At 48.8% G+C, this 144,179-nt stretch overlaps 1 protein-coding gene across 1 annotated transcript; it reads left to right on the forward strand.

The window, feature by feature from the left end:
* Window positions 1-40,684: 40,684 nt before the first annotated feature.
* On the forward strand, window positions 40,685-115,057 carry LOC103642312 (protein LAX PANICLE 2). The gene is made up of 4 exons (XM_008665620.4): window positions 40,685-41,603; window positions 41,731-41,784; window positions 41,986-42,061; window positions 114,597-115,057. The coding sequence occupies exons 1-4, from the start codon at window positions 41,095-41,097 to the stop codon at window positions 114,762-114,764; spliced, it is 807 nt and encodes a 268-aa protein (XP_008663842.1). The 5' UTR covers window positions 40,685-41,094; the 3' UTR covers window positions 114,765-115,057.
* Window positions 115,058-144,179: the final 29,122 nt, after the last annotated feature.

Genomic DNA, 144,179 nt, shown 5'->3' on the forward strand with positions numbered 1-144,179 from the left:
TAAAAATTCTTACTATACTCGAAGGCTGGATCGTAGTGGAATGAAAGACCCTTCGAGTAGGTTGCAGCGGAATTGAAGTTCCTGTCTTAAAATACCCTACACTTCGAAGACAGCTTGTACCACATATAAATATTGAAGTGCAAGTATAAACAACAAATAAGACGGAGAAATAGCACACAGCACAGAGCAGAGCACACAGACACAGGGATTTATCCCGAGGTTCGGCCAAGCCTGAAATGCTTGCCTAGTCCTCGTTGGAGTTAGCCACACCTGGGCTCGGAGTCTATTTCAACTCCTTCCTCCGTTTGCTCAGATCTGTCAGTACGACAGATAGAGCTTTCCACTATGTTGATATTGGTTACAACAATGTCTTGGCTGCTTATAGTCTTCTTGACAACACACAGGCAGAGTAACAACATGCTCAAGATCTTGCTCTAGCTCTCAGCAGCACTTCTCCACTCTCTAAAGGCTTATAGCTTTGCCTCCACACAAACTAGAGAGATATACAAGAGAGGGAGAGAATTTTGATCCAAATGATGTATGCACTTGTTGGCTACACTTGTGTATTTGTTGGAGGCGCCTAGGGGTCCCTTTTATAGTCCCAAGGGGCCTAGGAGCCGTTGGGATTCCATTTGGAAGGCTATCCTTGCCTTCTGTCTGGTGGTGCACCGGACAGTCTAGTGCTTCAGCGGACATGAACAGTGCTTGTCCGGTGCCCGATCTCCATCCTTTTCTGGCGAAGCCGACCGTTGGCTCAGGCCACGCGTCGCCCGCTGATTACGCTGCCGACCGTTAGCGCGAGTGTTGTAGGTTCACCGGACAGTCCGGTGAATTTTAGCCACAGCGCCCTCATCGATTCTAGAGAGCGGCTAGTTTGCCAGCCGAGCAGCTGGGGCAGCGGACACTGTCCGGTGCACATCGGACAGTCCGGTGCACCCGCAGCAGGTACTCCACTGGCCTTTCAGCTTGACTTCCTTTGCTCTTTTGGATTTGACTCAAATTGGTCCCTGGCACTTAGGGAAATATGTTAGCTCCAAAAAACAATTCACTAGGGCCAGATACATACCTTGATTCTTAGACTTGCATGTCTTAACCACTTAGCACATATTACAATGACATGTGTTGGACATATAAGCTATCAAGTCAACTTGACTTGATCTAGATTGACATATCTGAGCTCCAACTCCCTGCAAAGGTCACATAGAATATATCCAAACATAGGAACAACCCAATCTAAAGATCAAGGTGAACTTAGCTCTTTTGGCTGCTTCCAGTTCTGGCTTTGTTGGCGTTTCGACCCCGGGGGTCTCTGGACCGACGAGTAAATTGTCGATGCGTGTCCCAGCCCAGATGGGTCGGCGCGAGACGGAGCATGAAGGGGGGAAGAAACAGGCAAAAGGGGAAACCCGCGGCCTTCGTGTTGCCCTGCGCCCAGGTCGGGTGCGCTTGCAGTAGGGGGTTACAAGCGTCCGCGTGGGAGAGAGAGCGAGTGCGAGAGCCTTATGCACCGGCCCGTTCTCCCGCGCGGCCAACCTCCTCATACGAGAGCCTTGGACCTTCCTTTTATAGGCGTAAGGAGAGGGTCCAGGTGTACAATGGGGGTGTAGCAGTGTGCTAACGTGTCTAGCAGAGAGGAGCTAGAGCCCTAAGTACATGCCGTCGTGGCAGTCGGAGAGGTTTTGGCACCCTGTTCATGTGATGTCGTGGCCGTCGGAGGAGAGCTGGAGCCCTGCAGAAGGACAGCTGTCGGGGCTGTCGAATCTTTGCTGACGTCTCCTTGCTTCCGTAAGGGGCTGAGAGCCGCCGTCGTCATGGAGCACGCGGGGCGCCATCATTATTTGTTTACCGAGGCGAGCCAGATGGGACGCCGGTCTTGTTCCCCGTAGCCTGAGCTAGCTAGGGGTAGGGTAATGATGGCCCCCCCTGTGACATGGTCGGTCTGAGCCCGAGGTCGGGCGAGGAGGAGGCTCCTCCGAGGTCGAGGTCGAGTCCGTCTTCCGAGGTCGAGGCTGAGTCCGAGCCCTAGGGTCGGGCGAGGCGGAGTCCGTCTTCCGAGGTTGAGGTTGAGTCCGAGCCCTGGGGTCGGGCGAGGCGGAGTCCATCTTCCGAGGTCGAGGTTGAGTCCGAGCCCGGGGTCGGGCGAGGCAGAGACCGTCTTCCGAGACCGAGGCTGTGTCCGAGCCCTAGGGTCGGGCGAGGCGGAGACCGTCTTCCGAGGCCGTGGCTATGTCCGAGCCCTGGGGTCGGGCGAGGCGGAGTCTGTCGTCCAGCGTCGAGGTTGAGCCTGAGCCCTGGGGTCAAGCGAGGCGGAGCTTTCTATGGCGCTCGAGGCTGGACTTAGCTGCTATCAGCCTCACTCTATGGAGTGGCACATCAGTCGGAGCGACGCAGGCAGCGCTGTTTACTTGTCAGGTCGGTCAGTGGAGCGGCGAAGTGACTGCGGTCACTTCGGCTCTGTCGACTGAAGAGCGCGCGTCAGGATAAGGTGTCAGGCGATCCTTGCATTAAATGCTCCTGCGATACGGTCGGTTGGCATGGCGATCTGGCCAAGGTTGCTTCTCTGCGAAGACTGGGCCTCGGGCGAGCCGAAGGTGTGTCCGTTGCTTGAAAGGGCCCTCGGGCGAGACGTGAATACTCCGGGGTTGGCTGCCTTTGCCGAGGCTGGGCTCGGGCGAGGCGAGATCGCGTCCCTTGAGTGGATTGAGCCTTGACCTTAATCGCGCCCATCAGGCCTTTGCAGCTTTGTGCTGATCGGGGTTACCAGCTGAAATTAGGAGTCTTGGCGGTACCCCTAATTATGGTCCCCGACAGTAGCCCCCGAGCCTTGAAGGGAGTGTTGATACTCGCTTGGAGGCTTTTGTCGCACTTTTTTGCAAGGGGATCGGCCTTTCTCGGTTGCGTTTCGTTCCGGGGGGTGCGCGCGAGCGCACCCGCCGGGTGTAGCCCCCGAGGCCTCGGAGGAGTGGTTTGACTCCTTCGAGGTCTTAGCGTGTTTCGTGATGCTTCGGCCGGTCTGGTTGTTCCCTCATGCGAACTGGCCGTAGCCCGGGTGCATAGTCGAGTCCCAAGTTCTCGGGCTGGTATGTTGACGCTGTCAACGGTTTGGCTGGAGCCGGGTTTGCGAGAGCAGCCCCCGAGCCTCCGCATAGAGCGAGAGGACGGTCAAGGACACACTCGTCTTTTTTCATATGCCCTTGCATCGCCTTTCCTCAAGGAGGAGGGAGGAAAGCGCCATGTTGCCCTCGGAGGGCGCCGAACATGGTGTCTCCAGTGAGTTGCTAACGGGTGATCCGAGTGGACGCCCGTGCCCCATTCGTTAGGGGTCGGCTAGTGGCCCGGAGGCGCGCTCCAAAAGTACCTGCGGGTGATTTGCCGGACCCGGTCCCCTTTTGACGGGGTTCGAGGGCTCGATGCCTCCCTCTGGTGGGATTCCGTTACAAAATCGTTCCTGTTGGTCTCGGAAATGTCCTAGGGTACCTCGGGAGCGTAGCCCGAGCCTTGTTTATGTATCGAACGTACCCAGGGTCATCCCTCGCTCTGCGTGCTCTGAGGCGGCTGCCGAACCCTTCGGGGGCCAGCCTACGAACCCCTGATCAGTAGTGGGCGCGGAGCCCGAGTGGCTTGAGGCGGCCGTTGAACCCTTCCGAGGGGCCAGCCTTCGAACCTCTGACCAGTAGTGGGCGCGGAGCCTGAGTGCTCTGAGGCGGTTGTTGAACCCTTCCGAGGGGCCAGCCTTCGAACCTCTGATCAGTAGGGGGGCTCGGGGCCCGCTTCCTTCGCGGAGAAGGATCCCTTTCGAAGTATCCCCTTTCTCGGTCCCTGTAGCGAGAGAGAGAAAGAGGAAGTGGAAAAGGATACGGAATCGAATGACGTGGCACACCTTTTTTGACGCGGTCATCATGGCAGAGGTGAAGCGTCGCCTGCTTTGCCTGCCAAAGGTGCCACCTGTCCTGCCGCAGAGTTAATGTGACGGGACGAGTGGTTCACGGGGCAGCCGTTGTGCGTGCGCGAGCCGTTCGAGGAATGGGTGTCTCGCTTTGAGTTTTGAATCTCGCGGTGGGTTCGGGCGAAGTGTTGAACCGGTCTCGCCTGGGCCTTTATATATTCGGGAGAGGGACCGGTGACGGTTCTTTACTCTGCTTCTCGCCTCCCACTTAGGTTTTCGCAACCTGAGAGAATAGCCAGAGAAAGGAAACCGCGCACCTCGTCCTCTTCGCCGCCACCTCTTCTGCTTGGTGATGGCCGACTCGGTGACCGTTGTTTCACCGCGCGACCCGTGGCCTTTCTCCACCGTCACGGCGGATGATCTAGAGGCCCTTGTTGCTGATGGTTTGCTTCGCCCTCTCTCCGGTGACTCGCAGCCGGAGTGGATGGCCCCTCCGAGCGGAGCCGCCCCGTCCCCGCCGCCGGGGTATGTGCTGAGCTTCGTCTCCTTTCACGAGCGGGGGTTCGGAGTGCCGGCAAGCCGTTTTATGCGGGAGATTCTGCACGTCTACGGGGTGGAGCTGCACAATCTCAGTCCCAACTCCATCTCGCAAGCAGCCATCTTCGCGGCGGCTTGCGAAGGATATTTGGGGATTGCCCCCACTGGGACCTGTGGACCCATCTCTTCTCCGCGGAGCTTTTTGCCTCGTCGACGGGGGAAAGAAGAGTTCGCATGGCGGTGCGGGCCGGTGGCTGCATCCTTCAGTTGAGGCAGGCGCGGGCGCTGCAGTACATCCCTGCCATCCTCGCGTCTTCGAACAAAGGGTGGCAGCGCCAGTGGTTTTATCTCCGAAATGACGACGGGAGGCTCCCGTCGTTTTCTCAATGAGTGGTGACCGCCGCCGCCGATAACTGGCGCTACAGGGCCCCGCGCGAGAGACAGAAGAATCTCCAGCCCCTTTTGAAGGCCTTGGAGGAGCTGCGAGAAAGAGGGCTCACCGCCGTGGGGGTGGTTGCGCCAATCATCGTCGGAGGGTGCTCCCCCTGACGGAGCGGCGACTGCCGCTTTGGGAGATGACGTCGGGGGTCGACTTGGAGGGTTTGCAGATGTCCTCGGACCCCCTTCCCGCCGACGACCTCCACAGGCGGGTAGCCGGCACGGTAGGGAAGTTAGACGCCGGCGCCTTTTCCCAGCTCTCGATGCGTCCTGATCGCGGGTGTGTGTCCCTGGTGAGTGTCCGCTCCTTCTTCCTTCTTGTGTCGGATTGCCCTTGGTTCTCACAGCTGAGACTTTTCGTCCGTCTCCAGAAGGTGGGGTTTCACAAGCCTTCCCTGCCACCGGTCCCGGAGAACGCGGTGGACCGAGCTGCGTGGAGGGTCGCCGCAGAGAAGAGGAAGGGGAAGAAGGACGCGAAGAAGGCTCGAGCCTGCGAGCGGATGCGGGCTCGGGACGCCTTGGAAAGGCTTCGTCGTCGGCAGGAGAGGGATGGGCTCCCGAGGGAGACGTCGCCGGAGACGCCTGATGATGATGACGACGATGAAGACGATGATGAAGACGACGACATGGCTGCCCGCCTCGCCTCAGCCCGGATCTGAGGCTGGGCCAAGGGTCGTCGAGCCAGCCCCCGGCGGGCTGGCGCCGTCGGTATCCGGGCCAGGACGTCGGGGTCCTGGTCCGAAGAACGGGGACAGGCCGAGGGGGTACTTGACCCCTTGGTCGAGGTAGTTGAGGTGACCCCGGGGAGTCGGGCCGAGCCGTCTGCTCCCCATGAACCGTTGCCCGTGCCGACTGCGCAGGAGGGTGATCCTCGGGTCGTCGTGGCTGCGCCTAGGTAGTCCGTCCATCTGGTGCCTCGGGCGCCCAAGGCAAGGATGGTGCCGAAGCCGGCAGCGGGCTGACCTCGGTGGTACCTTCGGGGATCGAGGCTCGAGAGACCTCCCCACAGGCACGATTGATCATGGCCCGGAGTGGGTAAGTTTCTTAGGATATCTTTGTCCTGGCTCCTCCTTCGTGTGTCCTGATCCTGCTCTTCCTTTTCTTCCTAGCAAACGGAGGCATGGTTCGACCGGTCTGGCTCCCCGTGAGGTCCTCAAGACGGCGCCGGCTTCTGCAGCCATTGCCGCACCGGGCCTCACCGGCCAGCTGGCCTTCTCACAAGATGCCCCAAAGCGGGGGGGGGCCAGGCGGCACAAGTTGTCGTGGGGCGAACTCCCGAGGCTGACTCGTCCGTCGAGGCGGCCGTCGTGCCGAGGGAGGCTGCTGGCGCGGCTGCGGCCTCGAGCCCACCAGACGCGTTGCCGGCGCTGGCACCGGCTTCTGCCAAGGTGGTAGCCGTTCTGGCCGTGGAGCCACCCGTCGCCGCCGACGCTGAGATGGCCGAGGCGTCGCTACTTGGTGCCTCGGAGTAGGGGGCGCGGAAACGCGACCCGTCCTGGGGAGCGGCAACCTCGTCCCCGCGCGGCGCAGCCTCGACGGGCGGCGTTAGTCGCTCCGGTTCTGGACCAGTGGGGCTTTGGATCCCCTCTTCGTTCTTGACGATGAGCAAGAGGAGCAGTCTTGGGACGGGCTTCGTGAGTGTGCCGAGGCAACGGTGGGGTCTCTTCGGTCGACCTTGGAGGTCCTTTGCAGGGACGTTCCCAAGATCCTCCAGGTAATGATTTCAAGCATACCTTTCACGTGATCAAGGCATTCTTTGTGACGCCCCGCTTCCTTTCCTCAGGATCTGACGGATCTGAGCGCCGCCAAGTCGTCGTTCATCCGCCGCGAGGCTGATGTCTGGGGTTCGCTGCGGTCCCTGAGGACCACGCTTGCCGGGGCTACCAAGCGCCTCTCCCAACGGAGCATCGAGGTGGCGGACCTTCGGTTGCTCTGTGTCAATCTGGGAGCAGAGGCAGCGGCGGCACGCGCAGAGGCGCAGCGGCAGCAGTTGGAGCTTGGCCAGGTCATCGGCGAGCAGGACCAATCTCGGGGCCGGGCTGCCGAGGCTGAAAGCCGGGCTGAGGCTCTTGGAGTCCAGTTAGCCGAGGCATCTGCTCGGGCCGGAGCCGTTGCGGCAGACCTTGCCGTGGCCCAAGCCGCATCCTCGGAGCAGTGTGCCCGAGCCAAAGGTATGTCTTGGCTGTTTTAAGATTTTGATTCGGCTTCGTTCCTCAACTCATGTTTGAAGTCTTCTGCTTTGGCTGTTTGCAGAGCTCGAGTCTGCCCTCGATGAGTCCACCAAGGCACTTGCCCAGGCGGCCGAGCAGAGGGAGGCCGACCACGCGGCCATGTCCGAGGCCATCTCGGCCTTCTGCCGGGTCTTTGGTTTCGACGATGTCCCCACGGGAAGCTCCCCTCAGAGTTGCCTGCAGGCCTTGGGTGACCACGCGCGCGGCAGACTCCGCGAGGCGCTGCACCACGGTGTCAGGCGGGCCATCGCCGTGCTCGCTTCCCACTACGACGTGGATCTGGAGCGGGTCAGCGAGGGGTATTGCCTTCCCGACGAAGATGAAGCTGCCCTGGCCGAAGTCCAGAGGCTTGAAGCGGCCGCCGCGAGCCCAAGCGCGGTGCTGGCGACCACCTTCGAAGCAGAGATCCTCCCGCTTGCGCCGTCGTCCGAGGCCGGGACGGATATCGCCAAGGGTGGGGACGAAGCCGAGGGCGCAGCTCCTTCTCCGGGCGACGCCTGATTCTGCCGGAGCAGTTTATTTTGAATGCATATGTGTCTTTTGCGACCACCGAGGCCCGAACACTTTATCATCGTAATATAAGGTTGTGTCTCTTTTCCTTCTGTTTTGCGTATCCGGACTCGTTCATCAGTAGCAGGATTGCTTACCCATGTAAGAGTTGTTTTTCGCGGTAGGCGACGATTGAGGTATCTGTATCCCAGAGGCGTAGGAGTCCCTCGGCTCGGTTGGCCCTGCCACTTACATGCACTCTTATTCGTTTCTTGGGGTCCTGTTACTGATATAGCCGGGAGACGCGAAAGTCGTTTTGATGGAAGACTTTTTTTGAGGAAATTTTTGACGCGGAGGGGGTTCCCCCCTTCTAGCCCCCGAGGGAGGGTCGGGCTTTGCCGAGGCAAGGCTGACCCTTCCTTGATGGTTAGACTTCATATGTAAACGAGTTATATGAACGGCTTGAAAACATCTTAAGGGTAGAAGCGACGTAGCTGTCGGATGTTCCAAGCGTTGCTGTAGACCTCGCCTTGACTGTTGGCCAGCTTGTACGTCCCGGGCTTCAAAACCTTGGCGATGACGAACGGCCCTTCCCAGGGAGGCATGAGCTTGTGCCGCCCTCGGGCGTCTTGTCGTAGTCGAAGCACCAAGTCGCCCACCTGGAGGTCTTGGGACCGAACCCCTCGGGTGTGGTAGCGTCGCAGGGACTGCTGATACCGCGCCGAGTGTAGTAAGGCCATGTCCCGAGCCTCTTCCAGCTGGTCCAGTGAGTCTTCTCGGTTGGTTCGATTGCTTTGGTCGTCGTATGCCCTCGTCCTCAGGGAACCGTATTCTAAGTCTGTGGGCAAGATGGCCTCGGCCCCATAGACTAGAAAGAACGGTGTGAAGCCCGTGGCTCGGCTCGGCATTGTCCTCAGACTCCAGACCACCGAGGGGACTTCCTTCATCCATCGTCTGCCGAACTTGTGGAGGTCGTTGTAGATCCTCGGCTTGAGTCCTTGCAGAATCATGCCGTTGGCACGTTCTACTTGCCCATTCGTCATGGGGTGAGCCACGGCGGTCCAGTCCACCCGGATGTGGTGATCCTTCCAGAAGTCCAGGAACTTTTTGCCAGTGAACTGGGTGCCGTTGTCGGTGATGATGGAGTTCGGGACCCCGAAGCGATGGATGATGTTGGTGAAGAACGCCACCGCCTATTCGGACTTGATGCTGTTTAGGGATCGGACCTCGATCCACTTGGAGAATTTGTCGATGGCGACCAACAGGTGCGTGTAGCCCCCGGGTGCCTTCTGCAAGGGACCGACGAGGTCCAGACCCCACACAGCAAACGGCCAGGTGATGGGTATTGTTTGCAGAGCCTGAGCGGGTAGGTGCGTCTGCCTTGCGTAGAATTGACACCCTTGGTAGGTGCGGACAATTCTAGTGGCGTCGGCCACCGCGGTCGGCCAGTAGAAACCTTGTCGGAAAGTGCTTCCAACAAGGGCTCGAGGCGCTGCGTGATGACCGCAAGCCCCCGAGTGTATTTCTTGTAAGAGCTCCTAGCCTTCGGCGATGGATATGCATCGCTGGAGGATGCCGGAGGGGCTGCGGTGGTAGAGCTCCTTCCCGTCACCCAGCAAGACGAATGACTTGGCGCGCCGCGCCAGTCGCCGAGCTTCGGCTCTGTCGAGGGGTAGCTCTCCTCGATGGAGATATTGCAGGTACGGGGTCTGCCAGTTTCGATTAGGCGTGACCCCATTCCGCTCTTCCTCGATGCGCAGAGCATCACCCTCGGTAGCCGAGGGTGCCTCGGGCTGAGCCGAGGGTGCCTCGGGCTGAGCCGAGGGTGCCTCAGGCAGGGCCGAGACCTTCTCGGGCTCGGACGTGTTGTTTGTCTTGACTGAGGGTTGATGTAGTTCCTAGGAGAAGACGTTCGGGGGAACCGTTGTTCGCGCCAAAGCTATCTTCACCAGCTCGTCCGCAGTCTTGTTGTACCGCTGGGCGATGTGGTTGACCTTAAGCCCGTAGAACTTGTCCTCCAGGCGCCGAACCTCATCACAGTAGGCTTCCATCTTCGGGTCGCGGCAGTGGGAGTTCTTCATGACTTGGTCGATGACAAGCTGCGAGTCACCACGAGCGTCGAGGCGTCGGACCCCTAGCTCGATGGCGATGCGCAACCCGTTGACCAGAGCCTCGTACTCAGCCACGTTGTTGGACACCGGGAAATGGAGGCGCAGCACGTAGCGGAGGTGCTTCCCGAGGGGCGAGATGAAGAACAGGCCCGCGCCTGCCCCTGTTTTCATCAGCGACCCGTCGAAAAACATGGTCCAGAGTTCTGGTTGGATCGGAGCTGCCGGGAGCTGGGTGTCGACCCATTCAGCCACAAAGTCCGCCAAGACTTGGGACTTGATGGCCTTCCGAGGGGCGAACGAGATTGTCTCGCCCATGATTTCCACCGCCCACTTTGCAATCCTACCCGAGGCCTCTCGGCACTAGATGATCTCCCCAGGGGGAAGGATGACACCACAGTCACCGGATGAGACTCGAAGTAGTGTCGCAACTTCCGCCATGTCAGAATCACTGCGTACAGCAGCTTCTGAATTTGTGGGTAGCGGATCTTGGTCTCGGATAGTACCTCACTGATGAAGTAGACCGGCCTCTGGACGGGCAATGCATGCCCTTCTTCTCGTCTCTCAACCACGATCGCGGCACTGACTACCTGAGTGGTAGCAGCGACGTAGATCAAGAGGGCTTCTCCGGCAGCGAGGGGCACCAGGATGGGTGCGTTCGTAAGGAGCGCCTTCAGGTTCCCGAGGGCTTCCTCGGCCTCGGGGGTCCAAGTGAAGCACTCGGTCTTTCTTAAGAGGCGGTACAGAGGTAGGCCTCTTTCGCCGAGGCGCGAGATGAAGCGGCTCAGAGCCGCAAGGCATCCCATGACCCTCTGTACTCCTTTCAAGTCCTTGATGGGGCCCATGCTGGTGATGGCCGCGATTTTCTCCGGATTGGCCTCGATGCCCCGCTTGGAGACGATGAACCCCAGGAGCATGCCTCGGTGGACTCCGAAGACACACTTCTCGGGATTGAGTTTCACACCTTTCGCCTTGAGACACCGGAATGTCGTTTCAAGGTCGGAGAGGAGGTCGGAGGCTTTCCTCGTCTTGACTACGATGTCATCGACGTAAGCCTCGACCGTTCGACCAATGTGCTCTCCGAACACGTGGTTCATGCACCTCTGGTACGTCGCACCCGCATTCCTCAAACCAAATGGCATAGTAACGTAGCAGTACATGCCAAAGGGCGTGATGAAAGAAGTCGCGAGCTGGTCGGACACTTTCATCCTGATTTGGTGATACCCTGAGTAGGCATCGAGGAACGACAGGGTTTTGCACCCAGCAGTGGAATCCACGATTTGATCGATGCGAGGCAGAGGGTAGGGAACCTTCGGACATGCTTTGTTTAGACCAGTGTAGTCTATACACATCCGCCATTTCCCTCCTTTCTTTCTCACAAGCACAGGGTTGGCAAGCCATTCGGGATGGAATACCTCTTTGATGAACCCTGCGGCCATCAGCTTGTGGATCTCCTCGCCTATGGCTCTGCGCTTTTCTTCGTCGAATCGGCGCAGAGGCTGCTTCATGGGTCGGGCTCCAGCTCGGATATCCAGCGAGTGCTCGGCGACATCCCTCGGTATGCCAGGCATGTCCGAGGGACTCCACGCAAAGATTTCGGCATCCGCACGGAGAAAGTCGACGAGCACTGCTTTCTATTTGGGGTCGAGCTCGGAGCCGATCCGTATCTGCTTGGAGGCATCGTTGCTGGGGTCGAGAGGGACGGACTTAACCGTCTCTGCTGGCTCGAAGTTGCCGGCGTGGCGCTTCGCATCTGGCGCCCCCTTGGAGAGGCTCTCCAGGTCGGCGATGAGGGCCTCGGATTCGGTGAGGGCCTCGGCGTACTCCACGCACTCCATATCGCATTCGTACGCGTGTCGGTACGTGGGGCCGACGGTGATGACCCCGTTGGGGCCCGGCATTTTGAGCTTGAGGTAGGTGTAGTTGGGGACGGCCATGAACTTGGCGTAGCATGGCCTCCCCAGTACTGCGTGGTAGGTTCCTCGGAACCCGACCACCTCGAACGTGAGGGTTTCCCTTCGGAAGTTGGAGGGAGTCCCGAAGCAGACGGGCAGATCGAGTTGTCCGAGGGGTTGGACGCGTTTCCCGGGGATGATCCCGTGAAAAGGCGTCGCGCCTGTCTGGATCGAGGACAGATCGATCTGCAGGAGCCCGAGGGTCTCGGCGTAGATGATGTTGAGGCTGCTGCCTCCATCCATGAGACCCTTGGTGAGCCTGACGTTGCCGATGAAGGGGTCGACAACGAGCGGATATTTCCCCGGGCTCGACACGCGGTCGGGGTGGTCGCCCTGGTCGAAGGTGATGGGCTTGTCGGACCAGTCTAAGTAGACTGGCGCCGCCACCTTTACCGAGCAGACCTCCCGACGCTCTTGCTTGCGGTGCCGAGCCGAGGCGTTCGCCACTGGCCCACCGTAGATCATGAAGCAGTCGTGGACCTCGGGGGACTCCTCTGCCTTGTGATCTTCCTTCTTGTCGTTGTTGTGGGCCCTGCCACCTTCCGCCGGTGGCCCGGCCTTGTGAAAGTGGCTCCGAAGCATGACGCACTCCTCAAGGGTGTGCTTGACGGGCCCCTGATGATAGGGGCACGGCTCCTTGAGCACCTTATCGAAGAGATTGGCACCTCCAGGAGGTTTCCGAGGGTTCTTGTACTCAGCGGCAGCGACAAGGTCCGCGTCGATGGCGTCGCGTTTCGCTTGCAACTTCTTCTTGCCCTTCTTCCTCGCGCCGTGCTGAGCGGACGCCTTGGGGACGTCTTCCGGCTGGTGGCCCTGGGGCTGCTTGTCCTTCCGGAAGATGGCCTCAACCGCCTCCTGGCCAGAGGCGAACTTGGTGGCGATGTCCATCAGCTCGCTCGCCCTGGTGGGGGTCTTGCGACCCAGCTTGCTCACCAGGTCGCGGCAGGTGGTGCCGGCGAGGAACACGCCGATGACGTCCGAGTTGGTGACGTTGGGCAGCTCGGTGCGCTGCTTCGAGAATCGCTGGATGTAGTCCCAGAGAGACTCTCCCGGCTGCTTGCGGCAGCTTTGGAGATCCCAGGAGTTCCCAGGGCGCACGTACGTGCCCTGGAAATTGCCGGCGAGGGCTTGGATCAGGTCGTCTCAGTTGGAGATCTGCCCTGGAGGTAGATGCTCCAGCCAGGCTCGAGCGGTGTCGGAGAGGAAAAGGGGGAGGTTGCGGATGATGAGGTTGTCATCGTCCGTTCCACCCAGCTGGCAGGCCAGTCGGTAGTCCGCGAGCCACAGTTCCGGCCTCGTCTCCCCCGAGTACTTTGTGATGGCAGTCGAGGTTCGGAACAGGGTCGGGAACGGCGCCCGTCGTATGGCTCGGCTGAAAGCCTACGGACCGGGTGGTTCGGGCGAGGGGCTCCGATCCTCCTCGCTGTCGTAGCGTCCCCCACGCCTGGGGTGGTAGCCTCGGCGCACCCTCTCGTCAAGGTGGGCTTGACAGTTGCGGTGGCGGTGCTCATTGCCGAGGCGACCCGGGGCCGCAGGTGCCGTGTTGCGCGTGCGCCCGGTGTGGACCGAGGCTTCCCGCATAAACCAGGAAGTCGCGGCGCGATGCTCCGAGGGGTACCCCTGCCTTCGGGAGGCAGAGCTTTCGGCCCGTCGGACTGCGGCATCCTTCAGGAGATTCTTGAGCTCTCCCTAGATACGCCGCCCTTCGATGGTCGATGGTTCCGGCATCGCGCGGAGTAGTATTGCTGTTGCAGCCAGGTTCTGGCCGACCCCACTGGAAGCCGGTGGCGGCCTTGCCCTGACGTCGTCGGCAATGCGGTGCTGGATGCCCTGGGGTAGATGACGCGCTTCTCCGGCCGGAGCTTGGTCTGCCCATTCCTGCCCGATGTTCCGCCGGAACTGCTCAAGTGTTCCTGCTCCCTCGTCGAGCCTGGCCTGCATCTCGCGGATTTGCTCGAGTTGTGCGTCCTGACCCCCTGCAGGGACTGGGACCACAGCTAGCTCCCGAAGGATGTCAACGCGAGGCGCAGGCCTAGGGGGATCACCGTTTTTCGGCATACCAAGATGGTTGCCTTCGCCGGGACCCCCTAGATCGACGTGGAAACATTCACAACTTGGGTCGCAGTCCTCGTCGCTGAAGCTGCGGCTACCATCGGAACAATCAGAGAGGCAGTAGTCGCACGCGGTCATGAAGTCCCGCATGGCACTGGGTTACCGAGCCCGGAGAAATCCCAACAAAAGTCGGGCTCGTCATCTTCCTCGGAACCCGAGGGTCTGTAGGTCGAGACGGCGGTCAGTCTGTCCCAGGGCGACCGCATATGGTACCCCGGAGGGTTGGTACATGCCTCTATGAAGGCTTCCACCGAAGCGAGGTCGCTTGGTGGGTCGAAGCTGAATCCAAAAGGCACGAGATGGGAATCGGTCGGTACCTCTTGGTCGACGGGCGGTGACGAAGTCGCGTCAGGGGTGGACTGCACCGTTGTCTCAGGTACGAGGGCGACGCCCAGCAAGTTCTTCGCGAGCGTGCTGGCGTCGTTCGTCTGCTTGGGGTTGGCATGTTGCGGGGAAACGGCGCTCGTCTTCGTCTCAGACGCAAGGTCAAAGCCCGACGTGTCCCCCGCTGGGGCGCCGGCGTCGTCGACTTGCTCAACAGCCGACGAGGTGCCGCCTCCTGCTTGGCCATGGTTGCCCCGCCTCCTCCTCCGTCGGTGGGGGAGGTGATGGGACAAACCCGAATGTTGTTCTTCCACCACGTGGGGAAGACATCGTTCATTCCGCCGCCGGCGGGCGGGCTGACGGTCGCCACTGTCGCTGTCGCGCGGCGGAGGAAGGAGTATCATGTCGTAGCTGCCGTCGAGGGACATGAACTCAAGACTCCCGAAACGGAGCATCATCCCGGGTTGGAAAGGTTGCTAGAGACTACCCATTTGGAGCTTGACGGGAAGCTGTTCGTCAACACGCAACAGGCCCCTACCTGGCGCGCCAACTGTCGGCGTTTCGACCCCGGGGGGTCCCTGGACCGACGAGTAAATTGTCGCTGCGTGTCCCAGCCCAGATGGGTCAGCGCGAGACGGAGCACGAAGGGGGGAAGAAACAGGCTAAAGGGGAAACCCGCGGCCTTCCTGTTGCCCTGCGCCTAGGTCGGGTGCGCTTGCAGTAGGGGGTTACAAGCGTCCGCGTGGGAGAGAGAGCGAGTGCGAGAGCCTTATGCGCCGGCCCGTTCTCCCGCGCGGCCAACCTCCTCGTACGAGAGCCCTGGACCTTCCTTTTATAGGCGTAAGGAGAGGGTCCAGGTGTACAATGGGGGGTGTAGCAGTGTGCTAACGTGTCTAGCAGAGAGGAGCTAGAGCCCTAAGTACATGCCGTCGTGGCAGTCGGAGAGGTTTTGGCACCCTGTTCATGTGATGTCGTGGCCGTCGGAGGAGAGCTGAGCCCTGCGGAAGGACAGCTGTCGGGGCTGTCGAATCCTTGCTGATGTCTCCTTGCTTCCGTAAGGGGCTGAGAGCCGCCGTCGTCATGGAGCACGCGGGGCGCCATCATTATTTGTTTACCGGGGCGAGCCAGATGGGACGCCGGTCTTGTTCCCCATAGCCTGAGCTAGCTAGGGGTAGGGTAATGATGGCCCCCCTGTGACGTGGTCGGTCCGAGCCCTAGGTCAAGCGAGGCGTAGGCTCCTCCGAGGTCGAGGTCGAGTCCGTCTTCCGAGGTCGAGGCTGAGTCCGAGCCCTGGGGTCGGGCGAGGCGGAGTCCGTCTTCCGAGGTCGAGGTTGAGTCCGAGCCCGGGGTCGGGCGAGGCGGAGACCGTCTTCCGAGGCCGAGGCTGTGTCCGAGCCCTGGGGTCGGGCGAGGCGGAGACCGTCTTCCGAGGTCGTGGCTGTGTCCAAGCCCTAGGGTCGGGCGAAGCGGAGTCCGTCGTCCAGCGTTGAGGTTGAGCCCGAGCCCTAGGGTCGGGTGAGGCAGAGCTTTCTATGGCGCCCGAGGCTGGACTTAGCTGCTGTCAGCCTCACTCTGTGGAGTGGCACATCAGTCGGAGCGACATAGGCGGCGCTGTTTTCTTGTCAGGTCGGTCAGTGGAGCGGCGAAGTGACTGCGGTCACTTCGGCTCTGTCGACTGAAGAGCGCGCGTCAGGATAAGGTGTCAGGCGATCCTTGCATTAAATGCTCCTGCGATACGGTCGGTTGGCGTGGCGATCTGGCCAAGGTTGCTTCTCTGCGAAGACTGGGCCTCGGGCGAGCCGAAGGTGTGTCCGTTGCTTGAGGGGGCCCTCGGGCGAGACGTGAATCCTCTGGGGTCGGCTGCCTTTGCCCGAGGCTGGGCTCGAGCGAGGCGAGATCGCGTCCCTTGAGTGGGCTGAGCCTTGACCTTAATCGCTCCCATCAGGCCTTTGCAGCTTTGTGCTGATGGGGGTTACCAGCTGAGATTAGGAGTCTTGGGGGTACCCCTAATTATGGTCCCTGACAGGCTTTGACACTGCTCCTCCTTCTAAGCTAGTGACCTTGTTCACTTCTTGAGCTTGATCTTGAGCCTTATGACTTACACCTCACCAATGTAGATGTTACCTCATTGGTTGTAAGTCATGTCCTTATTTAGTGATCCTTGATGCACCATAACTCTTCTTAACTCGATCAACCTTGACTTTGCAAGTCTTCTTCTTCACCCCTAGCTTTGGGTTCCTGGTCTCCTTGACCTTCTCCTGTGCACTCGATACCTCGAAGCTTTTCTTGCCTCCATCTTTGGCTTGATCGGTTGTCTCTGAGTTACGCACACCGAGTCTCACTTAAGCAATGTCCATCTTACTTGTGATGTCCATTATCTATAGATAATCCAGTCTTTGGACCATCACACTTGTTCACTTGTGTTGAACCCTGTTAGCTTTGCATTAACCACCTGTTCAACACTTAGCACACTTGTTAGTCCTTTAATTGGGTTGTCATCCAAACCACCAAAACCCACAAGAGAGCTTTCAGTCTCCCCCTTTTTGGTGATTGATGGCAACATAATTAAAGCTTACACAATAATAAGATTTAAAGCACAAATTTTGAATTCTAAGTTTATAGAATGCTCCCCCTAAATATGTGCTTACATTAAAATCTTAACTTTGGCCTTATATGTCAAATTGCACATACTTAGGCTAATTCGAAGCATGACTATACCTTAGCACTCGTGGGATACATTATGTCAATAATTAAACCGAGATGTGTATAACACACAAATTCACAGAATCAGAGTTAAACACCAATTAAATGGATATACCACAGGAATATCAACCTACCACTATTCACCATTAAGATACCAATTTAAAGCACCAGAACCACATGAATGTCTATTACAGGACAAACACAATAGATACCAATTGATTCATATCAATGGAAGCACTAATTATGCATTATCACCATATAATACAACAAGAAGCATATGATAAGTGTTATCAACAAAACTAACACATTCTTCCTTAAGATCATAGGAACTCATGGAAACCCCTTTGAGTCCTTTAGCACACAAAAAATTAATCTTCACCCTAAAGATTACCTTTCCTCTTAGATCGAGGTAAGCTTTAATGCACAAATTCTCCCCCTTTGACATCAAACACCAAAACCATATTCAAGCAAGAACATAGGATGATGTCAAGGGACAGCAGGGTATTAAGCAGGGAAAATGCAACACACTAACATTACTCCCCCTTACACATTAAGCATATGCACCACAAGCATTGGAGGAAAATTAAGGTACAAATACACAAAAAGGTCAATACATCCTTTTGTACCTTTACCATGTTATGGTGTACTTTCCATCTAAGTAGGCGGAGTTCCTTTTGCCATCAATTTAAGATTTCCATCTTGAAAGTTTTATCTCTAGGGAGCTCCTTCACACTTGTGCCTGATCCTTTATCCTGACCTTTTCTTGTTGCTAAGACACCAAACTTAGAACAAGTTATAGTATTGGGGCACAAGATGAAGCTTCTATTCTAGTGATTACCAAAAAATACAAATTGAAGCACACTACCAATGCTACTAATTGAAAGATCATCACTGTCATAGCTCCATGATATTTAAAGATACGCATCTAGGATCACCAACTATTATAGAGCATGAGCAATCTTTAATATGCAATTACTCACAACTTGAGATACCAATTACTTGACTTGTGGAGGTACTAAAGTCCTGATTGTTCCATTTTTTTTTGCTCATCTTCCCTTTTCCACCTTGAAACTACAGAGGATCACTCAAAAAACAGTTAGTCTCAAAAAACACAAGTTATGTGTGCTCCCCCTAAAGTTGTGCATCAAGTATTTGAATGACTTGCACCTTGCACATTCTAGCATCCTCAAAACTAAAGGGGATCACAACATACCTTGGTCTAGGCATAATATATCAATTGCATCACAAAAAGATACCAATTAAATAGATGAGATAATACAACTTATGACTAGTGGAAACAATGCATGCCTCATGATATATAACATTTAAAAACAACCTAGGCACGCTTCACACATGATGATCATTGCAACACATATACCAATTGAAAAATGACAAGATCATGCATATAAAGCATAATGTCTAAGCACACAATGATTAGGAAGTATTTTCTTAGGTACACCAAAGGAAACAACATTTTAAAGCATAAAGCAACTAAGCCAAGATACTACCAATTGAAAAGCAAGAACATAGCTATGATCACAATCAACGGAACTTCAAGATATTCAATGAAATTGCATAGTTCCATTCTCCATACCTTTGCCTTTTACCTGAATGCCATGAGATTCATTCTTTTAGATAGTGTGTAGTGAGAGCACCTGTTGTCACCAATTTAGGGCTCCTTTTGCTCATGCACCTCATAGCTCGAGAGGGTGCATTAGAGACACAACATGGATTTTGGTATACACAGAGTACCAAGACAAAGTAATCATGTGAACATGGACTAAACAAAACTATCATGCTTGCACATAGGTTAATCATTAAAAACCACATAGCATGACTTACAAAAAGATACATGTTTATCCACATACACCAAGAGAGTTAATCATGGTGGATATATCAAATGAAAAGCTACCCATTTAATGGTTCAAGAGATATAACCTATAAAGCACACAGTCACGATTAAGCAAGCATGATTATGATCTTGGAAATCATGGATCATTAATTGAAAGATATTCAACACAAGCAATCTCAAAAGCATAACTACTCCAAGGATAGGTATAGCACGACAATCCAACTTAAAAGCAATGGTGATTAGAAATAATGCACTTAAGATACACGGGTACCGTCCTTTGGAGAGCAAGTTGCAGATTCTCATCAAAGTCCTTTGCTTGATTCACCAATAACGATCAAGGACCTCTACAACTTATTTAACTCGAGATGAACATGGGATTAGTATTGCACAATAATTCAACCTTGGGTCAATAAATAGACAATAAAATTGACAGCTTAAACATAGAGTTTGAATTAACCATCTTAAGCTCTCCCAAGATCTCTAGTCCATCTCGAGGCACCTACATGGTCTAGTTGGCACAATTTGGTACCCATCTCGGAATGGATCCATAACATTCATCTAAAAGAGCCTTTAGTACCCAAATAGCATCTGTGCTAGTTCTAGGTGATCTCATTACTGATCTAGCACAAGTGTATGATTTGGGTCTCCTAAGCGAATAACATTGAGATAAATTTACTTGCTTAGAAACCTTACCCTTCTTACATACCGTAGGTAGATGACCATGCTCACCATACATGTAGCTGAAGCGTTGCTCAACCTGGCATGACGCTTGTTGTTTGTCCTTTTTCTTAGTGAGGGTCATCCTAGAGGGTGCACGTGTTTGATTCTTCATGAGCGGACATGAAGTGATCATATGGTCCTTGTCATTGCATCCAAAACATCTCCTCATCCCTTCATCCTTGTCTTTGTATGGACAAGACGCAATGAGGTGGCCTAACTCATCGCACTTGAAGCACCTCCTTTTTCCTCTACTCTTTTTACTCTTTGACAACATAGAGAGATGATCAGTGCAAACAGCATGACTAATTGAATCTTTACCTTTTTCTTTGTTCATGTTGATTGCCTTGGGAGCTTCTTTCTCGCGGAGTTTGACCCTTGTTGTGGTTTCTCCTTCCTCAAGCTTATTCACCACATGTTTGTAAATATCTTGAGGAAGTCGAGCATGGCATCTACTCCTCAATTGTCTTTGTTTCTTGTTCCTAAGCAATTTTCTTTTTGACCCTTCAACTTGTTTCTCAATCAAAGATTGGCCTTTCTTGGGGCAGTGGAGGTCAGCACATGATAATACTTTAACTAATTGATTACTTGTGCAAGAACGAGATTCAAATGAGTTTAAATTAGTAATTACTACCTCATGAGCAATATCGAGCATGATATGGTCATCAACTAATTCACTATGAGAATACGACAACATATCATACTTTTCACCTAGAGCAAGTTTTTCTAAATTCATCATTTCTACTTGACTTCTAAGCATAGAATTCTCAGTTTTAAGTTGAGCAACATCAGATAACACATCATGATTATTTCTTTGCTCAAATAAAACAGATTCATACTGTTGGACCAAATTGTCATGAGAGCACTTTAGCTCCTCATGTTCTTTGGTCATCTTCTCCAGGTTGTCGTTGGTTTTGATGAGAGTTTCCTCTAGCCTGAGAAGCGTCTCGCCTTGTTCCTTGTTCCTCCTCAACAGCTTAACTAAGAGCACTTTGTCTTCTTTGTTGAGATGGGTGTAGAACTGGCGTATCTCCTCTTCTTCCACATCGTCGGTCTCATTTTCCCTGTCATTATTATCAGTGGAAGCAATATAGGAAAATGTACCTTGTGGTGATGAAGACTCATCCTCGCTATCATCCTCATATTCCTCCTCATTATCGCTTTTGTCTCCACTATCATTGTTAGCAATAAGGCATGTATAACTAGTGGGAGACACACCTGTCAGTGAGGTGGATTCATCGTTTGGTTGCCATCGTTTTTCTTCTCCCTTCGAAAGGTTAGTACCACAAGCAACATAGGGAGTAGAAGTAGTAAAATTGGACTCAAGATATATTATTTTAATTCTAGTCCATAGATCATGAGCATCAACAAATAAATCACTATCACTACTCATAATGGCAAAATAAGCACCTCTAGAAAGAGAGTCGACTAAGATGTTGCAAGCATGGTGATTGAGAGATAGACATCTTAGTTCAGCATTAGAAGGATTTTTACTAATATCAGAGGGAAAAATACTTCTACTAAAGATCTGTCTCAAATCAGAATCAATATGCATGAAAGCATTATAAATAGAGACAGACCAAGATTTATAATTAGAACCATCGCCTAGAAGAATTTCTAGAGTTACCTCTTGTGACGACATCGTCATCTCCAGACGGCTAAGCCCACACTGGAGAGGCCTAGCTCTGATACCAATTGAAAGTTCCCTACGCCTGGGAACGGGATCTGGATGTCGCCTAGAGGGGGGTGAATAAGCGAATAATAATTATCACTTTATAACATTCTTACTATACTCGAAGGCTAGATTGCAGTGGAATGAAAGACCCTTCGAGTAGGTTGCAGCGGAATTGAAGTTCCTGCCTTAAAATACCATGCACTTCGAAGACAGCTTGTACCACATATAAATATTGAAGTGCAAGTATAAACAACAAATAAGACAGAGAAATAGCACACAACACAGAGCAGAAAACACAGACACAGGGATTTATCCCGAGGTTCGGCCAAGCCTGAAATGCTTGCCTAGTCCTCGTTGGAGTTAGCCACACCTGGGCTCGGAGTCTATTTCAACTCCTTCCTCCATTTGCTCAGATCTGTCAGTACGACAGATAGAGCTTTCCACTATGTTGATATTGGTTACAACAATGCCTTGGCTGCTTACAGTCTTCTTGACAGCACACAGGCAGAGTAACAACACGCTCAAGATCTTGCTCTAGCTCTCAGCAGCACTTCTCCACTCTCTTAAGGCTTATAGCTTTGCCTCCACACAAACTAGAGAGATATACAAGAGAGGGAGAGAGAATTGATCCAAATGATGTATGCACTTGTTGGCTGCACTTGTGTATTTGTTGGAGGCACCTATGGGTCCCTTTTATAGTCCCAAGGGGCCTAGGAGCCGTTGGGATTCCATTTGGAAGGTTATCCTTGCCTTCTGTCGGGTGGTGCACTGGACAGTCCGGTGCACCACCGGACATGAACAGTGCTTGTCTGGTGCCCGATCTCCTTCCTTTTCTAGCGAAGCCGACTGTTGGCCCTTCGGCCCCCTTGGCGCACCGGACACTGTCCGGTGCACACCGGACAGTCCGATGCGCCAACTGACCGTTGGCTCAGGCCATGCGTCGCCCGCTGATTGCGCTGCCGACCATTAGTGCGGGCGCTGTAGGTTCACCGGACAGCCCGGTGCACACCGGACAGTCTGGTGCATTTTAGCCATAGTGCCCTCATCGATTCTCGAGAGCGGCTAGTTTGCCAGCCGAGCAGCTGGGGCACCGGACACTGTCTGGTGCACACCGGACAGTCTGGTGCACCCGCAGCAGGTACTCCACTGGCCTTTCAGCTGGACTTCCTTTGCTCTTTTGGATTTGACTCAAATTAGTCCCTGGCACTTAGAGAAATATGTTAGCTCCAAAAAACAATTCACTAGGGCCAGATACATACCTTGATTCTTAGACTTGCATGTCTTAAACACTTAGCACATATTACAATGACATGTGTTGGACATATAAGCTATCAAGTCAACTTGACTTGATCTAGATTGACATATCTGAGCTCCAACTCCCTGCAAAGGTCACATAGAATATATCCAAACATAAGAACAACCCAATCTAAAGATCAAGGTGAACTTAGCTCTTTTGGGCTGCTTCCAGTTCTGGCTTTGACACTGCTCCTCCTTCTAGTGACCTTGTTCACTTCTTGAGCTTGATCTTGAGCCTTATGACTTACACCTCACAAATGTAGATGTTACCTCATTGGTTGTAAGTCATGTCCTTATGTAGTGATCCTTGATGCATCATAACTCTTCTTAACTCGATCAACTTTGACTTTGCAAGTCTTCTTCTTCACCCCTAGCTTTGGGTTCCTGGTCTCCTTGACCTTCTCCCGTGCATTCGGTACCTCGAAGCTTTTCTTGCCTCCATCTTTGGCTTGATCGGTTGTCTCTGAGTTACGCACACCGAGTCTCACTTAAGAAATGTCCATCTTACTTGTGATGTCCATTATCTATAGATAATCCAGTTTTTGGACCATCACACTTGTTCACTTGTGTTGAACCCTGTTAGCTTTGCATTAACCACGTGTTCAACACTTAGCACACTTGTTAGTCCTTTAATTGGGTTGTCATCCAAACCAGCAAAACCCATAAGAGAGCTTTCAAAAAGGCCCTCCTCTTAGTTGTTGAGAGGGTTTTCACAAACCAATTGATAGAATACTAAAAAATGATATCAATCGATAGAATATTCATTTTTTTAAATACTCAAATGGTGAGTTGGTCCTTTTGCTTTGGCCTATAATTTCTCCCCATTTGGCATTAAGCACCAAAACAGAAAAATTCATGTGGCCACACAACATTGATCAAAACGAAAAGACGATGAAGGCTTAAGAATGAGTAATTCAAACTCGGTGAATTGGAGCCCTTTGATACTGATAGTGGAAGCAACTTTATTACTCAAATTCACCATTTCCCTTTCATAACTTGAGACTAGAGACATGATTTACTTGAAAGCATTGTTAGTCTCGAAAAAGTCAACTTGTAGACTATCCTCCCCCTAAATGCATGCATCAATACACTTGAACATGTGAGGTCCAAGGATGATTTCTACAACTTTAACCTTGGCACAAGCATAAATATGAACAATTAAGAAATAGTACCAAATTAACATTACGATCAAAGGTATATAAAAAAGAATGCAATGTGTTCAATACTTCAATTCATATTTCAAGAATCTAGGACATTAAGCTCACTTCTAAGCTCAAAATCATTTTCATCAAGAGCCTTGGTGAAGATAATTGTTAACTGTATATGGGTTCTCACATGGTCTATTAAGATATCTCCCCTTTGCAAGTAGTCTCTCAAAAAGTGGTACCAGATGTCTATGTTCATGGTGCGACCGCGATCAACATGGTTATCGTCATTCGGATAGCACTCTCATTGTCATATAGGAGGGAAACTGTGCTCAAATTGTAACCAAAGTCATTGAGGGTTTACCTCATCCAGAGTAATTGTGCACAACAATGTCCTGCAGCAATGTACTCGGCCTTAGCGGTGGATATGGCAAAAGAATTTTGTTTCTTTAAGCTCCAAGACACCAAGGGTCTTCCCAAAAACTAGCAAGTCCTAGATATACTCTTCCTATCTACCTTACATCTGGCATAATTGGCATTGAAATATCCAGTGAGATCAAAGTTTGAACCCTTTGGATAGCAAATCCCAAAATATGGAGTGTGGACTAAATTCTTTATGATTGGCTTGAAATCTTGCACACATGCAAACAGAAAGCATAATATCCAGTCTAGATGCACATAAATAAAGAAAAGAACATATCATATACTGGTACACCTTTTGATCTACATATTTACCTCCAATGTAAAGATCGAGATGTCCGTTGGTTCCCATGGGTATCTTGATGGGTTTAGCATCCTTCATCCCAATACTCTTCAAGATATCTTGTGTGTAATTAGTTTGGGATATGAAGGTGCCATCCTTAATTGCTTTACATGAACTTCTAGAAGAACTTCAACTTTCCCACCATGGACATCTCAAACTACTTGACCATTATCCTACTAAACTCTTCCTAAGACGATTGATTAGTGGAACCAAAGATAATATCATCTACATAAATTTGGCATATAAACAAGTCAATGTTGATTGTCTTGGTGAACAAGATAGGATTAGATTTCCTAACCTTGAATGAATCGGCAATAAATAAATCTCTCAGGCATTCATATCATGCTCTTAGTGCTTGCTTAAGCCCATAGAGCGTCTTATTAAGTTTAAATACATGGTTATGATACTTATTATCTTCAAATCCAAGAGGTTTCTCAACATAAGCCCCTTCCTTGATAGGTCCATTGAGGAATGCACTTTTGATGTCCATTTGAAACAACTTAAAACCATGGTGAATAGTATAGATCAATAAAATATAAATGGATTCTAGTCTAACTATGGGTACAAAGGTTTCGTCAAAATCCAAACCTTCGAGTTGTGCATACCATTTGGTCACGTGTCTAGCCTTGTTCCTTATCACCACACCATGTTCGTATAGTTTTGTTGTGAAAGACCCACTTGGTTCCTACAACATTTTGATGAGTATGTGACACTAAATTACATACATCATTCCTTTTTGAAATTGTTGATATCTTCTTGCATGGCCATCACCCAATCTAGATCCTTCAAAGCGTCTTCAATCCTGAAAGGCTCAATAGAAGACACAAAGGAGTAATGTTCACAAAATAACAATTCTAGAACGAGTAGTGAATCCCTTGTTTATGTCTCCAAGGATCATGGCCACTAGGTGGTCTCTTTGAATAGTGTGGTGGACTCATGAGTGTGACACTTAGCTTTTGTGTGGTGGTACTTCATCTTCATCCTCCTTGTCTTGTTCTTCCTCAACTCCCCCTTGACTATTGCCACAATCTTGAGCTTCTTGTTCCTTATTTTGAGTTGGGATTGAGCTTGTGTGGAGGATGGTAAATCTTTCACTTGTTGAGGTTCTTATGGGCACACATCTCCAATGGACATGTTCTTCAATGTTGTGCTTGGAGCCTCCTCATCCTCTATTTCATCAAGATCAACTTGCTCTCTTTGAGAGTAATTAGTCTCATCAAACACAACATCACAAGAAACTTCAACAATCCAGAGGATTTGTTGATGACTCTATATGCCCTTGTGTTTGAATCATAACCATGTAAAAACGCTTCTACAAATTTAGGAGCAAATTTAAAATTTGTACTTTTCTTTACCAAAATATAACATTTGCTCCTAAAGACTCTAAAATAAGATACATTGGATTTGTTAAGATTAGGAGTTCATACAAAGTCTTCTTGGGAAGTCGATGAAGAAATAACCGGTGGATGGCATGGCAAGCCATGTTGACTGCTTCCACCGAAAACCGATCCAACGTCTTGTACTCTTCAAGCATGGTCCTCGCCATATCGATCAAAGTTCTATTCTTTCTTCCCACCATGCATTTTTGTGGTGTATAAGGAGAGGAGAACTCATGCTTGATCCCTTCCTCCTCAAGATATTCTTGCACTTGTGTGTTCTTTAGCTCTGTTCCATTATCACCTTTGATCTTCTTGATTCTTAAGTTGAACACATTTTGGGATCTTCTCAAGAATCTCTTAAAGGTTCCTTGAGTTTCAATCTTGTCCTATAAAAAGAATACACAAGTGAAGTGAGTATAGTCATCAACAATAACAAGACCATACTTACTCATGTTGTTGCTAAGATAAGCAACATGATCGAATAAATCCATGTGTAATAGCTCTAATGGTCTTGATGTAGTCATTATGTTTTTGGTGTGATGAATTGCTCCAACTTGCTTCCATGCTTGACATGCACCACAAGGCCTATCTTTATCAAAGCAAACATTGGTTAGTCCTAAAATGTGATCACACTTTAGAAGCTTATGAAGATTCTTTATTCCAACATGTGCTAGTCGGTGGTGCCATAACCAACTCATATTGGTCTTAGCAAATAAGAATGCATCAAGTTCAACATTATCGTTTGAAAATAAAGCTTTCCCTATAATACAACCTTAAATGCAGCAGAATCATCACTTCTTCTAAAGACCATAACACCAATATTGGTAAAACGAAAATTATAACCAATTGAGCATAATTGAGAAACAAAAAACTTGTTGTAATCTAAAGAATCTAACAAAAACACATTAGAAATGGAATGCTAGGTGGTGATTGCAATTTTACCTAACTGATGTACATTGCCTTGACTCCTATCTCCAAAGGTAATAGCATCTTGGGAATTCTTTCTTTACATGCAATGAGAACATTCATTTCTCACCTGTGATGTGGTTTGTACATATGCTATCGATTTTCTAGCTTGTGCCCTCAGATGCATAAACCTATAAAACAAGTTTAGGATTTTGTTTTAGGTACCCAATCCAAGTTGGGTCCTTTGAGGATAGTGACATAAGATTTTGGTACCAAAACACAAGTTTTACAAATCTTGTGTCTAGGCCCAACATGAGTAGCAACAATTTTACCGAATTTACAAGATAGACCATAAGAAGCATCGAAAGTGTGATAAGAAACAAATGGACCATTTGATGCATTCTTTTTCTTAGCATTTGGCACATGAACAAATTTAGCATGAGAAACATGATGTTCATGCCTAGCATGAGATGCTCTTGCAAATGGAGTATGAGAAGTGCTTGCAATCATGGCATGAGAAACACATGCATTTTTTACATGAGCATTAGTACAAGAAGAATGAACATCATGAATCATAGGTCCCTTCCCTTTTTCCCTAATGAATTTGGGAAACTCATCACCTTTAACATGGATCTTGGTGTTCTATTTTGCTCCCCTTTAGAAACTAACACCTTCCTTGATCTTGGGATGCCTACCACTCAAATAAGCTCCCCTAGCATATTTTAGTTTCTCATTTTTGAGAGCACCTAGAGGGGGGTGAATAGGTGATCCTGTAAAAACTTAAAACTTAAAGCCACAAAACTTGATTAAGTGTTAGCATAATGAAATCAAGTGGCTAAGGACCGAGCTCTTGCGAAGCACAATAGTCACAATGAGAACAAGCACAAGAGACACGATGGTTTATCCCGTGGTTCGGCCAAGTGCAACACTTGCCTACTCCACGTTGTGGCGTCCCAATGGACGAGGGTTGCACTCAACCCCTTTCAAGTGATCCAAAGATCCACTTGAATACCACGGTGTTTCTCTTTCTTTCACTATATCCCGTTTGCGAGGAATCTCCACAACTTGGAGCCTCTCGCCCTTACAAATGATGATCACAAAGAAACACGGATGTAAGAGAGGGAAAACAACACACACAAGTCTCAAAAGCAACAGCACAAATACACACACTAGTCACAACTTGAGCTCTAAGTTCACACACGGAGTTCTCAACTCAAGAGGAGCTCAAATTGCTATCACAAAGAATCAAATGCGCTAGAATGAAGTCTTGGTGCTTAGAGATGATCAAAGAATGCTTGGTGTACTCCTCCATGCACCTAGGGGTCCCTTTTATAGCCCCAAGGCAGCTAGGAGCCGTTGAGAGCAATTCAGGAAGGCAATTCTTGCCTTCTGTCGGGTGGCGCACCGGACAGTCCGGTGCACCACCGGACAGGCACTATTCAGTGTCCGGTGCAGATTGCTTTCCTAATTTGTCGCAGCCGATCGTTGAAGATTTGGAGCCGTTGGCGCACCGGACACTGTTCGGTGCACACCGGACAGTCCGGTGCCCCCATTAGACCGTTGGCTCGGCCACGCGTCACGCGCGAATTGCGCGACCGACCGTTGGCGCGGCCGATCGTTGGCTCACCGGACAGTCCGGTGAACCATCGGACAGTCCGGTGATTTTTAGCCGTACGCCGCCGTCGAGACCCGAGAGCAGCCAGTTGACCAGACGCCAGCCTGGCGCACCGGACACTGTCCGGTGCACCACCGGACAGTCCGGTGCACCCAGACTGCACAGAGACTTGACTGCTCCAGCCAAGTCTTTTTCTTTTTGTCTTTTCTCTGATTATAGCACTTAGACAAATATGTTAGTACACAAAAACCAATGTACTAAGTCTAGAATCATACCTTTGTGTTGATTTGCACTTCATCCACCATTTTGCACTTATTAATACTTAAACCATTTGTGTTGGGCACTTAATCACCAAAATACTTAGAAATGGCCCAAGGGCACATTTCCCTTTCAATCTCCCCCTTTTTGGTGTTTTATGCCAACACAACACAAAGCAACACATAGAAGTGCAACATTAATGCAAATAAGAACAAGAATTGTTTTTTATTCAAATTTGGCATATTTGGATCATTCTTTGCCACCACTTGGTTTGTTTTTGCAAATCAAACTCGATTTCCTATCTCTAAGTCAAACACACTTGTTGAGACATAGAGAGAGGTATTCCAAGAGAAATTGATCAAAGATTCAAAAACTCCCCCTTTTTCCCATAATCAAACATTCTCCCCACAAGAGACCAACTTTTGACAAAAAGAGACACTTAGAGTATTTTGACAAAACAAAAGCTCTAACTCTACTTTTCAAAATTCTCAAGTGGTATCTGATCCATTTCTTGCTTTGGCCCTTAATTTCTCCCCCTTTGGCATCAAGCACCAAAACGGGATCATTGTTGGCCCTTTAACCTCATTACCTCACCAAAATTGTCCAAAAAAAGGCAATAAGAGCAAAGAGATGAACTTGGAGTTAATTACCCTCTCATCGGAGTGCAGTGGAAGTCTTTCATGGTCCAAGTCCACCTTTCCCTTTCAATCCACTTTTGAGACTAAAACAAGTAAACTCAAGCACAAATGTTAGTCTCAAAGGGTCAAGTTGTAGCACTTCTCCCCCTAAATATGTGCATCATTCACATATGGACATGTGAGGTCCGGGGATCCCTTGCACAACTTGAGCACCATACATAAACAACAAATCTCATAAATGCATAAAGGAACTTGATCAAATGCATAAAACACATGTATGCTATAAGTCAATCCAAGTTACGCGAATCTAAGACATTTAGCTCACTACGCAGCCTGCAAAAGGTCTTCTCATCTAAAGGCTTGGTAAAGATATCGGCTAGCTGGTTCTCGGTGCTAACATAAAACACTTCGATATCTCCCTTTTGCTGGTGGTCTCTCAAAAAGTGATACCGGATGTCTATGTGCTTTGTGCGGCTGTGTTCCACGGGATTGTCCACCATGCGGATAGCACTCTCATTATCACATAGGAGTGGGACTTTGCTCAGATTGTAGCCAAAGTCCCCGAGGGTTTGCCTCATCCAAAGTAGTTGCACGCAACACTGTCCTGTTACAACATACTCGGCCTCAGCGGTGGATAGGGCAACAGAAGTTTGTTTCTTTGAACTCCAAGACACCAGGGACCTTCCTAGGAATTGGCACGTCCCTGATGTACTCTTCCTATCGACCTTGCATCCAGCATAATCGGAGTCTGAGTATCCAATTAAGTCAAAGGTTGACCCCTTTGGATACCAGATCCCGAAGCAAGGCGTAGCAACTAAATATCTAAGGATTCGCTTAACGGCCACAAGGTGACACTCCCTTGGGTCAGATTGAAATCTAGCACACATGCATACGCTTACCATAATATCCGGTCTACTAGCACATAAATAAAGTGAAGACCCTATCATCGACCGGTATGCTTTTTGATCAACAGACTTACCTCCTTTGTTGAGGTCGACGTGTCCGTCAGTTCCCATTGGAGTCTTTACGGACTTGGCGTCCTTCATCCCGAACCGCTTGAGCAAGTCTTGCGTGTACTTCGTTTGGGAAATGAAGGTGTCGTCCTTGAGTTGCTTCACTTGGAACCCAAGGAAGTAGTTCAACTCGCCCATCATTGACATCTCAAATTTTTTAGTCATCACCCTGCTAAACTCTTCACAAGACTTTTGGTTAGTAGAACTCAAATTTTTTAGTCATCACCCTGCTAAACTCTTCACAAGACTTTTGGTTAGTAGAACCAAATATTATGTCATCGACATAAATTTGGCATACAAATAAGTCACCATCACAAGTCTTAGTGAATAAAGTTGGATCGGCTTTCCCAACCTTGAAAGCATTAGCAATTAGAAAGTCTCTAAGGCATTCATACCATGCTCTTGGGGCTTGCTTAAGTCCACAGAGCGCCTTAGAGAGCTTACACACGTGGTCGGGGTACTGTTCATCCTCAAAGCCAGGGGGTTGCTCTACGTACACCTCCTCCTTGATTGGCCCGTTGAGGAAAGCGCTCTTCACATCCATTTGGAACAACCTGAAAGAATGATGAGCGGCATATGCTAACAAGATGCGAATAGACTCTAGCCTAGCCACAGGAGCAAAAGTCTCCTCAAAGTCCAAACCTATGACTTGGGCATAACCTTTTGCCACAAGTCTAGCCTTGTTCCTTGTCACCACCCTGTGCTCGTCCTGTTTGTTGCGGAACACCCACTTGGTTCCCATAACGTTTTGCTTGGGACGTGGCACCAGTGTCCAAACTTCATTTCGTTTGAAGTTATTAAGCTCTTCCTGCATGGCCAACACCCAGTCCGGATCTAGCAAGGCCTCTTCTACCCTGAAAGGCTCAATAGAAGAGACAAAAGAGTAATGCTCACAAAAATTTGCTAATCTAGAGCGAGTAGTTACTCCCTTGCTTATATCACCCAAAATTTGATCGACGGGATGATTCCTTTGAATCGTCGCTCGGACTTGAGTTGGAGGGGCCTGTGGTGCTTCTTCCTCCATAACATGATCATCTTGTGCTCCCCCTTGATCACACGCCTCCTCGAGATGAACTTGTTCATCAGTTTGAGTTGGGGAATGCACCATTGTTGAGGAAGAAGGTTGATCTTGCTCCTTTTGTTCCTGTGGTCGCACATCTCCGATCGCCAGGGTGCGTATTGCAGCCATTGGAACATCTTCTTCATCTACATCATCAAGATTAACTTGCTCTCTTGGAGAGCCATTAGTCTCATCAAATACAACGTCGCTAGAGACTTCAACCAAACCCGATGATTTGTTGAAGACCCTATACGCCTTTGTATTTGAGTCATAACCTAACAAAAACCCTTCTACAGCTTTGGGAGCAAATTTGGAATTCCTACCTTTCTTTACTAGAATGTAGCATTTACTCCCAAATACACGAAAGTAAGACACGTTGGGTTTGTTACCAGTTAGGAGTTCGTACGACGTCTTCTTGAGGAGGCGATGAAGGTAGACCCGGTTTATGGCGTGGCAAGCCGTGTTCACGGCTTCCGACCAAAACCGCTCAGGCGTCTTGAACTCTCCAAGCATCGTCCTCGCCATGTCTATGAGCGTCCTGTTCTTCCTCTCTACCACACCGTTTTGTTGTGGTGTGTAGGGAGCGGAGAACTCATGCTTGATTCCTTCCTCCTCAAGGTACTCCTCCACTTGAAGGTTCTTGAACTCGGACCCGTTGTCGCTTCTTATCTTTTTTACCTTGAGCTCAAACTCATTTTGAGCTCTCCTTAGGAAGCGCTTAAGGGTCCCTTGGGTTTCTGTTTTGTCCTGCAAAAAGAATACCCAAGTGAAGCGAGAAAAATCATCAACTATAACAAGACCATACTTACTTCCCCCTATGCTGAGATAGGCGATGGGTCCGAAGAGGTCCATGTGAAGTAGCTCCAAAGGTCTTGATGTGGTCATCACGTTTTTGCTATGATGAGGGCTTCCCACCTGTTTACCTGCTTGACAAGCTGCACAAGGTCTATCTTTTTCGAAAGTTACATTTGTTAGACCTAACACATGTTCTCCCTTTATAAGTTTGTGAAGGTTCTTCATCCCCACATGTGCTAGACGGCGATGCCACAGCCAGCCCATGCTAGTCTTATCAATTAAGCATGCATCTAGACCAGCTTCCTCCTTTGAAAAATCAACTAAATAGAGTTTGCCATCTAGTACACCCTTAAAAGCTAGTGAACCATCACTTCTTCTAAAGACAGACACATCTACATTTGTAAATAAGCAATTATACCCATATTACATAATTGACTAACGGACAACAAGTTATACCCGAGCGATTCAACCAAAAACACATTAGATATGGAATGCTCGGATGAAATAGCTATCTTTCCTAGTCCTTTAACCTTGCCTTCATTCCCATCACCAAATATGATTGAATCTTGGGGATCTTTGTTCTTGACGTAGGAGCAGAACATCTTCTTCTCCCCCGTCATGTGGTTTATGCATCCGCTGTCGATAATCCAGCTTGAGCCCCCGGATGCATAAACCTGCAAGGCAAATTAGGCTTGGGTTTTAGGTACCCAACTCTTGTTGGGTCCTACAAGGTTAGTAACAATAGCTTTAGGGACCCAAATGCAAGTTTTGTCTCCCTTGCATTTTGCCCCTAATTTCCTAGCAACCACTTTCTTATTTTTGCATGTGAGTACAAAATCAGTGTTGCAGGCATGAATAACAGTAGCATTTTCATTATGAATTTTCCTAAGCACATTAACAACATTTCTCCTAGTCATATGATGAACAACATTTTTCCTAGGCATATCTCTACCATGCACAAAGGAAGAACTTGAAGCAATCATGGCATGTGAATCATAAGCATTACAACTCCTATTATGATGATCATTTCTAGAAAATTTTCTATCATAAATAAATGCATGATTCTTTTGACTACTATTAGCCATAGGAGCCTTCCCCTTTTCCTTGTTGAGAATGGGAGCTCTTTGGCTTGTTAAGTTCTTGGCTTCCCTCTTGAAGCCAAGCCCATCCATAATTGAGGGGTGTCTACAAATGGTGTAGGCATCCCTTGCAAATTTCAGTTTATCAAAATCACTCTTGCTAGTCTTAAGTTGAGCATTAAGACTAGCCACTTCATCATTTAATTTAGAAATGGAAATTAAGTGTTCACTACAGGCATCAACATTAAAATCCTTACACCTATTGCAAATAACGACATGTTCAATACATGAGCTAGATTTATTTGCTACTTCTAACTTAGCATTTAAGTCATCATTGACACTCTTTAAGCTAGAAATAGATTCATGGCATGTAGATAATTCACATGAAAGCATTTCATTTCTTTTAACTTCTAAAGCAAGAGAATTTTGCGCACTTACAAATTTATCATGCTCTTCATATAAAAGATCCTCTTGCTTCTCTAACAATCTATTCTTCTCATTCAAAGCATCAATTAATTCATTGATCTTATCAATTTTAGTTCTATCTAAGCCTTTGAACAAACTTGCATAGTCTACTTCATCATCACTAGATTCATCATCACTTGAAGAAGCATATGCAATAGTATTTCGAGTGCTTACTTCTTCTCCTTTGCCATGAGGCAGGTGTGATGCTCGTTGGGGAAGAGAGACGATTTGTTGAAGGCCGTGGCGGCGAGTCCTTCGTCGTCGGAGTCGGACGAAGAACAATCCGAGTCCCACTCTTTTCCAAGGTGTGCCTCGCCCTTAGCCTTCTTGTAAACCTTCTTGTTCTCTCTCTTCCCATTCTTTACTTGTTCCTGGTCACTATCATTATCGGGACAGTTAGCAATAAAGTGACCAATCTTACCACACTTGAAGCAGGAGCGCTTTCCCTTCGTCTTGCTCTTGTTGGGATGCTCCTTGTGACCTTTGAGTGCCGTCTTGAAGCGCTTGATGATGAGGGCCATTTCATCCTCATTTAGCTCGGCCGCCTAAACTTGTGCCACCTTGCTAGGTAGCGCCTCCCTGCTACTTGTTGCTTTGAGAGCAACTGTTTGAGGCTCGTGAATCGGCATTGGGCCATTCAACGCCTCATCGACATATCTTGCCTCCTTGATCATTATTCGCCCGCTTACAAACTTTCCGAGTATTTCCTCGGGCGTCATCTTGGTGTACCTAGGATTTTCACTGATAGAGTTAACAAGATGAGGATCAAGGACAGTGAAGGACCTTAGCATAAGCCGGACGATGTCATGGTCCGTCCATCTCGTGCTTCCATAGATCCTGATTTTGTTGACCAGGGTCTTGAGCCTGTTGTACGTTTGAGTTGGCTCCTCCCCTGATCATTGCAAACCTTCCTAGTTCGCCTTCCACCAACTCCATCTTGGTGATCATGGTGGCGTCGTTCCCCTCATGTGAGATCTTGAGGGTGTCCCAAATTTGCTTGGCATTATCCAAGCCACCCACCTTATGATACTCTTCCCTGCACAAGGATGCTAAAAGAACAGTGGTAGCTTGTGCATTTTTGTGAATTTGTTCATTGATAAACATGGGATTATCCGTACTATCAAATTGCATTCCATTTTCTACTATCTCCCATATACTTGGATGAAGAGAGAACAAGTGGTTACGCATTTTGTGACTCCAAAATCTGTAGTCCTCTCCATCAAAGTGTGGAGGTTTACCAAGAGGAATGGAAAGGAAATGAGCATTGGAATTTTGCGGAATATGAGAATAATCAAAAGAAAAGTTTGAGTTGACCGTTTTCTTTTTCTCGTCGTCGTCGTCTCTTTGGGAAGAAGAGGACTCGTCGCTGTCGTAGTAGACTATCTTCTTGATGCACCTCTTCTTCTTCCCATCCTTCTTCTTGTGACTTGAGCCCGAGTCAGTGGGCTTGTCGTCTTTTGGCATTGATGAAGGACTCCTTCTCCTTGTCGTTGATCACCATCCCCTTTCCCTTAGGATCCATCCCTTCGGGCGATTAGTCCCTTTCGTGAAGAGAACGATTCTGATACCAATTGAGAGCACCTAGAGGGGGGGTGAATAGGTGATCCTGTAAAAACTTAAAACTTAAAGCCACAAAACTTGATTAAGTGTTAGCACAATGAAATCAAGTGGCTAAGGACCGAGCTCTTGCGAACAACAATAGTCACAATGAGAACAAGCACAAGAGACACGATGGTTTATCTCGTGGTTCGGCCAAGTACAACACTTGCCTACTCCACGTTGTGGCGTCCCAATGGACGAGGGTTGCACTCAACCCCTTTCAAGTGATCCAAAGATCCACTTGAATACCACGGTGTTTCTCTTTCTTTCACTATATCCCGTTTGCGAGGAATCTCCACAACTTGGAGCCTCTCGCCCTTACAAATGATGATCACAAAGAAACACGGATGTAAGGGAGGGAAAAGCAACACACACAAGTCTCAAAAGCAACAGCACAAATACGCACACTAGTCACAACTTGAGCTCTAAGTTCACACACAGAGTTCTCAACTCAAGAGGAGCTCAAATTGCTATCACAAAGAATCAAATGCGCTAGAATGAAGTCTTGGTGCTTAGAGATGATCAAAGAATGCTTGGTGTACTCCTCCATGCGCCTAGGGGTCCCTTTTATAGCCCCAAGGCAGCTAGGAGCCGTTGAGAGCAATCCAGGAAGGCAATTCTTGCCTTTTGTCGGGTGGCGCACCGGACAGTCCGGTGCACCACCGGACAGGCACTATTCAGTGTCCAGTGCAAATTGCTTTCCTAATTTGTCGCAGCCGACCGTTGAAGAATTGGAGCCATTGGCGCACCGGACCATTAGACCGTTGGCTTGGCCACGCGTCACGCGCGGATTGCGCGGCCGACTGTTGGCGCGGCCGACCGTTGGCTCACCGGACAGTCCGGTGATTTTTAGCCGTACGCCGTCGTCGAGACCCGAGAGCAGCCAGTTGACCAGACGCCAGCCTGGTGCACCGGACACTGTCCTGTGCACCACCGGACAGTCTGGTGCACCCAGACTGCACAGAGTCTTAGCTGCTCTAGCCAAGTCTTTTTCTTTTTGTCTTTTCTCTTATTCTAGCACTTAGAGAAATATGTTAGTACATAAAAACCAATGTACTAAGTCTAGAATCATACCTTTGTGTTGATTTGCACTTCATCCACCATTTTGCACTTATTAATACTTAAACCATTTGTGTTGGGCACTTAATCACCAAAATACTTAGAAATGGCCCAAGGGCACATTTCCCTTTCAATTTTCCAACTCATCCTTGCAAGTTTTAGTTTGAATAGTTAATTTAGCAATTTCATCATTAAAGCTAGCAATCATAGTGACATTGGAAATGCAAGAGTCAACATCAACATCTTTACATCTATTGCAAATTGAAACATGCTCAATTGAAGATGCAGATGTATGACATTCATTCAACTTCATAGTCTTAGCATTCAAATCATCATTAGCACATCTAAGACTAGAAATGGAAGAATTGCAATCAACTAGCTCTTTAGAAAATATTTTATTTTTCTCCTTTTCATGAATTAGGGTCTTTTATAAATTGACAAGTTTAACGTGCTCATCACTGAGTAGATCATGTCGCTTCTCCAAGAGTTCATCCTTCTCATTGATGGATTTAATTAATTCATTGATTTTTGTCAACTTTAGCTTAATTAAGGCCTTTAAAAGCATACTCATATCTTCTTCTTCATCCCTAGAGGAATTATATTTAGGAGTGTCTCTAGAGTATAACTTTTTCTCCATGGTCATTAAGCAAGTGTGGTTAACCTTGGGGAAGAGTGAAGACTCGTTGAAGTCAATTGTTGCGAGGCCCTCATCATCGGAATCAAAGGAGACAGCGTTCGAATCCCACTCCTTACCAATGTGGGCTTCACCTTTCTTTTTCTTGTATATTTTTTTCTTTTCTACCTTCTTACCTTTCTTGTCCTCTTCCTAGTCATCATTTATTATTAAATGGATAGTAAGCTATAAAATGACTAGTCTTACCACTCCTGAAGCATGCGTGATTCCCCCTTGGCTTGTTATCATTGTTCTTGCGGTCTTTCAAGACTTGCTTGAATCTCTTAATGACAAGCGCCATTTGATGTCAGTCGCCTCGACTTGCACTACCTTGCTTAGGGTCTCCTCCTTCTCATTTGTTGCCTTGAAGGCAACAACTTGTGGTTCATTGGAGACGTTCCCTTATGCTTAGTCTTCAATGTACTTGGAGTCCCTTACCATCATGTCATGGCTAAGGAACTTACCAAGCAATTCCTTGGTAGAAATCTTCTTTTACCTAAGATCTCATCAACCAAAGATACATGTGTAGCATTGCGAGAGGTAAATGACCTTAACATGAGTTTTACCACTTGATGGTCTATCCACTTCTTGCTCCCAAGTTTGTGGAATTGATTCACCAAGATTTTGAGGCGATTGTACAATTCTTGTCTGCCTTCTCCCTTGAGCATGGTAAATCTTCCGAGATCCCCTTCTAGGAGCTCCATCTTGGTAATCTTGGTGATATTGTCAGCTTCATGTGTCATATTTATAGTGTCCCATATCTCCTTAACGTTCTCCAAGTCGTTCACCTTGTTATATTCTTCTTAGGTGGCACCTTCTTTCTGATTGGCGCCTTCTTTCTGAGGTGGCACCGAGCCACCGAAGCCCTTCTGCAGAGCTCTCTACGTAAGCGGCCCAGTGCTCCCTAGACAGTTGCACTTTGTCCTTTTTTGCATATCTTATTCAAGTTAATTCCACTTTTTCCAAGGGTGTTCCCAGGACTTTAGACAAATATTTCTAGTGAGAAAATCCAACCAGTCTAAGTCACTATAACTTCATTTATTTTAATTCTCCAACTTGATTTCTATTTATCTGAACTTAATTCTTGCACATACGCACTTAGAAAACATGCTAGTCCACATAGTGTTGTGTTGGTCATTAATCACTAAAATATTTATAGAAATGGCTCAAGGCACATTTTCCTTTCAATGTGTGTTGTCCTAGTTGTATATAACTTTTTTTCATTTTCTGCACTAAGAGGTAGTTTTCCTATAAGGTATGTCACCGGACAACAAGCATGAGCACACGCAATCGAATGTCGTCATGAACACGCCGAGGTGAAGGAACACTTCAAGAAGAAAATACCCAAGAAGGAAGTTACTAATAGACTTGTTCGCTAAGTCTACAATATTAATGTTGATTTTCACGATAATAATAAAGTCTACATAAATTTAGCATATAAACAAGTCATTATTGATTGTCTTGGTGAACAAGGTAGGATTAGCTTTCCCAACCTTAAATGAATTGGCAATAAACAAATCTCTCAGACATTCATATCATGCTCTTGGTGTTTGCTTAAGCCCATAGAGCATCTTATTGAGTTTAAATACATGGTTAGGATACTTATTATCTTCAAAGCCAAGGTGTTTCTCAACATATACCCCTTCCTTGATAGGTCCATTGAGGAATGCACTTTTTGATGTCCATTTGAAACAACTTAAAACTATGGTGAGTAGTATAGATCAATAAAATATGAATGGATTCTAGCCTAACTATGGGTGCAAAGGTTTCAACGAAATCAAAACCTTCGACCTGTGCATACCCTTTGGTCACATGTCTAGCCTTGTTTCTTGTCACCACACCATGTTTTGTATAGTTTTGTTGTGAAAGACCCACTTGGTTCCTACAACATTTTGAATAGGATGTGACACTAAACTCCATACCTCATTCCTTTTGAAATTGTTGATCCCTTCTTGCATGGCCATCACGCAATCTAGATCCTTCAAAGCATCTTCAATCCTGAAAGGTTCAATAGAAGACACAAAGGAGTAATCTTCACAAAAATAGAAATTCTAGAACGAGTAGTTACTCCCTTGTTTATGTCTCTAAGGATCATATCCACCAGGTGGTCTCTTTGAATAGTGTGGTGGACTCTTGGGTGTGGCACTTAGATTTTGTGTGGTGGTACTTCATCTTCATCCTCCTTGTCTTATTCTTCCTCAACCCCCACTTGACTATCGCCACGATCTTGAGCTTGTTGTTCCTCATTTTGAGTTGGGGTTGAGCTTGTGTGGAGGATGGTTAATCTTGCACTTGTTGAGGTTCTTGTGGGCACACGTCTCCAATGGACTTGTTGAGGTTCACGTGTCATATTTAGAGTGTCCCATATCTCCTCAGCGCTCTAAGTCGTTCACCTTGTTATATTCTTTTAAGGTGGCACCTTCTTTTTGATTGGCACCTTCCTTCTGAGGTGGCACCAAACTAGTATGGTGCGCTAGGCCAACAAATCCCTTCTATAGAGCTATCTACGTAAGCGGCCCAATACTCCCCAGACAGCTGCACTTTGTCCTTTTTTTGCATATCTTCTTTAGACAAATATTTGTAGTGAGAATCCAACCAGTCTAAGTCATTGTAACTTCATCTATTTTCACTTATTTTAATTCTCCAACTTGATTCCTATTTATCTGAACTTAATTCCTGCACATACGCACTTAGCAAACATGCTAGTCCACATAGTGATATGTTGGTCATTGATCACCAAAACATTTATAGAAATGGCTCAAGACACATTGTTCCTTTCAATGAGTGTTGTCCTAGTTGTATATATCTTTTTCATTTCGTAAACTAAGAGGTAGTTTTCCCTATAAGGTATGTCGCCGGACAACAAGCATGAGCACACGCAATCGAATGTCGTCACGAACACGCCGAGGTGAAGGAACACTTGAAGAAGAAAATACCCAAGAAGGAAGTTACTAATAGACTTCTTCGCTAAGTCTACAATATTAATGTTGGTTTTCACTATAATAATAAAGTCTCTCGGTTTTGAATTATAATACACACACATAGATTGTACATTCCACTTGCACAGCATATGTGACTTAGACTGGTTATCATTATCATAATATTACGATATATGTATGAATATCATATATATCAATAAATAAAGATTGGTCGATGAGCAGTCAACCTTGATCGTGTACGTGTCATGGACGGACGGACGGAGGCACGGAGCTAGCAGCTACAAGGGAAAGCAAGCAAGGAATAATATTTGTGCATGCAGGCCCCAGTGGAGGGAGAGCAGTAGAGCTAGCACCGATGGATCGGGAGGGAAGCAGCTAGCTGAGGTGACAAGGCACGACGAGTGCTGGTACGGTGCGCGCGCGTCGCAGCAGTCACGCACGCACGCTGACATCCCAACCTTAATTTCGGTTCGGCCTTGCTTAGCATTTGGAGAGCGTTTGGCGCTGACATCTATAGCTTTTCTTATTAGGGGCTTTGAACGAATTAAAGCCGACCATTTCGCTTGAAAAAACTGTCATTTCCCTGGCTTTTTCTTAAGTTTGCAGAAGCATGTAAGACTATGTTCATTAGATTAGCTAGCTTAATATATATCAGCCTACCTTATATCTAATAAATTACAATTATATCATTCACAGAACAAATCCAGTTGCAGGTGTCCAAACGAGACGAGACGCCTACGCGGGCGGGACGGGAACTAACTAATAAAGCCAGCTCAGCTGACCGTAAACTAGTCAACGTCACACACGCGAGCGAGCGCTGGTGCATGTCATGGGCCATGGGATGACCTCAGCATGCATGTATGTATAATAATAATGCCCACAACAAGCAAGCATCAAAGTTAGGCACTGTGCGCCTCCTCCTCGCGGCCCATGACAGCTTACCTTCTCTCTACTCTACTCTACTCTAGCACACACAGACACAGGCCCGGGGAGACGATGATGACTAGTAGCCAGCAGAGAATCGAAGTGCAGTAGTAGTGTAATGTAGCTAGCGTGTATACAATACAATACGTGCCTGTCGTCTACCTTATATGAAAGGCACCTCGGGCATTTCAACCTTTTCCCTTCTCTCGCTCCCTGTCGCACCTTCGTCTCTCTCTCTCTCTCTCTCCCTCCTCCTCCTCCTCCTCCTCCTCCTCCTTGCTCTCTCTATGGTGTTGGCGGCCGCGGCGCGGCGCAGCACCACGGGAGGAGAGGAGGCATGAGAGGATGGTGACGTCGCTCCGTCCGCACCGCCACACCACCCATGGGCGCCGTCCGCCGCCGCCGTCGCCAGCGTTCGCCTCAGCCAACATCAGCTGCCGCCCGTCGTCGTCCTGACGCCCATGGCACAGGACCCCTCCCGCCCGCACCGGCACAGTAGTAAGGACACCGCCGCGCAGCAGCCCGAGCCCGAGCACCAGCACGAGCACGAGCAGCAGCCGCCAGCAGAGATACTGCACCAGCTCGCGCCGCAGGCGCAACCGCAACCGCCCCACGACGTCCATGAACCAGCAGCAGCGGCCAGCAGCAGCAGCAGCAGCGACGCCGGGTCCTCGTGGCTGCAGCTCGGAATCGGGGGCCCGTCCCCGTCCTCGCCGCCGCGCCGGAAACGGCCGAGGCGCGACGACGACGACGACGACGCGGGCCCTTCGACGGCGACGTCGTCCGTGCAGCCCGCTGCCGCGCCGCCTCCTCAGCTCCCGCCGCAGCTACTGCTGTCTCTGCAGCCAGCAGGGCGCCCGTCGTCGTCCTCGTCCTCGGCGCCGGCGCCGGCGCCGGCGCGGGCAGTGGCGCCGCCGCCCCCCGCGCACGAGGCCGGCACGTGGTTCCTGCTCCGGGCGGCCCCGAACCAGTGAGTAGTAGGACGACGGACGTGTCGGCGTCCCGCCACCGACTTTGTTGTTTGTTTCTGGGCAATGTGGGTGGGTAGCTCACGCCGTTGTTGCCGCGCGCTCTCGATCGTCTTCGCGTCCGTGCAGGAGGAGGGAGGAGCCGCCGTTGCCGCACATCCCCAGGAGCTACTTGAGGGTTAGGTCAGTACCTTCCTGGCTCCCTCCCTCCATCCATCCACGTACTACCATTAATTCCCTCCGTGTGTTATTAGCTATAATTATTACATTCTGATTATACTTCCTCTCTCTGGTTAATCTATACAATGCATGCATGCATGGTGTTTGATCATGCATTCATGCGTGCCACGCACATTGATGCTGCCGGCGGCCGGCGGGCAACAGAGACGGGAGGATGATGACAGTTAGAGTAGTGATGAGGTACCTGGTTAACAAGCTGGGCCTTGACGATGATTCACAGGTACGTATGTCGACTCCCCAATTCCCCATCATATATGCGATATGCCCTTTCTTTTTGGTTCGCAATATTTTTCTTATTTTATATATCGTCCCCTTCTTCAATACCATATATATATGCGTATATTTGTGTGTGCAATATAGACCCACTCTTGCGTCTGATTTAAACAATAGCCTTTATCCACTAACTACTAAATTAACGTACGACTTAAGTTCTAGGTTTTTTGTGTTAAAAAAAACTCGGATCAATCTATTTGTGGGATTAGTATGAGGAATAGATATAAATTCGTACCGAAAATCCGTTATTGCGACATCTATCGATCGGTCGGTATCTAAAACGTAGCAGGATGAAAACGCGCTATATATAGGAATAATATAGCTAGGAACATGTTTTCCTCGTCGCTAGTAAAAATCCCGACGACGACATCGTCTCGTCAGGAGGACGGACACGGACCCTACGACTGCACGACAAAAAGAGTACTGTGTGGCGTTGTGATCAAGCTCGTTATAGGAAGAAACTTCCCAAAGAAAAAAAAAAGACTCAATTGTTGGAGAAAACATAAATACTACCTCGCGTTTTTGGTTTAAAAATAAACTGACAGGCGACGAATATTAGAGCTGAGAAACGGAAGTAGTACTACATTGTATAACAACGAAGGGACAACCACATTTTTTTGCCACTAATTAAATATAGTATATGCAAGTGCGACGTACGTACGGCCGTTCTTGTAGTTGTAGCTCAGAAAACCACTAGCTAGCTAGAGAGCAAAGGTCTGGAGGAGGACCGGATAAAGTGACAGGTTTGGAGGCCACAAACAAGGCGCAAGCTAGCAAAGGGAGGGGGAGTCACACCTGGCATGGCAATTGCATTTGCAGCCAGCATATGTGCATCATCAGAATGAATCTTAGAATCTAACCTAGCTAGCTAGCTGCTGGCCTGCTGCCATCTATCTATCAGCCTCTCTCTCTCTCCTGCATTGCAGTTGCAGAGGGAGAGAGAGAAAGAGAGAGAGGAGAGTTCCTTCACCGACCGTACCAGCTAGCGAGCCATCTGCGCCGCAGCAGCAGCAGCGCCAAAGCAGCTAGCTAGCGGCTAGCACAGATTGGTAGGTGAAAGGAGCTAGCTTTAGAGCTACGGACAGCAGTAGTTTAGATGTCGAGAAGGTTCGTTCCCATGGGTCTTTGTTGGTGCTGTGCTGTGATATGCCGTGACACAAAATGGTGTAGGGTGAGGGGTGCGCGTCTCGCCTGTTCACGTCAAGGAGGGGCGCCCTCGATCGCTAGTCCCGGCCCCATGATTAAGGGCTACCTAGCTCTCCATTCGCTCGCTTTCTCGTCCCTAAATAACTGAGCTTAAGGCTGAGTCCAGTGCACAGCCTCTCTATCGTCTCTGCCACGTCAGCTCTCGCCTCCACTCTCGTCTCTGCTGCTCCAGTGCACAGGCTGCAGCAGGCTACAGCCTCAGGCTATAGCACACGTGGACAAATCAGAAGCCGTCACTCACTGTCGCCCCTCGCTCTCGCCCGCGAAGACGCCATCGCCAACGCGTCGCCCCGCTCTCGCCTGCCTATCGCCGGGCGGTGACAGTAGCGCCTGCCGGGTCGCTCTCGCCCGCCTCCAGCCCCGCTCTCGCCTTCTGCTGGGCGCTATCGCCCTTACTATAGCCTGCATTGGCACCAGCCTAATGCGCCATGCTTTTGTGGCTGTGCTAGCTGCGACTCATTAATTAAGGCTCGCTCGTCGGTTTAATTCCTATCTGATCGATCGTATATATATTTATATATATTCTAGTGTGTACGTACGGTACGTACTATGATGTACTGCTATGTATTTATATGGGGTCCATATATTATATATATATATATATATATATATATATATATATATATATATATATATATATATATATATATATATATATATATATATATATATATATATATATATATATATATATACATGGTTTTTTTGTACACATGTATATGCATGCATGCATGACGGTAAGATTAATTGTTAACTTGGTCAAGAATTTTACCTGAAACGGAAGGGGCCCAAGGAACCCTGTAGTCCTTGAAAGAAACTAGTAACCCTATAATATTTGAGGAAGTGTGAGAGTGGTCTTGAGTTGACTTGAAGATATTACTGACTGCCCCCGATTGAAGAGAGGAACATGTGTGCGTGTCTCACCTAATCGAGTGAAAGTCATGCGCCATCCTATACGCACCACAATGTGTAGTAGTGCCTAGCTTTATTTAGCGTATAGAATGCCCGCCCCAGCGCCAGCGGCCCTAATTAACCAGCAAAAATGCGCGCGCCGTGGTTTTTTTCCCTCAAACACGCAGGAGAGCTGTACATCATTATATTAAAAAATGACACCCAAAATAGGTCTATACAAACCCCTTTTAAAAGGCAAAAGGTTATAAACTGCAATTACAAGGCATCAAACAAAACACGACGGCCCACTGACAGATTAAGACCAAATCCTTCTAAGTCCCGAGGACCCAGCTAAGCACCACAACCCTGCATCCTCCTTGATGCACGTGAGGAAGTTGTTGTCGCAAGGCGAGGCCCCCCTTGAAGACACAGGCATTGCGATGCTTCCACAACAACCACCAGGAAACTAGTGCAATCACCGAATTTAGACCTTCTCTAAACTCCTTTGGAACTTTAGGAACAGTCGGACTCCACCGTTCTTGGAAAACTAGATATTCGGGCTCAGGTGTGAGCTACTGTAGTCCTAACAAAGAAAACACCTTGAACCAGACTTGGCTCGCAAAGACGCATCCAACCAAGAGGTGTTGAGCGATTTTGTTCTCCTACTCACAAAAAGCACAACACACAGGATGATCCATGCCCTCTCGTGCAAGGCGGTCTGCAGTCCAACAACGGTCAAGGGAGGCCAACCATAAGAAGAATTTACACCTAGGCGGTGCCCTTATCTTCTATATTCGCTTGCCTCACTCAAACTTCACAAATCCCACAAAGAAACGCTTGTAGGTTGACTTGGAAGCGTAGATACCTGACATAGAGGGGGACCAAATGAACTGATCTCGAACTCCTGGGGTGAGCTGAATTGTGTGCAACAAATCCTAGCAAACAAAGAACTCATAAAAAGCACCATGAGACATGTCCCCTCTAATGTCATTAACCCATGAATTATTTGGCAGAGCATCCATCACTTTTCTTGTCTTCGAACTACGCTTAGGCACCATTTTAGCCAAACTAGGAGCCAGATCTGCCACCGAATAGCCTTGCAGCCATCGATCAAGCCGATTTGATATCTTAGAAAAAAGTGTTCCTTGGCAACTTATAAAGATACCAGAACAAATGGATCGGAGAATGGACACTTGGAACTCAGTAACACTTCTTAAAAGGTCAAGAACACGGGAATGTCAGCCTAGCTGAGATCATAGATCAACTTGGTTGGCTTTGGGGTCCTAGGTAATTAAGAAAACCCACTCTATATATCCTGGAGGTTGGCCTAGTCATGTAGTTCGGTCAGCTTGGCCTACTTTAGCAGACTCATGAATAGCACGAAAACCAACCCCTGAAAAGTGAAATCCATTCATACAAAGTCCAGTCGAGCTTAATTTTTTAGTAGATTTATCTAAGGATGTTTAGAAGCTTTCCCAAAATATCAACGACCCTAAAATATCAAGTAAATAGTCTACAGTTTAAAAGAACTCTATCCAAGATCGGGGTTTTATCAACTTTTCTTGAAATTCTCTAAGGTTGAGCTCATAAGGAATCTAGTTAAGATGACTTGGATGAATGCTCCACATGTGCAATAGATCATATTTGAACCACCAAATCGGTACCAAGATCCCAAAAACTAAAGAAACAAGGTCTAGAGAGAAAATAAATTAAAAAGATTCAATAGCTCAAATCAAGAACTAAGATCTTGAAGTCATGAAGACAAGAGGATGTAAAGGTATCCATTCCCTCGAGAAGTTATAGGTTCTAAGATTTAATTACGCAGATGAAAGATCATGCAGTTGCTAAATCATCTAAGAATCTCCTACAACAATCTAGATGAAGGGAAAATCTAATAGAGGTAACTAATGACAATAGAGATAAGTTGGTTGGACTAGCCTCCCCCTTATTTATAGAGCTATTTTACATTTCTAATTGTCGGCGTTTCGAGACCGGGGGGTCCCTAAGCCGACGAGTGAGTGTGCTGCGTGCCCCAGCCCAGATGGGTCGAGCGCGTGGGCGAGCGCGAAGGGGGGAAAGCGAGGTGGCCGGAGACGGACGTGAGAGAGGTGGAAATCCCGCGGCCTTCGTGTTCGTCCCGCGCCCAGGTCGGGTGCACTTGCAGTAGGGGGTTACAAGCGTCCACGCGGGTGAGGGAAGCGAGCGGCCCCAAGAGAGCGCCTGTCCCCGTCCTCGTCCCCGCGCGGCCAACCTTCTCTAAGAAGGCCCTGGTCCTTCCTTTTATAGGCGTAAGGAGAGGATCCAGGTGTACAATGGGGGTGTAGCAGAGTGCTACGTGTCTAGCGGGGGGAGAGCTAGTGCCCTAAGTACATGCCAATGTGGCAGCCGGAGAGATCTTGGCACCCTGCTGGCGTGATGTCGTGGCTGTCGGAGGAGCAACGGAGCCTGGCGGAGGGACAGCTGTTGGAACGGTTGTGTCCTTGCTGACGTCGCCTTGCTTTCGTAAGAGAGCTGAGAGCCGCCGTCGTCACGGGGCTAGCGGGGCGCCATCATTGCCTATCTGGCGGAGCTAGCCAGATGGGACACCGGTCTTGTTCTCTGCGGCCCGAGTCGGCTCGGGGTAGGGTGATGATGGCGCTTCCTGTCGACGTGGCTGGCCTGTGCCCTAGGTTGGGCGACGTGGAGGCTCCTCCGAAGCCGGGGTCGAGTCTGTCTTCCATGGCCGAGGCCGAGTCCGAGCCCCTGGGTCGGGCGAGGCGGAAGTCATCGGCAGAGGCCAGGGCGGTGTCCGAGCCCTGGGTCGGGCGAAGCGGAGTTCGTCGTCTTCCGGGGCCTTAGCCCGAGTCCGAGCCCTGGGTCGGGCGGAGCGGAGTTCGCCGTCTTCCAGGGCCTTAGCCCGAGTCCGAGCCCTGGGTCGGGCGGAGCGGAGTTCGCCGTCTTCCGGGGCTTAGCCCGAGTCCGAGCCCTGGGTCAGGCGGAGCGGAGTTCGCCGTCTTCTGGGGCCTTAGCCCGAGTCCGAGCCCTGGGTCGGGCGGAGCGGAGTTCGCCGTCTTCCGGGGCCTTAGCCCGAGTCCGAGCCCTGGGTCGGGCGGAGCGGAGTTCGCGGTCTTCCGGGGCTTAGCCCGAGTCCGAGCCCTGGGTCGGGCGGAGCTTCCTATGGCGCCTTTGGCAGGGCCTGGCTTCCTTTGCGTTAAATGCTCCTGCGGCTTGGCCGGTCGGTGCGGCGATTTAGTCAGGGTTGCTTCTTAGCGTAGGCAAGGCCTCGGGCGAGCCGGAGACGTGTTCGCCGTTAAAGGGGGGCCTCGGGCGAGACGAAAACCCCTCGGGGTCGGCTGCCGTTGCCCGAGGCTAGGCTCGGGCGAGGCGTGATCGAGTCGCTCGTACGGACTGATCCCTGACTTAATCGCACCCATCAGGCCTCTGCAGCTTTACGCTGATGGGGGTTACCAGTTGAGAATTGGGCGTCTTGAGGGTACCCCTAATTATGGTCCCCGACAGTAGCCCCCGAGCCTCGAAGGGAGTGTTAGCACTCGCTTGGAGGCTTTTGTCGCACTTTTTTGCAAGGGGACCAGCCTCTCTCGGTTGCGTTTTGTTCCGGTGGGTGCGCGCGAGCGCACCCGCCGGGTGTAGCCCCCGAGGCCTCGGAGGAGTGGTTTCACTCCTTCGAGGTCTTAATGCCTTGCGTAACGCTTCAGCAGGTCTGGTTGTTCCCTCATGCGAACTGGCCGTAGCCCGGGTGCACGGTCGGGGCCCAAGTTCTCGGGCTGGTATGTTGACGCTGTCAACGATTTGGCCGGAGCCGGGTCTGCGAGAGCAGCCCCCGAGCCTCTGTACAGGGCGAGAGGACGATCAGGGACAGACTCGGCTTTTTTACGTACGCCCCTACGTCGCCTTTCCGCAAGGAGGAGGGGGGAGAGCGCCATGCTACCCTCGATGGGCACCGAACATGGTGTCTCCGGTGAGCTGCAAGCGGGTAATCCGAGTGGACGTCCGTGCCCCGTTCGTTAGGGGTCGGCTAGGGGCCCAGAGGCACGCCCAAAAGTACCTGCGGGTGATCTGCCGGACCCGGTCCCCTGGCGACGGGGTCCGAGGGCTCGATGCCTCCCTCTGATGGGATTCCGTTGCAAGATCGCTCCCGCTGGTCTCGAAAATGTCTTAGGGTACCTCGGGAGCGCAGCCCGAGCCTTGGTTATGTATCGAACGTACCCCTGGTCATCCCTCGCTCGGCGTCTGGGGCGACTGTGAACCCTTCGGAGGCCAGCCTTCGAACCCCTGATCAGTAATGGGCACGGAGCCCGACTAGCCTGAGGCGGCTGTGGAACCCTTCAGGGGGCCGGCCTTCGAACCTCTGACCAGTAGTGGGTGTAGGGCCCACGCGATCTGAGGCGGCTGTTGAACCCTTCGGGGGGCCAGCCTTCGAACCCCTGATCAGTAAGGAGGCTCGGAGCCTGGTTCCTTCACGGGGAAGGATCCCTTTCGGGGTATCCCCCTTTCCTGGTCCCTGTTGCAAGAGATAGAGAAAGAGGAAGGAAGAAAAAAGGATACGAAACCGAACGACGCGGCGTACCTTTTTTGGTGCGGTTGTTTCGGCGAAGGCGAAGCGTCGCCCGCTTTTCCTGCCAGAAGCGCCGCCTGTCCCGCCGCGGAGTTAATGCGATGGGGCGAGTAGCTGGCGGGGCTGCCGTTGCGCGTGCACGAGCCGTTCGAGGAACGGACCACGGGCGCGTTGTCTTCACGCCGTGAGAGGGGGCTCTCTCACTGCCCCCGGATGGGACGTGAGCTTGGCTGACGACGTGACCGCTGCTCCCGCGCGCCTGCCACCATCATTACTGCCGGCCCTCCTTTGGCCGTGTTGGCCGCCGCGTCAGGATGGCACCGCTGGGTCGCGCGCTGGGTCGCCTCGAGCCGCGGTATTGGTTCCGCAATCGAGGAGGCGCGGTGGTGGCGCAGGCGATGCAGTTGCTTGCATGCAGCATCTGGCGTGCCGGTTGCGCGACGCGTGGGCCTGGGCCTCCATGCTGGCGTGTCAGGAGTCGGAGAAGTGCGTCCACTTGGCGCGGCTGCATGCCGCCTGCATGGCTGCCCGCCTCTTTCGCCCGTTGGTCTGGGCAATGGTGGAGGATCACTTGTAAAGCTGCGTTGTAAAGCTGCGTCTCTTTTCCTCTTGTTTCGAGCATCTGGACTTTTTGTCGGCAACAGGGATGTTTGTGCGAGCGAAAGTTGCTTCTCGCAGAAGGTGATGAGTGAGGTATCCGTATCCCGGAGGCGTGGGAGTCCCTCGGCTCGGTCGGCCTTGCTGCTTACGCGTACTTTCACCCGTCCGCGAGGCCCTGTCACCGACTCGGTCGAGAAGGCTCAAAGGATCGCTTCGGCAGAAGGGCTTCCGAACGTAAAGACTTGTCTGATCCGCGGAGCCACTTTATCCGAACGCGAGTTACTTATTGCAGAAGGTGATGAGTGAGGTATCCGTATCCCGGAGGCGTAGGAGTCCCTCGGCTCGGTCAGCCTTGGCTGCTTACGTGTACTCAGTCGTTTCCAGGACCCACTTTTCGAAGTAGTCAAAAAGCACGAAAGATATTCTGGTAAAAGAGATCTTTTTTCGAGGAAAATTCTGACGCAGAGGGGGTTTCCCCCCTTTTAGCCCCCGAGGGAGGGTCGGGCTTTGCCGAGGCGAGGCCGACCCTTCCTTGTTGACTAAACTTTGCGTGGGTGCGAGGTTTATGAACGACTTGAAAACATCTTAAGGGTAAAAGCGACGTAGCTGTTGGATGTTCCAAGCGTTGCCGTAGACCTCGCCTTGGCTGTTGGCCAGCCTGTACGTTCCGGGCTTCAGAACTTTGGCGATGACGAATGGCCCCTCCCAGGGGGGCGTGAGCTTGTGCCTCCCTCGGGCGTCTTGCCGCAGCCGAAGCACCAGGTCGCCCACCTGGAGGTCCCGGGGTCGGACCCCTCGGGCGTGGTAGCGTCGCAGGGATTGCTGATACCGCGCCGAGTGTAGTAAGGCCCTGTCCCGAGCCTCTCCCAGCTGGTCCAGCGAGTCTTCTCGGCTAGCTTGGTTGCTTTGCTCGTCGTAGGCCCTTGTCCTCGGGGAGCCGTATTCCAGGTCAGTGGGCAAGACGGCCTCGGCCCCGTAGACCAGGAAGAACGGCGTGAAACCCGTGGCCCGGCTTGGTGTTGTCCTCAGGCTCCAGACCACCGAGGGGAGTTCCTTCATCCATCGCTTGCCGAACTTGTTGAGGTCGTTGTGAATCCGAGGCTTGAGCCCTTGTAGAATCATGCCGTTGGCACGCTCTACCTGCCCATTCGACATGGGATGAGCCACGACGGCCCAGTCCACCCGGATGTGGTGATCTTCGCAAAAATCTAAGATTTTTTTGCCGGTGAACTGGGTGCCGTTGTCGGTGATGATGGAGTTTGGGACCCCGAAGCGATGGATGATGTTGGTGAAGAACGCCACCGCCTGCTCGGACCTGATGCTGTTCAGGGGTCGGACCTCGATCCACTTGGAGAATTTGTCGACGGCGACCAGCAGGTGCGTGTAGCCCCCGGGCGCCTTCTGCAAGGGACCGACGAGGTCTAGTCCCCACACAGCAAAGGGTCAGGTGATAGGTATCGTCTGCAGAGCCTGAGCGGGCAGGTGGGTCTGCTTCGCATAGAATTGACACCCTCCGCAGGTGCGGACAATTCTAGTGGCGTCGGCCACCGCCGTTGGCCAGTAGAAGCCTTGCCGGAAAGCGTTCCCGACGAGGGCTCGAGGCGCTGCATGATGGCCGCAAGCCCCCGAGTGTATCTCTTGCAGGAGTTCCTGACCCTCGGCGATGGAGATGAATCGCTGGAGGATGCCTGAGGGGCTGCGGTGGTAGAGCTCCTTCTCATCGCCCAGCAAGACGAACGACTTGGCGCGTCGCGCTACCCGCCGAGCCTCGGCTCGGTCGAGGGGTAGCTCTCCTTGTCGGAGATATTGCAGGTACGGGGTTTGCCAGTCTCGGTCAGGCGTGGCCCCGCTCCGCTCCTCCTCGATGCGCAGCGCCTCGCCCTCGGGGGCCGAGGGTGCCTCGGGCTGAACCGAGAACGCCTCGGGCTGGACCGAGGGTACCTCGGGCTGGACCGAGGGTACCTCGGGCTCGGGCGTGTTGTTGATCTTGACGGAGGGTTGGTGCAGATCCCGGGAGAAGACGTCCGGGGGAACCGTCGTCCGCCCCGAGGCTATTTTTGCCAGCTCGTCCGCAGTCTCGTTGTAGTGCCGAGCGATGTGGTTAAGCTCGAGCCCGTAGAACTTGTCTTCCAGGCGCCGAACCTCATCGCAGTAGGCCTCCATCTTCGGGTCACGGCAGTGGGAGTTCTTCATGACTTTGTCGATAACGAGCTGCGAGTCACCGCGAGCGTCGAGGCGTCGGACCCCTAGCTCGATGGCGATTCGCAATCCGTTGATCAGAGCTTCGTACTCGGCCACATTGTTGGACGCCGGGAAATGGAGGCGTAGCACGTAGCGTAGGTGTTTCCCGAGGGGCGAGATGAAGAGCAGGCCTGCGCCGGCTCCCGTCTTCATTAGCGACCCGTCGAAAAACATGGTCCAGAGCTCCGGTTGGATCGGAGCCGTCGGTAGCTGGGTGTCGACCCATTCGGCTACGAAGTCCGCCAAGACCTGGGACTTGATGGCCTTCCGAGGCGCGAACGAGATGGTCTCGCCCATGATTTCCACCGCCCACTTCGCAATCCTGCCCGAGGCCTCTCGGCAATGGATGATCTCCCCCAGGGGGAAGGATGACACCACAGTTATCGGGTGAGACTCGAAGTAGTGTCGCAACTTTCGCCTCGTCAGGACCACTGCATACAGTAGCTTCTGAACTTGTGGGTAGCGGATCTTGGTTTCAGACAGTACCTCGCTGACGAAGTAAACTGGCCTCTGAACGGGCAATGCATGCCCCTCTTCTTGCCTCTCGACCACAATCGCGGCGCTAACCACCTGAGTGGTCGCGGCGACGTAGACCAAGAGGGCTTCTCCATCAGCTGGGGGTACCAAGATAGGCGCCGTTGTAAGAAGCGCCTTCAGGTTCCCGAGAGCTTCCTCGGCCTCAGGTGTCCAAGTGAAGCACTCGGCCTTCCTTAAGAGGCGGTACAGAGGCAGGCCTCTTTCGCCGAGGTGTGAGATGAACCAGCTCAGGGCCGCGAGACATCCCATGACCCTCTGTACGCCCTTTAAGTCCTTGATGGGCCCCATGTTGGTGACGGATGCGATCTTCTCCGGGTTGGCTTCGATGCCCCGCTCGGAGACGACGAACCCCAAGAGCATGCCCCGGGGCACCCCGAAGACACACTTCTCGGGATTGAGCTTGACGCCCTTTGCCTTGAGACACCGGAATGTCACTTCAAGGTCGAAAAGGAGGTTGGAAGCCTTCCTCGTCTTGACTACGATGTCATCGACGTAGGCCTCGACTGTGCGTCCGATGTGTTCGCCGAACACATGGTTCATGCACCGCTGGTACGTCGCGCCCGCATTCCTCAAACCGAACGGCATGGTGACATAGCAGTACATGCCGAAGGGCGTGATGAAAGAAGTCGCGAGCTGGTCGGACTCTTTCATCCGGATTTGGTGATACCCGGAGTAGGCATCGAGGAAGGACAGGGTTTCGCACCCAGCAGTGGAATCCACGATTTGATCGATGCGAGGTAGAGGGTAGGGAACCTTTGGACATGCTTTGTTGAGACCAGTGTAGTCTACACACATCCGCCATTTCCCCCCTTTCTTTCTCACAAGCACAGGGTTGGCAAGCCATTCGGGATGGAATACCTCTTTGATGAACCCTGCTGCCATTAGCTTGTGGATCTCTTCGCCTATCACTCTGCGCTTCTCCTCGTCGAATCGGCGCAGAGGCTGCCTGACCGGTCGGGCCCCGACCCGAATATCCAGCGAGTGCTCGGCGACTTCCCTCGGTATGCCGGGCATGTCCGAGGGACTCCACGCAAAAACGTCGGCGTTTGTGCGGAGAAAGTCGACGAGCACTGCTTCCTATTTGGGGTCGAGCCCGGAACCGATCCGGATCTGCTTGGAGGTGTCGCCACTGTGGTCGAGAGGGACGGCCTTAACCGTCTCCGCTGGCTCGAAGTTGCCGGCATGTCGCTTCATGTCTGGCACCTCCTTGGAGAGGTTCTCCAGGTCGGCGATGAGGGCCTCGGACTCGGCGAGGGCCTCGGCGTACTCCACGCACTCCACGTCGCATTCGAACGCGTGTTTGTACGTGGGGCCGACGGTGATGACCCCGTTGGGGCCCGGCATTTTGAGCTTTAGGTAGGTGTAGTTGGGGACGGCCATGAACTTCGCGTAGCATGGCCTCCCCAATATCGCGTGGTAGGTTCCTCGGAACCCGACCACCTCGAACGTCAGAGACTCTCTTCGGAAATTGGAGGGCGTTCCGAAGCAGACGGGAAGGTCGAGCCGTCCGAGGGGCTGGACGCGCTTCCCAGGAATGATCCCGTGGAAAGGCGCAGCGCCTGCTCGGACGGAGGACAGATCGACGCGCAGGAGCCTGAGGGTCTCGGCGTAGATGATGTTGAGGCAGCTGCCCCCATCCATCAGGACCTTGGTGAGCCTGACGTCGCCGATGATGGGGTCGACGACGAGCGGGTATTTCCCCGGGCTCGGCACGTGGTCGGGGTGGTCAGCTTGGTCGAAGGTGATGGGCTTGTCGGACCAGTCTAGGTAGACTGGCGCCGCCACCTTCACCGAGCAGACCTCCCGGCGCTCTTGCTTGCGATGCCAAGCCGAGGCATTCGCCGCATGCCCACCGTAGATCATGAAGCAGTCGCGGACCTCGGGGAACTCTCCTGCTTGGTGATCTTCCTTTTTGTCGTCGTCGCGGGCTCTACCACCCTCTGTGGGTGGCCCGGCCCTGTGGAAGTGGCGCCGAAGCATGACGCACTCCTCGAGGGTGTGCTTGACGGGCCCCTGATGATAGGGGCACGGCTCCTTGAGCATCTTGTCGAAGAGGTTGGCACCTCCGGGGGCTTCCGAGGGTTCTTGTACTCGGCTGCGGCGACAAGGTCCACGTCGGCGGTGTCGCGTTTCGCTTGCGACTTCTTCTTGCCTTTCTTCTTGGCGCCGTGCGGAGTAGACGCCTCGGGAATCTCTTCCGACGGGCGGCCCTGGGGCTGCTTGTCCTTTCGGAAGATGGCCTCGACCGGTCCTGGCCAGAGGCGAACTTGGTGGCGATGTCCATCAGCTCGCTCGCCCTGGTGGGAGTCTTGCGACCCAACTTGCTCACCAGGTCACGGCAGGTGGTGCCGGCGAGGAACGCACCGATGACATCTGAGTCAGTGATGTTGGGCAGCTCGGTGCGCTGCTTTGAGAATCGCCGGATGTAGTCCCGAAGAGACTCTCCCGACTGTTGCTGGCAGCTTCGGAGGTCCCAGGAATTCCCGGGGCGCACGTACGTGCCCTGGAAATTGCCGGCGAAGGCTTGGACCAAATCATCCCAGTTGGAGATCTGCCCCGGAGGCAGGTGCTCCAACCAGGCGCGAGCGGTGTCGGAGAGGAACAGAGGGAGGTTGCGGATGATGAGGTTGTCGTCGTCCGTTCCACCCAGTTGGCAGGCCAGGCGGTAATCCGCAAGCCACAGTTCCGGCCTCGTTTCTCCCGAGTACTTTGTGATAGTAGCTGGGGGTCGGAAACGGGTCGAGAACGGTGCCCGCCGGATGGCCCGGCTGAAGGCCTGCGGACCGGGTGGCTCGGGCGAGGGACTCCGATCCTCCCCGCTGTCATAGCGTCCCCCGCGCCTGGGGTGGTAGCCTCGGCGCACCCTTTCGTTGAGGTGGGCTCGACGGTCCCGACGATGGTGCTCGTTGCCGAGGTAGCCCGGGGCCGCAGGCGCGGTGTTGCGCGTGCGCCCGGTGTAGATCGAGGCTTCCCGTATGAATCGGGAAGTCGCAGCATGAGGCTCCGAGGGGTATCCCTGCCTTCGGGAGGCAGAGCTCTCGGCCCGTCGGGCCGCAGCACCTTCCAGGAGATTCTTGAGCTCTCCCTGGATTCGCCGACCCTCGGTGGTTGATGGCTCCGGCATCGCGCGGATGAGCATTGCTGCGGCTGCCAGGTTCTGACCGACCCCGCTGGACGCGGGAGGCGACCTGACCCTGACGTTGTTAGCGACGCGGTGCTGGAAACCCTGGGGCAGGTGACGTATTTCTCTGGCCGGGGGCTGGCCCGCCCATACCTGCCCGACGTCCCGGTGGATCGACTCAAGTGCTCCTGCTCCCTCGTCGAGCCTGGCCTGCGCCCCGCGGACTTGCTCGAGCTGTGGGTCGTGACCCCCCGCCGGAACGGGGACCACAGCTAGCTCCCGCGGGATGTCGGCGCGAGGCGCCAGCCTAGGGAGATCACCGTCCTCCGGCATGCCGAGGTGGTTGCCTTCGGAGGGATCCCCTAGCTCGACGTGGAAACATTCGCGGCTTGGGCCGCAGTCCTTGTCGTCAAGGCTGCGGCTACCGTCGGAACAGTCGGAGAGGCAGTAGTCACATGCGGTCATAAAGTCCCGCATGGCACTGGGGTTGCCAAATCCAGAGAAATCCCAACAGATGCTGGGGTCGTCATCTTCCTCGGACCCAGAGGGCCCGTAGGTCGAGACGTCCGTCAATCGGTCCCAAGGCGACCGCATACGAAACCCCAGAGGGGTTGCACTCGCCTCAACGAGAGCGCCCGCCAAAGCGAGGTCGCTAGGCGGGTTGAGGCCGAGTCGAAATAATGTAGGATGGGAATCGGTCAGTACCTTTTGGTCGACGAGGAGCGACATAGTCACGTCGGGGACTGATTGCGCCGTCGTCTTGGGTACGAGGGCGACGTCCTGCAGGCCCTCCGCGAGCTCGCTGGCGTCGTCCACTTGCTCGAGATCGGCATGTCGCGGGGGGACGGCGCTCGCCTTCGTCTCGAACGCGAGGTCGATGCCCGACGCGCCCCCCGTTGGGGCGCTGGGGACGTCGATTCGCTCGATAGCCGACGAAGCGCGGCCTCCCGTTTGGCCTTGGTTGCCCCGCCTCCTCCTCCGTTGCCGGGGGAGAGGACGGGGCGAGCTCGAATGTCGTTCTTCCACCACGCGGGGAAGATGTCGTCGATTCCGCCGCCGGCGGGCGGGTCGTCGGCCGCCATTGTTGTTGTCGCGCGGCGGTGGAAGGAGTATCATGTCGTAGCTGCCGTCGAGGGACATGAACTCAAGACTCCCGAAACGGAGCACCGTCCCGGGTTGGAGAGGTTGTTGGAGACTGCCCATATGGAGCTTGACGGGAAGTTGCTCGTCAACACGCAGCAGGCCCCTACCTGGCGCGCCAACTGTCGGCGTTTCGAGACCGGGGGTCCCTAAGCCGACGAGTGAGTGTGCCGCGTGCCCCAGCCCAGATGGGTCGAGCGCGTGGGCGAGCGCGAAGGGGGGAAAGCGAGGTGGCCGGAGACGGACGTGAGAGAGGTGGAAATCCCGCGACCTTCGTGTTCGTCCCGCTCCCAGGTCGGGTGCGCTTGCAGTAGGGGGTTACAAGCGTCCACGCGGGTGAGGGAAGCGAGCGGACCCAAGAGAGCGCCTGTCCCCGTCCTCGTCCCCGCGCGGCCAACCTTCTCTAAGAAGGCCCTGGTCCTTTCTTTTATAGGCGTAAGGAGAGGATCCAGGTGTACAATGGGGGTGTAGCAGAGTGCTACGTGTCTAGCGGGGGGAGAGCTAGTGCCCTAAGTACATGCCAATGTGGCAGCCGGAGAGATCTTGGCACCCTGCTGGCGTGATGTCGTGGCTGTCGGAGGAGCAACGGAGCCTGGCGGAGGGACAGCTGTTGGAACGGTTGTGTCCTTGCTGACGTCGCCCTGCTTTCGTAAGAGAGCTGAGAGCCGCCGTCGTCACGGGGCTAGCGGGGCGCCATCATTGCCTATCTGGCGGAGCTAGCCAGATGGGACACCGGTCTTGTTCTCTGCGGCCCGAGTCGGCTCGGGGTAGGGTGATGATGGCGCTTCCTGTCGACGTGGCTGGCCTGTGCCCTAGGTTGGGCGACGTGGAGGCTCCTCCGAAGCCGGTGTCACACCCGGTTTTAGAAGGTAAACCGAATGCGAACCATGTACGTGCCAGGATCAGTTATTCACGTACACAGCAGTTACATAATATGGACATCATCACACAGTGCTCAAAATAGTATTAAAAAGGGATAATAGTCGATTACATCATACGTCTGAGACGTCCATATAGGTCTTACAATAAATCAAAGTGCGGAAAAGAAACGTAGATAACACGGCCTTCACAGGCAGCCGACTGGGGGTTGCCGCTAACCCACACCTAGAACTCGTCGTAGTCTTGGAACTCCTGGAAGTCTCCTTCCACGGCTTCATCTTCGCCTGAGCAGTGGTTGCAATGCTGACAACCTGGGGGGGGTTTGGTGTGTAGAGCAAGGGTGAGTACACATCAACATACTCAGCAAGTATCCTGTTTGGCTGTAGTGGACTAGCTTTATGTGGGGATAAGTCAAGCAGTTGCTTTTAGTTGGTCAGGTTATTACTTACTAGTAGAAAGCCAGGTTTTAGCATTAACCCAAGTTATTAACCCGATGTACCCTTTCCAAACGGAAAGAATACCACTTACCAGCACCATAATCATAACCAGAACCATCAATCTCACAACCACCTGTACCACAATATCTCTGATCAAGTACCACTAATCATTGGAGCTCCCTTGGCCGCTCATAACCGCGAGCACGGCTGATATATCAGTTTCATAACACTCTGCAGAGGTTGTGCACTTTACCCACAAGCCGTGATTCCCTCTCTAGCCCGGGCTTGCAAGACCCTTATTCACTCCCGAGGTGAATGGCCAGGGATTCACTACGAAGCCTTTACAAAGATTCCCCGGGGCTGTAGCCACCCGTTAGGTTTCCTAAATGCACCGCACTCCTCCCCAAGGGGCGAACCCAAACTTGGCAGAGCGAGCCGCATACACCGAGCCCCATTGACGGCACGACGGCTAAGTGAACTACACCCCGGATCCTCTAATTATTCAGCTAAGGGCACCCCATTCCACCCTCATGGTTGCACTGTTTTCCCGGGCGGTCATCCATAGAACAGGTCCTTACGGAGAGGCACTCGAGAAACCGCTCGAGTCCCCTTGAAAACCACAAGTATAATCATAAAGAATAACGGGAAAACAGCGTATCATAGATAATCACATCATGTTCATTGATTAGAGTTGAGCAATAGCATCAGACTAAGTAGTAATAATCCGACCCAAATAGGTAAACAAGGACATGGATAACAAAAGCTAGTCAATCCTTAGGTATAAATGTGTAATGCGGGAGGTGAATTAAAGAATGAATAGGACAGAGATAGGTCAAAGGACACTTGCCTCCACCAAACGACTGCTGCTCAGGGGCTTCTCCTGCGAATTCCTCGGGCTCTTCGACCGGATCGTTCTCTATGCGAGCGCAAACATACATACACACATCCACATATTTAATACAAAAGAACAGTACACCATACAAGATAACCAACAAAGCGAATATGCATCAAGTATGACATTCGATAACGCATTTGTTGTGGTTAGAAAGAAACGGGAAAGGTCTCGCAGGGGGGGTTAAATCTTATGCACTAATGACACAATTGGTTTTTAACAAAATAATTCTGTTATACATATTTATATCTACTAATGGAAACCTAATCACTTTTAGTTGATCAACATTGCACAGGGTAAACAATTAACTACGTGAATCAATAGCATAACGGAATTTTAAATTAAACTACCTATTTTCTCATAGCATGAACAGTGATTAGCCTACTTAAAATACAGTAATTATGATCACAGAAAGTAAATAAAATAAAATAAAAAAAAAAATAAAAAAACAGAAGGGGGGGGGGCGGTTGAACCGGCCCTAGGGCGGTTGAACCGGCCCTAGGCGGGGCGCGCAGGGGCGGCCGAGCTGGCGAGGGCGGGGCGGCCGAACCGGCGGAGCGCAGGGGCGGCCGAACCGGCGGGGCAGGGGGCGGCGCAGGGGGCGGCCGAGCCGGCCGTGGCGGCTGGGCTGGGCGGCGGGCGGCCGGACCGGGCGGGCAGGGAGGCGGCCGAACCGGCCATGGGGGAAAGGGGAGAGGGGATGGGGGAGGGAGGAGAGGGGGAGGGGGGGAGCTCACCGGGGAGGGGCGCGACGGCGAGGGGCGGCCGGCGGCAGGGGCGGCCGAGGGCGGCGGCTTAGGGAGAGGGAGAGAAAATGAGAGAAAATGAGAGGGAGGGAGAAAGAATTGGGGGAAAAAGGGGAGGTGGGGGGGGGGGCGGTTGGGCCTATTGGGCCCAAGGGGGGGGCGCGCAGGGGCCTGGGCCGGCCGGGGTCGGCCCACGGCGCGGGAAAGAGAGAAAAAAAGAGGAGAGAAAAAAAGAGAGGGAGGAAGAAAAAAGAAAGAAAAGATCTTCTCCACATTTTCGAAATCCGATCTTTCTACACGAATGCAATTGCGCTTTCAAAGCAATCAAAAGAAATGCAAGGGCGGCATGGTGCATCAAACAACATAAAGTATTTAGGGTTTTTATACGTACGGGAATTCCAAACCGAATCCCGCTAGAACTTTGGAAAAGGTCAAGGTTTAGCGAAGGGAAAAAGAAAAGGAAAAGGTAACGCCCGAATTTTGGCGAGTAAAGAAAAGAAAAAAAATTCAACTGCAAAATTCGGGGCGTTACAAACCTATCCCCCTTAAAAGAATCTCGCCCTCGAGATTCAGGGCTGGCTAGCAAAGAGCTCCGGGTACTTGGCCATCAGATCATCTTCACGCTCCCAGGTTGCTTCTTCCTCAGAGTGGTGACTCCATCTGACTTTGCACATTCTGACGGTCTTCCTTCGGGTGACTCTATCTGCAACCTCAAGGATCTGAGCTGGCTTCTCAACATAGGTCAAGCCCTCCTGGACCTCAAGACCTTCCACTGGCAACTGCTCTTCTGGCACACGCAAACACTTCTTCAATTGAGACACATGAAAGACATCATGCACAGCAGACAAATTCTCTGGCAGGCTGAGCTGATAAGCCACTTCTCCACGTCTCGCAAGAATCTGATACGGACCAATGTAGCGGGGTGCTAGCTTGCCTTTGACTCCGAATCTTCTGACTCCTCTGATCGGTGACACTTTCAGATAAACAAAGTCTCCGACTTCGAAACTCAGCTCTCTTCTTCTTGTGTCTGCATAGCTTCGCTGCCTTGATTGCGCTATCTTCAGATTCTCTCGGACCATCTTGATGTTCTCTTCGGCTTCGAGCAAAATGTCTGGCCCAAACACTTGCTTCTCTCCAGGCTGATCCCATTGCAACGGAGTTCTGCAACTCCTTCCATACAGCGCTTGAAATGGTGACATCTTCAAACTGGCCTGATAACTGTTGTTATAGGAAAACTCCGCATAAGGCAATCTCTTGTCCCATCCGGACTGATCTTGCAACGCACAGGCTCTCAACATGTCTTCAAGAATTTGATTGGTTCTTTCAGTCTGACCATCTGTCTGCGGGTGATAAGCTGAACTGAAATTCAGATGCGTGCCCAAGGCTTCATGCAACTGCTGCCAGAAATGAGAGGTGAACTGCGTTCCTCTGTCTGACACTATCTTCTTTGGCACACCATGAAGACAAACGATCCGAGACATATACAATTCTGCCAATACTGCACTGTTGTAGTTGGTCTTGACAGGTATGAAGTGGGCTGACTTGGTCAAGCGGTCCACTACTACCCAAATGGAATCGTAGCCGGCTCGAGTGCGAGGCAATCCGACTATGAAATCCATACCAATTTCATCCCATTTCCACTGAGGGATCTGCAACGGTTGCAACAATCCAGCTGGTCTCTGGTGTTCTGCCTTAATTCTTCGACAACTATCGCACATAGCCACATGCTCTGCGATTTCTCTTTTCATTCCGTACCACCAGAATTTCTTCTTCAGATCCTGATACATCTTCTCACTGCCAGGGTGAATCGAATAAGCTGTCTCATGAGCTTCCTTGAGAATCAACTCCCGAATAGACTGGACATTGGGAACACACAAGCGGTCTTTGAACCATACCACACCTTCTGCATCTTCTCGAAAATCTTTGCCTCTGCCATCTAGAATCAATCGCCGAATCTCACTGATCTTTTCATCATTCTTCTGCGCTTCTTTGATTTCGCGCTCCAAGGTAGGCTCCAATTCAACTGTGACTCCTCGCGAATTGTTCAGAAATCCGAGACTCAACCTGTCAAACTCCTTAGCCAACTCATAAGGCATCGGACGAGCGACCATCAGATTGACTTGACTCTTTCTGCTCAGAGCATCTGCCACTACGTTTGCTTTGCCTGGATGGTAATGAATCTCCAACTCATAGTCTTTGATCAATTCTAACCATCTTCGTTGCCTCATGTTCAATTCTGACTGAGTGAATATGTACTTCAGACTCTTGTGGTCTGTGTAAACATCGCATTTCTGTCCATACAGATAGTGCCTCCATGTCTTCAGTGCGTGAACCACTGCTGCCAACTCTAGATCATGGATTGGGTAGTTCTTCTCATGAACCTTCAACTGTCGGGACGAGTAAGCCACAACTCTTCCCTCTTGCATCAACACACACCCCAAACCTGTGTAACAAGCATCACAATACACCGAGAAGGGCTTGTGCACATCAGGCAAGACTAGGACAGGCGCTGTAGTCAACTTCTCTTTCAGCGCTTCAAAGGCCTCTTGACATTTCTGGGTCCACTTGAACTCAACTTTGTTGCCTAGCAACGCTGTCATTGGTTTCGCAATCTTCGAAAACCCTTCAATGAATCGCCGATAATATCCGGCCATTCCAATGAAGCTCTTGATTCCTCGAGCATCTGTTGGCGCTTTCCAGTTTAGAATGTCTGCCACTTTCTTCGGATCCACAGCCAATCCTTCTTTGTTGATTATGTGACCCAAGAACAGGACTTCACTGATCCAGAACTCACACTTGCTCAACTTTGCATACAACTGGTGCTCTCGCAATCTCTGCAACACCATCCTCAAATGATCTGCATGCTCTTCTTCACTTTGAGAATAAACCAGAATATCATCAATGAATACCACCACAAACTTATCAAGATAATCCATGAATACACTGTTCATCAAGTTCATAAAGAATGCTGGCGCATTGGTCAAACCAAAAGACATCACTGTGAACTCATATAAACCATACTTGGTAATGAATGCCGTCTTCGGAATGTCCGAAGGTCGGATCCTGAGCTGATGATAACCTGACCTTAGATCGATCTTGGAGAACACACTGGCTCCTCTCAACTGGTCGAACAGATCTTCTATTCTGGGCAAGGGATACTTGTTCTTGATCGTGACTTCATTCAAAGCTCGATAATCGATACACATCCTCTTGGTGCCATCTTTCTTCTCCACAAACAAGACAGGGGCGGCCCAAGGCGAGGTGCTTGGCCGGATGTAACCTTTCTCTGACAGCTCATCAATCTGCTTCTTAAGCTCAACCAACTCTGGTCCAGATATTCTGTAAGCTCTCTTAGAGATAGGGGCGGTTCCAGGAAGAAGCTCTATAGCAAACTCAACTTTCCGCTCTGGTGGCATACCCGGTAAATCCTTTGGAAACACATCTGGGAATTCAGACACAACCTTGATACTCTCAATTGGGTCTGCTTCACTGCTATCGACAGCCATCTGATAACAACTTCCTTTCTTTGGCTCAGGCGGGACTAACTCGGTCACCACTTCCTCTCCTAGTGGGGACACCAACTTGATTGTCCTTTTATCACAACTGATAACTGCCTGATACTTATCTAACCAATTCATCCCTAGGATGACATCTATTCCCTGGGTACCCATTACTATAAGGTTGGCGGGAAACGCTATCCCCCTTATTTCCACACTTACATTTAAACAAATGCTATCAGCTCGAATTCTACCACCGGCTGAGTCAATTTGAATGGGGGTTAACATGGTAGTAGTTGGAAGATTATGTGCTTCTACCCATGATGCAGTAATGAAAGAATGCGTTGCTCCAGTATCAAATAACACTTCTGCAATATGGGAATCGACCGGGAACATACCTACTGTCATGTCGGGGGTCTCCTGAACTGCTTCAACCTCCAAGTGATTCAATCTTCCATGATTATAGCGCGGCTGAGGGCGATTGCCTGCTCCAGGCTGAGACACATTCTGCTTTGCTGGGGCATTGGGGCCTGACTGCTGCTGGGCTGCCTTCTTCGGACATTGCATCACCCAATGGCCTTGCTCTCCACAGTGGAAACATGCCTTGTTTCCAACTTGAGCTGGTGCTGCCTGACTGTTCTGCTGATTTGCTGGGGCAGGAAGACGAGGTGCTTGCTGATTCTGCTTCTGAAACTGACCTCCTGACTGATTGCTCTGACGGTTCTGGTACTGATTCTGAGGGTACTGCCTTTGGAACTGCTGATACTGCTGACGCTGCTGATGCTGCTGAGGTGGACGCTGGTTCTGCCTGAACTGCTGAGGTTGATTGCCTGAGAAACGGGGACGGCTGCTGCTTCCAGGCTGGGGTCCACTGATCTTGCGCTTACGATCTTCCATCTCCTTACGCTTCCTTTCTGTCATGATTGCTCTGTCAATCAGGTGCTGGAATGTCGGGAAGGTGTGATTCATCAGCTGATACTGCAGAGGGTCAACCAAGCCTCTCAGGAAACGGTACTGTCGCTTGGCGTCGGTGTTGACATCTTCAGGAGCGTAGCGAGACAACTGCAGAAACTTGTCTCGGTACTCACTGACAGACGATGACCCTTGCTTGAGAGCCAGGAACTCCTCCTTCTTCACTGTCATCAGACCTGCAGGCACATGGTACTGACGAAAGCTACTTCTGAATTCTTCCCAGGTGATGGTGTCGGGGTTGGCATGGGTGGCGAGGTAAGACTCCCACCATGACTGGGCTGCTCCTCTCAACAGACGGGGACCATACAAGACTTTCTCCCTGTCATCGCACTGAGCGGTATGCAACTCCCGCTCCACAGTGCGCAGCCAATCTTCAGCATCCATGGGGTCAGAAGAGTGAGCGAACGTTGGTGGATGACCTCTCATGAATTCAGCACGCTTGTCTCTAGGCATCTGAGGCATCTGAGGCTGGGGTGGTGCTTGCTGCTGTTGCTGCTGCTGCTGCTGAATGGCGGCCAGAGTCTGACCGATGGCTTGAACCGCCTGAGTCTGCATCAGAAACATCTGCTCAATGGACATCGGGGGCGGGGGCGGCAGGTGCTGCTGCTGGGGCACCTCATCCTGCGGAGCGGCTCGCTCCTGCTGAGCACGCCTTCCTCCTCTACGCCTGTTCTCTGACATCTGCAGAACGCAACCACACATCAGAACTGATCTGGCAAAGCTTGCAGCATAAGAAAAGAGTAGAGAATTCTCCAACAGCACTGAACAGATGAGCATCTTCACTGATCTCCAACACAGACCACACAGCTTCTCAGATAAAGAGGAAAGGAGAATAATGGGTTTCCCAACTATATAACTAACTTTATTGACATAGTATGTAAACCAAAATGCAGGGGATACCCACACTCTGGTGACAATCATTACAAAGATCCAAACCAGACATAGTCCATCATGACAAACATAAATGCACAGGATATAGCAAACTACCCTGTCTAACTAAAACTAACTAAGACCGAGACTAACGCTAAGACTGAAGCTTCCATGTATATATTTATTTCGTATTAATTACAAGATCCAACTCTAACGATTTATGGTTCTAGATTTATCTTGGTCTTGCAGGCGGGATTGCCATAAGACTGGTGTCCACGCTGAGGTGAGCGGTACGGGTGCTGAGTCCCAACGGGAGCGGGGGAACCACCGTCCAGAAAACGACGTTCCGCGCGCTCAGCCCGCAGCAGGGCGATCTCAGCACGAGCCCTACTCAGCTCGTCTAGTGCATGGTCCAGCTCCGTGTTTAGCACGGCGGCTAGGTTGACTGTGCTGCTCAACCTAGGATTGCCCTCACCGACAGGTGAGACAATCACGCCTCCTGTGCTGCCAGATGAACGGCGGGGGTAATACTTCAGGTCAAGACCGTCAGCTGCCCCACCGAAAACCGAGCAGTAGTGCGAAAGCGCACGCCGTGCAGCATCTTGCATGGCTGCCTCAGCTGAGTCCCGCTCAGAGATAGAATAGTGCTCTGAACAGGCCTCTGCACCCTGGAGACTGTCCTCCGGGCAGCGCACCAAGCAAGTCGCCTCCCAGCGGTCCGGGTAGACCCCGCGACTATGCTGGTAGACCACACAGCGATACTCGACGGACCAAGTATGCCGGTCAAATGCCCGACGTAGCAGGGTGTCGAGCGCATCGTGGAAGTGACACCCGCGAGCAGCGTCGCGAGTGATGGGTCGAGCAACCCATCCTTCCGGCTCAGGGTTAGCAGAGAAGTCGGTGTCGTGGCTCGAGCTGTCGTCGCCATCTCCGTCGTCTGGGTCTCCTCCAGCAGCTACTCCAGAAGCTGGGGCGCCCAGGGGTGGTGCAGGGGGCGGCTCCAGAGGAAGCACAGGGGAGCAGCTCCTCACAGACTCTATCTCCTGGTGGAGCGAGAGGGAAGAGCTCTGCTGCTCCCGTCGTCGACGTTCCTGCTCCTCACGCAGGCGGTGGTGTAGTCTCTCCAAGTGGCTGGACTGTCCGGCCACAGGACGGCGAAGCGGACGCTCAGCAAGGCGGGAGGGTAAGAAGGGGATGACTGACTTTCGTGCAGTGTGTCTAAGTCGAGCCATCTACAAAAGACATCGCAAGCAAAAGGGTGAGAACAGAATTAATATGACCAGCAAGTAATGAATCATAAATAGATGAAGGATTGGAGTAGAACATAATTTTCAGCAAGGTATAATATATAGTAGAACATAGGTTTGGTCAGTAGGACCAACTTTTGAAGAGATATCAAAGTCAAGGAAGAGACAGAGGTCTATAGTCCTTAGAACGACCATTCTACTCTAGGTTAGCGGTCCTACAGTCAGCACGGCTTTGATACCACTTATGTCACACCCGGTTTTAGAAGGTAAACCGAATGCGAACCATGTACGTGCCAGGATCAGTTATTCACGTACACAGCAGTTACATAATATGGACATCATCACACAGTGCTCAAAATAGTATTAAAAAGGGATAATAGTCGATTACATCATACGTCTGAGACGTCCATATAGGTCTTACAATAAATCAAAGTGCGGAAAAGAAACGTAGATAACACGGCCTTCACAGGCAGCCGACTGGGGGTTGCCGCTAACCCACACCTAGAACTCGTCGTAGTCTTGGAACTCCTGGAAGTCTCCTTCCACGGCTTCATCTTCGCCTGAGCAGTGGTTGCAATGCTGACAACCTGGGGGGGGTTTGGTGTGTAGAGCAAGGGTGAGTACACATCAACATACTCAGCAAGTATCCTGTTTGGCTGTAGTGGACTAGCTTTATGTGGGGATAAGTCAAGCAGTTGCTTTTAGTTGGTCAGGTTATTACTTACTAGTAGAAAGCCAGGTTTTAGCATTAACCCAAGTTATTAACCCGATGTACCCTTTCCAAACGGAAAGAATACCACTTACCAGCACCATAATCATAACCAGAACCATCAATCTCACAACCACCTGTACCACAATATCTCTGATCAAGTACCACTAATCATTGGAGCTCCCTTGGCCGCTCATAACCGCGAGCACGGCTGATATATCAGTTTCATAACACTCTGCAGAGGTTGTGCACTTTACCCACAAGCCGTGATTCCCTCTCTAGCCCGGGCTTGCAAGACCCTTATTCACTCCCGAGGTGAATGGCCAGGGATTCACTACGAAGCCTTTACAAAGATTCCCCGGGGCTGTAGCCACCCGTTAGGTTTCCTAAATGCACCGCACTCCTCCCCAAGGGGCGAACCCAAACTTGGCAGAGCGAGCCGCATACACCGAGCCCCATTGACGGCACGACGGCTAAGTGAACTACACCCCGGATCCTCTAATTATTCAGCTAAGGGCACCCCATTCCACCCTCATGGTTGCACTGTTTTCCCGGGCGGTCATCCATAGAACAGGTCCTTACGGAGAGGCACTCGAGAAACCGCTCGAGTCCCCTTGAAAACCACAAGTATAATCATAAAGAATAACGGGAAAACAGCGTATCATAGATAATCACATCATGTTCATTGATTAGAGTTGAGCAATAGCATCAGACTAAGTAGTAATAATCCGACCCAAATAGGTAAACAAGGACATGGATAACAAAAGCTAGTCAATCCTTAGGTATAAATGTGTAATGCGGGAGGTGAATTAAAGAATGAATAGGACAGAGATAGGTCAAAGGACACTTGCCTCCACCAAACGACTGCTGCTCAGGGGCTTCTCCTGCGAATTCCTCGGGCTCTTCGACCGGATCGTTCTCTATGCGAGCGCAAACATACATACACACATCCACATATTTAATACAAAAGAACAGTACACCATACAAGATAACCAACAAAGCGAATATGCATCAAGTATGACATTCGATAACGCATTTGTTGTGGTTAGAAAGAAACGGGAAAGGTCTCGCAGGGGGGGTTAAATCTTATGCACTAATGACACAATTGGTTTTTAACAAAATAATTCTGTTATACATATTTATATCTACTAATGGAAACCTAATCACTTTTAGTTGATCAACATTGCACAGGGTAAACAATTAACTACGTGAATCAATAGCATAACGGAATTTTAAATTAAACTACCTATTTTCTCATAGCATGAACAGTGATTAGCCTACTTAAAATACAGTAATTATGATCACAGAAAGTAAATAAAATAAAATAAAAAAAAATAAAAAAACAGAAGGGGGGGGGGGGCGGTTGAACCGGCCCTAGGGCGGTTGAACCGGCCCTAGGCGGGGCGCGCAGGGGCGGCCGAGCTGGCGAGGGCGGGGCGGCCGAACCGGCGGAGCGCAGGGGCGGCCGAACCGGCGGGGCAGGGGGCGGCGCAGGGGGCGGCCGAGCCGGCCGTGGCGGCTGGGCTGGGCGGCGGGCGGCCGGACCGGGCGGGCAGGGAGGCGGCCGAACCGGCCATGGGGGAAAGGGGAGAGGGGATGGGGGAGGGAGGAGAGGGGGAGGGGGGGAGCTCACCGGGGAGGGGCGCGACGGCGAGGGGCGGCCGGCGGCAGGGGCGGCCGAGGGCGGCGGCTTAGGGAGAGGGAGAGAAAATGAGAGAAAATGAGAGGGAGGGAGAAAGAATTGGGGGAAAAAGGGGAGGTGGGGGGGGGGGGGGCGGTTGGGCCTATTGGGCCCAAGGGGGGGGCGCGCAGGGGCCTGGGCCGGCCGGGGTCGGCCCACGGCGCGGGAAAGAGAGAAAAAAAGAGGAGAGAAAAAAAGAGAGGGAGGAAGAAAAAAGAAAGAAAAGATCTTCTCCACATTTTCGAAATCCGATCTTTCTACACGAATGCAATTGCGCTTTCAAAGCAATCAAAAGAAATGCAAGGGCGGCATGGTGCATCAAACAACATAAAGTATTTAGGGTTTTTATACGTACGGGAATTCCAAACCGAATCCCGCTAGAACTTTGGAAAAGGTCAAGGTTTAGCGAAGGGAAAAAGAAAAGGAAAAGGTAACGCCCGAATTTTGGCGAGTAAAGAAAAGAAAAAAAATTCAACTGCAAAATTCGGGGCGTTACAGCCGGGGTCGAGTCTGTCTTCCATGGCCGAGGCCGAGTCCGAGCCCCTAGGTCGGGCGAGGCGGAAGTCGTCGGCAGAGGCCAGGGCGGTGTCCGAGCCCTGGGTCGGGCGAAGCGGAGTTCGTCGTCTTCCGGGGCCTTAGCCCGAGTCCGAGCCCTAGGTCGGGCGGAGCGGAGTTCGCCGTCTTCCGGGGCCTTAGCCCGAGTCCGAGCCCTGGGTCGGGCGGAGCGGAGTTCGCCGTCTTCCGGGGCCTTAGCCCGAGTCCGAGCCCTGGGTCGGGCGGAGCGGAGTTCGCCGTCTTCCGGGGCTTAGCCCGAGTCCGAGCCCTGGGTCGGGCGGAGCGGAGTTCGCCGTCTTCCGGGGCCTTAGCCCGAGTCCGAGCCCTGGGTCGGGCGGAGCGGAGTTCGCCGTCTTCCGGGGCCTTAGCCCGAGTCCGAGCCCTGGGTCGAGCGAAGCGGAGTTCGCCGTCTTCCGGGGCTTAGCCCGAGTCCGAGCCCTGGGTCGGGCGGAGCGGAGTTCGCCGTCTTCCGGGGCTTAGCCCGAGTCCGAGCCCTGGGTCGGGCGGAGCTTCCTATGGCGCCTTTGGCAGGGCCTGGCTTCCTTTGCGTTAAATGCTCCTGCGGCTTGGCCGGTCGGTGCGGCGATTTAGTCAGGGTTGCTTCTTAGCGTAGGCAAGGCCTCGGGCGAGCCGGAGACGTGTTTGCCGTTAAAGGGGGGCCTCGGGCGAGACGGAAACCCCTCGGGGTCGGCTGTCGTTGCCCGAGGCTAGGCTTGGGCGAGGCGTGATCGAGTCGCTCGTACGGACTGATCCCTGACTTAATCGCACCCATCAGGCCTCTGCAGCTTTACGCTGATGGGGGTTACCAGCTGAGAATTGGGCGTCTTGAGGGTACCCCTAATTATGGTCCCCGACACTAATTTACCCTTAGATAATTAGAGTCGAACGACTTACCCCCAAGGGCATTATGGTCCAACCCAAGATCTGTCTTGATGGCCATGGACCTTCATGAGATAGCTTTGCCTTGACATGGACTCCTCGATGCTACCATGTGTCGCCGCCAATTCAAACTGGAACTCAACCCGAGTTTTATGATGCAAACCCTAAAATCGTCCATCCTGTGATTTGAAGGTCCAAAACCATGAAACCCCTCATAAGTAGCTAGTGTATATCGAATATGCTTCCCACCATGATCTCGGCATCTATTGCTGTTAGCCCTTGACTGTCTAACCATCATGTCCTGTAGTGCCTCTGTTTGACATGGTCAGCCAAATCCTTGACTTGTTCAATATGGTCTGCTCCTCTATTTACTTTTACACTTGCTGATATCCCAGGTATTAGCTACCCATGATTGGTCCTCAAACTTTTGTGGTCCCTCGGTCCAAGCTCGGCGTTCGTCCTTCACTGATCTATGTCTATAGACACGGATCTACATGATCTTCACATTCGCTATCGACCATCTTCTCATCTATGTTGTACACCTACCCACCATAAGCAAAAGACATATTATACATCATAACACATTCTAAGGCTAACCAACATTAAGCTAAAGTCAACCATCTCCTTATTAATCAATTCTCACATTTAAACACCATGAACATATAAAGCATGCATGTGTACGCAGGTATTCTCGTGGCCTCATCACCGGAGCGAGCTAGACACAGAGACAGATTTCCCACTGATCACATCTTGTATATTCTTGCACGACTTCAAACCATTTTTTCGGTTCCAGTGGGATTTCAATTCCTGGTCTATAGGAGTTAAGAGGATGATAGTGAATATACTCTCTCCGTTAGTATTTTTTAGCTCTTGTTTTTTATATTTATATTCATTGATAAAAATAAATAAATAAATATATATATATATATAGATAGATAGATAGAACACATACATCCACCAAATATTGTATGACTTCGCTAAAAACGTAAAACGGATTTTATTTTGATACATGATTATAATTTCTGGTATCTGAAAGTTCCGGCCCATAAATATCCGTCAACACTTTGAAAGATGCCTAGCTAGCTAGCTAGCTTAATCATTATTTTTTTATAGCCGGTCAATGCATGGTTTATGCTGCTCGGAAAAAAAAATAGCTAGAGACTGTCGGTGCCGCATCGATCTGCATGCATGCATGGGTGGTTGTTGGCTCAAGTAGTAGTAGCAGTGGCATCAGCCAGACAGCCACAGGGAACAAAACAATTCGTGGAACATCACGTCATCAGCGCAACAATATGGAGCCAACTGCAAGAGAGACAAAAACGTCACATACCACCAAGACAGTGAACCGGGGCCTGTAGTAAGGAAGCTAGCTAGCATTTGCTATGACACATTCATGCATCACCCTCAATATATACAAATAATAATAATATAAAAAGAAGTGCAACGAGAAACTCGAGATATATAATAATCAGAACTTTCACATGACTAAGTATATGGTAGAATTCTGTTTCGCTCCTGCCATCATAGTGCCGGAGGAATCTAAACTGGAGCTTTCAGATCAGCTTCTCTAAAAAGCGGTTTAATTAATTGATTCCTTAGCCCTACGTTGAGGTGGCGCCCTTTGCTTTCTAATAGGGCGTTTGATCTCTAAAAAGCAGTTTAATTGATTCCTTTGCCAACAATCGATGCTGGATTCATGATGCAACACCTTATCTTATATGTACTGATTCCTCAAACCAAACATATCCTAAAAAATAAAGCAAGTGTTGCATATGTACAACATCGATTGTTGGCAAAAAAAAAGATCACAACGGCACAAGTGGTCAAGATTGGAGGCGCTCAGCACGACCTCTATAGTGAAGGCTTTTGCTCAAGGCCGGATCAGGACCTTCGCCGGGGTACGGTGAACAACATAGATATCGAGGCAAGGGTTTCTAGGATTTTGAGCCAAAAGTGGCCTCTGTGTCTTGATATTCAAGTCTTTGTTTACATGGAAAAAAGCGAAAACATCCCGTTACTAGAACAAACCCTAGGCTCTTAGTTGTATGCTATGAATCTACATTTTAAAGAAGCAATGCAAAATGTTTAATTCATATTTAAATATATTAGGTTAAGCTGGATTATGCTTATTTAAGGTTGGTGAGACCTACTAAAATAACATTAATAATTAATAAGCGCTATACTAAAACCTAATTAATTGTGAGAAGTCACCAAAAAATCGTATATGCAAACTCGAACAGCATAATAAATAATTTAGTCTAGAATGGTTGCACTACACCTTTTGTTGTTTTCACTACTATGTAATTTCCAAGAATGCTCGAGTGATTTTATGGATGGCCGATTGAAATAGCCATGTTTTATAGTCTAACTATGGAATTCCATAGAGTGATTTACTAACTACATAGTGGTTTTTAGGCTTGGGATTCCTTGTTTCTAGTTTATTTTCTTACAAGAAGATTGTCAAATTAGATTACTGTTGGGATCATGGCAACTAAATGAAAGTGTGAATTATGCAACTTGAAATCTACTTCTTAAAGTAAGGCCTCTATGTCTGTCAAAACGTATGCAATAAGTAGACTACTTATGTGCAACTATGATTTTGACTAAGTATGATGTTATCTCTATGGCAAAGGCTTTTGCAACCTTGGTTCCAAATCTATAAACTAGCCTATCAACTAAGCTAGAAAGATAAAGCATATAACCCAGGTATACACTATAAATACGAAAGTTAAAAGATGATCTATGTATAAACTTCAATTGATAACTTTGGTATTTTATAGAGTTATCGAGGAACGCACGAGTTTTCCCCCTAGTCCTCGTAGGAGCCCCTCACAAGGATGGCCACACGAGGGTCAAGCTCCTGATCGGGTAATTCCTCCCAGCATACAAATTGGTCCCTTAAATAGACTCTCATGGACTATTGAGTTCCCTTCCAAAATGTTGCGGACCTCGTTCAGTCTAGTACACTATGACGGTCACACCACCAACTTAGTTGTTATGATCTTGCAAGACTACAAGACACTCTAAATGGTGTGCGTAAGCACCAAGCGGAAAGAGGTATGCAAACCTCAATCAAACACTAGGACTAAGCTTAGAACAACCACTATAAGCAGTGGTCTATCTAACCTAAGCACCTACACTAATCATTAAGTGATCCCTTAAGCACTTAGGTGTCTAGAGAAAATATAAATGAGTCTCAAGTTACTATATATATGTTCCTCGGCTCACACACACTTCAAATGGTTGGTTGGGGTTCTATTTATACCCCCCATAAAGATATGTAGTCATTGCACCTTCAACATCTCTCTCTATACACAGTCGTAACGTTCGATGGATGGTCATCAGATCAATGTATTAGAGTTTGATGACTCCTAATGGAAGTGTTAGCATTATTCGCTTTTTATTGTTGCGAAACACTTCTATAGAGTATAGTCTAAAGTTGGTCGTTAGTATAATTCGACACTCTGTTTTCTTCTTAGGAACCTTTTGCCAATCATTGTACTCAATCTTTGATGGTCTAACACCTCTACACAGGATCAGTATGACGTTCCTCTAAGTGTGAGTAGTGGAACCATATGGTCCTATGCTTTCTTCACTACTGATCCAATGCTTAGTGCAATGCCCCTATTGATGTTGGCTAGGGTTTGTTCCACCATATGGTCTGATGCCCCCTCAAGCATAGTACGGTGCATGTAGAACATTTTTTTGCTTTGTTTCTTCATGATCTTCCATGTGCGCTATTAGGGGCAATCTAACTAATCCAAGCACTTCACAAAGCATCTATGTTAATCACCAAGTAATTCTATGAGCACTTGGAGTGTCTAGAGCTAATATGTGAGAGCACCTAGAGGGGGGGTGAATAGGTGATCCTGTGAAACTTAAACTTATAGCCACAAAAACTTGTTAAGTGTTAGCACAATAATCGCCAAGTGGCTAGAGATGAGTCTCAACAAAACACAATACCACAAAAGATCAACACAGAGAAGACACAGTGGTTTATCCCGTGGTTCGACCAAGTACAAAACTTGCCTACTCCACGTTGTGGCGTCCCAACGGACGAGAGTTGCACTCAACTCCTCTCAAGTGATCCAATGATCAACTTGAATACCACAGTGTTATGCTTTTCCTTTCAATATCCCGTTTGCGAGGAATCTCCACAACTTGGAGTCTCTCGCCCTTACACTTGAGATTCACAAAGAAATACAGAGTAAGGGAGAGAAGCAACACACACAAATCCACAACAAAATGCGCACACACACGACCAAGAATCGAGCTCAAAAGACTATCTCAAAGTTCTCACTAGAACGGAGCTCGAATCACTGAGAATGACAAACGGATGCGCAAAGACTGAGTGTGGATGATCAAGAATGCTCTAAGGTTGCTTGGTGTACTCCTCCATGCGCCTAGGGGTCCCTTTTATAGCCCCAAGGCAGCTAGAATCCGTTGAGAGAAATTCTGGAAGGGTGATCTTGCCTTCTGTCATCGGGCGCACCGGACAGTCCGGTGCACACCGGACACTGTCCGGTGCCCGATCTCCTTCCTAAAATGTCGCAGCCGACCGTTGCCCGCCAGAGAGCCGTTGGCGCACCGGACATGTCCGGTGCACACCGGACAGTCCGGTGCCTCCTTCTAGCCGTTGGCTCGGCCACGTGTCACGCGCAGATCGCGCGGCCGACCGTTGGCCCGGCCGACCGTTGGCTCACCGGACAGTCCGGTGAATTTTAGCCGTACGCCGTCGGCGAATTCCCGAGAGCGCCGAGTTCACACCGAGTCAGCCTGGCGCACCGGACACTGTCCGGTGCCCCACCGGACACTGTCCGGTGCACCACCGGACAGTCCGGTGCTCCAGACCGAACAGCCTTTTGTCTGTACACAGCCAACTTATTCTCTGACTCGATTTCTCCTGTTTCAAGCACTTAGACACAATACATTAGTCTTCAAAACAATGTACTAAGGCTTAGAAACATACCTTTACTCTTGATTTGCACTTTGTCCATCCATGGGTATAGATTCACATTTAAGCACCTGTGTTGGCACTCAATCACCAAAATACTTAGAAATGGCCCAAGGGCACATTTCCCTTTCAATCTCCCCCTTTTTGGTGATTTATGCCAACACAACATAAAGCAACTAGAACAAGTGCAATATCACTTAAAACTCAAATTTATTTTGATTCAATTTTGGCATATATGGATCATCCTTTGCCACCACTTGGTTTGTTTTTGCAAATCAAACTCAAATCTCTATCTCTAAGTCAAACACACATGTTGAAGCATAAAGAGAGTCATTCCAAACGAGATTGATTACAGATTTCAAAAACTCCCCCTTTTTCCCATAATCAACACTTCTCCCCTCAAGAGGCCAACTTTTGACAAAAGAGACAATCAAAAGAGATTTGACAAACCAAAAGCTCTATTCTACTGTTTTCAAAATCTCTCAAGTGGTAGCTGATCCATTTATCACTTTGGCCTTTATTTTCTCCCCCTTTGGCATCAAGCACCAAAAATGGGATCAATCTTGGCCCTTTAACCCCTTTGCCTCACCAAAATCTTCAATGAAGAGCAAATAGGCAATAAGAGTAAAAAGATGAACTTGGAAAAGTTACTCTTTTCATCGGAGTGCAGTGGAAGTCTTTCATGGTCCAAGTCCACCTTTTCATCTCCTTCGAGACTAAATCAAGCAAACTCAAGCATATGATTAGTCTCAAAGGGTCAAGTTGTAACACAACTCCCCCTAAACATGTGCATCAATTACACAAGGACTTGTGAGGTCCAGGGAATGTTTGTACAACTTGAGCACCACAATAAGCAATAAAATGCAGAATGAACATGATCAAAGGCATAAACATATGTATGCTACAATTCAATCCAAGTTCCGCGAATCTAAGACATTTAGCTCACTACGCAACTTGCAAAAGGTCTTCTCATCTAGAGGTTTGGTAAAGATATCGGCTAGCTGGTTCTCGGTGCTAACATGAAACACTTCGATATCTCCCTTTTGCTGGTGGTCTCTCAAAAAGTGATGCCGGATGTCTATGTGCTTTGTGCGGCTGTGTTCAACAGGATTTTCCGTCATGCGGATAGCACTCTCATTATCACATAGGAGTGGGACTTTGCTCAGATTGTATCCAAAGTCCCGAAGGGTTTGTCTCATCCAAAGTAGTTGCGCGCAACACTGTCCTGCGGCAACATACTCGGCCTCAGCGGTGGATAGGGCAATGGAGGTTTGTTTATTAGAGTTCCACGACACCAGGGACCTTCCTAAGAATTGGCACGTCCCTGATGTACTCTTCCTATCGACCTTACATCCAGCATAGTCGGAATCTGAGTATCCAACCAAGTCAAAGGTAGACCCCTTTGGATACCAGAGCCCGAAGCAAGGCGTAGCAACCAAATATCTAAGAATTCGCTTCACCGCCACTAAGTGACACTCCTTAGGATCGGATTGAAATCTAGCACACATGCATACGCAAAGCATAATATCCGGTCTACTAGCACATAAATAAAGTAGAGACCCTATCATTGACCGGTATGCTTTTTGATCAACGGACTTACCTCCTTTGTTGAGGTCGGTGTGTCCGTCGGTTCCCATTGGAGTCTTTGCGGGCTTGGCATCCTTCATCCCAAACCGCTTTAGCAGATCTTGCGTGTACTTTGTTTGGGAGATGAAGGTGCCGTCCTTGAGTTGCTTCACTTGGAACCCAAGGAAGTAGTTCAACTCGCCCATCATCGACATCTCGAATTTCTTCGTCATCACCCTGCTAAACTCTTCACAAGACTTTTGGTTAGTAGAGCCAAATATTATGTCATCGACATAAATTTGGCACACAAACAAATCACCATCACATGTCTTAGTAAAGAGAGTTGGATCGGCTTTCCCAACCTTGAAAGCATTAACAATTAGAAAGTCTCTAAGGCATTCATACCATGCTCTTGGGGCTTGCTTAAGTCCATAGAGCGCCTTAGAGAGCTTACACACGTGGTCGGGGTACCGTTCATCCTCGAAGCCAGGGGGTTGCTCCACGTACACCTCCTCCTTGATTGGCCCGTTGAGGAAAGCGCTCTTCACATCCATTTGGAACAACCTGAAAGAATGGTGAGCGGCATATGCTAGCAAGATACGAATTGATTCTAGCCTAGCCACAGGAGCAAACGTCTCCTCAAAGTCCAAACCTGCGACTTGGGCATAACCTTTTGCCACAAGTCGAGCCTTGTTCCTCGTCACCACCCCGTGCTCGTCCTGTTTGTTGCGGAACACCCACTTGGTTGCCACAACATTTTGCTTGGGACGAGGCACCAGTGTCCAAACTTCATTGCACTTGAAGTTGTTGAGTTCCTCCTGCATGGCTAATACCCAATCCGGATCTAGCAAGGCCTCCTCTACCCTGAAAGGCTCAATAGAAGAGACAAAGGAGTAATGCTCACAAAAATTAACTAATCGAGATCGAGTAGTTACTCTCTTGCTAATATCACCCAGAATTTGGTCGACGGGATGATCCCTTTGAATCATCGCTCGAACTTGGGTTGGAGGTGCCGGTTGTGCTTCTTCCTCCATCACATGATCATCTTGTGCTCCCCCTTGATCACACTCCTCTTGATGAACCTGTTCATCGTTTTGAGTTGGGGAATGCACCATTGTTGAGGAAGAAGGTTGTTCTTGCTCCAATTGTTCCTGTGGTCGCACATCACCAATCGCCATGGTGCGCATAGCGGCCGTTGGAACGTCTTCTTCATCTACATCATCACAATCAACAACTTGCTCTCTTGGAGAGCCATTAGTCTCATCAAATACAACGTCGCTAGAGACTTCAACCAAACCCGATGATTTGTTGAAGACTCTATATGCCTTTGTATTTGAGTCATAACCTAACAAAAACCCTTCTACTGCTTTGGGAGCAAACTTAGAATTTCTACCCTTCTTTACTAGAATGTAGCACTTGCTCCCAAATACACGAAAGTAAGATACATTGGGTTTGTTACCGGTTAGTAGCTCATACGAAGTCTTCTTGAGGAGGCGATGAAGGTAGACCCTTTTGATGGCGTGGCAAGCCGTGTTCACGGCTTCCGACCAGAAACACTCGGGGGTCTTGAATTCTCCAAGCATCGTCCTCGCCATATCGATTAGCGTCATGTTCTTCCTCTCTACCACACCATTTTGCTGTGGTGTGTAGGGAGCGGAGAACTCGTGCTTGATCCCTTCCTCCTCAAGGAACTCCCCTACTTGAAGGTTCTTGAACTCGGACCCGTTGTCGCTCCTTATCTTCTTCACCTTGAGCTCAAACTCATTTTGAGCTCTCCTGAGGAAGCGCTTGAGGGTCCCTTGGGTTTCAGACTTATCCTGCAAAAAAAACACCCAAGTGAAGCGGGAAAAGTCATCAACAATAACTAGACCATACTTACTCCCTCCTATGCTCAGATAGGCGACAGGTCCGAAGAGGTCCATATGCAGCAGCTCCAGGGGTCTTGAAGTGGTCATCACATTCTTGCTGTGATGCGCTCCTCCCACTTGTTTACCTGCTTGACAAGCTGCACAAGGTCTATCTTTTTCGAATTGCACGTTAGTCAAACCTATCACGTGTTCTCCCTTTAGAAGCTTGTGAAGGTTCTTCATCCCCACATGTGCTAAGCGGCGATGCCACAGCCAGCCCATGCTAGTCTTAGCTATTAAGCATGCATCTAGACCGGCCTCTTCTTTTGCAAAATCAACTAAATAAAGTTTGTCGTCTAATACACCTTTAAAAGCTAGTGAACCATCACTTCTTCTAAAGACAGACACGTCTACATTTGTAAATAGACAGTTATACCCCATGTTGCATAATTGACTAACAGATAGCAAATTATATCCAAGAGACTCTACTAAAAACACATTAGATATGGAGTGCTCATTAGAAATTGCAATTTTACCTAACCCTTTTACCTTGCCTTGATTCCCATCACCGAATATAATTGAATCTTGGGAATCCTTATTCTTGACGTAGGAGGTGAACATCTTCTTCTCCCCCGTCATATGGTTTGTGCATCCGCTATCAATAATCCAGCTTGAACCCCCGGATGCATAAACCTGCAAGGCAAATTTAGGCTTGGGACTTAGGTACCCAACTCTTGTTGGGTCCTACTAGGTTAGTCACAATTTGCTTAGGGACCCAAATGCAAGTTTTATCACCCTTGCATTTTGCCCCTAACTTTCTAGCAATTACCTTCCTATCCTTTCTACAAATTGCAAAAGAAGCATTCAAAGCATGATATATTGTAGAAGGCTCATTAACTATCCTAGGAATATTAGCAACATCTCTTCTAGGCATATTATGAACAACATTCCTTCTACCAACATTTCTATCATGCACATATGAAGAACTAGAAGCAAACATAGCATGAGAAAAATTATCGTAAGCATTATAATTCCTATAAGCATTTCTAGTTTGTCTCCTATCATGATACATAAAAGCATGGTTCCTTTTAGTACTACTAGCCATAGGAGCCTTCCCTTTCTCCTTGGCGGAGATAGGAGCCTTATGGCTTGTTAAGTTCTTGGCTTCCCTCTTGAAGCCAAGTCCATCCTTAATTGAGGGGTGTCTACCAATCGTGTAGGCATCCCTTGCAAATTTTAGCTTATCGAAATCATTCTTGCTAGTCTTAAGTTGAGCATTAAGACTAGCCAACTCATCATTAAGCTTGGAAATTGAAACTAGGTGTTCACTACAAGCATCAATGTCAAAATCTTTACACCTAGTACAAATTACAACATGTTCTACACAAGAATTAGATTTATTTGCTACTTCTAATTTAGCATTTAAATCATTGTTGACACTTTTTAAAGTAGAAATGGTTTCATGACAAGTAGATAGTTCAAAAGAAAGCATTTCATTTCTCTTAATCTCTAATGCAAGTGATTTTTGTGCTTCTACAAATTTGTCATGTTCTTCATACAACAAATCCTCTTGCTTTTCTAAAAGCCTATTCTTATCATTCAAGGCATCAATCAATTCATTAATTTTATCTATCTTAGATCTATCTAAGCCCTTGAACAAGCATGAATAATCTATGTCATCATCATCACTAGACTCATTATCACTAGAAGAAGCATAAGTGGAGTCTTGAGTACTCACCTTCTTCTCCCTTGCCATAAGGCATGTGTGAAGCTCGTTGGGGAAGAGGGATGACTTGTTGAAGGCGGTGGCGGCGAGTCCTTCATTGTCGGAGTCGGAAGAGGAGCAGTCCGAGTCCCACTCCTTGCCTAGATGTGCCTCGCCCTTTGCCTTCTTATAGTTCTTCTTCTTCTCCCTCTTGTTCCCTTGATCCTGATCACTATCATTATCGGGACAGTTAGCAATAAAATGACCAAGCTTACCACATTTAAAGCATGAGCGCTTCCCCTTTGTCTTGGTCTTGCTTGGTTGCCCCTTGCGGCCTTTTAGTGCCGTCTTGAATCTCTTGATGATGAGAGCCATCTCTTCATCATTAAGTCCGACCGCCTCAATTTGTGCCACCTTGCTAGGTAGCATTTCCTTGCTTTTTGTTGCCTTGAGAGCAAGAGATTGAGGCTCATTGATTGGACCGTTTAGAGCGTCGTCGACGTATCTTGCCTCCTTGATCATCATCCGCCCGCTTACGAATTTTCCGAGTACCTCCTCGGGCGTCATCATCGTGTACCTGGGATTCTCACGAATATTGTTTACGAGATGAGGATCAAGAATGGTAAAGGACCTTAGCATTAGGCGGACGACGTCGTGGTCCGTCCATCGCGTGCTTCCGTAGCTCCTTATTTTGTTGATAAGGGTCTTGAGCCGGTTGTAAGTTTGGGTTGGCTCCTCTCCCCTTATCATTGCGAATCGTCCAAGCTCGCCTTCCACCAACTCCATTTTAGTGAGCATGGTGATGTCGTTTCCCTCGTGAGAGATCTTGAGGGTGTCCCATATCTGCTTGGCGTTGTCCAAGCCGCTCACCTTATTGTACTCTTCCCTGCACAAAGACGCTAATAGAACAGTAGTAGCTTGTGCATTTCTATGGATTTGTTCATTTATAAGCATAGGGCTATCTGAGCTATCAAATTTCATTCCATTCTCTACAATCTCCCATATGCTTGGATGGAGAGAGAATAAGTGACTACGCATTTTGTGACTCCAAAATCCGTAGTCTTCCCCATCGAAGTGTGGAGGTTTGCCAAGAGGAATGGAGAGCAAATGCGAATTCGAACTATGTGGAATACGAGAATAATCAAATGAAAAGTTCGAATTGACCATCTTCCTGTAGTCGTTGTCGTCGTCCTTTTGGGAAGTAGTAGACTCATCGCTATCGTCGTAGTAGACGATCTCCTTGATGCGCCTTGTCTTCTTCTTCCCATCTTTACGCTTGTGGCCCGAGCCCGAGTCAGTAGGCTTGTCATCCTTAGGCTCGTTGACGAAGGACTCCTTCTCCTTGTCGTTGATCATGATTCCCTTCCCCTTAGGATCCATCTCTTCGGGCGATTAGTCCCTTCTTGAAGAGAACGGCTCCGATACCAATTGAGAGCACCTAGAGAGGGGGTGAATAGGTGATCCTGTGAAACTTAAACTTATAGCCACAAAAACTTGTTAAGTGTTAGCACAATAATCGCCAAGTGGCTAGAGATGTGTCGGGGACCATAATTAGGGGTACCCTCAAGACGCCTAATTCTCAGCTGGTAACCCCCATCAGCATAAAGCTGCAAAGGCCTGATGGGTACGATTAAGTCAGGGATCAGTCCACACGAGTGACTCGATCACGCTTCACCCGAGCCTAGCCTCGGCCAAGGGCAGCCGACCTCGAGAGACTTCCGTCTCGCCCGAGGCCCCCCTTTTTACGGCGGACACATCACCGGCTCGCCCGAGGCCTTGGCTTCGCTCAGAAGCAACCCTGACTAAATCGCCACACCGACTGACCGAGTTGCAGGAGCATTTAACGCAAAGGTGGCCTGACACCTTTATCCTGACACGCGCCCCCCCGGCAGAGCCGACGTGACCGCCATCACTCCACCGCTCCACTGACCAGTCTGACAGAAGGACAGCGTCGCCTGCGCCACTCCGACTGCGGTGCCACTCGACAGAGTGAGTCAGACAGACAGTCAGGCCTTGCCAAAGGCGCCACGGCGAACTCCGCTCCGCCCGACCCCAGGGCTCGGACTCGGGCTAAGACCCGGAAGACGGCGAACTCCGCTCCGCCCGACCCCAGGGCTCGGACTCGGGCTAAGACCCGGAAGACGGCGAACTCCGCTCCGCCCGACCCCAGGGCTCGGACTCGGGCTAAGGCCCGGAAGACGGCGAACTCCGCTCCGCCCGACCCCAGGGCTCGGACTCGGGCTAAGACCCGGAAGACGGCGAACTCCGCTCCGCCCGACCCCAGGGCTCGGACTCGGGCTAAGACCCGGAAGACGACGAAACTCCGCCTCGCCCGACCCCAGGGCTCGGACTCCGCCCTGGCCTCGGCCAAACGACCTCCGCCTCGCCCGACCCCATGGCTCGGACTCGGCCTCGGCAACAGAAGACAGACTCAACATCGGCTTCGGAGGAGCCCCCACGTCACCCCGCCTAGGGCACAGACCCGCCACGTCAACAGGAAGCGTCATCATCGTCCTACCCCGAATCGACTCGGGTCACGGAGAACAAGACCGGCATCCCATCCGGCCAGCTCCGCCGGATGGGCAATGATGGCGCTCCACAAGCTCTGTGACGACGGCGGCCCCCAGCTCTCTTACGGAAGCAGGGCGACGTCAGCAAGGACTCGACCGCTCCAACAGCTGTCCTGATAGTCGCCTAGAGGGGGGGTGAATAGGGCGAAACTGAAATTTACAAATATAAACACAACTACAAGCCGGGGTTAGCGTTAGTAATAATAAATGAGTCCGCAAGAGAGGGCGCAAAACAAATCGCAAGCAAATAAGGAGAGTGACACGTGGATTTGTTTTACCGAGGTTCGGTTCTTGCAAACCTACTCCCCGTTGAGGAGGCCACAAAGGCCGGGTCTCTTTCAACCCTTCCCTCTCTCAAACGGTCCCTCTGACCGAGTGAGCTTTCCTTCTTTTCAATCAACCGGGAACAAAACTTCCCCGCAAGGGCCACCACACAATTGGTGCCTCTTGCCTCGGTTACAATTGAGTGTTGATCACAAGAGCAAAAGAGAAAGAAAGAATGCGATCCAAGCGCAAGAGCTCAAATGAACACGGCAAATCACTCTCTCTAGTCACTAGGGTTTTGTGTGGAATTGGAGAGGATTTGATCTCTTTGAATGTGTCTAGAATTGAATGCCTAGCTCTTGTAAGTGGTTAGAAGCTGGAAAACTTGGATGGCAATGAATGTGGGGTGGTTGGGGTATTTATAGCCCCAACCACCAAATGTGGCCGTTGGCTGGAGGCGTCTGCTCGATGGCGCACCGGACAGTCCGGTGCACACCGGACAGTCCGGTGCCCCTGCCACGTCATCACTGCCGTTGGATTCTAGCCGTTGGAGCTTCTGACTTGTGGGCCTGCCTGGGTGTCCGGTGCACACCGGACATGCACTGTTTGATGTCCGGTGCACCGGTATGGGCAGCCCTGACGACTGCGCGCGCTGCGCGCGCATTTAATGCTGCGCAGGGAGCTGTTGGCGCCGCAGAGAGCCGTTGCTCCGCTGGCACACCGGACAGTTCGGTGCACACCGGACAGTCCGGTGAATTATAGCGGAGCGGCTGCCACGCGAACCCGAGGCTGGCGAGTTCAGGAGGCCGAGCTTTCTTGGAGCACCGGACATGTCCGGTGCACACCGGACAGTCCGGTGAATTATAGCGCGCCGGCTTCCGAGAAATCCCGAGGGTGAAGAGTTTGAGTCTGAGTCCCCTGGTGCACCGGACAGGTACTGTTCACTGTCCGGTGGCACACCGGACAGTCCGGTGCGCCAGACCAGGGGTGCCCTCGGTTGCCCCTTTGCTCCTTTATTGAATCCAACACTTGATCTTTTTATTGGCTAGATGTGAACCTTTTGCACCTGTATAACTTATACACTAGAGCAAACTAGTCAGTCCAATATTTGTGTTGGGCAATTCAACCACCAAAATTATTTAGGAACTAGGTGTAAGCCTAATTCCCTTTCAATCTCCCCCTTTTTGGTGATTGATGCCAACACAAACCAAAGCAAATGTAGAAGTGCATAATTGAACTAGTTTGCATAATGTAAGTGAAAAGGTTACTTGGAATTGAGCCAATATAACTACTTACAAGATATGCAAGGAATGTTTCTTTCTTATATAACATTTTGGACCACGTTTGCACCACTTGTTTTGTTTTTGCAAAACCTTTTGTAAATCCTTTTCATAGATCTTTTGCAAATAGTCAAAGGTAAATAAATAAGAGTTTGCAAAAGCATTTTCAAGATTTGAAATTTCCTCCCCCTGTTTCAAATGCTTTTCCTTTGACTAAACAAAACTCCCCCTAAAAGAGATCCACCTCTTAGTGTTCAAGAGGGTTTTGATATACCATTTTTGAAATACTACTTTCTCCCCCTTTTGAACACAATAGAATACCAAATGATAAAGACTTTTGGAAAGCACTAAGTTTTTGAATTTGGTGGTGGTGGTGCGGTCCTTTTGCTTTGGGCTCATTTCTCCCCCTTTTTGGCATGAATCGCCAAAAACGGAATCATTAGAGCCCTGGAAGTGCAATCTTCCCCTTTGGTCATAAATAAGTGAGTTAAGATTATACCAAAGACGAAGTCCTTTTGCGTTTGAGCTTTTACTCTCTCCCCCAAGGATGAAGTCCTTTTCCTTGATGCTCATTTCTCCCCCAAAGACGAGAGAGTTGCTCGGAGTGATGGCGAAGTATGAGTTACGGAGTGGAAGCCTTTGTCTTCGCCGAAGACTCCAATTCTCTTTCAATATACCTATGACTTGGTTTGAAATAAACTTGAAAACACATTAGTCATAGCATATAAAAGAGATATGATCAAAGGTATTCAAAAGAGCTATGTGTGCAAGCTTAGCAAAAGAAATTTCTAGAATCAAGAATATTGAGCTCATGCCTAAGTCTGGTAAAAGATTGTTCATCAAGTGGCTTGGTAAAGATATCGGCTAATTGATCTTTAGTATTAATGTAAGAAATCTCGATATCCCCCTTTTGTTGGTGATCCCTAAGAAAATGATACCGAATGGCTATGTGCTTAGTGCGGCTATGCTCGACGGGATTGTCGGCCATTTTGATTGCACTCTCATTATCACATAGCAAAGGGACTTTGGTTAATTTGTAACCATAGTCCCGCAGGGTTTGCCTCATCCAAAGCAATTGCGCGCAACAATGTCCTGCGGCAATGTACTCGGCTTCGGCGGTGGAAAGAGCGACCGAATTTTGCTTCTTTGAAGCCCAAGACACCAAGGATCTTCCCAAGAATTGGCAAGTCCCTGATGTGCTCTTCCTATTAATTTTGCACCCCGCCCAATCGGCATCCGAATAACCAATTAAATCAAATGTGGATCCCCTAGGGTACCAAAGCCCAAACTTAGGGGTATAAGCCAAATATCTCAAGATTCGTTTTACGTCCGTAAGGTGTGATTCCTTAGGGTCGGATTGGAATCTTGCACACATGCAAACGGAAAGCATAATGTCCGGTCGAGATGCACATAAATAAAGCAATGAACCAATCATTGACCGGTATACCTTTTGATCCACGGACTTACCTCCCGTGTCGAGGTCGAGATGCCCATTAGTTCCCATGGGTGTCTTGATGGGTTTGGCATCCTTCATCCCAAACTTAGCAAGAATGTCTTGAGTGTACTTCGTTTGGCTAATGAAGGTGCCCTCTCGGAGTTGCTTGACTTGGAATCCTAGAAAATACTTCAATTCCCCCATCATCGACATCTCGAATTTCTGTGTCATGATCCTACTAAACTCTTCACATGTAGACTCGTTAGTAGACCCAAATATAATATCATCAACATAAATTTGGCATACAAACAAGTCATTTTCAAGAGTTTTAGTAAAGAGTGTAGGATCGGCCTTGCCAACTTTGAAGCCATTAGCAATAAGGAAATCTCTTAGGCATTCATACCATGCTCTTGGGGCTTGCTTGAGCCCATAAAGCGCCTTAGAGAGCCTATAGACATGGTTAGGGTACTCACTGTCTTCAAAGCCGGGAGGTTGCTCAACATAGACCTCTTCCTTGATTGGTCCGTTGAGGAAGGCACTTTTCACGTCCATTTGATAGAGCTTAAAGCCATGGTAAGTAGCATAGGCCAATAATATGCGAATTGACTCAAGCCTAGCTACGGGTGCATAGGTTTCACCAAAATCCAAACCTTCGACTTGTGAATACCCTTTGGCCACGAGTCGAGCTTTGTTCCTTGTCACCACACCATGCTCATCTTGTTTGTTGCGGAAGACCCATTTGGTTCCTACAACATTTTGGTTAGGACGTGGAACTAAATGCCATACCTCGTTCCTCGTGAAATTGTTGAGCTCCTCTTGCATCGCCACCACCCAATCCGAATCTTGGAGAGCTTCCTCTACCCTGTGTGGCTCAATGGAGGAAACAAAAGAGTAATGTTCACAAAAATGAGCAACCCGAGATCGAGTAGTTACCCCCTTATGAATGTCGCCGAGGATGGTGTCGACGGGGTGATCTCGTTGGATTGCTTGGTGGACTCTTGGGTGTGGCGGTCTTGGTTCTTCCTCATCCTCCTTTTCTTGATCATTTGTATCTCCCCCTTGATCATTGCTATCATCTTGAGGTGGCTCGTCTTCTTGATTTTGCTCTTCATCATTTTGAGCCTCATCCTCATTTTGAGTTGGTGGAGATGCTTGCATGGAGGAGGATGGTTGATCTTGTGTACTTGGAGGCTCTTCGGATTCCTTAGGACACACATCCCCGATGGACATGTTCCTTAGCGCGATGCATGGAGCCTGTTCTTCACCTATCTCATCAAGATCAACTTGCTCTACTTGAGAGCCGTTAGTTTCATCAAACACAACGTCACAGGAGACTTCAACTAGTCCAGTGGACTTGTTAAAGACCCTATATGCCCTTGTGTTTGAGTCATAACCAAGTAAAAAGCCTTCTACAGTTTTAGGAGCAAATTTAGATTTTCTACCTCTTTTAATAAGAATGAAGCATTTGCTACCAAAAACTCTAAAATATGAAATGTTGGGCTTTTTACCGGTTAGGAGTTCATATGATGTCTTCTTGAGGATTCGGTGAAGATATAACCGGTTGATGGCGTAGCAGGCGGTGTTGACTGCTTCGGCCCAAAACCGGTCCGGTGTCTTGTACTCATCAAGCATGGTTCTTGCCATGTCCAATAGAGTTCGATTCTTCCTCTCCACTACACCATTTTGTTGTGGCGTGTAGGGAGAAGAGAACTCATGCTTGATGCCCTCCTCCTCAAGGAATCTTTCAATTTGAGAGTTCTTGAACTCCGTCCCATTGTCGCTTCTTATTTTCTTGATCCTTAAGCCGAACTCATTTTGAGCCCGTCTCAAGAATCCTTTTAAAGTCTCTTGGGTTTGAGATTTTTCCTGTAAAAAGAATACCCAAGTGAAGCGAGAATAATCATCCACAATTACAAGGCAATACTTACTACCGCCGATGCTTATGTAAGCGATCGGGCCGAATAAGTCCATGTGTAGTAGCTCCAGCGGCCTGTCGGTAGTCATGACATTTTTGTGTGGATGATGAGTGCCAACTTGCTTCCCTGCTTGGCATGCGCTACAAATCCTGTCTTTCTCAAAATGAATATTGGTTAGTCCCAAAATGTGTTCTCCCTTTAGAAGCTTGTGAAGATTCTTCATTCCAACATGGGCTAGTCGGCGGTGCCAAAGCCATCCCAAGTTAGTCTTAGCAACTAAGCAAGTGTCGAGTTCAGCTCTTTCAAAATCTACCAAGTATAGCTGACCCTCTAGCACTCCCTTAAAAGCTATTGAATCGTCACTTCTTCTAAAGACAGTAACACCAGTATCAGTAAAAAGACAGTTGTAGCCCATTTTACATAATTGGGAAACAGAAAGCAAGTTGTAATCTAATGAATCAACAAGAAAAACATTGGAAATGGAATGGTCAGGTGAAATAGCAATTTTACCCAAACCTTTGACCAACCCTTGATTTCCATCCCCAAATGTGATAGCTCGTTGGGGGTCTTTGTTTTTCTCATATGAGGAGAACATCCTTTTCTCCCCGGTCATGTGGTTTGTGCACCCGCTGTCGAGTATCCAACTTGAGCCCCCGGATGCATAAACCTACAAAACAAATTTAGTTCTTGACTTTAGGTACCCAAACTGTTTTGGGTCCTTTGGCATTAGATACAAGAACTTTGGGTACCCAAACACAAGTCTTGGAGCCCTTGTGTTTGCCCCCAACAAATTTGGCAACTACTTTGCCGGATTTGCTAGTAAGCACATAAGATGCATCAAAAGTTTTAAATGAAATGGCATGATCATTTGATGCATTAGGAATTTTCTTCTTAGGCAACTTGGCACGGGTTGGTTGCCTAGAACTAGATGTCTCACCCTTATACATGAAAGCATGGTTAGGGCCAGAGTGAGACTTCCTAGAATGAATCTTCCTAATTTTGCTCTCAGGATAGCCTGCAGGGTATAAAATGTAACCCTCGTTATCCTGAGGCATGGGAGCTTTGCCCTTAACAAAGTTAGACAAGTTCTTAGGAGGGGCATTAAGTTTGACATTGTCTCCCCTTTGGAAGCCAATGCCATCCTTGATGCCAGGGCGTCTCCCATTATAAAGCATGCTACGAGCAAATTTAAATTTCTCATTTTCTAAGTTGTGCTCGGCAATTTTAGCATCTAGTTTAGCTATATGATCATTTTGTTTTTTAATTAAGGCTAGGTGATCATGGATAGCATCAACATTAATATCTCTACATCTAGTGCAAATAGAAACATGCTCAACATTAGATGTAGAGGGTTTGCAAGATTTAAGTTCTACAACCTTAGCATGCAACATTTCATTCTTAGTTCTAAGGTCGGAAATAGTAGCATTGCAAACATTAAAATCTTTAGCCTTAGCAATTAAATTTTCATTCTCTAATCTAAGGCTAGCAAGAGATGCATTCAATTCATCAATCTTAGCAAGCAAGTCAACGTTATCATCTCTAAGATTGGTAATTGAAACATTACAAACATGTGAATCAACCTTAGCATTTAAAGTAGCATTTTCATTTCTAAGGTTGTCAATCATCTCACGGCAAGTGCTTAGCTCACTAGACAGTTTTTCACATTTTTCAACTTGTAGAGCGTAAGCATTTTTAACCTTAACATGTTTCTTATTCTCCTTGATTAGGAAGTCCTCTTGGGAGTCCAAGAGATCATCCTTTTCATGGATGGCACTAATTAGTTCATTTAATTTTTCCTTTTGTTCCATGTTAAGGTTAGCAAAAAGAATGCGCAAGTTATCCTCCTCATTTTTATCATCATCCTCATCACTAGATGTTTCATATTTAGTGGAGGACCTTGATTTTACCTTCTTTTTGCCGTCCTTGGCCATGAGACACTTGTGGCCGACGTTGGGGAAGAGAAGGCCTTTGGTGACGGCGATGTTGGCGGCGTCCTCGTCGTCGGAGGAGTCGCTTGAGCTTTCGTCGGAGTCCCACTCCCGACAAACATGGGCATCGCCGCCCTTCTTCTTGTAGTATTTCTTCTTCTCCTTTCTTCTTCCCTTCTTGTTGTCGCCCCTGTCACTGTCACTAGACATAGGACATTTTGCAATGAAGTGACCGGGCTTACCACACTTGTAGCAAACCTTCTTGGAACGGGGTTTGTAGTCCTTCCCCTTCCGTTGCTTGAGAATTTGCCGAAAGCTTTTGATGATTAGGGCCATCTCCTCGTTGTCGAGCTTGGAGGCGTCAATTGGTTGTCTACTTGGTGTAGACTCCTCCTTCTTCTCCTCCGTTGCCTTGAAGGCCACCGGTTGCGCCTCGGAGGTGGAAGGCTCGTCAAGCTCGTTGATCTTCTTGGAGCCCTTAATCATGCATTCAAAACTTACAAAATTCCCGATAACTTCCTCGGGGGTCATTAGTGGATATCTAGGATTCCCACGAATTAATTGTACTTGAGTGGGGTTAAGGAAAATAAGAGCTCTTAGAATGACCTTAACCACTTCGTGGTCATCCCATTTTGTGCTCCCGAGGTTGCGCACTTGGTTCACCAAGGTCTTGAGCCGGTTGTACATGTCTTGTGGCTCCTCCCCTTGGCGAAGACGGAAGCGACCGAGCTCCCCCTCGATCGTTTCCCGTTTGGTGATCTTGGTGAGTTCATCACCCTCGTGCGCCGTCTTGAGTAGGTCCCAAATCTCCTTGGCGTTCTTCAATCCTTGTACTTTGTTGTATTCCTCCTTGCTTAGGGAGGCAAGGAGGATGGTTGCGGCTTGGGAGTTGAAGTGCTCGATTTGGGCCACTTCGTCCGTGTCATAGTCCTCATCCCCTATTGATGGTACCTGTACACCATACTCAACAACATCCCATATTCTTTTGTGGAGAGAGGTTAGATGAAATCGCATCAAATTACTCCACATAGCATAATCTTCACCATTAAAAGTTGGTGGTTTGCCTAATGGGACGGAAAGTAAAGGTGTATGTTTAGGAATGCGAGGGTAGCGTAGGGGGATCTTACTATACTTCTTGCGCTCTTGGCGCTTAGAAGTGACAGAGGGCGCATCGGAGTCGGAGGTAGAAGTTGATGAAGTGTCGGTCTCGTAGTAGACCACCTTCCTCATCCTCTTGTGCTTATCGCCTTTCCGATGCGGCTTGTGGGAAGAAGATTTTTCCTTCTTCTCTTTGTGGTGAGAAGAAGATTTCTTCTCCTTCCCTTTGTTGGAGGAGCTCTTCTTCTTCTCCCTCCTTTTGGTGCGGGACTCTTCCGATGAAGTGCTCCCGTAGCTTGTAGTGGGCTTTTCGCCGGTCTCCATCTCCTTCTTGGCGTGATCTCCCGACATCACTTCGAGCGGTTAGGCTCTAATGAAGAACCTGGCTCTGATACCAATTGATAGTCGCCTAGAGGGGGGGGGGTGAATAGGGCGAAACTGAAATTTACAAATATAAACACAACTACAAGCCGGGGTTAGCGTTAGTAATAATAAATGAGTCCGCAAGAGAGGGCGCAAAACAAATCGCAAGCAAATAAGGAGAGTGACACGTGGATTTGTTTTACCGAGGTTCGGTTCTTGCAAACCTACTCCCCGTTGAGGAGGCCACAAAGGCCGGGTCTCTTTCAACCCTTCCCTCTCTCAAACGGTCCCTCTGACCGAGTGAGCTTTCCTTCTTTTCAATCAACCGGGAACAAAACTTCCCCGCAAGGGCCACCACACAATTGGTGCCTCTTGCCTCGGTTACAATTGAGTGTTGATCACAAGAGCAAAAGAGAAAGAAAGAATGCGATCCAAGCGCAAGAGCTCAAATGAACACGACAAATCACTCTCTCTAGTCACTAGGGTTTTGTGTGGAATTGGAGAGGATTTGATCTCTTTGAATGTGTCTAGAATTGAATGCCTAGCTCTTGTAAGTGGTTAGAAGCTGGAAAACTTGGATGGCAATGAATGTGGGGTGGTTGGGGTATTTATAGCCCCAACCACCAAATGTGGCCGTTGGCTGGAGGCGTCTGCTCGATGGCGCACCGGACAGTCCGGTGCACACCGGACAGTCCGGTGCCCCTGCCACGTCATCACTGCCGTTGGATTCTAGCCGTTGGAGCTTCTGACTTGTGGGCCTGCCTGGGTGTCCGGTGCACACCGGACATGCACTGTTTGATGTCCGGTGCACCGGTATGGGCAGCCCTGACGACTGCGCGCGCTGCGCGCGCATTTAATGCTGCGCAGGGAGCTGTTGGCGCCGCAGAGAGCCGTTGCTCCGCTGGCACACCGGACAGTCCGGTGCACACCGGACAGTCCGGTGAATTATAGCGGAGCGGCTGCCACGCGAACCCGAGGCTGGCGAGTTCAGGAGGCCGAGCTTTCTTGGAGCACCGGACATGTCCGGTGCACACCGGACAGTCCGGTGAATTATAGCGCGCCGGCTTCCGAGAAATCCCGAGGGTGAAGAGTTTGAGTCTGAGTCCCCTGGTGCACCGGACAGGTACTGTTCACTGTCCGGTGGCACACCGGACAGTCCGGTGCGCCAGACCAGGGGTGCCCTCGGTTGCCCCTTTGCTCCTTTATTGAATCCAACACTTGATCTTTTTATTGGCTAGATGTGAACCTTTTGCACCTGTATAACTTATACACTAGAGCAAACTAGTCAGTCCAATATTTGTGTTGGGCAATTCAACCACCAAAATTATTTAGGAACTAGGTGTAAGCCTAATTCCCTTTCATGTCCCTCCGCCAGGCTCCGTCGCACCTCCGACAGCCACGACATCACGCCAGCAAGGTGCCAAGACCTCTCCGGCTGCCCCATTGGCATGTACCTAGGGCGCTAGCTCTCTCTCCGCTAGACACGTAGCACTCTGCTACACCCCCCATTGTACACCTGGATCCTCTCCTTACGACTATAAAAGGGAGGACCAGGGCCTTCTTAGAGAAGGTTGGCCGCGCGGGACCGAGGACGGGACAGGCGCTCTCTTGGGGCCGCTCGCTTCCCTCACCCGCGTGGACGCTTGTAACCCCCCTACTGCAAGCGCACCCGACCTGGGCGCGGGACGAACACGAAGGCCGCGGGACTTCCACCTCTCTCACGCTCGACTCCGGCCACCTCGCCTCTCCCCCCTTCGCGCTCGCCCACGCGCTCGACCCATCTGGGCTGGGGCACGCAGCACACTCACTCGTCGGCTTTGGGACCCCCCTGTCTCAAAACGCCGACAGTTGGCGTGCCAGGTAGGGGCCTGCTGCGTGCTGACGAACAGCTCCCCGTCAAGCTCCAGATGGGCAATCTCCAGCAACCTCTCCGGCCCGGGGCGGTGCTTCGTTTCGGGACTCTTGAGTTCATGTCCTTCGACGGCAGCTACGACATGATACTTCTTCCACCGCCGCGCGACAACGACAATGGCGGCCGACAACCCGCTCGCCGGCGGCGGAATCGACGACACCTTCCCCGCGTGGTGGAAGAACAACATTCGAGCTCGCTCCGTTCTCTCCCCCGCCAACGGAGGAGGAGGCGGGGCCATCAAGGCCAAGCGGGGGGCCGCGCTTCGTTGGCCGTCGAGCGAATCGACGCCCCCGACGCCCCGACGGAAGGCACGCCGGACGTCGACCTCACGTTCAAGACGAAGGCAAGCGCCGTCCCCCCGCGACACGCTGACCCCGAGCAAGAAGACGACGCCGGCGCGCTCGCGGAAAGCCTGCAGGACGTCGCCCTCGTACCTGAGATGACGGTGCAACCAGTCCCCGATGCGACTACGTCGCTCCTCGTCGACCAAAAGGTACCGACTAACTCCCATCTTACATCATTTCGACTCGGCCTCAACCCGCCAAACGACCTCGCTTTGGCGGGCGCTCTCATTGAGGCGAGTGCAACCCCACTGGGGTTTCGTATACGGTCGCCTTGGGACCAGCTGACGGACGTCTCGACCTACGGGCCCTCTGGGTCCGAGGAAGATGACGACCCCAGCATCTGTTGGGATTTCTCCGGACTTGGCAACCCCAGTGCCATGCGGGACTTCATGACCGCATGTGACTACTGCCTATCCGACTGTTCCGACGGAAGCCGCAGCCTTGGCGACGAGAGCTGCGGCCCAAGCCGCGAATGTTTCCACATCGAGCTAGGGGATCCCTCCGAAGGCAACCGTCTCGGCATGCCGGAGGACGGTGATCTTCCTAGGCCGGTGCCTCGCGCCGACATCCCACGGGAGCTAGCTGTGGTCCCCGCTACGGCGGGGGGTTACGGCCCACAACTCGAGCAAGTCCGCGAGGCGCAGGCCAGGCTCAACGAGGGAACAGGAGCGCTTGAGCCGATCCGTCGGGACGTCGGGCAGGTATGGGCGGACCAACCCCTGGCCGGAGAAATACGTCACCTGCCCCAAGGTCTCCAGCACCGCGTCGCCAATGATGTCAGGGTCAGGCCGCCGCCCGCATCCAGCGGGGTTGGTCAGAACCTGGCAGCCGCAGCGATGCTCCTCCGCGCGATGCCGGAGCCATCAACCACCGAGGGTCGGCGAATCCAGGGAGAGCTCAAGAATCTCCTGGAAGGCGCTGCGGCCCGACGGGCCGAGAGCACTGCCTCCCGAAGGCAAGGATATCCCTCGGAACCTCATGCCGCGACTTCCCGATTCATGCGGGAAGCCTCGGTCTACACCGGGCGCACGCGTAACACCGCGCCTGCGGCCCCGGGCCACCTCGGCAACGAGCACCATCGATGCGACCGTCGGGCCCACCTCGACGAAAGGGTGCGCCGAGGCTACCACCCCAGGCGTGGGGGCGCTACGACAGCGGGGAGGATCGGAGTCCCTCGCCCGAACCACCTGGTCCGCAGGCCTTCAGTCGGGCCATCCGACGGGCGCCATTCCCGACCCGATTCCGACCCCCGACTACTATCACGAAGTACTCGGGGGAAACGAGACCGGAACTGTGGCTCGCGGACTACCGCCTTGCCTGCCAACTGGGTGGGACGGACGACGACAACCTCATCATCCGTAACCTCCCCCTGTTCCTCTCCGACACTGCTCGCGCCTGGTTGGAGCACCTGCCTCCGGGGCAGATCTCCAACTGGGACGACTTGGTCCAAGCCTTCGCTGGGAATTTCCAGGGCACATACGTGCGCCCCGGGAATTCCTGGGACCTTCAAAGCTGCCGGCAACAGCCGGGGGAGTCGCTCCGGGACTACATCCGGCGATTCTCGAAGCAGCGCACCGAGCTGCCCAACATCACCGACTCGGATGTCATCGGCGCGTTCCTCGCCGGCACCACTTGCCGCGACCTGGTGAGCAAGCTGGGTCGCAAGACCCCCACCAGGGCGAGCGAGCTGATGGACATCGCCACCAAGTTCGCCTCTGGCCAGGAGGCGGTCGAGGCTATCTTCCGAAAGGACAAGCAGCCCCAGGGCCGCCCATCGGAAGAGGCTCCCGAGGTGTCTACTCCGCGCGGCGCCAAGAAGAAAGGCAAGAAGAAGTCGCAATCGAAACGCGACGCCGCTGACGCGGACCTTGTCGCCGCCGCCGAGTACAAGAACCCTCGGAAGCCCCCTGGAGGTGCGAACCTCTTCGACAAGATGCTCAAGGAGCCGTGCCCCTACCATCAGGGGCCCGTCAAGCACACCCTCGAGGAGTGCGTTATGCTTCGGCGTCACTTCCACAGGGCCGGGCCACCCGCCGAGGGTGGCAGGGCCCGCGACGACGACAAGAACGAAGATCACCAAGCAGGAGAGTTCCCCGAGGTCCGCGACTGCTTCATGATCTATGGAGGGCATGCGGCGAATGCCTCGGCTCGGCATCGCAAGCAAGAGCGCCGGGAGGTCTGCTCGGTGAAGGTGGCGGCGCCAGTCTACCTAGACTGGTCCGACAAGCCCATCACCTTCGACCAGGCCGACCACCCCGACCATGTGCCGAGCTCGGGGAAATACCCGCTCGTCGTCGACCCCGATGTCGGCAATGTCAGGCTCACCAAGGTCCTGATGGACGGGGGCAGCTGCCTCAACATCATCTACGCCGAGACCCTCAAGCTCCTGCGCATCGATCTGTCCTCCGTCCGAGCAGGCGCTGCGCCCTTCCACGGGATCATCCCTGGGAAGCGCGTCCAGCCCCTCGGGCGACTCGACCTCCCCGTCTGCTTCGGGACGCCCTCCAACTTCCGAAGGGAGACCCTAACGCTCGAGGTGGTCGGGTTCCGAGGAACCTACCACGCCGTACTAGGGAGGCCATGTTACGCGAAGTTCATGGCCGTCCCCAACTACACCTACCTGAAGCTCAAGATGTCGGGCCCCAACGGGGTCATCACCGTCGGCCCCACGTACAAACACGCGTTCGAATGCGACGTGGAGTGCGTGGAGTACGCCGAGGCCCTCGCCGAGTCCGAGGCCCTCATCGCAGACCTGGAGAACCTCTCCAAGGAGGTGCCAGACGTAAAGCGCCATGCCGGCAACTTCGAGCCAACAGAAACGGTTAAGGCCATCCCTCTTGACCCCAGTGGCGACACCACCAAGCAGATCCGGATCGGTTCTGGGCTCGACCCCAAATAGGAAGCAGTGCTCGTCGACTTTCTCCGCGCAAACGCCGACGTCCTTGCGCGGAGTCCCTCGGACATGCCCGTCATACCGAGGGATGTCACCAAACACTCGCTGGATATCCGGGCCGGAGCCCGATCCGTCAGACAGCCTCTGCGCCTCGGTCATCAAGGAAGGGTCGGCCTCGCCTTGGCAGAGCCCGACCCTCCCTCGGGGGCTAAAAAGGGGGAACCCCTCTGCGTCAAGATCGGGCATACTTCACCGTGTCAAAAATTTTCAATCAAAAAAGGGGCCTCTTGCGTCCTCCCGGCTACGTTCTCCCGGCTATGTCAGAAGCAGGGTCTCGAGGAGCGAACGCGGGTACATGTAAATGGCAAGGTCGACTGAGCCGAGGAGCTCCTGTGCCTCCGGGTTAGGGATACCTCACTCATCACCTGCCACGAAGAATGGCCCGACTCGAGAAGCCACCCTATTATTGACAAGCCAGGACGAACATGCAGATGGAAAGAAAGGAGAGTACGACTCCATGCAAGAAAGACAAAGTGTTCAGGCCTCAACAGCCGCGGTGAGACGCACATCCAACAAGAAACTGTTCAAACAAGAATTAGGCGCCGCCTTGGGAAGGAGCCGCGCCCTCAGCTCCATCCCCGCCGTCGGTGGGGTCCATCTCGGCCTCCGGTAACGTCGCAGGGGGAAGGATCTCCGCCTCAAAGGTGGTCGCCAGCACCGCGCTCGGACCCGCGGCGACCGCGTCGAGCCGTTGGACCTCCGCTAGGGCAGCATCGTCTTCGTCAGGAAGACAGTACCCCTCACTAACCCGCTCCAGGTCCACAACGTAGTGGGAAGCAAGCACGGCGAAGGCCCGCCTGACGCCGTGGTGTAACGCTTCGCGGACTCTGCCGCGCGCGTGATCACCCAAGGCTCGAAGGCGGCTCTGAGGGGAGCTTCCTGAAGGGATGTCGCCGGAGCCGAGGACACGATAAAAGTCCAAGACGGCCTCGGACATAGCCGCAAGGTCCGCACCCCTCTGCTCGGCAGCTCCGGCAAGCGCCTCAGCAAGCGCCTTGGCGGACTCGTCAAGGGCGGACTCAAGCTCTGCAAGCAACCAGGAGAAATACCTCAAGCACAAGCAAAGGAAACGGACAAGAAAGAGAACCAGGGAGGACCAAGACGTACCTCCGGCTCGGGCACGATGCTCCGAGGCCGCGACCTGGGCCGCGGCTAAGTCAGCCGCAAGGGTCTCGGCACGGCTTTCGGCCTCGGCAGCCCGGCCCTGAGATCGGTCCCGTTCCTCGACGACCTGGGCGAGCTCCGATCGCTGCCGTTGCGCCTCCGCACGCGCTGCAGCCGCCTCGGCTCTCAGGTCGGCGCAGAGCAGCTGGAGGTCCGCCACCTTGGCATCCTGCTGGGAAAGGCGCGCGGTAGCCCCGGCGAGCGAGGACCTCAGGGATCGCAGCGAGCCCCAGACATCAACCTCGCGGCGGATGAACGACGACTTGGCGGCGCTCCGGTCCGACAGATCCTGGGGAAAGGAAACAGGGCGTCACGACGGGTGTCTCGCCCACAGAAGGAAAAAAGGTATGCCCGAAACCGCTACCTGGAGGATTTTGGGGACGTCTCTGCAGAAAACCTCCAGCGACGACCGGAGCGACCCCACCGTAGCCTCTGCGCACTCGCGGAGCTCACCCCAGGACTGGTCCTCCTGCTCATCATCGAGAACGAAGACGGGGTCCGAGGCCCCGCGGGTCTGGAATCGGAGCAACGGACGCCGGGCCTCGGGGCTCCGCCGCACAGCGATGAGGCTGCCGCCCGGCTGGACGGATTGCGCGTCCACGCCCACCTCTTCTGAAGTCTTGGGCGCCGACGCATCAGCCATCCCGACGCTGGCGGCAACTGGACGCCCTTCGACAGGGACGGCGGCAACCTCGGCGGTGGCAGGCGCCGGCATGACCGGCACGACAGGCGAACTCAGGGCCGCGTGGGCGTCAACCGCCTCCTCAACCACGATAGCTGCCTCGGCTGAAGAGCCGGCGTCGGGAGCCCGCTCCTCAGAGATTGGCGACGCCCGAGCCCCCAGTGGTGAAGTACCCCGCGAAAGGGTCGGTGGAATGGCGCTGGCCACACAGTTCGGCGCCGTCTTGAGGGCCTTCCGGGGTGCCAGGTCGGTCTGGGCATGACTTCGCTTGCTGGATATAAAAAAAAGAGAGGAGGAAAGAAAGATCACGACCGAGACATATGAATGGGAAGCCAAGACGAAGACATTCCGAGATACTCACCCACTTCGGGCCATGATCCACCGCGCCTGGGGGGAGCCTTCTTGGATCCCGGCTCCCGAAACAGCTGCCGAGGTCCGCTCCGCCGGCACCTTCGGCACCACCCTTGCTTGGGGCGCCCGGGAAGCGGATTCCCCGGGCACGGCCGCGACGACTTGAGGGTCACCCCCATGCGCCACCGCCACGAGCGGCGGCCCCTGGGGAACAGACGCCTTGGCCTGGACCACCGGAGCTGCCTCAGCTCCTCCGGTTGAGGGGTCAGGTGACCTCTCGGTTCGCCCCCGTGCCTCGGGTCGGGAGCCCGACGCGCCGACTTCGGGGGCTGACGGAGTCGGCCCGCTCGGGGGCTGGCTCGACGGCTCCTGGCCACACCCCAAGCTGGGGCTGAGGCCGAGACGGGCGGCCATGTCATCCTCTTCATCATCATCATCGTCATCATCGTCGTCGGGCGTCTCCGGCGACGGCTCCCTCGGGAGTCCGTCCCTCTCCTGCTGGCGACGGCGCTTCTCCAAGGCGTCCCGAGCCCGCCTCCGCTCGCGGGCCCGGGCCTTCTCCGCGTCCTTCTTTTTCTTCTTCTCCTCCGCGGCGACCCGCCGCGCTGCACGGTCCACCGCGTCCTCCGGGACCCGTGGCTGGGAGGGTTTGTGCCACCCCACATCCTAAAAGGAGGGGAGAAAGGAACCTGGTCATAAGGACCCGGGGCGACCCGATATACGAAGAAGGAAGGAGCGAACACACACCAAAGTCACACACCCCTGGTCGGGGCGCATCCGAAGCTGGGAGTATGCGTGGGGGTCCGGCTTCCCCATCGCAGCCGACACCCGCCATTGGAGGGCGTTGAAGGGGAGAGGATCAGGGGACATTCGTGAGCCCTCCCAGTCAGCCTCCGGGGTCATCTCCCAGAGTGGCAGCCGCCGCTCCGCCAATGGAAGCACCCTCCGACGGTGGATAGCGGCGATCACTCCCGCAGCGGTAAGTCCCCCCTCCCGCAACTCCTTCAGGGCTTGGAGAAGGGGTTCGAGATTCTTCTGCCTCTCGTGCGGGGTCCCGTGGCGCAAGGCGTCGGTGGCAGCCGTAACCACTCGCTGGGAAAACGGTGGGAGCAACTCACCGTCATTCCGGAGGTAGAACCACCGGCGCTGCCACCCCTTGTTCGAAGACGCAAGAATGGCCGGAATGTACTGCAGCGCCCGCGACTGCCTCAACAAGAGAATGCAGCCGCCGGCCCGCACCGCGGCACGGATCCTCCTCTCCCCCGTCGACAAGGCGAAAGGCTCGGCGAGGAAGAGATGAGTCCACAAATCCCAATGAGGAGCGATCCCCAAGTATCCTTCCCATACCGCTACGAAGATAGCGGCCTGCGAGATGGAGTTGGGGGAGAGGTTGTGCAACTCCACCCCGTAGTGGAATAGGATGGCCCGCATAAAGCGGCCCGTCGGCACACCAAATCCCCGCTCATGGAAGGAGACGAAGCTCACGACATACCCCGGCGGTGGGGACGGAGCGGCTCCGCCCACGAGAGGAATCCACTCTGGCCGCTGCTTGTCGGTGAGGGGGCGGAGCAAACCTTCGCCGACCAGCTCCTCCAGATCACTCGCCGTCACCGTGGAGAAGGGCCACGGATCGCGCGGGGGGATTATGGTCACTCGATCCGCCATCACCAAAATGGAGAAGATTGCGGCGCGGGGGACAGGGAGAGCGGTTTCTCTCTTCTCCGACTAAAGTTTCCCGGGTTGCGAAAACCTAAAGGGAAAAGAAGGGAGCAGAGCGAAGAACCGTCACCGGACCCCCTCTCAAGTATATGAAGGCCAGGGCGAAGCCGTTTCCAGCACACCGCCTGGACCGGACGCGGGATTCGAAAAGCGCGAAGCGGTACATCCGTTCCTCAAACGGCTCGCGCACGCGTAACAGCCACCCCGCCAACCACTCGCCCCGTCGCATTAACTCCGCGGCGGGACACGCGGCGCCTCTGGCGGGAGAAGCGCGCGACGCTTCGCCTTCGCCGTAATAACCGCGTCAAAAAGAGGTACGCCACGTCGTTCGATTTCGTATCCCTTTCCTTTTTTCTCTTTCTCTATCTCTTGCGACAGGGACCGGGAAAGGGGGATACCCCGAAAAGGATCCTTCTCCGCGAAGGAACCGGGCTCCGAGCCCCCCCACTGATCAGGGGTTCGAAGACTGGCCCTCCGAAGGGTTCAACAGTCGCCTCAGATCGCGTGGGCCCGACACCCACTACTGGTCAGGGGTTCGAAGGCCAGCCCCCCGAAGGGTTCCATGGCCGCCTCAGGCTACTCGGGCTCCGCGCCCATTACTGATCAGGGGTTCGAAGGCTGGCCCCCGAAGGGTTCACAGTCGCCTCAGACACCGAGCGAGGGATGACCAGGGGTACGTTCGATACATAACCGAGGCTCGGGCTGCGCTCCCGAGGTACCCTAGGACATTTCCGAGACCAGCGGGAACGATCTTGTAACGGAATCCCATCGGAGGGAGGCATCGAGCCCTCGGACCCCATCGCCAGGGGACCGGGTCCGGCAAATCACCCGCAGGTACTTTTGGGCGTGCCTCTGGGCCCCTAGCCGACCCCCGACGAACGGGGCACGGACGCCCACTCGGATTACCCGCTTGCAGCTCACCGGAGACACCATGTTCGGTGCCCATCGAGGGTAACATGGCGCACTCCCCCCTCCTCCTTGCGGAAAGGCGACGTAGGGGCGTATGTAAAAAGTCGAGTCTGTCCCTGATCGTCCTCTCGCCCTGTGCAGAGGCTCGGGGGCTGCTCTCGCAAAAAACCGGCTCCGGCCAAACCGTTGACAGCGTCAACATACCAGCCCGAGAGCTTGGGCCCCGACCGTGCACCCGGGCTACGGCCAGTTCGCATGAGGGAACGACCAGACCAGCCGAAGCATTACGCAAGGTATTAAGACCTCGAAGGAGTGTAACCACTCCTCCGAGGCCTCGGGGGCTACACCCGGCGGGTGCGCTCGCATGCACCCACCGGAACAAAATGCAACCGAGAAAGGCTGGTCCCCTTGCAAAAAAGTGCGACGAAAGCCTCCAAGCGAGTGCTAACACTCCCTTCGAGGCTCGGGGGCTACTGTCGGGGACCATAATTAGGGGTACCCTCAAGACGCCTAATTCTCAGCTGGTAACCCCCATCAGCATAAAGCTGCAAAGGCCTGATGGGTACGATTAAGTCAGGGATCAGTCCACACGAGTGACTCGATCACGCTTCACCCGAGCCTAGCCTCGGCCAAGGGCAGCCGACCTCGAGAGACTTCCGTCTCGCCCGAGGCCCCCCTTTTTACGGCGGACACATCACCGGCTCGCCCGAGGCCTTGGCTTCGCTCAGAAGCAACCCTGACTAAATCGCCACACCGACTGACCGAGTTGCAGGAGCATTTAACGCAAAGGTGGCCTGACACCTTTATCCTGACACGCGCCCCCCCGGCAGAGCCGACGTGACCGCCGTCACTCCACCGCTCCACTGACCAGTCTGACAGAAGGACAGCGTCGCCTGCGCCACTCCGACTGCGGTGCCACTCGACAGAGTGAGTCACACAGACAGTCAGGCCTTGCCAAAGGCGCCACGGCGAACTCCGCTCCGCCCGACCCCAGGGCTCGGACTCGGGCTAAGACCCGGAAGACGGCGAACTCCGCTCCGCCCGACCCCAGGGCTCGGACTCGGGCTAAGACCCGGAAGACGGCGAACTCCGCTCCGCCCGACCCCAGGGCTCGGACTCGGGCTAAGACCCGGAAGACGACGAACTCCGCTCCGCCCGACCCCAGGGCTCGGACTCGGGCTAAGACCCGGAAGACGGCGAACTCCGCTCCGCCCGACCCCAGGGCTCGGACTCGGGCTAAGACCCGGAAGACGACGAAACTCCGCCTCGCCCGACCCCAGGGCTCGGACTCCGCCCTGGCCTCGGCCAAACGACCTCCGCCTCGCCCGACCCCATGGCTCGGACTCGGCCTCGGCAACAGAAGACAGACTCAACATCGGCTTCGGAGGAGCCCCCACGTCACCCCGCCTAGGGCACAGACCCGCCACGTCAACAGGAAGCGTCATCATCGTCCTACCCCGAATCGACTAGGGTCACGGAGAACAAGACCGGCATCCCATCCGGCCAGCTCCGCCGGATGGGCAATGATGGCGCTCCACAAGCTCTGTGACGACGGCGGCCCCTAGCTCTCTTACGGAAGCAGGGCGACGTCAGCAAGGACTCGACCGCTCCAATAGTTGTCCCTCCGCCAGGCTCCGTCGCACCTCCGACAGCCACGACATCACGCCAGCAAGGTGCCAAGACCTCTCCGGCTGCCACATTGGCATGTACCTAGGGCGCTAGCTCTCTCTCCGCTAGACACGTAGCACTCTGCTACACCCCCCATTGTACACCTGGATCCTCTCCTTACGACTATAAAAGGGAGGACCAGGGCCTTCTTAGAGAAGGTTGGCCGCGCGGGACCGAGGACGGGATAGGCGCTCTCTTGGGGCCGCTCGCTTCCCTCACCCGCGTGGACGCTTGTAACCCCCCTACTGCAAGCGCACCCGACCTGGGCGCGGGACGAACACGAAGGCCGCGGGACTTCCACCTCTCTCACGCTCGACTCCGGCCACCTCGCCTCTCCCCCTTCGCGCTCGCCCGCGCGCTCGACCCATCTGGGCTGGGGCACGCAGCACACTCACTCGTCGGCTTTGGGACCCCCTGTCTCGAAACGCCGACAAGATGAGTCTCAACAAAACACAATACCACAAAAGATCAACACAGAGAAGACACAGTGGTTTATCCCGTGGTTCGGCCAAGTACAAAACTTGCCTACTCCACGTTGTGGCGTCCCAACGGACGAGAGTTGCACTCAACTCCTCTCAAGTGATCCAATGATCAACTTGAATACCACAGTGTTATGCTTTTCCTTTCAATATCCCGTTTGCGAGGAATCTCCACAACTTGGAGTCTCTCGCCCTTACACTTGAGATTCACAAAGAAATACGGAGTAAGGGAGGGAAGCAACACACACAAATCCACAACAAAATGCGCACACACACGACCAAGAATCGAGCTCAAAAGACTATCTCAAAGTTCTCACTAGAACGGAGCTCGAATCACTGAGAATGACAAACGGATGCGCAAAGACTGAGTGTGGATGATCAAGAATGCTCTAAGGTTGCTTGGTGTACTCCTCCATGCGCCTAGGGGTCCCTTTTATAGCCCCAAGGCAGCTAGAAGCCGTTGAGAGCAATTCTGGAAGGGTGATCTTGCCTTCTGTCATCGGGCGCACCTGACAGTCCGGTGCCCGATCTCCTTCCTAAAATGTCGCAGCCGACTGTTGCCCGCCAGAGAGCCGTTGGCGCACCGGACATGTCCGGTGCACAACGGACAGTCCGGTGCCTCCTTCTAGCCGTTGGCTCGGCCACGTGTCACGCGCAGATCGCGCGGCCGACCGTTGGCCCGGCCGACCGTTGGCTCACCGGACAGTCCGGTGCACACCGGACAGTCCGGTGAATTTTAGCCGTACGCCGTCGGCGAATTCCCGAGAGCGCCGAGTTCACGCCGAGTCAGCCTGGCGCACCGGACACTGTCCGGTGCACCACCGGACAGTCCGGTGCTCCAGACCGAACAGCCTTTTGTCTGTACACAGCCAACTTATTCTCTGACTCGATTTCTCCTGTTTCAAGCACTTAGACACAATACATTAGTCTTCAAAACAATGTACTAAGGCTTAGAAACATACCTTTACTCTTGATTTGCACTTTGTCCATCCATGGGTATAGATTCACATTTAAGCACCTGTGTTGGCACTCAATCACCAAAATACTTAGAAATGGCCCAAGGGCACATTTCCCTTTCAATATGAATGAGTCCGAACTCACTGGATATGTTCCTTGTCTCCAATACACCTTAAATGTTTGGTTGGGGTCCTATTTATAGCCCCTATAAAAAGATATAGTTGTTGCACCCTTAAGAACCCTCTTTGCGTGCCTTCAGACTATTTGATGCATGGTTGTTGGACCAATGTGTCAGAGTTTGATGACTCTTAACGGCTATTGTGCCTGTACTATCATTGACAACTGTTGGGACATGCCTTTGTAGCATACAGTCTGATGCCCCATTTTCCTCTCAAAAACCTTTCCGTTGATCATCAAACTCTATCTGTGATGTTTCGGCACCTTTGCACATGATCGGTATGACACTCCTCCGATCATGAATAGTGGGATCATATGGTTCGACACCTTCTCCACTAATACTATTGGTTTGATGCTTCTGTTGATGTTGGTTAGGGTATGCTTGGTTGTATGGTCTGATCCCGTCTCAGGAATAGCCTAGCGTCTCAGTTCACATTTATAGAACCTTTTTGTACTTTGTTTCTTCATGATCAACATGATCGACTTTGTTCTACCTTTATTTCTTAGACTTTAGTTTGTTTTTCTAGATCTTCGATATGTTTTTAATATCTTTCTTGAGGTGATGATCATCCTCCCGATCGGCACTTTTTGCTAAGTCAAAATCCACTTGCGAGCCCTTTGAACTATATCAAATATACTAGTAAATAATGTTTATCCAAATAGTTATGTTGATTGTTATGCACCAAAATTTTAGTTTAAATAGACTTTGGTCTATTTCCTTTACCGTTATAGAACCTTCGGCCTTTAAAAAAACAAAGACATAAAAGCTTAAATATCAAGTGGTGGAATTACCACATATGTTTGGAGTAGGCTTGCCTCAAGAAATGTTTCACGACAATGTACTTAATTATTGGTTTCGAATCACACGTTATATTTGACAAAAGGGGCAAGTCTTTACAGGACCGTGCAAAAACATAATCTTTTATGTCCTTAACATGTACTTAACATTTATGTTACCTATCAGGCACTGTTTCGCACTAAGGGCATATACAATCCTGAGCTTTTGGACCGGTTTTCCAAGATAAGAGATAATTAAAAGACTGCATAATACAACTTGAACCTCTGAATTATAAATGTAGTTAAACAATATATATAGATAGTCGTGTAGAGACAAACTATTCACGAAGAGTCAGTCTCTTGATTATCTTTTTCACTTATCCCATAGAGACCCCTCAAGAGACTCCTTAAATAATAGAATTGTACACCCCTAAAACTACTAAAACTATACTGCAATAATAGATTAGTCCTAGTAACTAGATATGTCCTTTCCAGCTAATCAGTTGCTTTTAAAACCTACCATTTCGAATGTCAAATACAGCTTTCAGTTAGGTGAGATTTTATTTGGTTCATTAGTCGGCATCTTGCATCCTCCCGTGTACACTTTCACTACGCTCTAAAATTACTCTATCTATCTTGCTAGAGTGGTAGGTGAGCTATGCACGTACACACTCTTAGTTTGTGTTTTCGTTTAGACATCTTCTAATGGCCGGCTGCCTCAACTTTGTCTTCTTTTTCACCTCCTTCCATAACACTTTGATGCTCTCTTTTGTTAGATATTGGCTTAGCTTGTTTTTTTTTCTGGCCTCTGCTGTGTGGAGGTATGTGCACATGATTATGCTTTATTCTCGCATATAGTTATATGCATGTGTGCTCGTGTAGTTGTTAGCACGGTACTCCAAGTATAACACACAGCTAAAACATAATATAATACACGAGTGTGTCTAAAACTTGTGTCTTACTATATTCATTACACCAATCAGAGCATTAAATAAATTAAATTGACCAATCAGTTAGTTTTCTGTCTCGAACATTGAACCAAGACACAATGTCTTCATCAAGATATGTGTCTTGAGTTTTTTTACATTTACCCTCTTAGACATACTCGAAGACACATTTTTTAAGACATCCATTATACATGCCCTTAGGTGGTAGTAATTAATGTACACTTAAATAAACACATACACTTACATCATACCCCTCACTCGTCTCTATAAACACACATATTTAACAGCGACTAATAAGGGCATGTACAACACTGAAACGGTGGTTCAGTTTTCCAAGTACAACAGATATTTAAGAAACTGTATAATACAACCTAGAGATTTTAGACCATAAATACAGTTAAGATACAATATATATAAAGAATCGTATAGAGACAGATACTTCGTAAATAGCCCGTCTCTTATATATTGTTTCAATTAGCCCCCTATAGACCCTTAAGTTAGACCAACTTGAGATTCATAAAGTTATCACGCTCGTCTCTATCCCACCAAAATTGTAGCGCCATTAAATCTTAAAATAAATCTAAAAATTGTAAACAAAAACTTAAATCCAAATGGATCAGTTTCACCTAACTGCTAACGATGTTATTTCTTGCCTTGACAAGCATAAGATATTATGTTGGCGAAAGGGCCTCTAGCCTGGCGGTTAAGGACTTCCGAGTAGCACCTCTAAGTCCTAGCTAGGTTCGATTTCTATCGGGAGCGAATTTTCAGGCTTGGTTAAAAAAATCCTTTCGCTGTGTCCCATCCGCTATCGGGTTACGATATCCTGTGCGCCACCCTCCGGTTGGACCGTTGCAGAGTGGACAGTTGACGCCGACCCATTAGTGATAGAGGTCAGGGTTCGCGGATTTTTTCGGCCGGGACCATTGTTTCGGTCTCTTCTTATATGGAATATCGGGAGGACGGTCTTTTTCCTCCCCTGCCGAGCTTTTTTAAGATATTATGTTACAGAATTTGTTGGGAAACAATATGATTTCTTCGTAAGACCAATAAATTCAAATCTATTCCTTTTTTCAATTACCTATGACGGAATGCCATACTATTAATTACGGTATTTTAAATTTAGAGAAGTGAAGTCCTAGTGGACTTTCTGGGCCCATTCTATTCTGATCCGTACCAAATGTGTGTCGGAAACTGGAGCAAACTAGTATTGGAGAAGTCATTGACTAACTAATACAGTATTAAATGCATTAAGCATGTGTCTTTTGTGATACAAAAAATGGTGTTGCCACTAGCTAGAATTGTAATGCTTGCAAGTTGAAATGGCCGGTCCTACCTAAAACGAAAGAGCCGCACTGATCAAAAAAATAATAAAACGAAAGAGCCGCTCCCTAGATAATATGTAGTGTCAGTATTTTGTACAGATATAAATTCTGAAAGCTCTAAATTAAGAAGGTAGCGGTCAACAAGCACCGCAAGCATTACCAATTGACCCTGCCTGAACGGTGCCGTGTGGTGTTTGAGCAAACACCTAGCTATTAGCTATCCTTAGTAAATTAGTTAATAGTTAGCTAGCTAATTTCGTTAGTAATTTTTAACCAACTAATTATTAAGGCCATGTTTGAAAGTGTAGTATTTTTTTCAGTTTTAAAACAATAGTATGATATTTGATGATATTATAGTATTGAAACTCAAAAGGTGTTTGGTTTGTACAGGCAAAACACAGTTTTAAATACCATGGTATACCCAAAACCGTGGTATTTTTGGAGTTTTCGAAACTCCACGCAGGATCTCAGTTTTCTATCCAAAAACCTTACAAACACGATCTACATCTACACCATACAACAATATTGATGACCAACAATAAACTCATCAAGCACTAAGCAGTCTCGAAGTCTAAAGGCTATTGAATGCAATTCTACCACAAGGTTCCTTTTGCCAACAAATGCCAACAACCAAGAATGACATTGAGTAATTGTTGCTTAGCATGCTAACATTTAGATGCAACAACTTTAATTTTCCTTAGACAATAAATAGTGCTGGAACTAATTGAAAAGGCGCTAAAAACAATGCTAGCTTCGCACAATGATGCCCTAAAGGTCATGACATTAATGACGCGACAGACACTGACTCAAAAATGCAAGATTTTCACCCATGAAAAAACTAGCATGATAGGATGGAGTGGGCACCCCAAGAAGGAAGCAACGCCTATAGATATTTCCATCAAGACTTACGTCCTAACACCAACCATTGTACCCCCATTATAGGCTACAATCGGTGGCCAACATAGCACCCCGACAACTTGGCAAATGCAACACATAGAGACAAAAAGAAATATCATGAAGAGCAAGAAACTGATGCACAAGTGACCTTGTTGGAAAAGATCACCACCAATAAGATTCAAGTCGGCCAGCCCTGAAGTAGCATAGGAGGGCACACACCTCACAATGAGGTTCCCCTCCACTCAATTCAATCACTGCCACCACAACCACCGTCATCATCGCACCACCATGAAGCCTCCATCCCCACCATCATCATGCACCAACACACATATCAACCCCATGTTGTCATGCTCAGCATAGATCCGACTAGGGGACTCACCACTAACTTCCATCCAGTCTTTGTACTTGTTTCCACCACAACCATCAACTTTGTCATACCACCATGAAACCTTCCTTTGCGCATCTACCATGCACCAACACATGTATTAACTCCACATTGTCATGTCCAATATAGATCCGTTTAGGGGATGTCGGATCCACCTTCTACACACACCACATCTATATTCTCCACCCTACTTCACTGATGAGTGTGTTGCAACACAACATGCTGATATGGGGGCACCGCCATGTTGTAGAGCCGCTCCACCTTATATTCTTGGTCATGCTATATTAGTTCCTTACAATTCTTTATCGCATAGCACTACCACAACAAGTTTTAACGACTATGCTTTGCCACACCGTTATCACATAGCCTACACCAGCCATCACTTTTGCCCCTACGCAACGCCTCTAGGCGCGACAGCCTACATTTTCCACCACCATTGCCAGCGAATATAGAACCAAATCCGAGAAGGGGGGGGGGGTTGTGTCCCTACCCTTATTACTAATGTGGCCTCTTCCTCCTTACGTCATAGCCTCCTTCTACCGACACACATTGTAACATCATTGACACGGTTCTATGGTGCAATTATCCCATCACAAGTACACAACCTTAGCGCCACTATACCATCATCACAAGGACACAACACATGTGTGGACCATTTTATATGTCTCCCCATAGGTGCCTTCATAGCTTGTATAATAATGATATGCTCGTCGGACTAGTAGATCCATCAACGATGGAGCTACTACGGTAGATATAGACACACTCGTTGCAGCACCAAAGTCACCTTATTCATCGTTGTCGTCACTAATAAGGCCAATTTAGGCTTAAATAGAAAGGAAGATGCCATGCCATGACCTTCCTTGAGGTTGCTCATATTAGGCTAACATGAACTTTCTCCTAGACCCTAGCCACTAGATGCATGATAACTTAGAGGTTATACCTTTAGTTTCGGATAGTGATGCCATTAGGGTGATGAGACCCACCCTAGGGACATGAGGTAGATGACAATGGCCTTCCCATCACGATGGTATAGAGATAGATCAGATTTCTAGAGTTCTTTTTGGGATAGGAGGTATGTCAAAAGTTTGTTCACGTGCTAGCCTACATCCTATTTACTATACGTAGTATGAAAGGGGCCTTGTAGTACCGCCCCCTCCCATTAGGATGTGAGGAGGTGAATCGGGTTTGGTCCCTTCATTCAACTGGATGAGAACCTAACATTCTCTCTCTTAATCTCAATATTACTTGCTTATACTTAGAACTTAAAGTCTTAACTACTTGATTTCTTAACTTATAATTCCCAGTCAATAGTTTAGTACACCAAGACCAAGGCATTATAGCAGCATATTACACACTACTAAACTCAACGACTATAGCATATCTTTCTATCTTAAAGCAGAGAACTTATTCTTGAGGGAGGTAGTTGCACTAATAAACCCTTATTCTTGAGGGAGAACTTATTCTTGAACTTTAAGCCATGATGATTCTCAACTTTAGATTTGAATAACTTAAACTTATCCAATGCTTCTAGCCACTCTTTAATTGGATTAACCTACCCATATCACGAGAAATCATCAAGAGATGTAATAAACAGATCAAGACCATATGTTGTCTTTACAAGGGAAAGGCTACAAATGTTTGTATGAACTGTTCTGAAAAATCTCATGCTTTGCTTACCATATTTCTTAGTTTGCTTCACATAATTTCCATTAATCCAATCTATGTAATAGTTATAATCTAAAAATTCTAATGTATTGAGAATTTCTTCTTTAATTAATTATTCAACCCCCTTGAAATATGGCCTAAACAACACTACCACAATCTTAATGATGATAGAATTTCCATTTTACTTACATTAATGCTTACATCACATGCATTCACTGAAGAATAGACCTTTGTACGTGTTCACAATTAGAAAGTAAATAAAGCTTGTCTTATCTGATGGCAAGACCAACCTCAATATCATTGCATTTAATAATGCACTTTCTGTATCCAAAGTGATATTGAATGTTACTATCATCCAAACATGAAACTAAAACTAAGTTCCTTATCATGGAAGGCACACATAAAATATTGTTTAATTGGAGAATAAAGCAACCATCTAACTTCAATGCAATATCTTTGATGGCTTCAACATCAACTTTGAGTCTGTTGGTGATTATAATACTTCTTTCCCCTCCTAGAATGGTTCTCCTCATATGGAATTTCTATAAAAATGATGAGCAGTAACACCAGAGTCAATCCACCAAATATCAGTTGGTAAATCCAAATCTAAAAGTTCTTCATTTGAATGTAACTTTGCCCTTATTATTCTTGTCCATCCATTTGAGGATTTGAATACATTCCTTCATACGATGCCCTTTCTAGCAACAACTTGTACAAATTTTATCATCCATCTCACTTGACTAAGCTATGGAGAATGACATTTCTCCACTAGAACTGGTTTATTTGTTATGTGGCTTTGAAAAAAATCGTTTTCCTAGGTGAGCTTGAGCCTCCCTAAGGAGACATGGATTTCTTTCCATGATTCTTAAATGGAGGGTTCAAAGACTTCTTGCAATATTATTTTATTATGGTGTGACTTCTTAATTAGATTCACATTGTCACTCTTGATAGCCTTAAGAATGTCCTATTCCAAGACACACATGGCAATTAGCCTCTCCATTATCCACTTCTCAACACTCATGTTGTAGCTCACAACAAAAGTCTCAAACTCTTTAAGTAGAGACACTAATATCAAGTAGACAATAAAGTCATTGTTCAATTCCATATCAAAGTACTTAAGATTATTAGCAAAGTTTGTCATCTAAAGTATGTGTTCCATTATGCCAAAGGCATCACACTTTTTTAGTAATGATTTTCATAATTATGTTTTTAGAATATGCCTTTGAAGAACCAGTGAATTGTTGTCGAATTTTGTCAAGGTACTCAGGAACTTTGACATTCTAGGATTGTTCCTCTAATAAACTCTATGATAGAGCTTCTAATGACTATCATATACTTTTTATTTGATCCCCCCACTTTATGCGTTTGAGAACATATCTTATTGTCAAGACTATTATTTGTTGTCTCAAGGTGTTCCTTCTGTTGTCATCATAAGGCCAACAAACTTTTGATTGTCAATGATATAGTCTATCTCTATCAAGGCCAATGCCATGTCTGTCTTCTTCCTCCAAGAGGAATAATTGGAGCCATTCAGTGTCTCTATTCTAAAGATAACAATTAGGACATTTGAAATCTTATCCAGTAATGTTTTATATATAAAACTACTTAAATCAGTTTGCATGTAAAATTCAACATGAGTTTAAATTAAACATGTATCATACTAAAAATTACTCCATGTATAAAACATCTTTGGGTAGAACTAGAACATAATAAATTCTTTAAAGTAACTTAACATCAATTTATTTTAATATTTTTGAATTAATATCCACGTCGGTTTCAATTTAACAGAGAAAAATAGTTATTTGCAACAAAAAACTTCTAAACTCGGACTTAAAAGTTAGTAAATATTAACTTAATTTTTCTTAGCATGTGTAGATCTAAAATAGTGCTCAAAATAATATATAAATATTTATATAAATATTTCTCTTAAGTAAAAGCGACAAAGAAAAAAGAACATACAACTTTCACTATGTAGCACTATTTTTAGCCAAGAAGCAGCTAAACCAGCCTAGCTCGGTCAATCTTTGGTTGCATATTAGTTTCCTCCACTCCATCTCATGTGCATCATGTTGTAACCTAGGTCTAGATCGCCAAACCCTTGTCCCGCCTGGGCCAAAAGCAGCCATTCATCCTATACCACCCAATCTAATCCGTCGGCTGCCAATCATTTCAGCATTTATAAAAAGAAAAAAAATTTGGTCGAGGAGGAAAATCCTAATTTATTCTTCTCTCCCTCTTGCCCATCTCTCTCACCCTCTCCACTCCCGCTCCCGTCCTCAGCGCCTTCGTCCCTTCCTCTGCCTTCCTCATCATCTTCAGTGAGACTGAGAGATCGTGGCAGAGTGTACTGGAACCACCTGTAGGGCCCATTGCCAATGTGTGTTCACCTGTGAGTGAGCATGCCGCTATCGTGCATGAGACCGGTGGTCGCGCTGCCTTTTCCATGGCTATCAATGGCTAGGTAAATCTTATTGTACCCCTTCCTTTCTCTGTGTGCTCGAATGGGCAGTTTGAGTTTTGAGGAATTGGGGGAAATAGGGCAAGGGTTCAATCTTCTCTTATTCCGCTTGTTTTCCTAATAAATGAATGTGTGTCTTTGAGGGGAGTGGGGTTGCTCGGGTTCATCCCTAAACCGAATATCGTGAACAGATAGGGTAAGGGTTCGAGCCTAAACTTGGCTTTGATGCCACGATTAGACTAATACGCCCTTGCTCCAAAATCCTAGCCCTAAATATGTGAGAACTCAGAGGTTATACTTTGTTGTTGGATGCCGATGCCAATTAGGGGTGATGAGAGTCGGCTCAACGATGGCGAGGTAGAGACGTCGACACTCTTTCCTTCACTAACTATGTAGAGATAGATCGAATCTCCAGTGTTGCGTTTGAAAGATAAGGTATGATGAACATTAGTTCTTATGCTGTCTTCAGTGGATATGGTAAAAGAGTGGGACACGGAACACTGTAGATGACACTGTTTACAGAGTGAAAGATTGAAATAGGGGATACGATAGAAAATGGAATACGAGATCTGCCGGAGATAGCCTTATGCTGGCCTGCTTCACTAATGACGACGTTCGCGTATAGGCTAGTTTTCGATCGGTGGCTGGCACTTGGCATGCCGTCGTTGAGCTAGCTTTCACGAATGGACGTGACACCTAACACACGGCCACACCTAACCAATCAGTGAGACACGAGCTCGTTTTTTTTTCCAAATGCGATGGTCCTTGCTCCCTGATGTGCACGGCTACGTGACCACGCACCACGTACGTGTAACTGCAGCTGCAGTTGCTGCATGCCCTGCCCCTGCCCCTGCCTCTCTGCATGCATGCATGCTATAGCTAGCCGTATATATATGAGGCGATCCATCCATCGGTGCGCATGGCATTGCATGGATCATACATGCATGCTGATATGATCATGCGTGCCGGCCTGCACTGGACCGCGCGTACGTATCCTTCTCGTCAATCAGAATTGATGCATGATGATGATGATTCATATATATATACACCCTGCTGGCAATCACTGCACACGATGCTTGCTATATATGGTATCATGCATGATTAGACAAGCAGATCCCCACCGACGACGACACAACAACGCACAGCGGCCAGTACTACACTACAGTGTGTGTCGTTTCGTTTTCTCGCCGACTGTACATGCGACTATGAACTCTGACCGATCGACAGGCATATGCATATATCATATCACACAGCTGTTACGTCATTGATTTGTTTCAATTATTAGATAGGAGTAGGTTTTTTTCATTAATTATGTATTCTTCTATCATATATACACACGTATATATAGCATCTATATACGGTGACATGCACGATATATACGACGCGTGTACACATACCTGGATTATTAATTAACTAATTAGGGTGTTAAAGGCCGGGAAAGAGTGCATGCGTAATGCATTTTCCTCAAACACGCGCGCATGCATGAGAAACACGTCCACGCTCTCCACTGACACTGCGTATGCAAGTAAAACTATATAATGTTGTTCAGTTTTAGGCCTTCGTTTATGCTGCTTTTTTCAGGCAACATGATATATTAGGCCAAAAACTCGAACTCAAAACCTGAATCTGCCTACAACTCAAAACCAAACGCTACTTTTGAAGAACCCCCTGCAGATCGATCCATATATGGTGGAACTGCATGCTCTGATCTCTCTGCGTGGATATATATAGAGAAATCTGGTATCTAATTTTACACTTTGAACTCGTAAATCTCTATCAAACGGACCCTAATTAATTTAGGTAGCTCTAGCTATAACCACCTTCGTGTCCATATAAAAATACGCGAAAAATAAGCTTTGCATCCTAACAACTAGCTAGCTAGCTAGGCATGTCGTGTCCTGCTCCTTCGTTTGTTTGTTTCCTGATGAATAGTGGCTTGTAATTTAACAGCCGTTGAGTCCAGATCTGCCGCGGACACTGGTTTATGTAGGCATTCAATTGCAATACATTACTATCTGGTTCATGTGTCCATGGTTGTCATATCATAATAATCTTTGCTTCAATCAGCACGTACGACAATCACACAGTCAAACCTCATCGACTGACTTTCTCTGTGATGAAATGAAATGCAGTTAGAGATTACCTGCCGAGGGCAGCGCCTCCAACCGACGATGACCCTGCAGCAGGTCCGCGACACCATTTGGCGGCCAGCAGTGCCGGCTGAGGCCGCAGCGGTTTTGCCGGCCCCCGGCTCACGGAGCACTGACCACATCATGACGCTGCATTACTGCAGGAGCTAGCATGCGCCTCTGGCCGGTGGTGAGCGGAGCAACGAGAGGCACAGCCAACTTAATTTTCACGCTGTAATTAATTAGATTTTTCACTGCCCACTGCAGGCAGGCACTGATCCCCCCGTTTTTTCCCCCTCCGCCCCTAACATCTAATCCTCCTCACCACAGAGTTCACAGAGAAAGAAGAACAGTAGAACACCAAGGATCAATATATAGTGTAACACCACCCAAATGTAACTTATTTTACTTCAAAACCCTGAGGAATTATTCATTCATATTTATTCAGTTCAAAGATTTGTTTATTTTTTCTTCTAATGTCTTTCTGCTGGCATAACTGAACCCAACCATTTACAAGAGATGCAGATCTTGGTTACCACCGAGGCTTTGTTTAGTTACTCTAGTATTCAACCCAATTCATACGTATTGAGCTGGATTGAGGTGTAAATTGAACTAATTTATACCTCAATCCATCTTAATACACGTGGATTGAGATAAATATATACTATAGTATTCAAACAAGTCCTCAGGTATTTCCATATTTCTACCCTAGAAAAACAGAATAAAGGAAAAAAGGAAAGGTAGAGATTGTTAATAGCTGCACTATTCATGAATATATCTACATCGCTAAGAAAATACAGATGTTAAAAAGGAGGAATCCATTATGATTGCACGACGTTGCAATGGAACCACGATCCAAATGTTTCTTCATAATAAATTAAGGTCTTTAATTAACTTTAGTTCAAAAATAGATACGAACAGAGTCCAACCTTAATCCGATTCATCTTAATCTGATTTTATCCTTAAATTTTATAATATAAAATCTAGAGCATATTATCATCCCAACCCACGATACAACGTCACATAGTTTTCAAGTAGAATGTCACAAAATCAATGGAAGAGAGCGCATGCGGGAAGTGAGGAAATAAAGCAGGAAATCGACATCAAGGGCAAGGGCGCACAAACAATTTGCTCATAAGTCGAGATATAAAAGAGAGGAATGCAGGCAAGCACAGCCAGACATTGTCTCTATGATAACTACAAAAGGAGAGATAGAAATAATTAAAACGTAAATAAAACAGTAATACAAAACTGGAATAAATGTAATAGACACAATATATACTAGCAGAGACCTAATTTATAGTAAGTGCACAACGAGCTCGCAAACCTGAAAAATCATCGAGGTCGTGGCCAGCAGACCATGCATATGGCCATATAACCGTATAAAATGTTGATTTGTACTGTTTTGTACAGTAGACTACACTGTGTACAGAATGAGATTTGAAATTGAAGGTATGATAAAAACAAATAATAATTCATAATATACTTGAGAAAAATATGGAGCTAACTCATGGTAGAAAATATGGTTAAGAATCTCAAGTGTAGCATGTGAAGAATGAACAAGACCGAAGCAAATGGAATAGGTCCTCTCAACACAAGACAACTATTCGAACTGCAGCAGCCGCAATCCATATTAACAAAACACTACATAAAATGTTTAAGCTGTTTTGGATTAAAGTCAGCTTGAAGACGCCATTACCAGCCGTATTGCACACCTACACTTGATGAAAAGAAAAAGGATGACACAACTGATTAAAGGGTCAACACTACATCTATCTGGCTACCTTCAAAAAATTACTTGGCCGTACTGACTAAACACTTAAAAGTAGCTGCCGTTATTAGCATGCACAATAAATTACATAAATTTGTCAAGAACTTCATAAAGAATAGCAAAGCAGATTGATTTGTCAGCACATCCCCTTGGTTCATGCTATCATGGAAGAAAGGCGAGAGAACTATTCAGTTAAAGCATTTACTATGCCCCAAGCACAAAACACACACTAGGTAAAGTTTGCCAAATAAGATGGAAAAACATAAATATTTGACTATGAAAAATTGTTGTTTATTTAAAGAAATATACCTGCGATTATATCAATAAAATTGAAGACAAAACATTTCTATCACTATCGGAATCCTACTCTTTATCAAGTGTCAATTGGTTCCTTATCTTTATCAAGTGACAATTGGTTTGGCGAATGTTTTTCTAGGAAACCATGCCAAACAAAAGACGCTTGGCAAAAAAATATTTGACAAAGAGCTTCTTAACTGAGTGTTTTTTTACACTCGGTAAAAAAACTTTTTTACCGAGTGTTTTTTGACCCTCGACAAATAACTTCTTAACTAAGTTTTTTTACACTCGACAAAGAGCTTCTTTGCCGAGTGTTTCTTCGCTAGGCAAAGAGCTTATTTGCTGAGTGTGTTTTTTGATGCTAGGCAACAATAATTTTCAAATCACATTTTGAAGCAATAGATTAATTCAAATAAAAAAATTTGAACTACAAAGTTGTATAACTCATCAAATGTACAATTTTTTTTGTTTTGGTCATTTCTTCATATAACAATATAAAATTAAATTTGTTTCTAAAACTTATAGTCTCTCTTGTAGTTTATAAAACTACAAGAGAAATATGTAAGATTTGTGAATAATGTTAGAACAACCATGTTGGATAAATAAATAACCAAACAACTAAAATAAACTTTGTAGATCTTGAGAAGTTATAGAATTTTTGTAGATCTTGAGAATGTTAGAATTTTGTAGTTGTCAACGAAAAATATGTCCAATTAAAAAAAATTAGATTTTTCAAACGACCTCGGATGGAAAACCACCACAATGAAAGTTGTAGGTCTTGAAAAGTTATGAAATTTTATAATTGACAACTTTTTGATTTGAAATAATCTTGTGATGAAATATTATTTTTGAATTACATAATTTTAAATTTTTCGATGACCTAGATGGAAAAAACACGAAATGAAAGTTGTAGATATCCGAAAGTTATTTAACTGTATAGTTGACAACTTTATGATTTGAAATCATCTTATCATAGAAAAATACGTTCGAAGTTTTCAAATTTGAAATTCAAATTTTGTAAATGACTTCAGATAAAGAAACTATCATAATAAAAGTTATAGACCTCCAAAAGTTATTCAACTTTGTAGTTGACAACATTTTCATTTGAATTTATTTAGTCCATAAACAATCAATTTACACTCGTTTTGTTACAATATGTGGGGAATGAAAACGTAATATAGACAAAAGTAAGATAGGCGTGGAGTGATAGAGGATGTCACCCGAGTAAGGGAGGTCATAAATTTGAATCCCACTGATCGGGAAGTGCATGTAATTTTTGGTGGAAAATACCACCACAAGTTGGCTAGTGGGTGCCTCCTCTCATTAAAAATTGTTGTTTTTTAATTTGTTTCTCCAAATGTTTTTAACACTCGGCAAAGCCTTTTGTCGAGTGCCCGACAAAAAACATTTGACAAAGAGCCTTTGCTAATAACTTTTTTGTCGTGTACCATTTGTTGAGTGTGGCACTCAGCAAACGGTTTGCCGAGTGTGTTTCTGGCTTTGTCGCGTATCTTTTTTGTCATCTATCTTTTGCCAAGTGTGGAACTTGACAAACATTTTGCCGAGTGTATTTCTGCAACACAAGGTTGATTTGACCCTTGTGCTTCGGGTTGATGAAGCGGATAGACAAGCCTTACCTTATCTCGACTAATTCTTTTCCATAATCGTACCCAGAATGAGTTCCACAAAAACTCAGAGTTCATCAAAGTTTTCAAGCTTGTGGTACCCTTTTCAGGCTCTTACCATCAAAGTTCAAGCCTCTAGACTATAAAATCCAAGCCCGCGCACCACCTTCTGACCACAATTCGAGCCCTAATCTCTTAGTCGTACCAGAACATAGCATGCATGCCGCTGCTATCATTGCTAGGGTTCCAAGTTGTGTCTCGAATTCATTGTAGGCCTGTCATCATGGAGACTACACCTGAAAGCTTCACTATACCCTAGAACACCAAGAACATCTAGCCATCTAAACTCTATCTGCTTGTATCGTCCGGTGTATGGTGACTGCCATCTCATTGAGCTGCCTTTCCATCATCAAATTTCTACCGGTCGTTCCCTGCTGTCATAAGTTGTCATGAGAGCTTCATTGTAAGCTATTGAATATGTTCCATCCTTTCTCATTCTTGATTATGTTGTATGTCTTGAGCAATTGCTTGTTGGAGTTGTCCAACACAGTAAGGCCCAAAATATGTACAAAAAATATAATAATAATAAAACAAATATATATTTATTGCTTCATAACTGATTTTGAGTATGTATTAAAAATGTTGGGACTATGCTTCGTCGCCGAAGGTCTTGTAGGAAGAAGCAGTTTTCGGCTGAAGTTGTTCGTATGAGATGGCCGAAGGTTCCTCTTCATGAAGCTTCGGAATTTACAAACCGACATAAAAGTAGAATGACCTTTTAGTCCATAAATGTTTGAGTCACCGTTGTAATCCCTTATGAGGGGCATAATTGTAATTCCTCACAGGCTACGCTCTGTGTCTATAAATAGGTGAACAGTACCCCTGTACTATTCACGCAATCTTGTAATCACTGGCACATTACGCTGGAATTATTGTTTTCTACTAAAACGAAGGTATAAATATGCCTAAATATTATGTTTCAATATTTAGGTTCATGTAATAAAATATGTGTCAATATTGTTATTCATTTTCGGCATGTCTTTCTATAATGCCTTATATTTGACATTTTACTTCATATTGTTTTCCAAATCTGATCACGAAGGTAAGACCTTCGTGATATTTTGTTTATGGCCTTCGTCCGAAACAATCAAATGGCGTGATAGAAAGGTTCGGCTAAAGAATATTGAGCCAGGACATTTGGTGCTTCGGCGAGTGGCTAACCCAGATACAGTGGGCAAGTTGCAGTTGAAATGGGAAGGACCTTTTTTGGTAGCATCTTCGTCAAGACCCGGTTCATACAGATTGAAGGATATGGACGGCAACGACATTCCTAGATCTTGGAATGCGGATGAGCTTCAGCGATATTATGTGTAACTTGATGTAATTTTTTCTTTCATGGCACCCTTTTCCTTTCTGAAGGGGGAGAAAGGTTTTTAATGAGGCCATCACATGTAATTTCCTTTTTTAGTTCTATAAGAGCAAAATCCCCCAAGGATGTAAATGTAAAAGCTGAGAACGCACCATCGAGTGCCGGAAAGTAAAAGGCGAAGAAGCTCCAAAGTCGTTCCTAAGGGAATGCAGAGCTTACAACGAAAAGTCAACGCTGATTCCGCCGAAAGTAAAAGGCGAAGAAGCTCCAAAGTCGTTCCTAAGGGAATGCAGAGCTTACAGCGAAAAGTCAACGCTGATTCCGTCGAAAGTAAAAGGCGAAGAAGCTCCAAAGTCGTTCCTAAGGGAATGCAGAGCTTACAGCGAAAAGTCAACGCTGATTCCGCCGAAAGTAAAAGGCGAAGAAGCTCCAAAGTCGTTCCTAAGGGAATGCAGAGCTTACAGCGAAAAGTCAGCGCTGATATGTGTTTGTTTCTAAGGAAATAATGGCTGTGATTATGGCTTCAGATATGTGTTTAGACATTCGTTTGCACATCACATTACATCATAGCATTTGCATTCATAAACATTCATCCAGGCATATGTAGGATAACCAGCATCATAGCATAAGTGGTTGCTTCGGCAGAAAGAAAAAACTGTCTTTTGTACTTCTTCGTGTACGAATAGAAGAGCTTCGGAAGAAAGGGAAATGTTGTTTTTTATGCTTCGCTGTGTACGAAAAGAAGGGAAGGTGTTTTTTTCGCCTTCAGCTCAAAAAGATAATTTCGTCCACATCAAAGCACCTCTCATACATTAATAGAAGGGTAAGAGCATATTACAAGGTATGAACAGAATTCATTAAAGACAAGTTTAGTCACATTTACAGAAGTTATCTCAAAAGTTTCTTGAGTCTGTCTACAGTCTACTCCTATTTAATCTTCAAGGGACCTCAGCTTCGGCGTCATTCTCTTTAACCATCGGCCTCGGCTTCGTCATCCTACATGAATTAAGTTGTTGTAAGTCGAAATCGAGCTTGAAGGAAGAAGTAAGCACAAGGTATGATTTCTTACTAGTTCAAGATGACTCCGAGCTTCGTCTCCAGTCTTTTCTCGCCCGCCTTTTGTCCATATCATCTTCACAAATCTATTAGAAATGCTTCGGGCGAGATCAGGAATGTCATCTAGAATTGATGGTGATAAAGTGAAATTGGGCCTATTGACAATTTTTCCATGATCGCAGCCAGCTTTTAGGAAAGCTGCAGCAGTGCCCCGAGAAGCCACCCAGGCGCAGAAGTCACCGTGCCCAGCTATAACTTCGTCAAGCTCATCAATTTCACCCTCAATATGTTCGAAGGTCTTTGGTAAATCTTCAGCTGACGGGGTGAATTTCTCACTGCTAGCTCCAACTGAGTGGAAAATTTTTCTCAGTCGTTGAATACATTTGTTGCTAAATTCCAAACATTTGTCTTGAAGCCCCGCCAATAGTCTTTTCAAATCTGAATTTTGTTGGACTTGGGCTTCAAGTTTTGCATTAAGTTCTTGCTTTTCTTGTTCAAACTGTTTAGATTGGCAGAGAAGCTTCGTGTTCAGTTCTGTTATTTTAGCTTCGGCTTCCGCCAATAGGCCTTCGGTTGCTTGAAGCTCGAAGTTCTTCTTTTCAATAGTAGCTGATTGCTCTTTTATTTTACCTTCTAAATTTTCAATTATAATCTCGTGTTTCTTGTCTTCCAGATCTTGTTGCATTTTCAAAGCTTTGCTCAACAGCATACTCTGCACAAAAACAACCTTCGTTAGACATGTCTTCATTATTAAAAACAATAAAAGTCAAGGGAAAAGTAGTTCACCTTGAAATTGGAATAAAATAAACTACCAACGATATGTTGTCGTCGGTAGCGGCTAATGTCCGTTTCTAGCTTCGGGAAGCTGATACTCCTTGACAGAGTACCGATAACCTTAGCTCCAGTTTGATCCCGGATACAGTCTAATTTTTCATCATCAATACCTCCGAAGAGGAGTGCTCCTGGTTTATATCCGCAAGATTTGGCATACTCTTTAAGCTCTTCTATTTCGGTTTTCGACAATTTTTCTCCAACTAAATTTTGAAACATGAAGGCTTCGTCCTCTGAAGCTTCGTCAGCAATTTCCTTTTCTTTCCCCGACACTGCGGCCATGGCCTCTTTGGCGGCAGTAGTAGCTTCTTCTGTGGCCATGTCTAGCAGTATTTTGTCGATGTGTTCGATTGTGCTTTCCAAGTTCAAATCTTCAATTGAGGTAGCTTCGGCAGTCGCGATCTCCGAAGGTGTGATTTCAATATTTGTTATTCCCTCAGCCGCCGGTATCTTCTAAGCTGAAGCTCTCGGTGGTGTCTTGTCAATGACCTCTGTCACAACGATGATTCTTTGTCTCTTTGCTTTAGTCGTTTTCTTCGTTTTTTCGGGCTCCTTTTCCTTCTGAAAAAACTTTGTCAGTTGAGGCCCCAATGGACTTAGCTTCGCAGGCAGGGATTCAGTCATTACCTTCAAAATTTCCTCCACGTCAGTGGCAGAGTGTGATGCGGGAGTTTCTTCTTCGTCGGATACTTTTTGCTTCGGAGAAGACACTTTCCTATTCTTCGGAATTTTCTTCTTTGATGGTTCTTTCTCATCTTCATTTAAGGCTTCGGTTATCCTTTTCCTTTTCCGGCCTCCGACACCTTTATTCAGATTCTCGTAGTCAGGGTATTCAAAACCCAAGGCGTCCAGCACTCGATTCAGTCTTCGCTTCGGACGGGTGCCGAAGGCCGCAGTCATCAACTGATCTTCTTTTTTGGAGTAATTGCCAAGTATTTCATTGCACATTATTTCAATTGTTTCCAACCACTCTTGGCAAGGTGTTTTAAAGTATTTCTTAAACTTGTAATAGTAAGGTAACCGCACAAGTTCCCCTTCTTTCTTCTCCCCCTCTAGTTTCGGCATTTCCCATTCTTTTAAACTAGGAAAAACTCTGAAAGCCAAAAACTCCTGAACCAGGTCTCTTGTACTGATATGTTCTGCAATAATTCTGAATTCATCAAACGCTTGTTGGGTTGGACCTTCTGGTGTCATGTTGCAACGAGGTCGGGTTTCTCCGAAGATTAGTTCAAGCGGACTTTGCACAAGCTTCTCCTTGTCGTCATCAACCTTGGCATAGAACCACTCCGATTTCCAGCCTGCTACCCATTTGCTTCGGTAGCTGATTACAGGGAACTTTGTGGTTTTCCGATAAGCAAAATTATAGCAACCAAAATTGTCATGCAATCCATCTTTTCTAGCCTTCGTCTGATAGTGCAGCTCGTGAACTCGACAAAAGCTGTCCGCAAACGGCTCCACCGCTTGGCTTCGGAGGGCCCAGATATAAACACTAAGCCTAACGATAGCGTTAGGAGTCAACTGATGAAAGTAGATACCAAACCTCTTCAGTACCTCTGCAATAATCCCATGTAGGGGGAATCTTAATCCAGCCTTTAGAGAGCTCTTGAAAATGACTATTTCATCCTTCTCCGGCTTTGGGGTAGTTTCTTCCCCCCCGAAGCGTAGTAGCTTCTTCTGACTTTCACTGAAATAACCCGACTTTACCATCTTGGAGAGATCAGCCTTTGAAACAGTAGACTTTCCGAAGTCCAAGTGGCTGGGTTTACTTGGCATAGCAATACGATAATCATCTTCGGGATCAGTTTCCTCAATGATTTCTTCTTCTGCTTCGGCAGTTGTTTGTTCTGCTTGTTCTGCATCAGCACTGGGGATCTTTTCCGAAGTTACCAGCCCGGATCGTTGCATCGCTTCGGAGATGGGAATAGTCTCCGAACCTTCAACTTCGCCTCCCTCACGCTCAACCCTAGCGGTAGAACGCACTCTGGCCATTTAATTCTGAATTTGTGGGAATTAAATACTTTTTCTTCCGAAGTTTTTTCTTCTGAGGAAGCAGGCTTCAAGCTGGAGCTTCGTTCGATTCCGAGAGTCAAGCTTCGGCTATGGTTAAAAAATTTGGCAGCAAAACAGTGCAAATAGCAATGAATGCTGTGGTAACTTCACACCTACTCGTCTGTTTATATAGTACTGCAGGTAAGAAGGCGAAGCGCCAGGATTTTTACACCAGGCGGACAGCCGCTTGCACTCGCTGCACGGTGGACCGCAGAGACCAAACAGTAACTCTGCAAGGTGGGACCGCTATGCGCTGGGAAATTGAATCGTTTCTCGACAACGAGCTCAGGGAAGGTGTTTTTTGGACCTTCGGCTTCCTGAAGCTTAGGAGACTTTTTTCACGGATCAAGCTCGTTACGAAAAACGATCTAGCACCGCGAAAGGGGCTACTGTTGGGACTATGCTTCGTCGCCGAAGGTCTTGTAGGAAGAAGCAGTTTTCGGCTGAAGCTGTTCGTATGAGATGGCCGAAGGTTCCTCTTCATGAAGCTTCGGAATTTACAAACCGACATAAAAGTAGAATGACCTTTTAGTCCATAAATGTTTGAGTCACCGTTGTAATCCCTTATGAGGGGCATAATTGTAATTCCTCACAGGCTACGCTCTGTGTCTATAAATAGGTGAACAGTACCCCTGTACTATTCACGCAATCTTGTAATCACTGGCACATTACGCTGGAATTATTGTTTTCTGCTAAAACGAAGGTATAAATATGCCTAAATATTATGTTTCAATATTTAGGTTCATGTAATAAAATAAGTGTCAATATTGTTATTCATTTTCGGCATGTCTTTCTATAATGCCTTATATTTGACATTTTACTTCATATTGTTTTCCAAATCTGATCACGAAGGTAAGACCTTCGTGATATTTTGTTTATGGCCTTCGTCCGAAGCTCATTAAATCCTTGGGGAGATAATGCTTCCGCGGACGAAGGGCATTAATATTTAACATTTTATGTTGCCTTGTTCTTAATTCATAGCATTTGAGAACAAGTCCCCAACAAAAAATTTGAATTCTTAAACTTTATCTTGGATTTGAAATTGAAATTTGTAAATAAAAAATGTAAATAGTGAAAATAGAGAAGAGCTCAAGATTTTGTGATCTATACTTATCATCACATGTGAACACCTCATTTAAAAATAAATAATTAATAAAAAGACATATCACTAAATTGTGCATTATGATGGCTTTTAATTGTTTGTGCACTAAATAGTAGTCACAACAATATGAATAAAATAATAAACAAATTAGAAATATAAAGACCATCTTGAATGTTTGGAAATAAGTAAATAATCAAGAAAAGGAAAGAAAAGGGGGAGAATATAAAGTATAAAGAAAAATATACATAAAACTATCTCTACAAAATTGGTACTTCTATTTTTACATATGACCTGTGAGAAGTCTTTAGATCAAATTTGAATTCAAATACCAATTTGAAAGTTGTGGAAGAAATTCAAATGGGAAAAAAGGAAAAAGAGCGCTCGGCCCATTTTCCCTCTATCTCCCCTGTGGCGCGGCCCAACTCCCTTGCCAGTCACAAGCTCTCTGACATGTGGGGCCCGGTCGTCATCACCCACCTCTCAATCGAAGCATAACCAAGTCAGCGTGCTTGGCGGGTGTGGATCCGAACTTTGCGCCTAGTGGCCCCCCTTCTGAGATAAAAGCAAGTCCCTCCGCGACCTTGTCCCTGCGGGCCACTCAACCAAAGTGCGCGGCAGCAAGAAAAGGCCGAGATCTCATCACCATGGGAGGGCAGTAGAGAGAGAGAGCCGATGGAAGCCGCCATGGGAGAGATCCAGAGGGAAGATGGTCGCATTGTGCTTCGGTGCCACTGGTGCCGCGGGCCGCACTGTGCGGGAGCGGAGGACTGTCTCGACATAGATCGCGGTGAGGCACCCATGCGACCTTACCTGTTTTCCTATTTCGCCTTGCTGCGCTGGGTTGTAGTCATCGGGGTCTTGCTGCCCTCATTGACTGTGCGTAGCCACAGCTTTCGGGGCCACCCCCACCGGCGGCGATACACAGGATCGCGCTCGCCCATATGGGCTGTTTCTTCAGCTCTGGTTGGTCGCGGCCCTAGGGCAGGCGCGGTGTCAATGCTAGCCGAGCCGTAGGTAGAAGATGATGGCATGGCCATCGGTAGGAGGAAGAACAGTTTCGGGCCGTCGATTTCGTGATAAACAGACATGATTAGATGAAGGGTTGTGATGGTGGGAACCGTGGGATCGGAGATAAGCTGTGGAGATTTGATCTTGCGTACCCCTTCATCAAACGAATCTGAGCCGTAGGATGGTAGTTTGATGACCGAGATTAGATCCCATCCTCGTAAAATCCTAGCCACAGGATTTTAATCTGATGCCCCATGTTGCTTACCGGTTCATATCCGCGTGCATCTAATCTAGGCGCTCGTTGTGGATCCAACGGCCTGTATTAGATCATACCCCTTCGCAGAACCTATTTCACAAAAGAACCCCTCTGTTTTTAGGGAATAAACCTGCCATCTAGGTTGACTGTTCCCTGAGTCTTAGGATCTTTGCGCAGAGGCCCCTGTCTTCTCTGATAATTGAGGCGGAGTCCAGGGAAATCGAAAATCAAATAAATTGATTTATAAAATGAATTTCTTATATAGAAACAATTCCAGAATCTTGTTAAATCCATGGAAAATTCATATTAAGTTCAAATGAGTCCATTCCAATTTATATAATTCTATAATACTATTGTTTATCACATAGTACCTCTGTTTTGACATGAAAGTCACATTAAAATTTATATCCTATTTAATCTTGTACAAAACACATAGAATCTTTAGGCATTCATAACTTAAAATCTATAACCCCGATTTGATCCATTCAAGTTGCGTTAGTCTCGTACAAGTATTTACTACGCAGTAACAACATTTATTATATCATGTCTCATTCTTTTCTAATTAGATCTTTATTTAATTTATGTTGGGTAGACTACTTATCATTATAATCTACTAAAATATGATCTATGGTCAATTTATAACTTAGATTAAAGTTGAGATGATTATTTATAGAATAACCTCTCATATGATTTATATTAACCAATTTATAAGATAATTTAATATTTTAACCACACAGATCTTTTATAAAATCATAACTCCTTAACCATGACTCCGATCTTAGTAATTCTCGAACCCACGATCTCGTAGCGACGCGTAGATCATTATTATGTAGTCTGTTCTTATGTTTGATGTGATGTTAATGTTGTCTATACCATGTTTGTTTGTATTGCTACGGCTAGCAGTGAGATCACGAGGATCTAAAGAATCACCCTGGTAACTGGAATATCAAGTGCCAGGCAAGTTGTGCCCTTAATCACTTCTTTTACCCACACATGTTCTTATTATCATAATGATCTGCATAGGTTAATTTTGATGGGACCCAATAGGTTACCCTAGTTTGTCTACCTTTATGCCTTGTTTACCACTGAACTTCTGGGTAGTACTTGCTAGTGCTTTATGTGGATTTGGGCATTGAGATACACATTATTCATACTTTTGTTATCAGTTGTTAATTACTGTTCATGATAAGATCATTATGTTAATTGGAACATGAAGAACCACCCGGGAAGACATTGTTACCACAAGGGTGGTATGAGACGCCCTTGGCTGACTAATTAGGAAAGCTAGTGGAGGACTACCTTACCCGAAAGGGGCAAGGGCAGTAGAGGAGTGGTCAGTGTAGGGAGGTCCTTGGGTCAATTTTGCTGCGATGGCGGTCAGGCGAGGGATCCCTGCATTGAAGCTTCCTAGAAACTGTAGCGGGTTTTCTGAAGCTAGTGGAGCTTTGTTAACGTCTCGTAGTGTTACCCTGCTTTGCCTCATCGGTAGAGGTGCATGGGAAGTCATGATCCCTTGGTAGATGGGTAACATGACTTGTGGGTAAAGATGCGCAACCTCTGAAGAGTGTAAAACCGGTATACTAGCCGTGCTCACGGTCATGAGCAGCTCGGACACTCACATGATTAATTTATGTAACTTAAATTCAATTTGTCATTTGCATGGGATTATTTATTAATTTTGTTCTATTATTTATTATGGTTTGGTATTTACTTACATTTAGTAATTGCTAATAAATTTTTGACCAACTAATTAAAAGCAATGCTCAGCTTTAACCCCTATTGTTGATTAGCCTTACACATCACATGAACTCCCACCTTTGGTGAGTTCATGCACACTGGTTCCCCACAACTTGTTGAGCTATGATCATGTGTGAGCTCACCCTTGCTGTCTCACACCCCCATAGGAGAAGAACATGTGGTTTAATAGGAGCCACACAACGAGAAGTTCGATTCGATCTAGGTGGCGTCTCCCAGTTGACTTATTGACGCCAAGGATGGTCCTTAGTTCGTTTTATATTTGCCTTTATTTTGTAAGACTTCTGCTATGTAATAAGTACTCTGATTATATTGTGACATTTATCTCTATACACTCTGTTATTATATATGATGTCTTCTTTGGCGCATGTTTGAGATGTACTCGGCTTTGTCCCTTAAAACTGGGTGTGACAGAAGTGGTATGAGAGGAATGTTGACTGTAGAACAAAACCTAGATAGAAATGGACAAAACCATTACCTACTCACCTTACTCTAATTCTTTATCTAAACTTTTCTTAATCTTTTCTCATTTATTTCCGCTTTAATCTGATTATTCTTACCTTTTCTCTTCTAAAGACAAAAGTGGGTTCCACACTTTGAAATCTTGTGCCTAAAGTGACTTTAGGAATAGGAGACCTACTCTTAGGAACAAAAACAAAACTATTTTTGTAGGTATTTATACGCTTGAGTGCTTGTTCTTATTATACTTGTTTGATTTGGATCTTTGATTGAATGTGATGAGTTGTGGAGTAATGTCCACTATTACATCTACATCTACATACAGACATAAATAGAATTCATAAGATAACTAAACAACCTAGATTATCCTCCATGAAGGTGTATCTATTTCAGATAGATTCCTTTAAGTTGAAAAAATATATAACCTATCTTATCCTAATAGGTTCATCTTGTGTTAAAAAATTATCTTATCCTCTTAAATTGTTTATAAGATAAACTAGACCAACTAAAAGTACCCCACTAGAATAAATCAAATAGATCCATTTTATCTTAAAAGATTCTCTCTTACCTTAAAAAACTCTCTCTTATCTTAATAGATTCATCTTATCTTGAAAACATTTTATCTTATCCTAATAGATCTAACTAATCTCAAAAGATTCTATCTTATTCTTATAAATTCATCGTGTCCTAGTATGTACAGTTGACCTCACCACTTTGCTTATCTCATAACAGTATAACAAACATGATCTATTTGAAAATAAATTTAGTAGATCTTATCTAGTCTAATCTGGTTACACCAATTTAATTCTGATCCCATCTAATTTGGTCAGATCTAATCTAATGGACAAACATGTTAGATAATACTGATAAAATAAGATTGGATCCTACTCTTGTAAATATGTTTTAATCTAAATTGGAGTCTTAGTCCAACCTGGTCTTATGCAACTATCTCAACCGTACGATGGTTGCATAACTCCTCTATTTTAATTTAAACAGAAATTCTGATCTACCTACCCATATAATCCATCCCATCTCAAAAGATTCTAACATATATTAATAATATATATATCCTACCCTGGTAGGTCTATCCAACTCAAACTACTATAATCTAGTTATATCCAATCTAATCTGGACCCTACCTAATCTAATATGGTCTAATCTATGTTACAAGTATTAACTAAACCATATTCCAATAAATGAGTTTTAAATCTAAACTGGTGTCTTAGACTAACTTGTCCGAGAAACCACGACCTAGCCTATGTTATAGGTTGCCCAATCCATTTATCCCAAAAGCAATGTAAAACTCTATTCAACCTCCCTACACTAGGCAAGCACAGTTGGAAAGATAACAACAACAACGCCCACTACCTCCACCATCACCACCGGCTCCACCAAGCTACATAAATATATATATATATATATATATATATATATATATATTACTATTTTAGTTAAATGTTACTTTAGTTAGTGGTCGATATGATACTATTTTAGGAGAAATAATAACAAGGTCTATTTGATCCTGTGTTTTGCTAATGAATTATGCATCATGCTGAGATTTTTTTGTGCATATGTGTTGAGACAATATGAGTATACACCCTTTCCTTACAAATCTCGAGGACGAGATTTCTGTTAAGGGGGTAGGATTTATAAGGCCCATAATTTGTACAAAAAATATAATAATAATAAAACAAATATATATTTATTGCTTCAGAACTGATTTTGAGTATGTATTAAAAATTTGAATTCTTAAACTTTATCTTGGATTTGAAATTGAAATTTGTAAATAAAAAATGTAAATAGTGAAAATAGAGAAGAGCTCAAGATTTTGTGATCTATACTTATCATCACATGTGAACACCTCATTTAAAAATAAATAATTAATAAAAAGACATATCACTAATTTGTGCATTATGATGGCTTTTAATTATTTGTGCACTAAATAGTAGTCACAACAATATGAATAAAATAATAAACAAATTAGAAATATAAAGACCATCTTGAATGTTTGGAAATAAGTACATAATCAAGAAAAGGAAAGAAAAGGGGGAGAATATAAAGTATAAAGAAAAATATACATAAAACTATCTCTACAAAATTGATACTTCTATTTTTACATATGACCTGTGAGAAGTCTACAGATCAAATTTGAATTCAAATACCAATTTGAAAGTTGTGGAAGAAATTCAAAAGGGAAAAAAGGAAAAGGAGAAAAGAAACCTAACCTAATTGGACCTGTTGTACCGTTTCTTGGCCCAAGAGTCCTTACCACGCGCGCTCGGCCCATTTCCCTCTATCTCCCCTGTCGCGCGGCCCAACTCCCTTGCCAGTCACGCGTTCTCTGACATGTGGGGCCCGGTCGTCATCACCCACCTCTAAATTGAAGCATAACCGAGTCAGCGTGCATGGCGGGTGTGGATCCGAGCTTTGCGCCTGGTGGCCCCCCTTCTGAGATAAAAGCAAGTCCCTCTGTGACCTTCTCTCTGCGGGCCGCTCAACCAAAGCGCGCGGCAGCAAGAGAAGGCTGAGATCTCATCACCATGGGAGGGCAGCAGGGAGAGAGAGCCGATGGAAGCCGCCATGGGAGAGATCCAGAGGGAATAAGATGGTCGCATTGTGCTTCGGTGCCACTGGTGCTGCGGGCCGCACCGTGCGGGAGCGGAAGACTGTCTTGACATGGATCGCGGTGAGGCACCCATGCGACCTTACCTATTTTCTTATTTCGCCTTGCTGCGCTGGGTTGTAGTCATCGGGGTCTTACTTCCCTCATCGACTGTGCGCAGCCACAACTTTCGGGTGCCACCGCGGGCTCTGCCCACGTCGTGACTGGGGCACCCACCGGTGGTGATACGCAGGATCGCGCTCGCCCATATTGGCTATTTCTTTGACTCTGGTTGGTCGCGGCCCTAGTGCAGGTGCGGTGTCAATGCTAGCCGAGCCGTAGGTAGAAGATGATGGCATGGCCATCGGTAGGAGGAAGAAGAGTTCCGGGCTGTTGATTTCATGATAAAAAACCACGATTAGATGAAGGGTTGTGATGGTGGGAGCTGTGGGATCGGAGATAAGCAGTGTGTTGGGGGCCTTCCTCTTCTGAAGGTCCTCAAAAACTTAACTAACATGTTTTTTAGTATATTAGACTGTTACAGGAGGCTTCGGCTTTGATATGAGGGTGTGCATGGTATGAAGGTGTGGTCTGAAGGAAGGACAAACTAGCTCCGAAGCTGTGGCTGAAGAAGCTTCGGCTTAGCACGATGACAATGGTGAAAGGTGAAACCGACCTAAAGGAGAAAAGACTGCTTAGTCCTCGACAGCTTGCCTTATGGTCAACAGTAAATGTCAGGGACATGAATGTAATTTTGTCCAGGCTGTGTCTTATGCCTACAAATAGATAAACAGTAACACCGTACTGTTCACGCTGACTTGTAATCACTCTCGCGTCACTCCCGCTTTTTCACCTTCTGTCAAGCCAAAGGTACAAATGTAATATAAATATTATTGATGTTTATCCATGCTTATAAAATAAGTATATAAATAATCCAATGATTTGGAATGATTGTTTATATTCTTTTTGTGTTTCATATATATCTGTTTACATCTTTGCTCACTAAAATGATGAAGGTATGACCTTCATGATCTTCGTCTAAAAATCATTATATCCCAAGGGAGACAACGCTTCGAATGACGAAGGTCTCTAATCATTAATAATTGTGTTGCTTTGTTCTTGGTGTATAGCATCCGAGAACAGGGAGCAACATTGGCGCCCACCTCCGGTGAACTCATCCGACCACCTTCGGCAAGCATCGACCTTCTCCATGCCGCCGAAGAAGACAGCAGCGCCAGGGGCTGCACTACAGCCACTGGATGTTAATCAAGAGACGCTATGCGAAGCTAGGAGCCAGAAGTGAAAGGCTACTAGCCCAACACCTCAGGAGGAGGAACTAGACCTAGAAATCAGGGATCTCGAAGCTATCCATCAACAGGTCCAAAAGAAGAGAGAGAAAATGCTTTGACTCGCCGATCTCCAGAGGAAGATTCATGAGGCCGCCGAAGAAATGCGTCACCTCACCCAGGATGACCAAGACCGAAGGCCCCAGCACAGAGAGCTTCGTCAAGAAAATTCATACAATGATGATGAATGGTATGGTGATTTTCATCATGACAATTTTTCTTTTAATGATGCTTGTCCCTTGGCAGCAGAATTATAGGCTACCCCATGGCCCCCATCATACAAGCCACCTCAGCTTCCTATGCGGCTGTTTGGTTCAGCTTCTGGGCGGCTTCTGGCCGCCAGAAGCAGAAGCTGGAGCCAAACGGTTAGCTTCTCGCGCCGCTTCTCCGCGACGCGCTTCCGCAGGAAGCCGTCCGGCCACTTAACGCCCGAAGCGGCCGTGAGTTGGCTTCGGTTCGAAGCCGCGCCCACTTCGCTAGGCACGCGACGCTCCTCCGCCGCCGCGTACCCATCGCGCCGCCGCCGCAAACCCATCCGGCCGCCGCCGCGAACCCATCGCGCCGCCGGCGGTCCGTCTCCTCCCCGCATCGTGGTACGTACGGGTTCCCGAAACAGCAAAACCCCAAACCCTCTCCGGCGTCTCCGCTCCCTCTCGCAAGTCGCAACGCCGGCGGAAACCCCAGGTACTGCACGGCTTAGCAGGTGAGCTGCGGCGCTGATCCTCCTCCCTCCCGCTCCCATTTTTCCACCCGCATTTTCGTCGGGAGGGGGTTTCGATTTTGTTTTCTCCGGGCGGAACCAAACTTTACGGGCCCCCTTCTTGCCCCTCTTTCCGTTAGTTGGGCGTGATTCTGCGTTCTTTCTTAAGATAAGAATCGCTTATTCTGGGAGATGGATGGCCATTCTCCGAGCAACCAAACCCAGATTTTCCTTCGCAAAAATACATGAAAACAATTGTTGGATGCCCGTGCTCTGATGCTCCGCCACTGGGCTCCAATTTTTGGTCCCGTAAGGGTTCCACTATTTTAGGGTTCGTAGAAATGTGTGTATTTACACTAATCTCCTAGCTTTGAAGGAACACCTGATAGGCACTTACTTTGTAGCTGCTGGTTTGGGCGTTGGGCTGATCATCTCGGTTTGCACAGTGATGAATTTCGCATATTAGTTTCTTGACGTGTTAATTCTTTTGCCTTTTGTAGTTAGCTACTTGTACGAATATTTAAGCGGCGCTATTGTTCAATAGAATTTTCCTAATTATGTTGTTACATTACACCTCATGCTGGGTGCTTGCATGCGTCTTATGCATGGCTGCTCCGCTCCTGTCAGAATAAGAAATGGATCTTGTAGATTTTTTTATGGTAACAGGAGGGAGTGTGGGCTCCGGGCTCCCCTACTGGAATGGATTTTGTAGATAGCTGCCCTAGTTTTTAGTTTGCTTGATATGGTAATTATGAGCTCAATTTTCTACTTTTCAATGCGCTAGACAGTTTTATGCACAGAGTTCTCCATTTGCTTGGTACAACCATGACTTAATGTCTGTTTTTTAGTTTAATCTTACAGCTGAAATCTTGAAGGAAATGAACATTATTGTTATATTAGCTATATAACTAAAAAATTAAAACATGTGACTTTGTTGCTCCAGGTGTGTGCTCATTAATAATCATAGCTAAGTGTCATTACCATTATTTTTTTCCTAACTATTCATTTTTCAGGCAGTGTTACTCTCTTGCTTTCAACTTCTAATTGTTCTATCAAAGTATCAATTCTGTCCTTCAGGTAGGTAGTTACTCCCTTGCTTCATTGTACTCTTGCTTGTATTCTCCTTACAGTAGGGATCAAATGAAGAATAGGTGGGACTCCTTAAAGAGATGCAATTGCTAATGCATTAGTGTCGTAGTTAAGTATGTCAATGTAACAGTACTTATGATGTAATCAACTCCACTAATTATTGTGTAATGACCTTTTGTTCGTTATGGGTTTCATTTTATCGTTTGTTCGAACAGAATCTGCAATATGAGAATCTGATTATCCAAACACGTAGATTCTCACGAACAACTTTTCTGCACAGCTGGCGAACCAAACACCTAAATTCTAACCACCAGCTTTTCCCAACAGCCAGCTTTTCCCCACAGCCAGCTTTTCAGAAAAGCTGGTCAGAAAAAAGCCGAACCAAACACGCCCTATGTATGATGGGCACTCAGACCCAAAGCAGTTCCGGATGAGCTACGAAGCAACCATATCTTCATATGGGGGCAATACTGCAGTCATGGCGAAATCCTTCGTCATGGCAGTCAAAAGCGTAGCGCAAACTTAGTACTCTTCACTTCGGCTAGGGACAATTACGTCTTGGCAAAAGTTAAAGGACATGCTGGTCACTAGCTTCGAGGGCTTTCAAACGAAGCCAGTCACCGCTCAAGCTCTGTTCCAGTGCACACAGGATCAGGAAGAGTACCTCCAGGCGTATGTCCGAAGGTTTCTTCGACTGAGAGCCCAGGCGCCTATAGTGCCCAATGAGATTGTCATTGAGGCCATGATCAAGGGGCTTAGACCAGGACCAACGACATAATATTTTGCAAGGAAGCCACCGCAAACCTTGGAGAAGCTTCTCCAGAAAATGGATGAATACATTAGAGCTGATAATGATTTTCGGCAAAGAAGGGAAGAAGCTTACAGATACTCTGAGATGGCCAGGGGCTTCGGAGGAAGATTCCACCCCAGGCATGTCAGGTCGATCCATAACGCCAGCCCAAGTGATGATAGGGGAAGCCAACCCCAAAGGCAACAGCACAACTCCCAATCATCAGGGTCGCAACTAAGTTCCTTCAGGCCACCAGCTCCAAGAGGCAGAGGGGGCAGAAGCTTCGGAGGAAGATACAGAGATCAGCCCAGGAGACAGTTTTGCTTGTTCTGCGGCGAAGACAAAGGCCACACCACAAGAACATGCCAAGTCATGATTCAGAAGCAGAAAGAGATTGCCGAAGCTAAAGCACGGCAGAATCAGCCGAAGCAAGTCCTACGTACTACTTCATGCTATTCTCCCTACGTTCCAGAGTACGTAGGTAATCAACAGCCTACGACCTCTATCACTTAGGCAAGCCACTCTTAAGCTTCCTGGGCCCAGCTCCCACCACCACCACCGCTAGCACCTACTCTGGCCCGAAGTCAGCAGCCAGAAGGGCACCAACACGCTCAACAGCAGCGCGATTTTCGGGAGGAGTCCGAAGCTCGCACAGTCAATAGCACTATGCCTGAATCCAAGCACATCTACTGAAGAATATCCTACCTCTGGTGCATCTTTATCTTTTCTGTCGTTTTATTTTTCTTGTATGAAAAACAATTCACGAAGGATTGAATTTTAATTTCATGTAATAATATTGTACTCATATCATCAAATGGAATGCTTCCTCTTAACAAGATTCCGAATCTATAAAAGTCATTCCTAAGGGAGCGCAGAGTAAGTTCCGAAGCTCAAAAGTCGTTCCTAAGGGAATGCAGAGCCAAAATACCACCGAAATAGAAGGTGAAGAAGCTCCAAAGTCGTCCCTAAGGGGATGCAGAGCTTAAATGCCACCAAAATAGAAGGTGAAGAAGCTCCAAAGTCGTTCCTAAGGGGATGCAGAGCTTCAATGCCACCGAAATATAAGGTGAAGAGACTCAAAAGACGTCCCTAAGGGGATGCAGAGTCTGAAAGTGTTTCCGTGTGGATATGTGTCTTTGGCATAAACATCATGCTGCATCATATCATCGCATCATTCCGCATAGCATTACATCATACATCATGTCGCATCAACAGCAAGAATTGAGCACGAAGCAAACCCCTGGCAATTACATAATGAATGAAAGTGTGCCGGAGCATGAAGCAAACCTTCGGCAATTACAATTGTCGGGTACCGTAATTAGGGGTACCCCCAACACTCCTAAACACGGCTGGTAATCACCATCGGCACAAGCTGCATAGACTGATGGGCACGATTCAGGTCAAGGCTTCGTTTACTCAAGGGACGCGATCTCGCCTCGCCCGAGCCCAGCCTCGGGCAGGAACAGTAGTCCCAGAAGAATTCTCGCCTCGCCCGAGCGCCTCGTCAAGCAACGGGCGCACCCTCGACTCGCCCGAAGCCCAGCTCAGGCAGGCTTCGTAGTGAAGCAACCTTGGCTAAATCGCCTCACCAACCGACCGTACCGCAGGCGCATTCAATGCGAGGATCGCCTGACGCCTTATCCTAACGCACGTGCCTCAGTCGGCAAGGTCGAAGTGACCGCAGTCACTTCGCCCTTCCACTGACTGGCCTGACAGGAAAACAGCGTCGCTCGCCCCTCTCCGACTGCTGTGCCACCCGCCAGGGTGAGGCTGACAACAGCTAAGTTCAGCCTCAGGCGCAACAGGAAGCTCTGCCTCGCCCGACCTTGGGCCTCAGCCTCAGGAGGAGGTCTCCACCTCACCCGACCCCAGGGCTCGGCCCCAACCTCGTCCTCGGAAGGTGGTCTCTGCCTCGCCCGACCCTAGGGCTCGGCCTCAACCTCGGCCTCGGAAGGTGGTCTCCGCCTCGCCCGACCCCAGGGCTCGGCCTCAACCTCGACCTCGGGAGGAATTGCGTCCTCGCCCGACCCCAGCCTCGGCCTCAGGAGGAGTCTCCGCCTCGCCCGACCTTGGGCTCGGACCGACCGCGCCGCGGGGGATACATCATTACCCTACCCCTAGCTAGCTCAGGCTACGGGGGAACAAGACCGGCGTCCCATCCAGGCTCGCCCCGGTAGCAGGTAATGATGGCTCCCCGCATGCGTCCATGACGACGGTGGTTCTCAGCCCCCTACGGAAGCAAGGAGACGTCAGCAACATCCCAGCAGCCCCGACAGCTGTGCTTCTACAGGACTCGGGCGCTCCTCTGACGGCCACGATACCGCGTACACAGGGCTCTAGCACCTCTCCGACAGCCACGTTGGCATGTACACAGGGCTCAGGCACCTATCTGCCGGACACGTTAGCGCATAGCTACACCCCCATTGTACACCTGGACCCTCTCCTTGCATCTATAAAAGGAAGGTCCAGGGCCCTCATGTGGGAGGGTCGCACGGGAGGACGGGCTGACGAACAGGCTCGCTCTCTCTCCCTCGCGAACGCTTGTAACCCCTACTGCAAGCGCATCCCCCTGGCGCAGGATAACACGAGCCGCGTTTCCCCCCCCTTGTGTTCCATCTCGCGCCAACCCATCTGGGCTGGGGCACGCAGCGACAATTTTACTCGTCGATCTAGGGACCCCTCGGGGTCGAAACGCCGACAACAATCTTACTAGGAAAATTTTCGTCGACAACAATATCATACAACAGCTTTGCTATAGAAGGGCTTTTTTCTTTACGAAGCATGAAAAGAAGGGAAGGTGTTTTTTCGCCGAAGGCTCAAAAATGGTATGTACGCAAATTTCATGCATCGCAAAGAAATATATTACATTAATGTACACATAGATATACAATGTTTAACTTGTACGAGTATTACATCACACAAATGTTGAATTTCCTAGCTACACAAAAGTCTAGTCTTCCTTCAAAATTTTCTCAGAAGCTTCATTCAGAAGTTTGTTGATAGCTTTGTCAACAGCTTCTTCAACAATTCTTATAGTTTCTAATGCCGCCTTCATTGCTGGATCAGCTTCGGGATCATAGGGCTCAGGAGGCAGAGAAAGTTCAGCTACAGTAAAAGTAATAAGTTGTTAATTTGAAGCCAGAAAAAACACTAAAGCTATGAAACAGTTAAAATACCTATGCACCTTGCGCGCTCGGCAGCCTCTTCGGCTCGCTTGGCTTCTTCTCGAGCCTCATGAGTTTCTTTCTCATTATTATTTATAGCTTCGTCGGCTAGTTCTCGGCCGCCTTTCATCCAAATGTTGGAGTAAAATTTTCCGCCCATCAGAGTCGCTTCAGCCGAAGGATCCTTCGTGTTCTCCACGGTAAAGACAACCTCCGTCTGGGTTGCAGCTTTAACGTGTTCACAACCAGATCTTTCCAAAATTGCTGCAACCCCTCTGGCACCGGCAAAGGCGCAGAAATCACCACGATCACTAAGGATCTCTTCAAAAGCTACGATTTCTTCACCGATCCATTCGATGATTCCTTCGGGATCGCCTCTAATAATTTTTTGCTCGGATGAGTAAGCACCCACCTTTGCAAAATTGTCTTTTAGTTTCTTGGCACAATCCAAGGATTTTTCATAATATCTTTCCTTTGATTCCCGAAGCTCATCTACATTCTTTTGCAACCTCACGCTAGTCCACTCGCTTATTTCCTGCTTTGCCTTAGCCACTTCGAAATCTTCATTCTTCTCGGCAAGCTTTTTCTTTAAATTTTCAATTTTGGCTCTATGAGCTTCGAACTGCGCGACAAGTTTGGCTTCGCTAGCCTTGACTCTTTCTACTAAGGAAAGCAGAATTTTATCTTTATCTGCAGCTTCATTTCTCAGTCGAATAACCTTTGACCAAAGGTTGCCAAGGGCTATATGGCAGCTTTCATCTTCGTCATTCTTCTGTGCTCTCAAAGTGTTGCTCAAAATTAAGCCCTACAAAAAAGGCGGAGACAAAGGATCAGCACAAGAATAAGAGCCAAAAAATAATTTGCTTAAAAACCCATAACTTCTGTACCTTCAAACTATTGTACACAAGGCTGTCGGCAAGGTCATCCTTCGACATAGCAGAAAGTCCAACTTCAAGCTTCGGAAATCCTATGTTTTTTGCCATCTCCCGACAAATGGATATTTCCTTATTGTCCAGGAGGAAGTATAGAAAGTCATCTTCGTTGGTGCCGTTAAACACCAAGACCCCTTTAAGTACTTCAGTTCCCGGGCGTAGTGTTTGGCCTCTGCAATTTCTTCTTCAGACAACTTTTTCCCCGAAGCATGTCGAATGATAAAGCTAAGCTCTTCAGTAGGTGCTTCGGGAGTAGGAGATTCAACTTTCTCGGGCGCGTCTTTTTCCTCCAGAGCCAAACCAACGTCTGAAGATCCTTGTTCGGTTCTCTTCTTAGTTCCAGCAGGCTCTGCTTCAGTGGGCACTAAGGGCCCAACTTCGATTTCAATGCGAGCTGTAGCAGCTTCAGCAGTCTCCTTTGCAGGAACAAGAGTTGATGCCCTTGTCGACTCCATGATAGCGTCCAGCACGCTTGCCATCCTCCTCCTCTTGGGAGTTATTGCAGGAGCTTTCGATACCTTCGACAATTCTGGTTCCGGTGATGGCCTCAAGACTTTTGGTAGCCCTGCCATTTCCTCTCGTTCTGGCTCTTCGGTTGTCTTCCCTTTAGCTTCGGCAGCATGTTTTGGTGCTTCAGCCGACTCGGTTGTAGGAACCTTTGGCACTTCAGCCAATTCTTCCTTGGAGCCGGCAAGAGTAGGCCGCCCCGGCTCAACAGTGGAAGCTGTCCCTTCACCAAGCTTTGGTATCGTGGCCGTTCCAATATATCTAGGCCGTTGCGTTAAAACCTTGATCTTTTTGCCCTTCGGCGCAACAGAAATGACTGAAGTAGTAGTTTTCCTTTTCTTTCCCTGCTTTCGCGAGGAATAAGTATAGTCTGGGTACACGAATCCAATAACATCAAAAACTTTGTTTAACCTTTTCTTGCCTCGTCCTCCGAAGGCTAAGGTCATGGCATCATCTTCGGCTCTCGTGTACGCCCCAAGCAACTCATCGCTAGTCGCCTCAACACAGATCAGCCAGTCATCACTTGGCTCGTCAAACTGATCTCTGTATCTGAAGGTGTATTTCAAATAAACCAAACCTCCTTGTCTGGACCCAGCAGAAGTCTCCTTCGACATCTCCCAGTCATTCACAAGAGGCCACACTTTGTAGGCTATGTGCTCTTGGACTAGGTTTCTTGTTCCAATAAAGGCGCATACATTGTTGAAAACCTTCTGGCATGCTTCGATATCGTTCCCAAGCACAGTAGCCGGCCTTTTGATGCCGAAGTGAGACCAGATAGGGCGTTGGATAATCCCCTTTATGTCTTCCCTTTCAACCAGATTATTCTTTACATAAAACCATTCCTCCATCCAGGCCCCTGGCCACCTTTTCCGAAACGTTGGAACTAGATAACTTACATCACAACGAGGCACGAATCCATAATAACCAAAATTATTGTGATACTGCTCCTTGCTAGTAGCCTTCGTCTCATACAACAACTCGTGCATGTTACAGAAGCATTTTGCGCTTGGCTCTAGCCCTTGGCTCCTCACGGCCCAAACAAAAATACCCATCCTGATTATAGCTTCGGGAGTAATCTGATGAAGAAAAATTTCAAAGGTCTTTAACACTTCAACCAGAAACTTGCACAATGGAAACCGAAGCCCTGCCTTCATGAAGCTCCTGTAAACAACAACTTCATCCACCTCGGGTGCGAGGGCGGCGCTGTCCCCCCAGCCCTCACAATGGACATATCATGAAAATATATTTCCTTCATAGCATCAATCTGACTCTGTTTAATGGATGACTTTCTGAAGATAGTATCACTCGGCCGCTACGGCCGATCTTCGGCATCTTCGTTCCCACTTTCCACATCAAAGTTCTCGCTATCATCAGAATCTTCAGACAACCCAGCTAACATTTCATTCGTAATCTTCTCTATGTTTGTCTTTTCCAGGGACTCATAAAACCCAGCTAGAGCAGGGTCCACAACCTTCTTCTCTTCAGACATCTAACAGGCACTTGTGCAAAAGCCGAAGCTCACAAATCAAGCGAAATCTGACAGAGCAAGAAAATTCAAGCTTGAAAATAGCACAAGCGATTGAGATGGCGCAGCAAATGCTATCGCTGTGGGTTCCTATTTATATGCCCAGTGCATTGCAACTTGGCGGGCCCTACATGTCATTGACTTTCGCTATTCTAGCAAAGTGAAGGTGTTTTTTCGGACTTTCGGCTAAAGGCCTTCGTTCAGGCCACAGTCTGAATTTGTTAAATGCAAAAACAAACTAATACTGCGAGGGGCTACTGTTGGGGGCCTTCCTCTTCCGAAGGTCCTCAAAAACTTAACTAACATATTTTTTAGTATATTAGATTGTTACAGGAGGCTTCGGCTTTGAGATGAGGGTGTGCTACTAAATCCATGCATCATGTTGAATATTTTATTTTTTGTGTGCATTTTGTAACAAGAAAATATTAAAGACCAAAAAGGGAAAATTAAAACCTAAAAGAAATCCTTGAAAATAGAGAAGAGAAAGGAGAGAAGGAGGAGGATTATACAAAATAGAGGAACATAAATGTATGAAAGAATATATTTTGTCCCCACTAATATTTTAATTTAAGTACTTAACTCAGTTAAGAAGCTCACAAACAAGTTTGAATTCAAATTAGTATTAAAATTTGAATTTGTGAAAGAATGGAGAAAGAAGAAATATAAAAGAAAAAGGAAAAGGAATACTATACCTGATGGGCCGCCAACCTGGAATTCGGCCCAACTACCCTTTAACACCGCGCGGCCCATGTTCCCTTCAGCCGCGCGCCCGCCTCACCTCACTGCCACACGGGCCCCGCATGCCAGCCCCTGTGCCGCGCTCGCACCCGTTGCCTGGTGAGCGCGTGCCGACAGGCGGGCCCCGCTCGCTCGCGTCTCACACGCGCGGCCGCGTTCTCCTCCCCTCGCTGTTCCGCGGGTCCCACCTCGTCAGCCCCTCTGTCATTCGGCGCATGTTCTTCGTCTCCACGGAACCCGTCTTCCTCGCGCGGATTGGGCGCAACAGCAGCCGAGCTCGGTGGATCGTGCCTGCCAAAATCGGTCCGATTTGACCGCGCGGGGGGAATAAAACGGAGCCGCGACCGTTTTCGCCGAACACTTCCCTCTCGCCTTTCGTTGAGACTACCTAGCGAGCCACGGATTTGCCAGTGAGGGAGGTTCGAGCCGCCGCCGTGGACCGGCGTGAAGACTTCAAATCGGGCCACGGAACTCTCGGTCGCGGATCAATTTGCGTGGGCAGAGGTCGTGCGAGGTGCGGGAAACACTCGTGCAGTGCGCGCTGGGCGGAATTCCGCGTGAATCTCACCCGCCGCAGTACGATTCCGCCACCGTCGCCATTGTTCCGCGATTGAAGCTCTGTACCGTGCCATTGCCGGTAAGTAGTTGTCCTACCTCCCGCTTGTTACCCCTTGTTGCACAACACCGAGAATCATAGGTAGATGCTCGCCTGGGCTACGTAAATCGCTCGCGGGAACCTTAGCGCCGCCGCGGATCCATAGTCGGCCGCGTTCGGGGTTCTCGGCACCACCACCCCCCAGTCGGACCCTGTCTTGTCGATTGGCTTTACCTCGCACATTGTCTAGCACCCAAAAGCTTGCGAAACCGAGCGCTAGTTCATGGGGCGCGTGGGTCACCGGTGATGCTCCGTCGTAGGCGGTGGGCAGCGCCACCGTTCGTGCGTGGCCCGTTGGGGGCGAAGATCCTGGACCGTTGGATGCTGATCCGAGGATAGCTAGGCGTGTGTTTACGCAATCGGTTGTGGACCGTTGGGATTCGATCCATCGGTTCTAACGCGATGTGGGGCGTGGGCAGATCTCGAGCGTAGATCCTGAATCCTACGGTAGATAGTAGGAGTGGAGTAGTGATCAGCGCCGGTCTAATCTTGACCGTTCGCGCTTGATCGGACGGCTGCGGGCACTGCATACCCCCTTCGCGGGCGCGGTTTTACACTTTGGCCCCTCGGTTTCATTGAAACAAACCCGCCGTCCTGGGACCCTGTTTCCAGTGTCTTGGAAAACTTGCTCCGAAGCCCCTGTAGTTCACAGAAATGGAGGCCCAGTCCAGAGATCATTTAATTTGAATAAATGAAATAGAAAATGGATTTTCAATATGAAAATAATTACTAGAACTTCAATAATTCATAGAAAATTCATATAAACTCCAAATTGAGCCATTCCAGTTCCTAAAATTTTATAATATTATTATCTATCATCTAGAGTCTCTGTTTTGTCATGACAACAGTAAGAAAATTAATTTCACACTTAATCTCACTTTAAACACATAAAACCTTTGAAAATGCATAACTTAAATTCTATAACTCCAAAAATTATGATTCCTGCTCCTAGGATTTTATTTTAATGTGTAGAATATTTCTTTGCATTTTGTTCACATGTTTGGTGTAATGTTAATTTCTCTATATGCACTGTGCTTGTTTGTATTGTGGCGAGTAGAAGAGCCCGTGACCGAGGATCCTGGTGAGCAGCAGGTTGAAGTAGCTGAGCAGGAGCTCATTGAAGGCAAGTTGTGCCCTTGACCACTTTTTACCCAATAATGTTCTTTAATATCACTTATCCATGCATAGGTTAATTTTGATGGGACCCGATAGGTCACCCTAGATTGTTTATCTCATTACCTTGTTTACCCCTGATTCACTTGGGTAGTTTGCTATTGCTTTACATGGTTTTGGGATAATCATTTATTATATCTATGTTCCAATTATTCTTGTTATTCTATTTATGTTCATGTCAAGTTCATTAATGTTAATTGGAACATAGAGCTTAACTTGAGAACCACGTGCCACCACAAGGGTTTAATGGGACGCCCTTGGCTGACTAATTAGGAAAGCTAGTGGAAGACTACCTTACCCGAAAGGGGCAAGGGCAGTAGGGGAGTGGTCAGTGTAGGGAGGTCCCTGATTGATTTTGCTGCGATGGTGGTCAGCCAGGAACCCTGCATTGGAACTTCCTATAAACTGTAGCGGGTTTTCGGAAGCTAGTGGAACTTTGTAAAGGCCTCGTAGTGTTGCCCTGCCGCGCTTCCTAGGTAGAGGTGTATGGGATTCGCGACCCCTTGGCAGATGGGTAGCATGACTTGTGGGTAAAGGGTACAACCTCTGCAGAGTGTAAAACTGGTATACTAGCCGAGCTCACGGTCATGAGCAGCTCAGGACTCTCTGATGTTTAAATTATGGAACTTAAATTCAATTTTGTCATTTGCATTGCATGGGTTTATTATTAATTTTGTTCTATTACTTTATTTAAGGTTTGGGTATTTACTTACATCTAGTAATTGCTAATAAAAGTTTGACCAACATTAAAAGCAATGCTCAGCTTTAACCATTCTCTTTGATAAGC

This window comes from Zea mays, chromosome 10, assembly GCF_902167145.1.
Source record: "Zea mays cultivar B73 chromosome 10, Zm-B73-REFERENCE-NAM-5.0, whole genome shotgun sequence".
Taxonomy (NCBI): Eukaryota; Viridiplantae; Streptophyta; class Magnoliopsida; order Poales; family Poaceae; genus Zea; species Zea mays.

Bases quoted from the DNA above. Each gene is read 5' to 3' on its own strand.
- LOC103642312 (XM_008665620.4), top strand. From the start codon at position 41,095: ATGGCACAGGACCCCTCCCGCCCGCACCGGCACAGTAGTAAGGACACC. The intron at 41,785-41,985 runs GTCAGTACCTTC...GGCGGGCAACAG, and splicing joins AGGAGCTACTTGAGGGTTAG to AGACGGGAGGATGATGACAG. The intron at 42,062-114,596 runs GTACGTATGTCG...AATGAAATGCAG, and splicing joins GCCTTGACGATGATTCACAG to TTAGAGATTACCTGCCGAGG.